At 39.1% G+C, this 144,179-nt stretch overlaps 6 protein-coding genes and 1 long non-coding RNA gene across 11 annotated transcripts in view; 2 read left to right on the forward strand and 5 right to left on the reverse strand.

Moving 5' to 3' along the window:
* Nucleotides 1-6,755: 6,755 nt before the first annotated feature.
* Nucleotides 6,756-13,917, reverse strand: LOC101158493 (otolith matrix protein 1). Its single transcript, XM_004082212.4, has 9 exons — nt 13,427-13,917; nt 13,126-13,262; nt 11,788-11,890; nt 11,381-11,566; nt 10,282-10,456; nt 9,498-9,565; nt 8,589-8,773; nt 8,211-8,382; nt 6,756-8,065 (listed from the first exon to the last, which is right to left on the reverse strand). The coding sequence occupies exons 1-9, from the start codon at nt 13,515-13,517 to the stop codon at nt 8,055-8,057; spliced, it is 1,128 nt and encodes a 375-aa protein (XP_004082260.1). The 5' UTR covers nt 13,518-13,917; the 3' UTR covers nt 6,756-8,054.
* A 1,636-nt stretch (nt 13,918-15,553) lies between these two features.
* On the forward strand, nt 15,554-26,137 carry LOC101166428 (activin receptor type-1). The gene is made up of 10 exons (XM_023951485.1): nt 15,554-15,718; nt 16,310-16,392; nt 17,298-17,552; nt 17,646-17,857; nt 19,677-19,776; nt 20,287-20,433; nt 20,615-20,890; nt 21,848-22,045; nt 22,372-22,502; nt 25,103-26,137. The coding sequence occupies exons 2-10, from the start codon at nt 16,320-16,322 to the stop codon at nt 25,232-25,234; spliced, it is 1,524 nt and encodes a 507-aa protein (XP_023807253.1). The 5' UTR covers nt 15,554-15,718; nt 16,310-16,319; the 3' UTR covers nt 25,235-26,137.
* On the reverse strand, nt 25,730-31,399 carry d2hgdh (D-2-hydroxyglutarate dehydrogenase). 2 transcript variants are annotated; one of them, XR_002872611.1, is made up of 10 exons: nt 31,246-31,399; nt 30,476-30,839; nt 30,322-30,379; nt 29,623-29,762; nt 29,357-29,550; nt 28,995-29,163; nt 28,762-28,905; nt 28,545-28,687; nt 26,852-27,025; nt 25,730-26,768 (listed from the first exon to the last, which is right to left on the reverse strand). XR_002872611.1 is itself a non-coding variant. In XM_023951483.1 (10 exons), exons 1-10 carry the CDS (start codon nt 31,252-31,254, stop codon nt 26,506-26,508), a joined length of 1,650 nt encoding a protein of 549 aa, XP_023807251.1. In that variant the 5' UTR covers nt 31,255-31,399; the 3' UTR covers nt 25,730-26,505. The 2 variants fall into 2 exon arrangements, 1 of the variants encoding a protein (XP_023807251.1); XM_023951483.1 differs by having other exon boundaries at nt 26,852-27,017.
* Nucleotides 31,400-32,649: 1,250 nt separating this feature from the next.
* Nucleotides 32,650-44,477, reverse strand: LOC101166672 (RNA polymerase II elongation factor ELL). 2 transcript variants are annotated; one of them, XM_020713707.2, is made up of 12 exons: nt 44,161-44,477; nt 41,302-41,346; nt 41,077-41,198; nt 40,605-40,765; nt 39,671-39,960; nt 39,273-39,397; nt 37,175-37,643; nt 37,011-37,089; nt 36,873-36,930; nt 35,829-36,000; nt 33,650-33,694; nt 32,650-33,563 (listed from the first exon to the last, which is right to left on the reverse strand). In XM_020713707.2, the coding sequence occupies exons 1-12, from the start codon at nt 44,293-44,295 to the stop codon at nt 33,435-33,437; spliced, it is 1,830 nt and encodes a 609-aa protein (XP_020569366.1). In that variant the 5' UTR covers nt 44,296-44,477; the 3' UTR covers nt 32,650-33,434. The 2 variants fall into 2 exon arrangements, with proteins under 2 accessions (XP_020569366.1, XP_004082541.1); XM_004082493.4 differs by having other exon boundaries at nt 37,011-37,092; nt 44,161-44,476.
* Nucleotides 44,478-49,259: 4,782 nt separating this feature from the next.
* Nucleotides 49,260-55,456, forward strand: LOC110017519. The gene is made up of 2 exons (XR_002292939.2): nt 49,260-49,397; nt 55,319-55,456. It is a non-coding gene; the product is annotated as an uncharacterized LOC110017519 (long non-coding RNA).
* On the reverse strand, nt 51,653-97,898 carry LOC101158985 (single-stranded DNA-binding protein 3). Of its 3 annotated transcripts, none has more exons than XM_004082214.3 (18): nt 97,657-97,898; nt 85,692-85,764; nt 85,037-85,098; nt 79,626-79,710; nt 65,056-65,145; nt 60,605-60,688; nt 59,526-59,585; nt 59,364-59,430; nt 58,108-58,172; nt 57,625-57,686; nt 57,376-57,421; nt 57,153-57,188; nt 57,020-57,074; nt 56,758-56,828; nt 56,552-56,630; nt 56,450-56,478; nt 56,256-56,357; nt 51,653-54,257 (listed from the first exon to the last, which is right to left on the reverse strand). In XM_004082214.3, exons 1-18 carry the CDS (start codon nt 97,710-97,712, stop codon nt 54,228-54,230), a joined length of 1,152 nt encoding a protein of 383 aa, XP_004082262.1. In that variant the 5' UTR covers nt 97,713-97,898; the 3' UTR covers nt 51,653-54,227. The 3 variants fall into 3 exon arrangements, with proteins under 3 accessions (XP_004082262.1, XP_011488568.1, XP_020569367.1); XM_011490266.2 differs by having other exon boundaries at nt 57,023-57,074; nt 97,657-97,767; XM_020713708.2 differs by lacking the exon at nt 60,605-60,688 and having other exon boundaries at nt 97,657-97,887.
* Nucleotides 97,899-137,629: 39,731 nt separating this feature from the next.
* Nucleotides 137,630-144,179, reverse strand: part of LOC101159396 (kelch-like ECH-associated protein 1) — an 18,643-nt gene continuing 12,093 nt past the window's right edge. The window contains exons 10-12 of the mRNA XM_004082216.4: nt 142,038-142,243; nt 138,710-138,886; nt 137,630-138,265 (exon numbers count right to left, since the gene is read on the reverse strand). Of these exons, the coding sequence (XP_004082264.2) occupies nt 138,084-138,265; nt 138,710-138,886; nt 142,038-142,243 (565 nt within the window). The 3' untranslated portion in view covers nt 137,630-138,083. The remainder of the gene's footprint in view (nt 138,266-138,709; nt 138,887-142,037; nt 142,244-144,179) is intronic.

Genomic DNA, 144,179 nt, shown 5'->3' on the forward strand with positions numbered 1-144,179 from the left:
TTTTTTTTCAAGTAAATCTAATGCAGCAGGGGAATCTTAATTTTTACACAGGGTGTATTTTATTTTGAAAGGAACTTATATATGCTGCTGCCAAAAGTAAAACAAGTTAGAAATGTCGAAATATAACACTGTTATAATTCAATACTCATAAATGTTAAAAAGTAACATGTTTTAAATAAGATCAAAGTTTGACCTGGCTTGACTTTCAACATTCAATGGCAGCACATTTTGTTTGTACAGCCCAAAAACGGTCATAGACACCTGCGTGTTTATGCATATACAAGAGTTTTAAACGCAGAAGTCTAAAATGCCAGTTTACATCAACGTTTCATCTAAAGTATCGGCTTGAACGTGCGTTGCCGAGGATGGTCACCTTTAGAGTTAAAGGTTGCAGACCCCTGCTGTAGAATCATTTCCCACATCCACAATTGGACTTTTATTTTCCATACCACCAAAAGTGGACCATGTCAAGTCACTGTCTCGTTTTCAAATGAGTCCACAGATCTGCATGGATCTGCAGATCCATCTCACATCAAACTTCTCTTGTCATTCCCACCTGACTGAACCTCATCAAAGCAGCCCAAGACCTGAAAAACAAACCGTCTTTTCGATTCTAAGTGAATTAGTTTTCCATCTGTTACCACCTTTCCTCTCCATCAGCTTCTTGTGTTCACCCTCACAAGAGTCCTCTGCCATGCTCTCCTCCCCCCATTGCTCTCACCCTGCTAGACTTTCTGACCGAGTACCTTTCTGCTTTTTCCTTCCCTGCCATTTCCCTCACTCAAGCCCCATCTCTCTGTAACTAATGGTCCTTAAACACAGCTCCAGCTGTCGCAGCATTGGGACTAAATCACAACAATCATGAGTTATTATCAACGGTGTGCTGACTGATTGTGCTAATGTCGCCGGTGATTGTATTAATATCTGGCATGATTGGAGCACATCTATCATCATTTTACTGCCAATGAAGAGGTATTAACTGGTATTATCCTGATAGTAAAAAAAAGAGGCTGTTATGCTGAAGATTAAAAGTGTGCAGAGATAACAGAGACGGGAGGACAAACCGATCAGCTTTTTTGTCTGCTTCCTCTGACAAGAGTTTTACCTTTCATTTTCTCTTACTATCTAATACAATTTTTTCCTTCTTTTTTCAACCCTTTTTTATTACTACTCAATTTCTTTCCTATATTATCTTTTTTCTGCACATTATCCCAATTGAGTCTCTCTTCCTGTGTCCTTGCTATTGTCCTGGGCTGTTTGTCCTTTCCCCCCATCTCCTCATTCTTCATCTTATTTGTACAAATGCTCCCTCCTACTTCCTCATCTTGCCTGCTCATTCTCTAATGATCCACCTGTTATTTTATTTTATTTTTTTCATTTTTGTAATCCCTTTTCCTCATTTGCTCTTGTTTGACAGCCCACCTGCTTCCCCGCCTCGTCTGACCCAGCTTTGAACACGTGTGTGTGTCCACAGAAGTGAAAAGCCCTGTCCACAAATGAGATGGAAGCATGAGGACGTGTAGAAGTGAGTTTCAAGAGTTTTAATGAGCCCCAGCTTAAGAAGAGTGGGTTTACCTGTTTCAGAGGGAGACAGAAGAGGTGCTTGCATATTGCAGTTTTTGGTGTCCTGTGAGACTTTTCTGCTACACAAGCAGAGACATTTTTAACTTGTGCAATCAATACGAGTGGGTGAATGAATACAGAAAGAGGATTTGGTGTGTGCTATACTGATGAATAGCTTGCCTCTTTGTGTTCTCAACCACTCTGTGGACTAACTAGGCCATTTAATCACTCTTTCTCATCCTCAGCCTCCTCTTCGTTTTTGCTTCCCTACCGAAGAGTTCTGCAGAGGTTAGACAACACTTTTTGAGTTCTGTGTGTGCATGTGTGCCCGTCGGTCAGTGTCCGGACAGCCGGCTCGTGCACAGAGCTCATTATGGAGCAGACAGAGGTGGGGTAAACCTCACACACACACACACTGCAGCCCAGCACACACATGCTTGTTAAACTTGGGTGGACCCGCACTCACTAACTTCTGCTGTCACCACTAATTGCCTGACTGTGGCCATTACCTTTGCTTTTATGTTTAACAGTGGCACTTAAAATAACCTTTTTCCTAATGAGGTTTGGGAAGGGCTGAATTATTCCTTTACCTTTGCAAAGGAAGATATCTGCTGTGTGGCACACAACGACAAATACACACCTTCAGGACCAGACCTGCAATCTACCTGTAATTGGAGGTGGGTGACGGAACGTGAGATGCTCACTTTGTGGTGGGTGCTTATGTGTGAAAAGGTTGTGTGGGCAGCCGCGTGTGTGCCTGTAGCAATAATGAGCGCTGGGCCACGGGATGCCCAAAGGCAAGGTTTCATAATAGGGTCAGACTCAAGGACGGTTGGCGCTGATCCACCCGCCTACCTGCGGCATGCTCGCATAAAACATATTGGAACAGGAGGCCACAAGCTGGTCCGGCACCATCTTACAATGTGATGAAACAACATGCTTTCTGAGCTTCACACCCACTCATCCTGCTTCCTTTCCTTCTGTCCATCTCCTCTCCTCAGTCAAACACCCTCTATTCGTCCCCAAACGAGAGATTCACGCTCCACTAGCAGAGACTCTCAGAGTGTAGCTTATTAATGAGAGCATGTTCTAACAACATTACAGAGCTGCTGAAGGAGAGCAGGGAGAGATGAAAAGCAGAGACTGGAGGGATTAAAGACAAGGATAAAAATCGGATGTGGAGAAAACCACAAGACAGGAAAGGGGAGTTTTGGGAGATTTTGGGGAAATCAATATTTTTCTGGATCATTGCTCCAGCATAAATAGACAATTCTAAGTGGCTGCACTTTAAATTGATTTCAGGTGTGAACACAATTCTAACTAAAATACCTGAAATCTGAACAAATATCTTTATTCAAAATTACAAGGTCATTTAAACAAGACAAAAACCTTTTAGTGTGTTGCAGCAACCTGCCGATTGTGCCTTCTAGGTAGGTTTTTTCAAATGTCATTTTTTCATCTGCTCCTGATTCACAAGGATTTGAATCAAAAAATACTCAGCAATTTAAATTGTAATTTTCTTTATATATGTCCAAAAGGAAAAGATTTGTGAAGAAAAGAAGGAGACAAGACATGAAATTAGGAAAGCAGAGAGCACAGTTCTCTGACCTTTATCACTTCAGCTTTAAAATAGAAAGTCTTCATCGCTTTGTGGAGTTTGCACGTTTCACATATTCTTGTGTGGGTTTTCATGTGTTCTGCGTTTCCTCTCTCTTTAAAGTCAATGAGTGGACTGCAGGGGGTGGGACAACTTATAGAAAAAAATAGGACAAACATTAAAAAGGACGTTAAGGGGGAAAACGGAGGCAGGCGGAGAAAGCTAAGAAGAAAGGGGAAGTGAGGATAGAGAACAGAAATAAAAAGAAGATTAAAGGAAGACCTAAACAAGGAGATAGGAGGATGCAGGGAGAGAAAGAGGATCCATGGTAAAATGGGTTTCCTGAGGCATTTAATAGTTATAAGATACTGGAAATGTCAGGAAAGACGAACCATGTGGAGGACAGTGTCATCTAGCGTTAAATGTTCTCACTGCATCTCATTGCAAAAACCCAGAGTCTGCAGCATGAACACCCATCCTCATTGCTAGGCACAAACTTCCCCCTTGCTGTTGTTTATCCGTCAAACAAGTTTCTGCTTGCTGTCTCCTTTAATGCCTCATTATGGATGCAGCATTCACACAAGCATGAACAAAAAAAAGAACAGGTTTAGACGTGATATCTGGTCTCGTGAGTCTCGTAAGGAGTGTTTGTGAGAGCGTTTTGCTTGCTCTGCTTGTTTTTTTTTTATTGTGCGAGTGATCTGGAGAGCGCTGTGGGAGCAGAGCAATAAGCCCGGTGTCACTGGCGTCTAATCATACTCCATGTTCCTTATCAGCTCCACACACTGGAGATGGAATGAACTGTGGAGAGAAGGGATATATATAGTGGAAACGGATGGAGCGAGATGGGGTTAGGTGGCAGCAGGGAGAGATGAGGGGGAGAGAGTGATGAGAGATCTGAGGAGGGAAGAAAGGATTTGAGGGATGAAAAAGTGGAGACTTAAGGGTCTGCTGCACTAAAAGGGTATAAAGAACCAGAAGCAGGTCTGCTGTCCTGCCTCACCTCCCCACCCACACAGCACAATACCACCTTGTGTAATAGGATCCGCCTACCCACCTCAACTCCTCACTGCCTGTGAAATGTGTGACGGCACACCGTGTGTGCTGGCGTGCATGTGTTGGGGTTATCAAGAGTGCTAAGGATGGGTGATAATTGAATAATGACAGTAAGGGCTCTGATGGATTACCTGTCACTCCCCTCCCTTCTCTCCCTCCATCACTGTCATCCCTCTATTCTCTGCTGCTCTCCCCTCCCAACCTCCAGTCAAATTGTATCTCGTCCGTGCCAACAGAGATAAAGACACCCTCAAATTTGCGCAGGTTTGTCATCTTGCTTGTTTGGGTTGGCGCTGATTTGAGTAAACATGTCAGCTGACACTCTTTATGTTGAAAAAGAGTCAGAGAAGCACTTGTATTTGAAAGTCATGTGAATCCAAAATGGCAGAAACGATTTCATCTGAGAAGCTGTTCAAACCAAATTGTTCACTGCAAAAAAGGTAATCTAAAAATAGAAAAGAACATTCAATCTTAGAAAAAAAAAAACTCCAGAAAGTGATCCGTCCATGGAGCACGTCATCTCTACTTAACCAGAAATCTAATAACAGGATCTCAAAATCTAGAAACAAGAGTTCCACACAAGTATCCAAAAAGCGATAAATAAGCTTAAAAAAAGAGAGGTTAGATGGAATTACTTAAAATTGAATGTTCTACAGACCATTAGTACACAGACAGTTTGTAAAAACAACAGTTTCCTTCATCTATGTTTCTGAATATGCAAATATAATTTCAAAAACGTTTCACAGAAGGTTTTCACTGCAAAAACACAAAAGGTTTCAAGTTTAAATATTTTATTGTACTTGATATCGGTCAAAACTAACTTCCTGGTAATTATTTTTTTTTACTTTATTCAATATTGTGAAGCAGAAGTTTTATTTGTGAGCAGTGGGGGATTTTGTTTAAAAAAACAGACTTGCTTGATTTAGAGAAACTGGAATGTTTTATTTGACTCAGAAGAGTACAAATGTATTTTGAATGACAGCAGTTTGAAAGTTAGCAGTGTTTAAGTATAACTTTAAGATAGTTTTATCTTAAAATAGGATACATTTAGAGGAAAACATGTACTTTGGGAAATAAAACTCTTTTTTAAGCAATATATGTATGGTAGTATATATATAAATACTACCATATTTCCAATTTTAAGAAAGATATACTTAAATATGAAAGTTTCTGGTTAGTTTCAAGATTTCATTTTGTCTTAAAAGGACGGGACACTACAACTTATTTTAAGAAATCTAACCATGATAGATTCTGCTGTAGCTCCACTGGCAGATTTTTTTCACTCACTGCATGAAGCATTTTGGATTCTGTATTTTGTAACTTATTTTGAGAATCATTTTTTTTCCAGTGTTGTGTTTTTAAATTAATAAATTAAATTAAACTAAATATGACCCAACAGAAGTAGTAATGAATGAACACACCAGAGTTCAATCCTTAATTTAAAGAATGTAATGCGCACTTTAACGCAAATTCAAGCTTTTTAAAATTTCTCTGGGTCTAAAAAAGAGTGGGGGCCAAATACTCAACTCTGTGGAACTCCATATAGGAAATAAAATGCTCAAAGGTCAAGATAAATTATTTTTTTTACATTAAATTAAATGCATAAATCTATATCAGTTTCAACTTGCATCTCTTATTTACATTTGTCGAAGCTTACACTCACTATTACCACACCTATTGACACATTTTTAGAAAAATGTCTATATTGAATTAACTAAACCTGGAATTTTTCATAAGGTAAATTTAATTTAGATGTTTCCTTTTAAACCTATTTTACTGTTACACTGCAAAAAAAACAAACCTTAAAGTAAAAAAGAACTTTGAAAAAACATCTTAATTTCTGACTTGCAAGAAAAATAATCTTATCAAGAAAGTTTTTTATTACAAAAATAATATTAGTTTGAGAGAATGTGTCTCAGGGACATGAATTTTTCCTCAAATCAAGAATTCTTGGTCATTTTTTGTTTCTTTTTCCAATTTTAAAATAATTTGACTTATTTCAAGGGGTTATTTTTGCAGTATATTTATTAAATGTTCCCTTTATACCCTCTCTTAAAGTCTATATAATCTCGGTATGTATGAGGCAGTTTCGTGTTTGATTTTTAATTGGAGAATACAACAAAAACAAGTAGCTGAAAGACAAATGTTAGCTGTTGTGTTGCTTAATTGTCTTCAATCCATTTCCTTTTGAATGTCTTTTTCCTAAAGGCTTTATGTTGGAAATGAATTGTGCAATAAGAGACATGGGGTCAATCCTGAGTGAAGGTCTTTTTTCCATATGGGGACCACCTACGTTGATTGAACTTCTCTGACTTACCTGTCCACCTGGGAGGTGATTTCCTGAGTGAGCTCCAGGGTGTCTGAATGAAGGTCTTTGTGTGCTTGACCTCTATTTTTTCCCTTTTCCTGTTTCTCTTTATACATATTTTTTGGCACCAAAGTGACTGCTCTGTGCACATGTGCACTCCAAGCAGCAGCAGAGTGAGATGACACAGATGCCATTTAACTGTATCAAGCTGATTAGAGGTCAACTCAAGCGGAGGAGAATATCATCATTTTATTGTCATTCTTTTCATAGATTGAAAAAGAGAAGGTTTGCAGCTCTACACATTAAGGCAGTAACATCTATTTACACCAAGCTGTACCAGTGTTGCAAACTGACAGAAGTATTTAGGTTTTGCTCTCAAGTCCTGCAAATGCTCACAACTCTGTCTGCTGTGACAGCTGTTGATTTTCTTTTACAACATAAAAAAAAAATCACAACTCAGTGAGGAGAACTTCATCCAGCTTTTCAGCTTGTCTGAGCTCAGAAAAGTGTTGACCGTGAGGTGAAAAACACAGTTACTGCACCGCAACCACAGAAAACGTCAACAACAATGTTTTTCTTCTGTTAAGACGAAATGAAAGTTTGTTCTAAAGACTCGCTCTGGGACCACTGCAGGCAGCGCTGAGTCACAGTGGCCTTTTTCTCCTGAACATATAGTGTTACACTGAAGTGGCAACGTTCGGTCCAACACAACAGACGAGGGGAAAGCAGTGATCCAAAACAGAGAGCCGAACAAGCCATGGGAAAGTGGCAATCCGCACATACTGACACATAACTGAACACACACACACAGTTTTCCTCTGCTGCACGTTAACAGCATAACATGCCGACTGCCAATTATGGCAATGAAGGCTGTGGGAAAGCATGTGCACTTATTTACACACACACACATAAATGCACGTACAGTAACTGAGACTCCTATGCTTAAACTTAATAGCACCAGGTTGTTCAGTGCCAGAGACGGACCCTGTTGGAAGGAGGGGTGAGGGTTGGTGTGGAAGCTTAAGCAGGATGCCATTTCCTTACAAACATACAGGGCAGGAACAATTAACAGGACTTATTTTGTGCGGGTTATTTCATTTTTGAGGATGAATGAAGGAGGTTCAAAAGCCAGCTCTTTTAGAAAGAGATTTAATCTGCCAGAAGCGCTAGAACCATAAAAAGAAATTAACTTGCATTTCTACTCTACTGTCATGCATTACTTTTAAGTTTCTACCCCTCTTTCCCAGTGTCTTTTCATGAAAATATAGAGTTCAATTTCATGGACATTTTAATCGCTGATTAGCCCCTCATTGCATTGTCCTGCCCTGCCAGTCAGCAAGTTAGAGGACAATCTAAGTTAGCGGGAGGCTGCAATGATAGAGGCCTGGGTGGCAGAATGCAGGGTGGAAAGAGAACGCAAATAAAGGAGGACAGTGAGGCGCAGATGGCAGGGAGGGAAGGCAGGAGTGGAGGAAAGAGACGGCAGGATGAGGTGGAGGTTGATGGGCTGCATGTCTTCCGCCTCCTCCATCAGCAGAAGCCTGTTGGTGGGGAAAAAAGCGCAGTAATGAGAGCAGCTGCAGTGGATGCGCTCGCACACACCAAGCAGAAACAATCCTCCAGCCACTTAGCCGCCCACTCTTCATCATCAAATCCACACATTTTCACAAACATCATCACTCTTACCCTCACACTCGAAGGCTTGCAGCATGGTGGTATAAGTGGGGCCCAGCCAGGAGGTGTAGCTTCCTAGAACTCTCAGCAGGTGGTGGGTGGCATCGCTGAAGAGCAGATCCGCTTGGCCGTAGTCTGCTGAGCTGAACAAGCTGAAGCCCTCCGCGGCATTGCCAAACACATTCTGCAGGAGAAGGATGCACCATGACAGCACTTAGTGCATGCATGGACGTCTGCATGGGAGTGCTTGCATCTGCCCTCTGAGCAGAAGCACTGAACTCCTCCTCGCATCCCACACACTTTCAAAATAGGATGACAGTTTTCAGCTGACACAGCCGTGGATGGATCGATACCTCCTGAACACACACAGCAATTGAAGTCCAAACCCACCTGCAAACGCTCCAGGTATTTCCAGACGCGGCACTTATCCTCCACGCGCACCACAACGGCGTTGGCTGGGACCGCTGCCAGGTGGCATTGCTCATACTCATTCAGAGCCGCCTCGGTTCCATCTGGACACAGCAGCTTGAGGTCCTCCACCTCCAGATCGAGAGCCCAGGACTCCTGGTTCTTACCTGAACATAAGTGTCACACTGACTTTGAAGAAAGAGGTGCAGGGTTGAGTTTTTTCTTATAGTTATTTCTCCTGAGTGTTGTGATAGTGTGCACTCATCCATCTTTTGACAATGACACAGGTCAATAACTGTATATTTAGACCATAATCAAGCAACCATTTAATTTCTAACGCTGCCGTAAAAACAAATAAAGTAATGGAAGGACAAAAAAATGTTTTTTTGGGGATCGTATGGATTTCTGCCTCTTGTTTTCTTCACCTTGCTTAATTGATCTGAACATTTTGAAACCTTAAGACAGAGCACACTTCGTCAAGCAGCTGCTCTGTCTGTTGATCTGGCATCAAACTTGTCTTTCTCAGCTGCTGCAGCAGAATCTGTGTAGCATGGCAGCGATAATGATCACCATTAATAATGGATATTGCCCAAAGCAGACAAGGCAACACAGATTTAAAAGACTAAATGGACAAAAATGTCATCCTGCATAGCTTTCTTTCTTTCCAGTCTTAATCTGTTTTTGTCATATTGTTTTTTTATTGTACTCTTTTGAACCTAAAAGTATTATTCCAGCACTATCTGTCCTTTTTATTTTAGTTTAGCTTTTGGTGATGTTAAAGTAAAAGAAACAACCACCAGATAACCCTGACATCTTGTGTCCAAAAACAGAATTGCACCTTAGGATTTCACCACTTCAGTCTCTAAAATGTGGGTGAATTTGAACACTGACCATCTAAGTTGTCGAAGACAGTATTGTGTTTAACAAAAGCAACATCCCCGAGGTTTTCAGCAACACATCTGGAAGAAAAGACACACACAACATTAATAAGTTAATGCATCAACATATAAAAACATCTTGAAAAATTTTCTTTTCATGAATTCTTTAAGGTACAAAAATATTTTCCTATTGCTTGTATGCAGCAAACACATTTTTTTCAAAATTTGCATATGTGCAATCTGTATCTGCTTCCCAGCAACACTATAACACTGTTTATTAAAAAATGAAGAAAAGGGAAGAGCTGTGCTGAAAAAAAAAACTAAACTAACAAAAAAGATGAAAACAGATTTAAAATAATACCAAAAAGACTACTTTGTGACACTTTTCTGAAATTAAATGACAAAAGACATTTTTTTAAGTTTATTAAATTTTTAACTGAAACAAAATCACTATTTGAATATTTAGAAGAAAAAAACCCAAGTTGACATGAAATGACACTAAAAAACCTCATTTCAAATTCCTCCAAATGTCTGTACAGTTTGAATTGGTTTTTCTAGCCAAAAAAAAAAGACAATTTACATTTTAAATGACAAAAACTTTTCGAGGATTTTTTTTAATTGTCAAAGTATTAATAAATTTTTAGAAAAATCTCAACTGCCTAAAGTAAACACATTTTTATTAAAGTTCTGAGATGTTGAGTCTAAATGGTTATGGTGAAGTTCATCCTGTGTGAAGGCGGAGCCAGTGGACGTATCAAATACCCGCTCTCTGGGTGTCATTGGTGTCAGTGCTGTACCTCAGCGCCCCCGCCTCTCCATAATGCCTCTCTCTGTGATTGTTGGCACAGATGTGTCTGTCGTTCTCGTCTCCTATGCAGGCCTCACAAAGGTTCTTTGGGTTGATTCCACTGGGATCGTGCTGAGGATCCCTAACACCGGGCACGCAGCTGTAACCAAAGAAGTTCCCCACCGCTGGTAACAGATATAGAAAGCAAGCAGCCTGTCAGAGTTGAAGGAGAGACTAAAGGGGAATGCTTTTAGGCCCATTCTAGCAGGTTTTAATCTCTTGTGGGTTCGAATACATTTATTTGTTTCACTGTGACATTCAAAAAAAGGAGGAATTTCATTAGTTTGGTAATAATATGAAGAAAAATTCCAAAATCACAATTTTAAAAACTAACTTTCTAGGGGTGGAACTAATTACCGACTTAATCGATTATGTTCCTACAATCCAAACAAATCAATCTGTCTGAGATAAGTTGTAGATCGAATTGACCTATACCATTATAAAATTGTTTCAAAATGAATAAATTGATTATTATCTGTATTTGGAAAATACCATTTGAATTTGAGGCACGGTTGGTTTATTATAGCGTGAAAATGATCATGTGCATCACAGCAGACAACAGGCGTGTGATGGCTGCAAAACATGATGAAGCCATCATTATTACTGAAACACTTAGAAGTTTGCAAAGACGTGTGACCATACGGTGTGATAGAATGTTCTAATTATGTTCAGTTTATATTATTTTAATGTGGAAGAACAACAGTGGGCTGATCTTTGAACTAAAATGTGAATGGATTTGCCATGAATTCTTGTTTACTTGTTTGTTGTATTTCACAAGAAATACAAGGAATCTGGAAATCTTCACCTGCACTGTTGAGCACCCGGGGACTTATATCTTGAGTCACACTGATGGAATGACTAAGAATCGTATTTTCAACAACAACCTATGATATGTATCGAGTTATTGTTAAAATGAATTGTTACACCCCTATATCTTTGAGTTGTTTCATCCTCTTGCCTGCCTTTGAACTTCCACCTCACTGCTTTTCCCACCGGACCGCTCAGATGTCTTCCAAACGCCAACACTCACCTGCCACGCTTGGCCTTACCTTTGGGGAAGTTGCACTGCTCCCCCACACTGATTTGGGATGTGTTGACCAAGTAGCCGATTGGAACGGTCCAGCCCACAGTGGTGCGCATGCCGGGGTGACAGGAGCTGCGCTCGTGCATTTCCAGCAAGGACAGGTCTGAGGAGGAGCGGCGGGCCATCGCCACCACATAGTAGTTAATGCCATCTGGGGGGGGAGTGGAATAAATTTGGTACGAGCCACACCTGGATTGGATTTTTTTGGGCTTCTTATCCCTTGTGCTATCTTGTGGGGTCCAGATGACCCCACTTCCAACATTAACTTGGAGGCAGGTTAACGTTGGAAGTGGGGTCATCTGGACCCCACAAGATAGCACAAGTGTTAAATGAAGTAAGTGCTTAATGGCTCCTGCATGAAGCCAAACGTGCCCACTCGATTGTAGGACTCTCCTGCTGCCAGGTCCAGACCATGGCAGAAACCCGCCGCATAGATGTCATCGGCAAACATGGAGGCTGCATCTGCTGTTCCATTCTGAGAAGAACAAATTCACAGTTGATGAAGGATGAAACTGCTGCAGACATCAGACAGAATTTAATTTTCATTTCATTTCATTTATTTATTTGTTCCTTTCATGAAAATCAAGCAAGAAAAACACATTTATAGCTACATAAACCTTTTGGACAATGTTGCATTTAAATAAAAAAAAAAAGTTTTTTTTATGTTTAATAAAAGGTTGTACTCATTGTATTAAATGTTAATTTCTTAAATATTTAATTAAAATGTTATTTTGCATGTCTAGAATAATTTGTTTTTCCTGCAGAACGTTTAGAGACTCCAGGTATGATTTTTGTGCTTCAAGGTCAATGTGTCATTGCACAATGTCCCTGTATAAAAATGTACTTACTTTCAATTTTTAACAAGATTTAAACATTTATTTTTAGTTTAATGTTATTTTAATCATGAAACTGTTTTCTCCACAAACATAATCATGTCAACCAACATCCATGGTCTTTGTTTATCTGGTTTAATTCCTGTGTTATTCCTCCTAAACTGATAAAAGATGCCTATGGCACTTTCTTTCGGCTGACATCCCAGAAGTGGCAGCCTCTGCTTACTCAAAAAATCTATTCATTTAAACTTTAACTGCTTTTTTGTATTAGCTTGCACTTCTGCATTTCTGTCAAAAGCACTGGTTAATCATAAAAGGAAAAAGTTTTGGTTTAAAATAGAAAAGCATTTTGTAAGGTAAGAGATAATGTTAAGATTGGAAACAGGTTTTTAAAAGACCTTAGTATTTACATTTTCATTTCATTTTAAGAATTTATTTATTTAAAACAAGAGACTAGAGCACAAAAGAACATTGATTACATGAAACATGAAAAGATTGTATTTTTCCCTTTTAGCTCCATTAAGATTTGCCATCATCATGGGTTATAAAAGCTCAAGTCATGCAAAAGCAAAGTAAAAGGAACTGTATTTGTCAACCTTTTAGTCTCTTTTTGTTTTGTCTACAAGAAATTGTTTATGTGGCCAGAACTTCTATTAAAAATAAATAAAAAAATCTTCTTCTCTAAGATGTGATAGGGGCAGTAATAAAATAATGATAAAAAAATGTTATTTTTCTGACTTCTCCTTTCAAGTCATGAACACGTGTGTGCTTATGTTGTATATTGAATATGTTAATGTCATGTGGTATTCTCAGTGAAAGAGTGTTTCATGTTGCTGCAGGCTGGTTCGTCATCTACTCTTCCATGTCCAGGGCCTACCTTGATCTTGTTCATGCAGTCTCTAGCGTTCAGCCCACGGACACACTCCAGTGTTCCTTTCACATTTTTGGCCGTAGCATTGCCGGCCAAATCCAGACACTTCTGCTCTTCAGCATCTGACACCACACACCAGGAGACTGCACAGCAGACAAAACAACAACAAATGAAAACATTTATGCTATTTGGCTACAATGATTTAGAAAAAAAAAGTTTTAAAACAAATAAAAATATATTTTTAGACAGAAATGCAGCTAAAGTGTTTACACAGATCTAAATCTTCAGAGGTTTTAAATTGGAATACCTGTAGATTTTTTAGTGGTGGCACAGCTGGTGCTCAGCAGAGGCAGAAAAAGCAGAAAAATCACCTTGAGTCCTCTCTCTGCAAGTGCCATGTCGACTCTGATTGGAAACCTGCTTGCAACTGATTCTGACTGATTCTGTAATTTAGCAGAGATCAGGAACAAGAGGAATTCATCCCCACCTCCCTCTTTCACAACCTCATAACTGAGGAGAGACTGTAGAGAGAAGAGAGAAAAAATCCCATTATTCACATTACTCTTAAGTCAAAGCCCTCATTAGATAATCCTTCCTCCATCCCATGATCGCTGTATAATGTTTCCCCATTCAATTATCCACTGAGACTTAAACCCCGTGGAGCGGATTGGGGTAGATACATGTGAGCTTGAAGCGGCTCGGATCACCTGGCGCAGAGTGTGGACTAGGGGTTTTTAATTAAAAAAGCTGTGGACAATGCACCTCTGTGCCGGAGTGGTGTTCCTGGACAACAGATACTGGCTGGGTCCTGCTCCGACTCACTGGAGGCTAAAGCCCCACATAAGCAAGAACAAACAGCAATGGTTATTGTTTGTGTCTCAGAGACCCAGCAGAAGGCGTACAAAACAGTTACTGGATACAATTGTACGTTTTTTCAAAGCTCCAGACATAAAAACTCCCAGACACTTTTCCCCAGAAGTCACTGATTCTGAAAAAAAAATCACACAATCATTTTGTCAACTGAGAAAAGCACAATTTTATGTGTTACATCTTGCAGTAAAACACAACTAAATTTACAGAGATGCTCAATATGTATGGAGCCCCAAATTGTACAAAATTTAAAAAATAGATTTGACCTTGTGCAATCACACAATCAACCAATAAATCTCTCAATAATATATAAAAAGATCATGAAATTGTGAAAAACCTGCACATAGATTTTAAATTAGCCATTATATTCTCAAATGTAGTTGATTTCATGGGGATTTTAAAAAAAAGGCTTATAAGATTTAATCTTTTAAATAAAGTACATGAGAACATATTCAGATCCAGTAAATTTAGATTACTGAGATTCTTGTAATTATAATAATTGAAAAGTTTTTCATAGAAACATTGTTGCAGACACAGAACATTGGAAAACTAAGAAGATACGAGAGAAAAAAAATGTTGGATTCTGCTCCAAAAGAATAATGTAGTATGTTTTGTAATTCTCCCTTCTCTTCTAGAATATAATTAATTTTTTTCAGTATATGTGCTTATTTCTTGTAATTCTTTAAAAATATTGTTTGTCTAAATTTAAATTTGGACTGAATTGAAAAACGGGACTTGGACTTGATAAGTAGTTCATCCAAAGCCGTTTTTCGAACTTTGCATAGTGTCCTTTTTCATGTTTTTATTTTATTTCATTTTATCAGTTCGAGAGAAAAAAAAACTAATATTAAAGTGAATGTACCCATAAACGACAAAGAAAAAGACAAAGTCAAAAACTGGCCCCATAAAGCCTTTTCAGTGTGCAACAACAAAGCACCTAGCAAAAAGTAGCACTTTTAAAGTTTATTCCATTAAACATACTAGTAGAACTACAAGTGTAGCAAGTATACTATAAGCCATGTACTGTATGTGTGGTGAAGTATGTGAACTAAACACTTCTTCAGGCTAAATTGAAAAATTTTAAGTTTACATTGTAAATTCTTTTTAAGTATAAAAAAGTAAACTTTAATACACTTTTAATTAAAATCTAACTTTAATTATACTGCCTCACTTATAGTACAGACTGAGGAGCCTATAGTTGTAGTGCACTTATGCTGCATTTTGCCAAAGGGAGGCTACACACACTAGTGGAGTAAGACCTTTAATTAAAAATATATATTATGCATTGGATTTGTTGATTTTTTTTATATACTTTACATTTAAAAAGAAGATGGCCATTACACCAAATATCTAAACAAAAAACCTTCAAAGAAAATATATTTCTATTTTATTTAAAGAAATGAATTTAAAGTATGCTTAAAGCGTTTTACACTTTTCCAGATTTTTTGTTTTTTGCTATTTTGTTCAAGTATTTTTGGTCAGGTTCATATCGTTGTTTTTCACCTTATACTTTACCTACTGGAGGACTCTGCCGCCCCACAATGCACCTCAATGATAATATTTTGATGACGTCACAGTTAGCATGTATAGTAAAACATCCAGGGGCTTGGCGGCTCCCTAGTGTTTTCGGCTCTTGCTCCACAAATATCTACATTTGCTTATTTCTACGCCTGACGCGCGTGCACAGAACCATCGCGGAATGAGTTAGAGTGTGTTTTTAGTGTGCCAGGTAGGTTGTGGGTGTTTTTGTCAACTGCTCCTGGGCTGCGCTTTGTTTAGGACTATTAGCTTAGCTGCCAGGGCTAACGGGCAGCTGCCTGTCCGACTGGCGCCGCTAAGGCGGGTCCAAACGGACAGTAAAAGAGCCTGTGTACGGCCTGGCGCCTCGACAAATAACCAGACTCCAGGTTATTGTAGATTACAACGCATACGTTAGTTAAAGATTTAGCATTTTACCTTAAAGAGCTTGCTACCGGATTTTGTGTTTTTAGCCATAGATCATCGGGTGTGTGTGTTAGCCTGCTGTGGAAATGCTGCATTACCCCAATCTTCTCGGTTAAAGTTATATATTTATGTGTCTTAAAATGAAGCAAAACCTGGTGGGAATTCTGTAATAATTAACACTTGAAGCCGGATCAACAATTTGTGAGCTCCATACATACGGGATCACTGAAATGAATGAGAGGCAAGAAGCAAACGATGGCCAAGTGTTCCAGCATTTCTTCTTAATCATAGACACGGCCGTCATGAAACAGATTAGGTAAATATGATTATCAATTTTCAGCAGTGCACTGGTCTGACCTCCCTGTTTCCTCTTCAGAGCACTGAACATGGGACTGTGCTGCGTTCACGTCCTCCTACTGCTCTTTCTGCAGGCTCTGCGAGCATTTGCTGAAGGCTCAGGTATTGTTCAGTTAATTTACTGCATTTCCATCACACTAACCTAAATAATGTGTGCAACTTCCCACCTCTTGCTGCCAGCTTTATGTTTTGTGTGTCTTAATAATCTTTTATTTTGGTTTAAATGCATACCAGGTGTTACATTTATATAAATAAGTTATCAATGAAAACTGGTTATATTTTTCTAAAATAATCTTTAATGGGTAGTTTTATCGAAATATATTCTAAGTACTTTCATGTAAATAAATCTAATCACTGTCAGATGTTGTTTTCGTTGCAAATAACAGCTTAACTGATCATTATATTTTTTATAATGCCAGATTTTTCCTCTGCTTGTCATGTTTACACCAGTTTAATTATTGCGAATCCGAAGCAGATGAAAAAAAAATGCTGTTTGAAAAACTTTAGGACTGACATTGGCAACTCTCAAACTTCCTGCTCTGCTCCATTCTGAAAAGATGATCAGAGTGGGACTCTAAGTATATTCTTGCACAATCATTTAAAGAAACCTAGTCAGTGTCAGATGGAGTTACAAATAACATTTTTCTTGATCATCATGATATTTATATACTGTTTTCACCAGTTTAGTTACATACGTTTTAGAGCCTCTGGGAAAACAATTAAGCGTTAATGTTTGAGTAAATTGAGTGAAATACCTCAAAAATCAATGTTGGCATACAGTCGTTAGAGAGTTTTTCTTTTTTAAGTCTAGTTAAACAACTGATCTCAAACTTTTTCTGCAGACTTTATAGTAGCATCAGGCTTTCCCAAAGGGACTTTTTTTCTTTCTTCAAGATTTAGGTTTTGCAACATTTAGAAATGCATTCTTAACACTTTTGGTCTTAGATGCATTCAGGGATTACTTGAGTCTCATTTTGTGTTGTGGATTTTCATTCTTCCCCTTGCAGATGTACATCTGGTGTGTCTTTGTGAAGGCCCAAAATGCCTCCAGGCCACAGAGTGCCACGGCTCTCAGTGCTTCTCCTCTGTTATCGTCCTGAGTGATGGAGATGTGTTTGAGCGCGGCTGTTTAAATGGGCCGAATAAAATCCGCCTCCACTGCTCCACACCTCCATCTGTCAAGCAAGCCATCCTCTGCTGTGCCCAGGACAAATGTAACGGCAACACCACCGTGAGCTCACTGAAGTCTCTCCTGCCATCAGGTCATACAGAAGTTCAAAGTTCGCCTCAAATCTCTGAATAAGCAAGAAGATTTCCTGGATAACCTGTTTCATGGCTCCTCTTTTCTCCTGCAGCCCCAGAAGGTCAGCCAGTACGATACCGCGTGGAGATGTTTGCGCTCTTTGTACTGGGCCCTGTGGTGGTTCTGGTTCTGCTGTCTGTGGTGTCGGTGCTGGCCTGCAGGAGGCTCCACCACGGCCGACTGCAGAGGCTGCAGGAGTTTGATCCCGAGCAGGGAGCCATAGACGGCCTCATCTCCTCCAACGTGGGGAACAGCACTTTAGCGGTAAGGGTGAAAGAGATGGCGGTGGGTGCAGCACCATGTAGTAAATGCTTTTTGTTGAACTTTCCTTTCAAGCTTTTTTGTGAATTTTTCACATTTTTTTAGGTAAACCAACCTTTAAAAAAAAAAAAAAAGATAATTTTTCTTTTTCTTGGACACAATATGTTTGTTGCATTGGTGATGCCTCAAGATAAATGCCCAAACCAAACGGCAACAATTTCTTAATAACCACCCGAAATTCACAACCCGAAGAACTTTGCTGGAGAAACTCAGAAAGAGATTCTAAAAGGAGCAGAACAAGTGGTGCTGTTATAAAAGGCTGCTTTATCGAGCATAGTGTTTTTGGAATATTTCATCATTTGTTATTCATCACTGGGTCTCTGGTTAGTTTATTACTGTGTTCCAGCTCATCAGCTCCTCTGAGCTTGTCTGAGCTTGTCAGAAATAGATGAGGCTTTTATTTTTAGAGCCTTTCTGGAGATCTGTGCTGCATCCAGTGGAATCTTAAGCATCAACTTGAAGCTTTCAGCTTCAGCTGCTGTGCAGCTCCAAGTGAATCTTGACTCCAAGGGTATATCGCACCTTTGTTGCTTTTTGAAAAACACATTGGGGCTGAAACGATTCCTCGAGTTACTCGATTACAAAAATTCCTCGAAGCAAAAACTCTGCCTCGAAGCCTCGTTAAATCCCTGCGCCGCGCACTATACGCGCGGCGCAGGGATTTGATTGTGTCACACGGACCGTTTATTCACACGGAATAGATCTATAAATAACGGCAGAAATTGTCTAAAGTGTGGGATCATTACACACTTAATAAAGAAAAAAACAAGGTGCAGTATCTCTACTGCAAAATAGAGCTGGCATACCACAACAGCACATCTTCCATGATTCAGCATCTGAACAGAAGACATCTGCGCGACCGCTGGAACCCCGACGCCTTAGGCGCGGGCGGGACTCGCGCGTGCCGCCAGCAGCGAGCGAGTGGCGGTGTCAGCCGCTCCGCGCCCCCTCCGTGTCGACCAGCGCGGGCCGCCTCGGCGGGCGGCGAGAGCCCGTAGCTGCGGTATTCAGGCGACCGGGCCTGCTTTGAACACTCTAATTTTTTCAAAGTAAACGCTTCGGACCCCGCGGGACACTCAGCTAAGAGCATCGAGGGGGCGCCGAGAGGCAGGGGCTGGGACAGGCGGTAGCTCGCCTTTCGGCGGACCGCGAGGCTTCTTTAAGCATTGCAAAAATAACAAAAGCATTATTTTTACACGAAATATAAACAATGATAATGATCAAATATGTTTTTTCTGATTCTTTTATTTTTAATGGCCTTTCATTTTGGTGTTGTGCCACCCTTTCAAAGTCTTCTGCCCCCCCCATACAAAATATTCTAGCTCTGCCACTTCTCAAGACCAGCTTAAAAACACCAAAAGTAACATTTGCATCAGAGCGGATCTTTAAAATCAAATGGTTGTTCATTTTACAACCACATCATTTTTGTTATGCATTATTTGTTTTGGTTGTTCAAAAACACACACAAATCGTTTTATCCGATTACTCGATTAATCGATCGATTGAGTGCTAGATTAATCGATTACAAAAACAATCGATAGCTGCAGCCCTAAAACACATGCCTTGATTTGGAAGTAAAAGTAATTGTTCATTTAGAAGCGTTTTAGGTTAGGTCAAGCTTACTTACAGGGTAAAGAAGAAATATATCTAATGCAGGTATATTTTTTATGATACAAATGCACAATAGCAAGTTTTCTTTCTATATTTTTCTAATCTATCTTCCAGATTATTGCTGCTAAGATCAGGTCTTCTTGTGTTTTAGGACCTCTTGGATCAGTCGTGCACATCAGGGAGCGGGTCAGGCCTTCCCTTCCTGGTCCAGAGGACTGTAGCCAGACAGACAAGTCTGCTGGAGTGTGTGGGTAAGTGCATCACAGAGGTCATTCTAAAGAACTATGGACTGTATAAGAGGACTGGACCGAGTGAGTGTGATGTCACCAATAGAAAAATAGCTTTCTTCTGGTTCCAACAAAATTCAGTCAATTCTGTCGCAATACGGAAACCGCCATGTTGGGGCCAGACGTCGTCAGTAAGCGGCGATTGGTCCGTGTTGGTCTGAGTCATCATTTCTATGGCAACTCGCGGCAATAAGGAGTGAGCTGTTCAGAAGTCCACACCCCTGCCACTTGATACAGATCCCATTTGCAGGACATTTGGTTTGACCTGACTGTGGATTTAAACCCACAGTCCCAGAGTGAACACTCTTCTCAAAAGCTGCCAAAGCAGCTATCTTAAAATATTTCACTTTGTCAAACAAAGAGCATTCACGTACATTTTAAACTTCTTTTTAGAAATTCAACTGGAACGTTTTAAAATATAGATTCAAGTCCTCCTACAATCCATGCAGTCATGAATTTGTTTTTCCCCTCCAGGTAAGGGCCGGTATGGAGAGGTGTGGCGAGGCCAGTGGCAGGGCGAGAACGTGGCGGTGAAAATCTTCTCCTCCAGAGATGAAAAGTCTTGGTTCAGAGAAACTGAAATCTACAGCACCGTGCTGCTGAGGCATGAAAACATACTTGGTGAGTCTGGAAGATCGGGAAGGAATGTAATCAAACCAAATTGTTGTGAGGGAGGGAATATCAAACATTTTTATTACTTTTTATCTTTCTTGGTTCCCAGTGAAGTTCCTTAAAGGGAGCAGAGGGAATCTATGACGCGATGCAGAAAAGTTTTAAGTGCTTGCTTTTCACCTCCTCCCAGAGTTCATGGCGTCGGACATGACTTCTCGTAACTCCAGCACCCAGCTGTGGCTGATCACCCACTACCATGAAAACGGCTCGCTGTACGACTACCTGCAGCGAGTCGCGGTTGAGACGTCGGAGGGCCTGGCCATGGCGGCGTCTGTGGCCTGCGGGCTGGTGCACCTGCACACAGAGATCATCGGCACGGAGGGAAAAGCCGCCATCGCACACAGAGACCTGAAGAGCAAAAACATCCTGGTGACGAAGGAGCTGCGCTGCTGCATCGCAGACTTAGGTCAGCGTTTACTCTTCAATGTTTACTCTTCATCAGTGTGTTGTTTGGTTTGTGCACTCCGGCAAATGCATTAATACAGCCTGATCAAAACCCCGATACAGAGAATCGAGTGGCCTAAAATCAGGTGTAAGATTGCCTAAAGTTGTGGTTAAAGGTTCTCTTTTTAGATCAAAAATAGTTCAAACTGCAGCTGCATTTGTTCTACAAACATCTGTTTAAATAAATGACCTATAAAATGTCTTTAAATAGATAAAAAAAAGCATTTCTATCTTAGTAAACAAGGCCCAGGGTGGCTTTTTTAGATTTAGCAAAATAGGTTTTGTGTATTTATCTTTGTTTTTCATTGTATAGTGTCATCTTAATGTACTACTGCAGTACAAGTATGAAAAAAAAAGTTTAATTTTGACTTGAGAAATCAATTTAACCCCCATTGATGGCATATATATGTGTGTGTGTGTGTGTGTGTGTATATATAAATGTTTTTTTACTAATGTTTTTGCTTTCAATTAGATCCAATTATTGTGTTTTTAGAGCCAAAATGGTTTGATGGATATTTTCATCAGTAGGTATCAAGGGATTAAAGCCATCATTGGTGTTTTACTACTATTTTGTAAGGGTTAAAAAAATGAATAAAATCTAAACCCTGTTGGCCACTGAGAAAATCTTCTGTTAATTCATTCAATAGATTTATTGATTTTCTATTTTTTTGTATTTATTTCCAAAAAACAAACACCAGTTTTATTTGTTTTTAATCCAATAATTTATCATTTTACTAATAAAACTTTTACTTTTGAGTTAATTATCTTAAAGCAATTTTATTTACCAAACAAATTTGGTTTTTGAGCAAAAAAAATAGGCTGTTTAATCAAATCACGGTGAATCAGAATTGTAATGTATTCGTAGCGTTGGAAAGCCTCAGCGCCCTAAAACAGCTTTTTACGTAACGGCGTGATGCAGGGCTGGCTGTGACCCACACTCAAGCAGACAACCTGCTGGATGTGGGCAGCAACCCCAAGGTTGGCACCAAGCGCTACATGGCACCCGAGGTGCTGGATGACAGCATTCAGACCGACTGCTTCGATGCCTACAAGAGAGTCGACATATGGGCCTTCGGACTGGTGCTGTGGGAGATAGCCCGCCGCACGTACAGTAACGGTGAGTGTCCTGAGCTGTGCACTGAACGGGAAAGAGGACTTTTATTTTAGTCTGGGTAAACGGGTAAAATCACCTTAAAGTGTAAATCAAGGGATTATTATGGAGGTAGAAAGTGAATACCATAACCTTTACAGCCTTTTTAAGAGATTTTGGCTAAATGGTTGTCTCTTTGCCATATTTATGACTTTATTTTGTGATTTTTTAATTCTTTCTTCAAGCTAAGACATTAACATAGTACATGGACCAAGTTTGTCAGGCGCATATGCAGACAGATTTCTTCTGTCTAGTGTTTGCTTTCATATTTCACCTCCTACTTCCGTTTTCAGGTATTGTAGAAGAGTACAAACCTCCGTTTTACGATCAGGTGCCAAACGATCCGAGCTTCGAGGACATGAAGAAGGTGGTGTGTGTGGAGCAGCAGAGACCCTTTATTCCCAACCGCTGGTTCTCAGATCCTGTAAGTGCAAACGTGCCGCTGCGCTCCACAAGAACAAGGTCAAATCTAATTCTACAACACTGCCAAAATATTTGTAGTATAAGAAAAAAAACTTTAAATACATGATTTGGAAAATAACTTAAATGGCACCAAACTAATTTTTCTGTCCTGAAGAGTTTACACATACCGTCCTCTAAAGTGGGTTCAGGGGTATCCCGTCCAAATCCACAGATCCGTTTTTCTTCACCGCGAAGGAGGGATTAAGGGCAGGGATGCCATTTTAGTTTAAAGTTTAGTATTATCCTATTGAATTCTTTGCATTTATGATCCTTTTTGATTGGATGTTTACCGTACAGTTACCGGTACGAAGCCCAGGGCTCGACATAGCCATTTGTCCGCTGGCCCGGTCCTGTTTTTCAAGCAGTACGGACCACAAGACTTTATTTTTTACTTGTCCGCTCGGGCCACTAAAATATCTAACAGTTAATACATTTTTCACCTTTTTCAATAAAGTATATTTTGCGAAAACGTGTAGATTTACCTCGTCTTTATAATTCACTTTTTCTGCTAGTGCTGTGTTCAGACTTCAAGGGTTTCTATGGGAAACCTTTTATCACTCTTCTCCTCCTCTCCCGCCTGCGCGCGCGGCTGTCGCTGCCGAGCACCACGCGGCACGCGCTCACTCTACTTTTCTTTTCAAACTTTATTGAATGTAACAATTCAATACTAAACAATGTTAAACAGCAACAACGAAGGAACAAGCCAGTGGGTTATTATGACATTTTATGCAGATATATTTAAACTGACACATATCAGCGCCCCCTGGTGGTTTTTCACCACGATGATCATAAATCCGACACCGTCACTGAAGAGACACTGAAGCATGTCAGAGATGTGGAAGACATGGCAGGAATAGATAGGAATATGTTAGATGGAGTAATGGGTGGAATTAGTACTATGGACAGCAAGATATATAATGAATGCATTGAAGATGAAACTGTATGCACTAAGCTTTAAGCTGAATGTTAAAGAATCAAAGGCAACTCCAAATACCTGAATCTCAGAGTCAAATGGAGTATAATGTCAAACTACTTAATTTTCTTTTTCTTTACAACACTGTAAGCAGTAAGTATTTCTAGTTAGCTGAATGATCTCAGTAATTTAATTTTACAATTATTTAATTTAATTAAGTAACTAAAGTAGTGCTGGGCGATATGGCCTAAAAATAAAATCTCCGATACAACGCCGCTTGTATCGTTGTATCGTGACAGCGATGCTTTTGTCAGTTTACCTTGTTGCATTTTCAAAAGTGCAGAATAAAATGTGACACTGAATTTCAAACGGCACATTGTAATTTTTGCATCTATTATTAAAGTATTTATTAATAGTAATACAGTGGAAATTAGTAGATTTGGTTAGCATGTTGATTTACGGTATGCGCCCCTAAATTTTCTGGTTGTGCCCCTAAAATTTTCAGTTGGGGGCCACTGTGCTCCTAGTGAAAAAAGTTAGTCTGGAGCCCTGGGCACCATGAAAACTTCTGAACTAGTGTTACCTACTTCACTGCAGTGCTCTCTTCAAAACATCTGAAACAGACTAGAGCAGATTTAAGTTTGATATGCTCTATTTTCAGTCATTGAAAAGTGTATAAATAAGTGCTAGATGTCACCAGAATGCACCAAATTTCCCCATATTAAAATTTTCCGGGGGGGCATGCCCCCGGACCCCCCTAAAGTTGCAAGCACCTGCGGAGCTGTGTGCAGTGTCGGGCCAGTAACTTTCAGGCAGGGCCAGTAACTTTCAAAACCTACTGGCCCTGTGGGCCAGTGCAAATTTCTGGGCTATGTCAACCCCTGAAGCCCATTGAGACAACTGTTGTTGTGAATTTGAGCTATACAAATAAAATTGAATTGAAATTGAATTAATTCCCCGGAACCAGGCGGGTTTCATCAGTGTACAGCTGCAAGGACGGCTTTAATAAACCTCCATTTAGAGAGCAACAAATAGTCTGGAAGTGGTTTGTACTGAACCGATTTGAAGCCTGATTCTCATGTGGTCATCACCATCTGGGTTTGATATGAAATGACTGAATCTGAATTCCCTAATCTCCAAAAAACGGGATTATCTAGTGGTTTTATTCCAATTCAAACACGTTTGTTTTTAACAGAATTCATTTGCTGAAGTAAAAACCTAATAAATATTGTTCTTTTTAGATTTATGAATTCCCAAATGTAATTTGAATCTTTTTTATATATATACACCCCATCATGTGGAAAATACTACAAGAACATGTTAAAAACAGTCGGACTTTCATCTCCCGTAGCTCAACAACAGTGTCTCCAGTCTGAGGTTGGCTCAGATCTGCAGCACCGACTCAGGAGGTCCTTCCTGCACACAGCTGTCACTTCCTCCAGTGACACCCCCCCCCCCCCTCCAAAATAAAATCAAATCTTTACTACAATTTCTGATTTAGGCTCCAAATTAGAAATTCAAATGCATTGAATTTAATAAAACTTTGTCCATTTGTTGAATCCCAGTCATTCTGGTGCTGAAGCAGATCATCTAAAACGTTAGCGGATGTTCACTCAGACTTGTTCAGCTCGGCGTCTTGTCGTCCTCAGACTCTCTCGGCTCTGGTGAAGCTGATGAAGGAGTGCTGGTACCAGAACCCCTCTGCTAGACTTACAGCACTCCGCATCAAGAAGACCCTGGACAAGATTCAAAGCTCTCTTGAGAAGGGCAAGGAGTCGTAAGGGAGGAGCCTCAGGTGCGGCGTCCAGCGAGAAGAAAGGCTGACCGGGAAGGCGGAGCTCTGAAGCGGCTCCACTCTGTTTTTATCCTCTTGTGGATGCCTTCCACCCACCTCCCTCTGTTTGACTTGAAGATGTTCAGACGTCCATCAGTTCCCCTTCATCTGAAGCGTTTACTGTTCGGAAACGGACGCCGTTTTGTTTTTCACCTAACGACACTTGAACGCCCACGTCAGACTCTTTTCAATCTTTGGCCTTTCTTCAACCCAAACATAACATCCAGATCTCCAGCAGAGCGCTGCTGACAGACAATCATTTAGCTTCACGTGCCAGGAAATCGCTGTTACAAAAGGAAAAGAGCCAATCAAATCAACTGTGGGGTTTTAAATATAGTTTTTTGTTGTTTTTTTTTATCAAAACACCAGAATATTTATGTGTTGAATCTTCACTGTTGCCACACTACTGAGGATCTGGAGGACTGGACTGTAAACGTAAAGATGAACTCAAGTAGGAATTTATTTACTGGAAAGAAACTTGGAGGGAAAAAAAACACTACAGGCACATTTTTAAAGCTGGTTTGTGTAGAAATAGCACACTTTAAGTATGAACTTGTCTGCAGCTGAACTTGAAAGTATGAACATATCCGGTGCGTCGACACGTTCGACGCATGTTCGACACGTGCAGAAAGGAATCGGGACAGACGTGTTTGTGCTAAAAACAAACATGTAGCATGCTGGATCTTTCCAGTTCTGCCACATTCTTTAAGTTGCCTAAAGAGAAAATCAAAACAACTTGATGTTGAAACTTTTATTGAAGACTGGTTTCAGCACTAAAAGTGCTTTTGCTTTGTTTTGGTGGGGAAAAAAATGTTTTTTTATATGTAATAAAACATTAACTGCAGTGTAATGATTAGCCTACAGACAGATTTTACTCTACATTTCAACTTTTACTGCTGTCGACCACTTCCTGTTATCATTTTTCAGAACATCACAGATCTGGAAAACTAAATCATGAAGACTCGCTCCTGGTTTACAAACATGTCAATCAAAAATAATTTCAGGAAACTACAATATTGCAACATTTCACAGCATTATTTGCTGTAAAAGGATTTAAATGTTGCACAATTGTAATTTTTCTTATTTTAAAGCCTGAAAATGCAACATTTAAGTCATTTTTACCTCCTGAAAATTCAAAAATGACCACAAACAATGTTTTTTGAGCCTTTTGTCTAGCGGATTCTGTTTCTAACTATTTCCTGTAACATTGCTGCACGGTCACCTCAGATTATCTGGTAAAGTCTTGTATGGGTTGAGGATGCCGTTCGGGTCCAAAATGGCCTTTATGGTCCCCATCAGTGCCACAGCTTGGCTCGACTTACTGTAATAGATATAGTTCCTTTTCTTCAGACCCAGTCCATGTTCTGCACTAATGCTGCCCTGGAACTTGGCTGTCCATTCGTAGACGAAAGGCTCAATGGCCGCCAGCAGAGCGGGGTTCTTGGCAGGAGAGGTGATGTTCAGGTGAAGGTTGCCATCACCTGCAGAAGTGAGTGGCTTGGAAGGTGAGAGAGAGATGCAACTTTCGGGGAAATGTCACCTACTTGTCAATGGAGCTTCTTACCTACGTGGCCATATCCCACCACGCTTTTGGCGCGCTCCCCCAGGTGCTGCCGCATGTCCGTCACCAGCTGGTAGATCCGCTCCACCGGAAGAGAAATGTCGTACTTGTAGGTGAAGCCGTCGTGTGTGAGAGCCTCTGTGATGCGTTCGCGCATCGACCACAAAGCCTGAAAAGCTCAAACCAAAAGAAAACGTTCAAAAATTCACCAAGAAAAAGGGAAAACCCCACGGTGATCATCTTTTGATCTATTTTCAAAGCGTTTCTAGTGGTCTCTATTTATGATAATGCAGTTTTTAGCTACAATTTTTAAAAAACTGTCGTTTTCTAGGACATTGTTGCTGCAGAGCAGTAGAGGCTTGTGAATTTCACCTCCCCTCTAACAATAGCAATGCAACAAAAATGATGATGTTGGAACTATCCGGGCGTTCGGTTTGGAGCCAGATGCCAGCTCAGACAAAAACAAAGACGTCCGCGGATCTGGTCTTCTCCAAGAGGATGCTTCAGAACGGAGCAGCGCAGGGAGCCTTGAACCCACCCAGCCTAATTCTACCCAACAAAAGTGATATTATTGGCCCCTGATTCACAACTATTTGAATAAAGAGATACTTTTTATCTATGCCCTCCATCATGAGAAAAATGTTACAAGAACATATTAAAAACACCAAAAATACTATTTTTAATTGGAGTGGGTCTTTAAGCCTTCCTGTAACCCTTGTGCTATCCTAGGCACTTTAACATTGGGAGTTGGGTCATCTAGACCCACTAGACAGTGCTCTGAACCTTTTTCTTCAATGATTTGTGATCTTCACTGGTGTCCATGGATTACATAAAATCTTTCCACCTTTATCCACCTTTGTCATGGTAGGGAGAACACGTCAAGGCAAGGGTGGGGTTATCTAAGATAGCACAAGTGTTGAGCACCTCCAGCTGACTAAAAAAATTGCACAAATTGGATTTGCGATGATAAATTGTCCTAATGGAAACGCAACAAAAAAAGAGTTTTTGCGCTTGGAGATGGTTTTCGAGGCGAATCGAAATTGAAATATTTCGCAAAACTTCAATTGAAACACGTTTTTCCCAATGAAATAAGTGAGATAAATTATGATGGCAATGCACTTCTTGTGAGGACGTGGCTGCGTTGGGCACTGCAGAGCGGGCGCCACAAGAGGTCCCACAGCATCACACAGCCCATCAAAGTAAGCGTCTTATGCAGAATTGTTGGATCCAGAAATTCAAATGCATTGAATTTCATAAAACCGTGTCCATTCATTGTATACCAGAGTCATTTTGGTGCTGAAGCAGATCATCTAAAACATTAACGGATGTTCACTCAGGCTTGTTCAGCTTCATCCATAACTGCTCCCATGTTTTAAGGAGCTTGCCGCTCTGCTTTGAATAAGACGTCGACGTCTCCTTTGATGGATGATGATGATGAAGGCTAGAGCAGCAGCAGAAATTTGAATGGATCTGCTGTAAATCATTGTTCACGTCCGTCTCCATGTTTTTAAATGACTTATGATGTTGGTTTGTGTTTATTTGCATTTAAGATTTATTGGAAACAATTTAATTGCAAAATTGTGTTTTTTTTCAAAATTTCTAGAATCTCTATAACGATTTGCGCCTGTGTGTAATGGAAACACAGCTTCTGTTTTCTACCCAAACACTAATAGAGATGCAAATGAACATTAGGTACCTTTATTTTTGCCTCCTCTGTGGCCACGGTCCCATCCACAACTAACGAAGACTTCATGGCTTCTTCCAGGAAGTTGTGGAGTTTCTCCTCATCGTGGTTCGAGTCGGATCCCTGAGTTTCTATGACGATGTAAAACGGACAATCTACAAAACACAAATGAGTTGGTGCTTGAATTATCTGCTATAATAATCCTAAATGTGAATGTGTGAGTGTGCACCAGAGATGGGATTCTGTAGCTTCAGGTGTGTTCTGAGCAGATTCAAACATTCGCTGTCCAAGAACTCAAAGGCAGACAGAATTTCTCCCAGCATGCTTCTGCTCAGCTGAAATGTCTTCAGCAGCTGCTCAAAGGTCTCACAGCCTGGAGGAGGGTGACAAAAAAAAAAAAATCTCCCAAACTGAACCACACAAAGTTTTTCCCCTGACATCAGACACAAGGAGAAAAGTTACCCAAGAAGACCACATTAACAGATTTGGGTTTTTGTGGGCAAAGGATGGACACTGCAGTGATCACCCCCAAAGTGCCCTCTGACCCAATGAACAGCTGTTTGAGGTCATATCCCGTGTTATCTTTCCGCAGCGTGGACAAGCAGTCCAGCACCTGTCCATTGGCCAGCACCTGCACACACGAAAGACCAACTTTACTTCACTAGGCGCCATCACTCGTCCAAGCAGTTTTCAGAGAATCACATCTGCCTGTGTCCAAATATGTGTTGATCACACACTTTTACCGGGTAATTGTGAACATTTTATGCGTGAATCATATCAACTTTAAAAACCGTTTGTGAATATGAAAAATGTGCGTCCCTTACCACTTCCAGACCGAGTACAGTCCCGTGTAAGGAGCCGTAACGGAGCAGCCGCAGCCCACCTGCGTTAGTCGCCACATTGCCTCCGATCTGGCAGCTCCCTTTTGCACCAAGATCCAGAGGCATGATGTGGCCCCTCTCCTCCAGGTAGAGAGACAAATTCTCCAAGATGCAACCTGACTGACACGTTAAAATACCTAAAAAAATAAAACACAAACAGGGTCAATCCATTCTAAACCTTTAAGAAACAGTAAAACGTCGAATCTTACCAGAGACGTCATCAAAGCGGAGTATGTTGTTCATTAGGGCGGTGGAGAGGACGATCTCATCGTGAACTGGAACACTCCCGCCAACCAAGCCAGTATTACCCCCTTGAGGGTTCACCGCCAGGTTGCGACTGTTACAATATCTACATGTAAAAAAATAAAAATAATGTCCCTTTTATTTATGTCCTGCAGCACACCTGGACTGCTTTTGCAATTCTTCTTTCCTACTGTGCCTTTCAGCAAAACTTTTGTCCCTGCCACATATCCAAAAGCGCGGCGAGCTTCCTAAAGTGCCGTTCCCCTGTTGATCACACATTTTTTACCAGGTAATTGCGAAAATTGTATACGTGAATCATTTGCGCAGGCTGAACGAAACTATATAAAATACGACATGACTATTTTGACTATATAGAAATGTGGCGTTGTTTACAAAAACCACAGTTGCCAAGGAAATCAAAAACTGTAATTAAAACGGTTGCTGTGGAGATTAAACCAACAGAAAAGCCACCATTTCAGAAAATGGGTTGGTTTTTTCCCCCATAAATTTATCACGAGCAGCTCTGAGCAGGCTGGCAGGGGAAGACGAGGAGAATGACGTTCATGTAGCAGCTGCTCAGCCAATGAGGGGGCGGCGAGGGCGAGTAGCACCTGCAGGCTCCACAACGCCGCTTGCTGCTTTAAGGTTTATGGTTTTTAAATTACCTCAGAATTTGAGACACTTCCTCTGTTGTCTGAGGTCTCAGCAAAACTTCACTGGAACCTGCAAAGGATATAGAAAGACAAAGCAGCTGAATACCATAACACTTAGCGGGTGACATGTGTGTGAAATATGAAAACTGCTTTCGTTTCCATCCACCTTTCACAGACTTGAGCCAGTCGACATTACTGGATTCCAACAGGTCTGGGTCAGTGATGGCTCTGCCAGGAAGAAGCGTTCTAAAAAAGGTCAAATCCTCCTGTGTAACCCTGCAGAAGGGTCGTCTCGGTGGTGGAGTGTCTGACAGCGACTTGGGCCCATCATTGCTAGTATGCAGTGTGCGACGGAAGGAGAAAAATACAGAGGGGCTGCAGATGGGAAATAATCGACCCCGGAGGACTAAGGATGACAATATGTCTGTGGGTGAGGTAGAGTTGTGGAAGGACAATTGTGTCAGGGGTGTCCTCAGCCTTAAGGACCTCTGGAAAATTCCCACCATCGCAAATGAGGTGTGAGAAAGTTGCTAGGGGAAGAAAAAAATGTAATATTATTTTACGTTTTGATTGAAAAGTCAAACGAGTAAAAGCATTTATTTCCTAATTAATTGACTAGTTACTCGGGTATTCTTCAAATAACCCACTAAACAGCGTTGACAGCTTAAAAACATGTTATTTCTGGAACGTTTGTTTTCAACCTCCCGGCCACCGTAGTTTCACAAGAATGCCTTGCTAGTTGCTTCATGAAAACAGTTTGTTTTTTGTAGTGAGCAATCAACTCATAACTTAAAATACTTAATGACAACTGAAAACGAAACTTCGTTGTGTTTATATTAACCCAAATATTCGATAGTCTAAACCGCTTGCCTGAGCGTAGCTGGTTCGGTCCATTGCTTCCCGATGCATTTACAAACTTTTGTTTATTTTACTCACCACAAACATTCACTTGACTGTGCACATTTCTTTCTTGAATTTCCTCTGCTGTCTGTGTCAAGTAATGTTACGACGTTTGTAGCAAAGTTCAAGGACAGCCTTATAATTTAAAGGCGGAACCTTATTCGTTCGAATCAATAGCCGGAACTATTAAAACGAAGGACATTTAGGAAAGAACTGGACCAATGAATAAGCTTCTTGAATTTTGACCAATAGAAACGAAGCATTCGGGCAAGTGGGATGTGACCCCCACACCTTCATTTTACGATTAAAAAAAATCACAATTATTAACGAGATTGCATGACGGAGTTGTCGTAGTATAATTGATTAAGAATGTAGCATGGTTTTATTTTATCAGATCTGACAAAAGTATTGTTTAAAACTAATTCAATTGGCTTACTACTATTATTTACCATAATTATATATCTATTAAAAATAGTAAAAAATTACTTTGGTCTGAATTCTTAGTACATCTTTGTATCAAAAGTTAAACTTTTTTTGTCAGTTCCATTTTCTTCCGTAAATTGCCACGTTCCCTTTGAACAACACATGCTATGCCATACCTACCTGTGGGTTCTATTAATGTAGGACCCACAGGTACAGTCCACATGCCAAGCCTGTCTGCATTTTTTCCTCAAATTTTGTGTATAACATAAGGTCTACATTTATCCAATGAAAACCAAGTGTTATGTATTACTGTTGATTGACTAAATTTTCAGAATGAATACTTCTTCAGACTGCAGTGGAACATTTTAAGTTTACAATATATAGATAGTATTTAATGAGTAAACTTCAAGTATACGGCCTCACTTTTAGTGCACACCAAGTTCCTCACTAACTGAAAGTTTTCACTTTCACTTTTCCCCCCATTTATTATGCAGACTGAAGAAATAATAAAGAGAGTTTCGTTTTTCAAAAATCTTTTTTTTGGCCCTTTTCAATCTGTAATACAGGTTTCACTTTCTCATGTTGATTAATTTAGAACTGAATATGCTACAGTCTAATGAAAGGCCAAAACTTTGCCAAGTTACAGAGAACATCTTTCATTTCAATTTCAGTGTTCAATTTAAATATTAACATAAAAATGTCAAATTATTCAATTTTCATGAATGTGTTGATAGTGATTGCATCATACAGTCTAGCAAAAAGAAAATATTTGATTGAAAGAAAACAAGGGGTTTGCTTTACAAGATTATTTTATCTCCTTATTTTAGATAAATGAAATAATAGTACACAAAACTACATTTAATATCTAATTTTTTTAGAAAAGCCTTTACAGAAATCAAAATCTTCAAATGAGAGTAATTTACTACAGAAGGAGAATGATGGATTTTGTCATCTCAGATGAGATTAAATAAATATGTTTTAATCTGAATTAAAATGAATAATGACCACAAGAAATGGTTGCATTAAATAATACTCATATTTATTCAAAAGGACAAAACTTACTGGTAAATTCTTCATGCATTCTGCAGAGTACACAGCATGCATTTATCACACAAAGCCGTCTTCTTTTAGCCATCTTGGCTAAGAATAAACACATGAAAATCTGCTCATGATGAGTTCAACCAGCCTTAAAAGACAGACAGACAGACAGCCGTGGAATGATCTCTTGGACTGACTTAAAGGTAACGTTTTGTAACAGTCTGCTGTGGAAAACAGCATGAATGGTTAACCTGTGACCCACGGCTCTTTGAGCAGACTCAGGACACGCCGGGCCTGATGGGTAACAACACTTACGATCACATAAAGACCAAAGAACACTGAGGGACACGCGTGACCTTTGAGCTTGTTTTCTGGAGTATGGACATCGTGCACATTTCACTCATGCTTCCAGTTAGAAACACTGACATGGCTGAGAGAAAACCAACTGGGTTTTTTTTTTCAAACAAACACTGAAGAAGTCAGACAGGAATTTACAAATGTTTTTAAGCTTTAGCACCTTATCTCCCCGTTTCTCTGATGTTGCAGGACTGACGTTTCTCCTTTTGCATATGGCAAAGTAATGCTGGAACATTAGCAGCAGAGAAGCTTCCATTGATAGAGGAAAGATTTCATGGTTTTGAATCTCCCCGACTAATCTCTGCGAGCCTGACATTTGCAGCGGGCCTCTTCAGGTCAACACCGGGTCATGAAACCCGCCTCGCCTCACGAGGTTCCTTACAGAAAAGTCACTCAAGCCCGACTCCTCATTCTGGACACGAGCGGTCTGCCGTCAGCTGCTGCTGGTCGAAGTCGGAGATGAGCTTCTTGATGTGAGCCAGTTTGTTGTGCAGATACTCACAGCGAACCTTGTCCTGGTTGTAGCTGGGATTGGACTACAAACACAAATCCACCAGATTATGATGAGTCACAGCAAAGGAAAATGTTTATCCAAGGAATGAAGAAGATAAGAGAACACTACCTTCTTAATTTTGCGATATTTCTGAAGGATTTTATTGTGAACTGTCTATAAGAAGAAAAAAAGCAGATTGGTGAGTAAACACTTGGTAATGTCAGTATCACACACATATTAGACAGTAAATTGTGTAAAAAGTCACAAGAATTAGGTTATTTATAAGGAGTTTAGGGACTGTGACATCAATACAGAAAGAAAAAATACTAGGCCTGCACAATTAATCACAAATTTATTGTTTTCGCGATTTCAAGATGTGAAATATGCATATCGCAAAAGTCAGCGAAAATCGCAATAAATGGTAAACCTTAAATGTGCTAAAACAATCTTATGGCAACTTGAACTATTTAAAGAATTGTATAAATCCCTCTATGTTGTTGACCAATCAGACGGAGCTCTTGCGTTAGTTGTTGCCCTCCTAATTAGACGAGGGTCATTTGGAGAATAATTTAAGGTATTTTGACTCTTATTTAAAATCAACTTTTGCAGTGAAATGGAAATGTTTTTGTTGTCTTTGCTAGTTCATTTATCGCATGTTATATCATCATCGCAATATTGATCACTAATATCACGTATCGCGAGTTTTCCTCACATCATGCAGCCCTAAAAAATACTATACTTTACACATAATCATGTCACATTTTTATACGACTGATAACCACATGTATGTTTTGTTTTAATAATCTTTATTCCTTGACTCATGGAAAAGTCAACATTTGACTAAATACTTCATCCACAGATTTATCAAACAGGCCCAGTTCTCCTCATTTAACAGTTTCCACACCACCTCAGCAGTCTTAGAGAGGATTCTAAATACTTATTTCCTTTGCCATCAAACGTTCAGAACCTGTGAAGCTGTCTTAACCCAAATCTTTCTACAAGATCTTGCAGGAAACTTTAGTTCTGGTGTGTGTTTACAGAAAGGCCAACAACTACAGTACTGTGCATATTACTGTTAAGGTACAAGTAGTGGTATTTGGTGATGAGCTGCAGAAACCTATAACTGCGGAAAAAAAGAATAAAAGGATCTTTGACAAAATCTGGTTCCTACAAAATCAGAAGATTTATGAAATTAAGACTAAAGCTTATTATAATAATTAATGAAACCAAATAAATTGTCCTCTGCCTAATATGCAGCGACCAACTTGAATTTTTCACACACGCAGATAATAAAGTTATTATGTACAGAAAACACCAGTTTTACGACGGTTGTGTTGTTTCATTTTGCTGTGTTTATCCATCACACCTTAAAAGTCGGTCGCAGTTCGCATCTGGTTGTTAGTATCCACACTGAAGTCTTCATCTTCATCACAAAGTTTAAACCAGCCGCAAACATTTGACAGAGAATGAAGATTCAGTCAAATAAAGTTGCTGATTTGTGTAAACTTGTAAAAAGGACATTTAAGAATTTTTCTATAGCAGTTTCTGTTAAGAAACTTGTGCACAGAAAATGTTCCTCTGTGTTAAAAATACACAATGAATCCGGATTTATGTAAAAACAAATGATGATCAATTGTTTTACCCTGAAAGATGATCAGAGACTGAGTTGAGGTCCCACCGTTATAATGAAAAAAAAAAAAAAAAAAACTGGAAAGTTGCTCTTATTGAATTCTTTACAAATCAGAAACAACCTCTACAAATCAACAACTCTGTTTCATTGGATCTTTGTCATCGGTACACTTTTTTTTTTTTAAAGTCAGATCTTTCTAAACTAAATTTCTTGTAGTAGCATTTTAATTAGAAAAATAGTTTTCTCAGAAACCGAAAGCTTAACAATATAAAACGCAAACTTCGAGCCCGTTTTGACCGGGTAGTAAAATTTTGTCTGCCATCAAACCAGTTCGAGGCCTGAAAGAGGTCGGGGAGCACTGCGCTAAATGACAGAGGAATGAGGGATGAAGGCATACAAGCAGTTTACTTGAAAACTACTCAAAATGTCCTAAATGGGAAGAAGAAAAATCTGTGTAAGCTCTTAATTTCCCCCAAATCCCCGAAGGAAATTCTTGCTCTGCATAAACCCTGTAGACTCAGGTAAAGTCAGAAACCAGGTAAACAGCAAACTCATGGAAACAGATTATTGTCCATCTCTCAGAACTAAAATGCTTTTAGACTTGGAAGTGGTCTGCTCCAAACCAGCAAACACTAAACTTGTGCTTCTGGGCTGGCCGAGCTCCATCCATCCTCTTACCTTGTATTTCAACGAGCCGCGGTGAAGCTGTTTGAGCTGAGACTCCAGCTCCAGGAACTGCCGCGTGGTGTGGTCGATGCGAGCATGCAGGTCTCTGTACTCGCTGTACTCCTTGTTGAAGTCCTGTTTGTAGCTCTGTCTCTGGCTGTGGCTGCAAATACTTGTGTATTTTCTGCACAAAATGTACAAAACTGCTGGTTAGAGAAGCTAACTATTCCTTTGCAGAACCACCACACAAACCTATATACCGTATTTTCCGGACTATAAGTCACGCTTTTTTCCATAGTTTGGGAAGGGGTGCGACTTATACTCCGCAGCGACTTATATTAGAAATAAATTGAAATAAATACATTGTTAGCCCTCCTGTTATGTTCATTTGTGAGGAACAGAGATGATGTTCCTGGGTCAATTTGATGTATGAGGTATGTTAAGTGTTAAGAGTATGTTAAGTGACTCAGAGAATCAGCAAACCTTTTTTTACAGTACGATCTTTAAGGCTAACAACATAATATTCTATTTTCCAATGATTTCATAGAATCAGAAATGCAATAAAAATGAAAACTGTTTCTACAAATACAGGATGAAAACAGAGTATTAGTTGGCCAATGATGCTTCAAGAAAGGAATAAATAAATAAGTATGAGAAAGAATTACTGTGAAATTATGAGATAAACATTCTGCTATGATTGTGTCATATGAGGTTGTGAAAGTTATTAGTTCTTGGTCTCAGATTTTGTCAAATAAATTGACTAGTCTATTTGAAATAATAACTATATCTTTATAAATCCACATCATAATAACTTTGCTAGTAAAACTTTGCATCATAAAATTGCTTTGTTCAAAATGTTTAGAGTAAGAGTTTAGGGGTCCGTTTAAAGACCCACTCCAATCATCTGATTTGACCCCATTTAACAGTCAAGGTCCCACATATTTTTCCACAAAGCTATGGAAGTAAATGCAGCCCCCCCCCCCCCCCCCTATTCTCTGTTGAGAATCAAAGCAGACCAGAGAAAACCATCAGCTCAATAGAAAAAGCGTTTCTTACGATAAATAGTCCGACATGTCAGCGTAAGCCTCTGCATCGTCTGATCCTCTGTTCAGTTCTGAAAGGAGAACAAGGACATCAGAGAATCCAAAGCTGCAGGAAAACACGTTAAAACGTGTGACGGCGGCAGATTCTCACCTGTGCAGGCCTGGGTGGCGTCTGTGCTTTCGTCATCTGAACTCAGATCTTTTCTTCGTTCTTTCTTTGTTTTCCACCCCTCCTTATTAAAGATAGCACACAGCGTAAACACACGGACTGACAAACAATTGAAAACAAACCGTAATGACAGGTGATGTTCTTACAAGTATGTGTTTGAGCTTCTCCCTTTCCTTCCCTTTCTGATCGGTACACTGCAGGTCGGGTGTGGACACAAGGGAGGGGGATCGATTGGGCTGGGGGGTGGCGTGACCTTCAGAGGCCTGCTGAGCCGACTCTGTTGGCTCCAGCCTTTTAGCCGTTTCCTCATTGGAAGTTGCCAACAGGGAATCTAAAAGTTTTTCAGCATCGAGCGAATCCCAGCGCTCGTCCTTTGCTTTCCCTTCAGTGTCTCTTTGATTCCCTTGTTCATTCAGCGTCAGCAATGACCTTTTACAGGAGGATTTGTTGGACAGGTGGGATATTCGGGGCTTCTTGCTGGTAGAAACGTCAGTGAAATCCTCCACCAGAGAGTGCTTGAAACGGTGGGCTGGTGAGGAGTTAGGGGTGTCCCGCAGGGGGCTGACCTGGGCCTTGGGGACTGTGAGGAGGTTCTGCTGTGGTTGAAAGAGCCTCCTGTCAAAAACAGAAGAGCAAACTTTTATACTTTAAAGGTGTTTTTTGTTTTTTTTTGCAATAAACTGCACAGACATCCACAGTACAAGAGCACAAACAGACATAAGAATGCCTCTTTCTATAATAAGTAAGGGTTAATGGCCTTCGAAGTGTGCGTTATTACTTTTTAACGCACGGCGTGGAAGCCTGAACCGCTTTTCTCACAAAAAGCGCACCATTTGTTACGTCACGCCGCATCACGTAAACAAATAGTCCGTGTCGCGCCGCACCACACCACCGCTGGAGTCAAGATTTGGCGATATATATATGCTGATCTTTCCGATGGGTTGAATAAAGCATCAGTTCAGAGAGAAAGTTCACCTCTTACCGCTTGTTTTTGTCCAAATGATGAAGCAAAAGGTTGTTTTAAAGAAGCCGGCACAGTGATACAAAACATTTAATCTACGTGACCGGAACTTCTTTTTCACCGTGCGGTTATCAGGTTTTAAGGCACACCCAGCAGCCAATCAGAATCGAGTGTTCACCCGGACCATGGTATAACTACTTGTAAAAATCATAATCTTTTGATAAAATAAGTTGATTTGTGTTGTTACCAGTTCAGACGTGTGTCATTATCAAAGAAAAATGACATGATTAGAACAATAAACACCTTGTAAGACCTTTTCATTACTCATCAACTCTGAGTTTCTCTGCTTCAGGTCAATGTTTTATCAAACAACCTGATCTTAACTGAGATCTATTTGACAAAGTTTTTCCGGAGGTTTTTATGCTAAGGACGTGGTCACAACCCTTACGGGTGGACACACGCCGTCTGCGGGGGAAAAATGGGTAAACCTGTGTGGCACAAGTGCACATAACTTACATTATTCTTACAAATACTTTGCACTACATTAATGACAGGCATGACAATCACACGTTCCCTTGAGGTGGCCGCAAGAGCCTCAAGAAAACTCAAAGAAACACCTGCACTCCTCCTAACATGCGACTGTTCCCCTCTACAACCCTCCATGGGTCTGGACAACCCAAAAACCTGCAGCACCTGTACGGGTCAACCCCCATACTGACTAAGGGTGACCTGAAACACTGAATGCTAAATCCTCACCACTCCAACAAATATGAACCGTTTGTGCATATATTAACTTTATTATGTCTAATTCAATCAACCTTTTAGCCCTAACGTTACAAATGAATCCTGTAACATTTTACTTGTTTGAAATGTGTAACTAGTGAGTTGGACTTTTGTTTCCCCACTGTGTGTACAGAGAGTTGATGGGACAGAGACTGGACAAAACTTCTTTGCTTGGAGAGAACTTGTTAGCATGGTTTCTAAATTGAGAAAAGACTTTATGGATGAAATTTCTCTGAAGAAGCTGCATATTTTCAGTTGTTTTGTAGGAATCTCGACATGTTTTGTAACACTTGCCTTCCAGTTGAAGCTTGCAGAGGGAGAAGCCGTGTTTTTTAAGAGTTTTTCCTGCGTCGCACATTTCAAGAAAGCAAAATTTAAAACTGGAAGCATTTCTGCTGTTCTTTATATAAGTTGGTTGTTACTTTTTTAACTGGACCAATTCTATGTCTTAAACTTTCTAGTTTTCTCCTAATTAAAAACAAAAATTTCTTGTCTGTTACCTGACGAGGACGCGCTTCAGAAGCTGCTGGTCTCCTGGCGTGTAGCCCGGCCAGTCTTTCCGCAGGTCTTTGTAGAAACTCTCCTTCAGAACAAAGGTATTGTCTCTGCCGCTGAGCTGGGCGACCTGCAAACACACAGGCAGAAAAGGTTTTTACTCAAAACGTGAGTGTTAGGACCGTCTACTAGTTTAAAGGTGACTTAAGGTGTTTTACGCTCGGTTTCATTTAACACAAAGGTAGTTGTGGGATCCTGTGTCAAAGTTTGGCCACAGGACTTTAGGTGCAGTTTGATCATAAAACACAGATGTGAAGAAAGTATCTTAATCTGGAGTTCAAATTTATTGATCACAGCAGCATCTCTTCCCCTGAGCAGAACATGGTACAGTCATATTGATTACCTCTGATAGCGCAGACTCCAGTCCATCTTTTTCTTCCCCCGTCAGTCCGTCTCTCTGCAGCCTCAGGATCAGCTCAGGTCTCTTATACGGCCTCAAAGCCAGCACATGCATGATCCTCTCTCTGAGAGGCCTCTGTACCACGTCGCCACTCTTCCCGTTTGATGGGCAGGGGCTCTTCTTTGACACGCTGATCCGCCGCCTTATGTTGCTCAGGAGGGAGTGAGAAGAGTGTTTGGGTTTGGTCAGCTTGGCCAGGGCAGGAGCTGGCGCTCGCACAGTCACCTTCTTCCCTGTGAATGTTAAGAAACAGAACTTTTGAAAAAAGAAAATGTGATGTATTCATGTCATGACCTGGCGTTTTAGGCACAACAATCTAATACTAAACATAGGAGGAAGAGGATTTCCTGTCTTCACTTCCTAAACCAGATGTGGTTTCAGAAGAGAAGACCTTATTTCACCCTGACAAGAAAATCAGGTCACTACGGTAAGTCAGGCAAGGATGTCATCTAAAGTGAGGAGAAAACTGCACAAATATCTGTTGTGTGTGTTTTTATAGCTTCCTCTAAACGTTCAGACTCATCAGAACAAAAATATATGCTTATGTGGCATTTACAGACAGTGTAGTGACTAACAAATCTTGTAAAAAGGAAGTGGTGTAATGTGCAAAAAAAACAAAGCTTGTCTGCAGGAGTCCGTGTGTGCTGCGCATTACGAATATTTAAGTCAACACAAAAGCTGGAAAGGAACAAAACAAAACAAAGCAGACCATTTCAGAGTCACTGCTTTCTACACACGTTGCCACGGCAACAGATGCAACATGGCCGAATGTGCTTTTTGGAGATCAGCACGAGTGTCTCCAGGCCATAGCTACAGTTTGTTGTGTAACCGTGCATGCACACACTGTGACCACGTGAGCGCTCCCCACGGTGCCTACCCTGGTAGCGTCCTCCGTTCTTGATGACGATGGTGCCTCGGCTGCGCGTCTCCTCTTCTGCCTGGGCCATGCTCTGGCGAGCTTTGTCGTACGAGTCATCGGTGGCATTGATAGTCATCTTCTTCTGAATCACTCCGAGGCATGACAGCTCCTCGGCAGCACTGAGATGAAGAGGAAACCTTCAGGCAATTCTTTCCATGTCATCATCCATGAAAATGATTTGAAACTTGTAACTTCATGAACCTTCATCAGGAGCCTATTGTTTCAATAAACTGCAATCTGAGAACAACTTGAAACTGTTCCCACTTACTGACATTTTTATATCCCAGTTTTAAATTCTGATGAAAAAGTTTTATTTTTTTTTTATATTTCTCCCCACTATAGTTTTTAGATGACCTTTCAGGACGAGGCCTGTACATCCTGAATACAAAAATATAACTAGACTTAATAATATAATTTTGCTGTGCTTTACCTGTTGCTGAACTGCCTAATGCAGTCAAAGCTCCCGTGAGGACTGCTCCGCGCAACATTGGCCACACTGAAGGTAAAGATCCTGACTTCGTCTTTATTGTCCGAACAAGGTATTGTGATTCTCTGTAAAATGAGAAAAGTTACGATTCGTTAAAAGCATTTTAGATTTAAAAAGTTAAGAAAACATAAGAAAAATCCGTCGTTAAGTGTGAGAAGTTCTCCTCACCCCTTGGCTTCCGTTAAAACAGATGCTCGGATGAAGAGCGCAGCCCTGAAATGCAAAGAGAAACTGGGTGAGGTTTTTCACTGACACCCCCACCACCCATTTCACCCCATTTCACAATCTGGGCGTCACGGCGTGTCCAGAGTTAAAAAATATGAACTCTGGCGAAGACAATGCTTTGCGTCAACCAATCAGGGACTCAGCTTTGGGCAAGTGACATGTTCAGTGACGCAATCACCAAGTGGCCACAGAGAAGCTGATCGTTCTCCTGAACTTTTATTTCTCTCCTTGTCTAATTTTATTCTTAGTTTTATTTTTCCCTCAATAGCAAATCGCCAAACTGGGTCACAGAGAGACAGAAGCACAGCAGAAAGCAGCAGACATTCAGATGCAGCTCCTGCAGTAGACGGTGAAGCTCACTGTACTGAATGATTTCACCAACCCAGACGTGATAACCAACGCTTTTTTTTTTGTAGAGCTCTTCAAAATAGATAAACCTGATCTCCTTACATCATTGGGGTCTTTTCAGTTTGTACAAACTTTATTTGTACAAACTGTCATTACAGTGCAATAAAGTGACCGAATTTAAATCATGATTATAAACAACAAATAAACAAAACAAAAAACAAAAAGTAAAAAAAAAACAATTCTACAAGTGTTTTTTATTTTTGACTAAATTACCCCCCCCCCCCCCCCCCTGTGATTCATGGGTAATGTGGGGCTTGAAATAATGTCCGACCATCTTTGTAAAGTTAAAGTCCCCTCGGCTGTCACGCTGCTAGGTGTGTGACATTTGTGTCAAGCAGCTTGTACAAAAAAAATGTTCTTGTGCAGCCCGGCAGGAGTTCATTAGAAATATGACCCCCCCCCCCACTTCCCATCATCCATCTGTTTACATGCTCTTCCACCAGCTTAAAGTCCCTCACAACGTCAACCTATCATTCCTGGTGCAACAAAAAATGGCAAACAATATTGGAGCTATATAGCTGTACAGTTTCAAACCCGATGCCAGCTCGGATCAGGAAAGTGATCGTCGTCTACAAGTATTTTCATCAGAATGGAGCAAAGCTTGTGGCTTGCCGTAGAAGCTTCTACATCACACCCACAAGCTTTTTTCAACTGCACTTTTTTTGTCTACTCCTGATTTACAAAGATTTGAGTAAAGAAATAATAATAATAGTCTAGATTTATCTGCGCTTTTCCAGACGCTCAAAGCGCTTACATTGTGGCCATTATTCATTCACTCCTCATTCATACTTGGTGATGGTAAGCTATGGTTGTAGCCACAGCTGCCCTGGGGCAGACTGACAGAGGTGTGGCTGCCAGTTCACGCCTACTGCCCCTCTGACCATCACCGGGATCATTCATGCACATTCACACACCAGTGGAGCAACACTGGAGGCAAGGAGGGTGAAGTGTCCTGCCCAAGGACACAACGACGGTTGGCTGGGGGGAGCGGGGATCGAACCGCCGACCCTTCGATCATTGGACAACCTGCTCAACCACCTGAGCCACTGCCGCCCCTAGTCAGAAATGCAATTCTAATACTAATATTTAATATTATATTGGATCGGCACTCTGCCCAGTCAAATTTCGTTGTGTCCTTGGGCAAAGCACTCCACCCTCCCTGCCTCCAGTGTTGCTCCACTGGTGCGTGAATGCATGTGAATGTCTCAGTGATAGTCAGAGGGGCCAGTAGCTTACCATCACCAAGTATGAATGAGGAGTGAAAGAATAATGGACACATTGGAAGCGCTTTGACCATCTGGAAAAGCACAGATAAAGCTAATCCATTTTATTATTATTAATATGTATATGACATGATCAGAAAAATGCCACTAGAACGTGACAAAAACACACTGGAGTGGGGTCTGTTAAGGGACGTAGATTCTGGTTGTTTAGCTGAGCAAAGGTTCAAGCACTACCTATAGGGGTCTCCTGACCTCATGATCAATACAAACACAATACAATGCAAAGCATCAGATTCTTACACATGATTGCTCCCTTCAAGATAACAAAAAACAAGCATCTCTGCTCCATCATTGCCCCCTTTTCTTTTGTCTCATCCTTGTGTGGCTCATCACTTCAACGTTCTCTAGGAGAATGAGTTCATCTCATGGGCCTTTGAGCCAGCATGGAGGTTCAGAGACGCCACGGCGAGAGGGAGGAAAGCCTGCGATGAGTAAATCCCCCTGACCTTTCCGTGGAGAGGACTTGAACGTCCACCTGTTGAGCCAGCAGAGTGGAGTGGCTGCCAGCACAAAGCATCCGTGCTCGGTGGTCACACTTTAGGTTCAACAGATGGAGGCTTCCTCTCAGGTCTGGCAGTCCTGCTTCAAGGAATTACACAACAACTGGGGAGGGAGGTGTACACCATTGCTGTGTTGAGACTTCCTGCAGTGACTGATTCATTTGTGATTCAAACTGGGTCATTTGTGAGTGTGGGTCTTTCCCCTCCTTTTTATTGTATTTTATTCATCGACTTAATTGACGCTGAAAACCTCTAACCGACAGAAAAAAGGAGGATATTTCTCAGAAGTAATAGAAACTAACGCTAACACTTCTTTCATCATCATGCTTTCCCCTCTCTTTGCTGACTCAACTGGTGCTTTGCCAAAAAACCTTGTAAGAGTTACAGTCAAACAATGGAGGATTTATGGGATGTATATTACGCAACAAGTATTCACAAATTGTCGCTTGTTGAAGAAAAAAAAAAAGAACATACAAAAATTCCAGCCGAAAAAAAATTAAAACCCGCCTTTCCGTTTGTAAGCACGAGCCCGAGAAAAATGGGGGCCCACCATTTTAGCCCAAATGTCCAAATAAGGAACTTTCCAGAAAAATCACAACACAATAGCCCACCTTGCCGTCCTGGAGAGAGCTGATAGCTCTCGCCGCGCTGTCAGTGAGTTTTACGTGAAAAACCGACTGGTTGCTGGCGAGGCTGACTTTACCGCTGCGCAGACCGTAACACCGGTCCTCTTCGAGCACCGACATCGTGCCGGAAGTCCACTTCTTTCCGGCCTCTTCCGAACCGACCGAAACCGACGAAAACGAGCCAACATTAGCCGGAATGAGCAGAGAAAGACGCCCGTGTTGTTGCTGCTCCGCCGCGCTCTATTCTGGAGTGCATTACGTCATCACGCTGCACTAGACCTGATTGGCCAGAGACACCAAATGGATTGTCACGTATGTCTTACGTAACTACGGTAACCGCTTCCACCGTTTTGATCGTTTCCGCTTCCCCCGAACAAACGTCAGTTTTTTTCCCCTTTAGATTTCTGATTGGTTTTAGGAGGGGACCATAGACTGAAAAAACAATGGAGGGGACTAGATTCAGAGGCATCTCTATAGCGGGCTGGGGGGCGTGCCCTTTCCCGAAAGACTCCTCCCCCGGTGGCTTTACTATGAAAATCCAGATTCACTTTTACTCAGAGCTCAGATTATAAAATTAAACAAGTTATTATTATTATTATTATTATTATTATTATTATTATTATTAGTAGTAGTAGTAGTAGTAGTAGTATTAGTATTATCACGTGGAGTTATAAAAAAGGATAATTAATTTATCTCTTTTTTGGTGTGCAGCACTTTCTGTTATAATGATTGAAAAGTGCTGTACAAAGAAATATTAATTTAATTTAAGTTAACAAAAAGAAATGTTTAACATTGAGAAAATCAACACATCTAAACTAGAATCTACTGAAATACTGTATAATACATTTTTAACACAGATTTATCAGAAAAAATGCTTACAGTAAACTAAATATATTTTATATTCATAAGAACAATGCATATAAATAATAATACATGTACAAATTCTTGTACAAATTGTTGAATAACATTACAAGACCTAAAAACAAAATTGTCAGTTGTGTCTATATTACCTCAAGCATTATTTTCTCTTCTTCTCCTGAAGGATTTTATAATCCCTTTTTTTTAACAAATTTTATTTGAATAAAACCTAAAACCAAATAAAATATTCCATTGAAAATAAATAAACAAATAAATAAATAAATAAATGTTTTCCACAAGGAAAGAGGACTGTGTCAAATTTCCAAAATTAGTCAACCACACCAGTGAATTTAGAAGCTGAAAAATATTATTTATTTATTTGGAAGGGGGAGTTCCTTATTACGGTAGGGGAAAACTATCATCTTGTAAATATTTTCTAAATATTTTTAAATGAAAATGGTTTTGATAAAATTACTGATAATAATAATAATGATAATAATGAGTTTAAGTAGTCCGTAAACTATTGAGTAAGGCTATACTCAAAAAAGGACAGTGATTTACTGCAGGACCAAATCTCTGAATGTGGTGATCTAAATTTTAGACTTGACAAAGGAACAAAAAACTGAAAATTATTTGTTTAAACCATTTATTATTTGTTGAGAGAGGGCGACACCTGCTGGTCGTCTTCTGTCATTGCATCAGATAAAAAATCCTTTGCTGCTCATCTGTGACCACAAAATCTGTGGCATATAGCAGGGAGCAAAATGTTTTTCTCATTTTCTGCTCATTCTATATAGTTTTTTCTTTTTTCATACCGTAGTCTATTGTTTCTTATCTACTCTTGTAAGCGTTCGATACCGAAGACACCCTTGAAAACGAGATGTTGCGTCTCAAGAAGTATCCTCATGTTTGAATCTTTATATAAATACATTCATGAATATGTTTGTTGTTGTTGCATTGCCGATTCTTTGCCAAAAAGAGCTGGGGCCTCATTTACAGAGGTTTGCTCTTTACGCACACATCCGTTACTGAAAGCAAGAAGAAAACAAGTCAGCCAATTTTAAAGCAATTTTTAAAATTTCGTTTTGGAAAATGTTTAATTTAGTCAATATTGTGTCCTTGGCTTAGAACTGTAACTGAAGAAGCTCAAGGCTTGTCCCACAAATAGAATAGACATATGATGGTGTAAAATGGGAAACTTGACAGGGCATGACTCACATCCTCAGATATGACAACACACCAATGATGAACACAGCAAATCAGGCCTGTTTGTCACCGATTTCTGACTCAATAAAGTCAAGAACAACATCAATGCCGTAATGAATCTTTTTTTAATCATGTTCTGCCAGCATCGGTGTCAACATCAGTTTGTGGACCAATTCCAGGCCAAAGAGTTTCTCCATTAACCTCTTTAACCCTTGTGCTATCCTAGGCACTTTACTATTGGGAGTTGGGTCATCTAGACCCACTGGACAGTGCGCTGAACCTTTTTTCTTCAATGATTTGTGATCTTCACTGGTGTCCATGGATTACATGAAATCTTTCCACCTTTGTCATGGTAGGGAGAACACGTCAATGTAAAGGTGGGGTCATCTAAGATAGCACAAGGGTTAAGACCTGGGGCCTGTTTCAGAAAGGAGGTTAAGTGTAAACTCTGAGTGCCTTAACCCTGGAATCAGGGAAACCCTGGGTTTTCCGTTTCAGAATGGGAGGTTTGTTAAACCAGAGAAAGCAGAGTAAGTCAAACCCGTTCCTGAAAGAGAGGTAACTTATACTCGGAGTCAGTGTCCATGGTTACTTATGCTGTGAACCTAACCTGGTGGGGAGCAGGTTTTATTCTCCAAACTCAAGGTTTCTGCCAGTCCCCTCCCCTTTTTAAAGACGAAGCGGTATTTTTCGCTTTAACCTTCATTGCCCAAATTTCCGTCACACAGACAGAGACGGTCTAAGTGACAAGAATGGCTTGTTCTTTTTTGGAGGACCCAATAGATGAGGAGGCTGCATTAATTCGTAGAGAATTATATTTACCTCGTACGAGGATTTTGAGACCTAGACTCGATTTTTTGTCATTTCCCCATACGTTTTTGTTTGAGCGTTACCGTTTTTCGTTGCAGTCAATTACATATACAAAATGAAAACAACATTAGGTCTTGCTATGTAGATGTTTCATATGTCAAATATTGTCAACAAAGCCTACATCCATGACATGCTCATATTTGACCTGATTGAATTATGTTTTTATACTTCATTTTTAGCTGCTGTCATGTTCTTTTAATTCCTGCATGATTGCATCTACATGAAAATGAAATCAGGGACATTGAATTAGATTAATGTAATTAATTTTTGGAAACACAATTTGCTAGTACTGCTTACTTTCTTAATCCCATATAAACCTATTCCACTCAATCAATACAAGGGTAGTGTTGCAGCGTGTGTGTGCTGAGCGGGGTGCGAGTGCAGGTGCAGATGGGGGGGGTGTGAGCACGGAGCAGAGGTGTGTGCGTGGAATATATTGTGTTCGGAGGACGGAGCACTTAGTTAAATAAAGAGAAGGTGTCATTCCCAGAATAACTGTTTTGGAGTCATTCTTAATCTGCTCTGGAGGTTGAGGGTTTCGAACGGGAAGTGAACCCCGAAGGAGAATTCCCTTCGGCCCTGAAGGAAATCTCCCCTGCGCTTCTGACCACGGTCGGTCGGAAAGACGAGAGAAAAGAAAGGAGAAGTCTTCGCGCAGCGAAAGGTTCAACAGTAGACAAAAGTTCACTTTTAAAAACACAATTGCATGTATTAATATTAAACTGACCAACGTTTGCAAGAGGGGGAGGTTAACAAAAAAGTCCTCTAAACCAGTGTTTTTCAACCAGTGTGCCGCGGCACACTAGTGTGCCGTGGGAGATGGTCAAGTGTGCCGTGGAAAATTGCCCTCATTAACTGATCTAAAAGCATTTCCCATCTCCAGGAAATCAGCTCTTTGTTCATCCAAACAGGTCCTGATAAAACACTGAGTAGTTAGGAATATAAACGATCATAAAATACTTTTTTCTTTGTGTTTATTTGATTCTATTAAAGACATTTTGATAAGAATGGCGGTAACGCGAAATAGCTGCAGCTATAACTGTGTAAGGAAAAGTCCCGCAGCTTTTACTGTCTCCACGACTCCACCAATCATTCTTGAAGGCTTAATCACATGTCATCAGTCTGACCAATCAGAAGTGGTTAAAGTCTCCACTTCCTTGTTCTAATTTAGCTCATAACTCAGTCAGTTCCGACAAAAACACCAGCTAAAGCTCGTCTTTAGCGGTGGAGCTTTCCACAGAATCCGGTATCAGACCGTGGAACAAGTGAACAAAACCATGAAGCTCAGAGACGCGAGTCTTTCTGCCGTTTTGTCGCAGTTTTCACACTACATCTCCCATGATGCATTGGCTTAATGAGTCGTCCTTCTTACACGTCTTGAAAACACAACGAACATACAGTTTGTATGTAACTTAACTTTTATTACATCTTTTAGAAAAACATCTGCAACTTCCTGCTTTTTCTGCCACAATTATCACAAAAATGCACGTCAGATTGCCGGGGGGGGGGGGGGGGGGGGGGGGCTGTAGATCAAAACAGACCATGAGTTTCTGCTTTTTTTTTTTTTTGGGATGCTGGTGTGCCGCGGGATTTTTGTCAAGGTTAAAGTGTGCCGTGGCTCAAAAAAGGTTGAAAAACACTGCTCTAAACATTATCAACATTAAATGCATTTCCCCCCAGATTGGTTCTGTACACTATGAAGCATTTACACCAGGAATAACACTTCAAAAGTACACCTAAATATCTCCATTTTTATTTCACTCCTTACGCTATTTAAAAAGTTATTACAGTCAATATTTTATAACAACGATTTAAATGCAAACTTGCGCATTAACTTGAGCAGCTATGTTTTCCACGCTAACTGTCTCTGTTTTGCAGATGCAGCGGTGTTGCTTTTCTTCCAGAATATGTGCTCATATTCACTGTAACTCTGCAGCAGCACGTCAAGTTCAGCTGGCGAAAAATACGCAGACCTCTTTTTTTCACGGTTGCCATGGTGACTCGTGATATCTGCGCTCCATTGATAATGGCTTCTAATAGTCGCGGTGCGCACGCTCACCTCCGAATCAGTCCACTCAGAGTTGATTGACCCAACTCCGATCAGCTTCTCTGAAACAGAAAACTCAGAGTTGTTAATCTCCCGATTGACCAACTCAGAGTTCAAGTTCAACCTCAGAGTTGGTTGAACCTCCTTTCTGAAACAGGCCACTGCCGTCCAGATGTGATGACATCACGTTCAGGGTTATATCACCAGAATAGGTTCTGCCTAACTGGACGCCTGTGAATACGTGAGTAGAGCGTCAGCTCGGTCCTCCTCGCCACTTTCAGCATCAGAGACCTAATGAATTGTTTTTTCATGTCATGCCTTTAACATAATGGCACTTTTTTTAGGTCTTATAATGCTTTCAAACCTTGTCATGATTTGAATTATGTTTACATTTCTGTCTTTTTGTTGTGAAGAAAAGTGAAACTGAAAACGGAACTCCATGCTTATAGTCCTGTTAGAGCAGATACTGGGGAAACACTTTAGGATATGAATGCATTCATTCAGCACATTTTTGACATAAATAAGTGGAAATATGAGTGAAATGAAATTCAATTTTCCTTGCTGAATTGTAATTTGTTGAAATGACCAATATCATTACATCACTATAATTAAATTCAGCGTTTAATATCAGTACATTTTCCTCATAAGGCAGCTTGCAGACATTCAAGCTCACTGTGAAAAACATAACAATACGTAAAACACAAAGTTTTAGTTAAAATAAATTCATGTTTATATAAAAAATATGCAGGAGCACAAATAAATTCCAAATAGATGGATTCAGAGTGTTACTTATATTTTTTATTTTTTTCTTTCTAATTAGACTATTTTGAAAGAAATTTGAATTGACATAAACTCTTAAAATATTAATTTTGATATCTTCTTCTACATTTAATAGATGAAGGGAGATTTTTTTTAGTAAGTAGAGAATTTTGATTTGATTTATTGTTTTATTTTGATTATTAATTGTAGACAATGCCACAAGAAATCACACATATTTCAAACTCAGAAATAAATAAATCAGTTTAATAAAAAAAACAAAGAAAAATGTAAAATGTTAAAAGAAGCTGCTTTTCTCTTAAAAATGTAATTAGCGGTACTCATAATCGTACAGATTTTTGCAGTGATGCATACAATACACGCAGCAAAGTCAATTCTCTAGTCAAAAAAAATTTGATGCAGTTTTTGCGCTTTAAGATGAGGAAATTCTTATTTATGTTTAGCTTGATGTCTTTGGCACATGTCATAACCCTCCTTCTAGCCTTTGGCTCCTCAGCTACTTCTACTGCCTCCTTTCACGTCGAAGGACAGGAAGTTACTGTCATCACTCGGTTCAGCTTGAACAAACCCGAGGAGGACAGAAGTGTAGATTTTTAAATACTGAATTACCAAGTTTTCTTGGTTCTTGGACCTCCATAAAGTTTGGTTGTCTTAACCCTTGTGCTATCCTAGGCACTTTACCATTGGGAGTTGGGTCATCTAGACCCACTAGACAGTGCTCTGAACCTTTTTTCTTCAATGATTTGTGATCTTCACTGGTGTCCATGGATTACATGAAATCTTTCCACCTTTATCCACCTTTGTCATGGTAGGGAGAACACGTCAATGTAAAGGTGGGGTCATCTAAGATAGCACAAGGGTAAAAACAAAAACAAAAACAAAAAAAACCAAAAAACTAATGCCCTTTATGCATGAATGCAGCACTAATCAGTGAAATCTAAACAATATGTAAAGACAGAAAAAAAACTCATGCAGTCAGATTTTCATTAAACAAAAAAATTAGGCGTTAAACTAAAAACCTTTATATAACTGAGAGTTTTAATGATTTTATTTATATCATTTCTTTCTATTCTAATTTTAAAGAGCTAAAAAAAAATCACCTTATTTAAACGCTTATTAGGCTTCCAATCTTTTTAAAAATTCAAATGTTTTCAAAATTTCATTAATCTTTTCAATGATAGTTTATTGTTTCAGCAAGAAAAATGACTATGAGTAAAAACAAATCTTTTCAGTTTGGCTTTTTTGTTAAGGAAGGTAAATTATTTGAATTGCACCAGTTTTGGACGTAGCATCACAGGCTCTGAAGTACATTCATTAATTCATCTCTACATAATTCTATTTTATATTTAAATGACTGTAACCCTTAACAATGTAATTGTAATGACTCAATGTTTGCACAATCTAAAAAAAGAAAATCTACTGGTTTTTGATGTGTCAGAATTAATTACATTTTCTCTAAACCCAAAAATATTGCAATAAGTTGAAAAAAAAAAGGACTGTTCACAGCAGTAGTAGCAATTTTTTTGCAATGCAAAGTGATATATGAAAAATTTTTAGAGGAAGGGCAGCACACTGAAAGGGAAATAGTCCAGTTTTCCCACTTTCACATTTATTTTTTGTAATCTTTAGTTGGTAAAAAAAGAAATCCCAGGAAAGTGGCATTATGAAAATCTTTAGAGAAGTTAAAAAAAACAAAAACAGGAAAAAATAGGAACCATGTTCATGGCAAAAGGAGTGAAGTCATTTTATTTGTTTTTAATATGTATCTACAACAAGGGGGACACAGGCAAAAACAACCGACAAGCTGATGAAAATTAAACAAAAAAATAAAATAAAATACATTAATTATCAATGCAGATTTCCCACCTGTTTTTTTCCCAATAAGCAACATTTTTTTTTTGTTGTCTAAAGAAACTTTACAATATAAAGAAACATACGAAGGAACCTCTTATTTTACTACACAAGACATTTAGGATCAGCGCTACCCTAACATGAGATACAAAGCAACTCCCCAAGGACAGACTGCCTCATATTCAATACTGCTTTGTCATCAAGAGGAAAAAACCAGGAACTCAACAGAAAAATCTTTACTCCCAACCCCCCCTCCAAAGTCCTCTTGACCCCCCCTCCCTCTGAATGATACAGTATTATACATCAGCACGATAGAAATACAGAAATGATCAACGCTGTGACGGTTTTACTTACAGGACAGAAAGAAGTCGGACTGCGTTTTATACAACAGGGGTTTTAAAGTACATGAGTTCTCCCGCCTCTATTTTTGCAACAAAACCGTCCGTCCGTTTGTTTTTCCCGTCAAACGCGTCGACAGAATCCTTCATGGTGAAGCGAGAGTCCTACTCGCACCTTCTTTCTGTTTCGGTGATGTCAAAGAACGGCGTTTATTTCCAAATGAAAACCATCCTCTCCTTCAAAAACAAATTAAAGATTTTGATTTACTTTTTTTCTTCTTCTAAGAACAGAGAGGATTTTATTTTATTTTTTCGTTTGTTTTAAAGAGAAATGTGTGAGCGAGTCACTCCTCCTGAACACCAACAAACTATGTCCTCCCTTGACACAGCAGCTGTGGTGGAGCGGGAAGCCCCACGTCTGTCTGTGATGGGGCTGAAATAGCAGAAAAGTCTGTAGCAGCTCCAGTTTCTCCTTGTTCTTATTGTTTCAGAGGAAATGCACCCTACTTTACGATCAACCGCCGTGATCTGAATTATCAAAACATGTCAATGATATCAAAATGCATTTTACATTATTTACAAAAACAAAGAAAACATGGATATTGAGCATTAAAACAAGTGGAAGGGAAGAGTCATATGTGGCTGGAAAGAGGGGGGGGAGGAGGACGGAAGCCACTCGATCCGGTCTACAGAGCAACGCCTCGCTGTTCTCAGACACAAAAACAAACATCCAATCAGCAGTTAGAAGTCTCTTCACCACCAGCGACTGTAAAGAAAGGAGGGGGTCGGAAATAAATCTGCAGGAAAAAACGGACAGGCGTGTGAAAGCAAACCCCCACGAAGCACAAACATCACAGTGTGTTGAAACAAACAAACAAACAACCAAAAAAAAAAACCCCTATGTACACGTCTGAAGGGGTCGGGAGACCCCAGCAGGGAGCGTCAGTGGTAGCAGCAGGAGTGGCTTAGAAAAACAGAAACGACTTCAGAGAAGCTCTGAGAATGTCAGACGGAGGTGATGAGTGGCTGCCGGGTGGGTCTGCATATTTACACCGTTGCTACCAGTTCTGCAGTTTAAAAAAACCCAACAAACAAACGAAAACAAAAAAACAAATAACACTTTCAAAAATGATTCAAAGATAAAATTACATAAATAAATAGAGCTGTGCATATGACTGCATGGAAGCTACTAAAGCAGGAGACACTCTTTGCTGGTGAGCTGGACGTTTAAAATAGTTAAAAATCCATTAAAAAAATGCTAACCAATCAGTACCGTGTTGGGGGGGGATCTCACCTGCAGGGGGCAGTGTTCAAATGATTTCTGACTGCGTGTCTTCATAATAATAATAATGTGCCCGTAAAAACAACAGAAACTAGAACCTAAGCTTTAAATGATCATATCATTAATAACAATAATACAATAATAAAAATAACAATGAAACATTACATACACAAAAAAAATGTGGAAAAACATGTTCACTGATCAACACATCACCTCTGTTACAAATGTACACACACGGAAAAACGATGCGGGAGGGGGGCAAAGGGGCCGCTTCTTCCGACCCTCCACTGAATCCGCTGATTTAAAAAAATAAAATAAAAGGAAAATCCAGAGCTGTGGCTGAAAACCTTCCAGGTATCTGCGTCTTTGAGGGAGGGGCTGCATTGTCCAGCCTCCCTCTCTCCGCAAAGCCTCCTCTTCCTCACTCACTGTCTGGACACGGACAGAAAGCCGGGGAGGCTGGGGCCGGATTCAGAGAGGATGCTCTTCCTGTTGCTCTGTGACTGCTTCCTGCTCACGCCGCTAGCCACTTTGCACGCCCCGGGGGGGCCCGTTTTCATCAGAGTCCCAGAATGCTCCAGGGCCGTCCCGGAGGGCTGCGTGGCCGCACAGTTCCCGAATGAAGGGAGGAGCGGGTGGATCCCGTCGGGGTGGCGAGCAGCAGAGGATTTTGTGTGTGTTTGTGTGAGAAAAGGGGGAGGTGAGGGGAGTGGTGAAGAAAGGTGAAGAAAAGATTGAAAAAAAAAAGAGCAGGATCACAAGAAAAAGAAATTCAGGGGAAGAAAAAAAATACCAAAACAAAAGAAGGGAGAAAAAAATAAAATCACACACTCATCGTCATGTTGGGTGAATACTGAAAAGAGAGAAAGGGAAGGGGGAGGAGGGCACAGATGAGCGGATGTGACAACATTTGAACACCAGAGGGCGCTCAAGCCCAGCCCGTCAGAGCTGGAGGACACAGACTCCCATCAGAGCGTCAACAAACCAGCTTCACCACAAGGAGGCGCTGCATTCTTATCTGACTCTGAGGACGGATTTCAAACGTGTTTCTGTAATCAGATCAAGTTGCTGCTGATTAGTTGAAGCTGGTTTTCAGAGCTCTGCTGTGGGCTGTGACTCTCGAGGCTGAGGGCAGCACACCATCACACACCACCACAATGCAAGGAACAGACCACCCTCCCCCCCATCACCTGTGACACTCAAAAATCCCAAACATTAGATTCCACACATTCAGGATAGACTTACATGTGTCAGCTTTGACTACTTCATTCATAACAGAGGGTACAGAATGACTGAATTGATTAGTAAGCGGCTTTAATGCAAGCAGAACCAGAAACCAGTTATAGCTTAATTTATGACTGATTTTTTTTAATTTACTGTGCTTTGTCCCAAGCTAAAAGTCCTGTGTCATTTCATGAGATTTGAAAGAGTTGGTTGAGTGTGTAAACGTGTCATGTCATGGTCCAGAAGGCTGCAGAAATCAGCAGGATGTAAAAGAAGGTTGCAGAGAAAATGGGGTTAATGCCTATTGATGCAAATACGCATCAACCACATTGGCTCCAAACTTTAATTTAGCATCTAAATAAAAGCAAAACCATAATTGACACTTTATTTTCAGAGCTGGAAATACAATCAGCCGTCAAGGAGGTAAAACCAGCATCCACAAAAGATGCGGTTTAGTTTAGTTTTTTCTCCATTTAAAAAACAAAAAACTTTTAAGTAAATGAAGACGATATCAAAAGCTGTGATGGCTTTAAAAAAATGATTGATTGACCTCACTTAAAACATGTTATATTGATTTATCTAATCTAAAATAATTTGACATTTCTTTCAAGCAAGAACATTGTTTTCTAGGACTTTCATTTTTCCACCGAGACAATAATAAAATAACATTCTTATTTTGTCTCTCCTCAGACTAACGTGGGACAGCAAGTCATCAAAGCGGGCCACAAAGAGACAGAAGTACTGCTGAACACGTCTGCAGGAGATGGAGAACCTCATCGTGCTGGGAGAGTCTCTGAATCTGAACAATAAACCTGATCTCTGAACATCCTCTGTGTCTTCCACGCATTGTAAATGAGAGATATAAAAACGAAGCTTCTTTTTCTTTTTATTATGCATTTTATGTCTGCTGCAACTTATACTCTGGAGCAACTTCTGGTGCAGAAAATAGGGCAGTTTTGCAGCAACTCAGCCCTAATTAAAAGTGACCCCTCCATGAGTTTTTTCACACCATAAGAGATTTAGTTTAACAACTCTGAACCAAACGAGCTAAAGGAAATCAATAAGGAAATAGAAAGTTGGTTTCAACCAAGAACTAATAAAGATGGGCTGGTTTATCTGGAAGCTCTCTTTCCAAAGCCACCATGGAGTCTGTAGCTCACGTGGTGGTGGGATCTTTAGATTTAGTTCAGTTTCCACTTTTTATCAATCTCTCAATGAAGATTAATGCAGTCCACAGAGAACACAGGAAAATGACGTGATCAAAGCAAAAACTCACTAATTTAAATCAAAATGACCAAATCGTCAATCTGTATTTTGATATTTTCGGTAAGATTCAAGCTGACAGATCCTCATGTTTGTATTGAAACTGAATGAGTTTGTGCTGCAGAAACGTCCCAGCCTTAAAGTTCTAACCGCCATTTTTCAAAAAGTAGAAATTCAAACCAAATCAGAAACAGGGAGAAACAAAAACTAAATGAAGGGACAGAACACACTTTTTTTTTTCCAGAACAGGAATCAAATCCTTCAGCTAGACAAACCCTCTGCTTGCATTCTTCCACTGGTTTATGTCAGGACTGAAAGGAGAACCGTTAAGGGCTGTGAGATGTCCACGACACACTTTACTCACACTTTCACTTTGGAATGGGTTCAAGAAATTTCCGCCCATTTCGCCGTCATCTCGCGGCGTTCCAGGGGGGTTGTTCATCCCCCCCATGTTGTTAGGAGAATTCTGGGGGAAAAAGAATCCTAGTTAATGACACCAAAAAAGGCAGAATCCAAAGTGTTCCATTTCAGAACTCGGCGTGAACAAGGTGCACCCACCTTTGGCAACCCATCCATGTCTCCAGACCCTGACGAAGAGAAAAGGTTAATTAAAGCCGACTTTAATCTACAACAAGACACTCGCTCTCTGCCTAAACTCACCAAGTGATCCGTTCATGTGATGTGGCTCCATGGCCCCCATGGCCCCCATAGGGCCATCAGGCCCTGGTCCCATTGGGAACTGGAGAGGATATTTGAAACTGTTGATTTACTGTTTCTCTAACCCTGATATCTGACAGAAAATTTACAACAAAGACCTGAACTTTCTGGGTTTATTTGTGACCATTCTTTAGGAAATGATGACTCACGTTGGGTCTGTTGCCTCCAGCTCCAATAGGATTCATCATTGTGTAGATGTTTTCACTGGAGTTAGTCGAGTCTGCAAATAAACACAAAAGAAATCAGTTGAACGTTACCAAGGTTTGGCCGTTTTTTAGCTTTAATCATGCAGTCACTTGTGATGAAATGTATAAAAGAAAAAGGGAAACACACAGAGGGAAGGGTTGATTATTAATAATAAGTAAGGAAAGGGTGTTAATATTTGAGAAATAATACATGATGGGGACGCACCACCTGGGCTGGGCATGATGGGAGTTCCAGGAGGACCTCCTCCGCCTGGGGGACCCTAAAAAAGAAGAAAAAAGTTTAGAATTTGTACATTGTTTTGTGGAAAAGAAAGAAGATTTGTCAGATCGACACTCACCACATAGTTTCCTGGAGACGAGGAAGAGTAGGCTATCTGCAGTGGGGAAGAGAAAACACAATAGTGAAATCTTTCGGACATGGTTTAGGTCAAAACCAAATGTTTGGATAGGAACTGAACAAGATATGACAATTGGATTTCATCGGCTCTTGTGAAACTATAAACATTTGTCCAGAACCTGCTGAGTTTGAGTTAAGCGTGAAGGCAAAAGCTTCTGACTTACAGAGTTAGCATTAGGGCCCGGCCAAGGCCCCCTTCCTCCAGGACCCCTGAGGAACAGACAGAGACGGGACGTCAGAAAAAAGGAGGGAAAAGAGTACAGGAAGGAATGTTAAGGTAAGGAGGTCACACATCCATTTCACAAAACGGAAAAACCTTTAAAGAATCTTTTACATTTTTAGGATTTGTATTCTTCCATCAAAAGCAACATAGAAAAGAAGAAATGGAAAATGCATCCAAGAAAACAACCTACATGTTCATTCCTGGCATGGGACCACCCATGGAATTGGGAGGAGGCCTCATGCCACCATAATTCTGAGGGAAAGACAAGGACATGTTAGAGAATGGACCAAAAAAGACAAACCTCCTTTATGACCCATCATTTGTTAGCCTGACACAGAGAAAAGCCCCAAACTTTGTAAAACAGGAAGCAGGAGAAGCTTTGGGTTTTATCCGACTTGTGGCATAAACAAGAGAACGTGTCCAACTAATTATTCCCAGGATGTTCTGGTTCTGTGTAGATGCAATCCAAGCCCAAATCATGACTCATCTACTTCAGTCATTACCCCTGTAGGAAGTATTGGTTCATTTTAATTATCCTAATATAAACAGTCCACAGATTTGGACTTCCAGAGTGCAATAAACCAAACTTTACTGAGGGGTTTTCTACTGGTCCGTACACACATGTGTGGGTTTTTGTTGGGTTCAACACAAACATCTGACGTGGTCCTCCTACCTGTGGGCCCATGGTCATCCCTCTGGGCGGGTTCATTCTCATTGGTCCAGCCATGTTGGGGTGAGCTGCAAGAACAGACAGGCCTGGAGTCACGCATCACAAGCTGGGAATCCTTTTGTCATGTCAGGAATTATGAGAAGCCAAAAACACGGCTTCAACTTCATTCCTTTAGTTTCCAGCCTTTGCAGCTCCAACAAACACATTCCCCTTGCTGAGCCAAACACCACCACAAATATTTCAGCCCGACGAGTTCAGTCTTGATGACAGAGAAAAATTAAAGTGCATTTGGGTTAAAGAAACCGCTAAAAATATTTTTAGAGATCAAGTCATTAAAAAAAAAAGCACTAAAATTGACTCCATCTTTAATCTTTGTCAAAATTTTAAAAAATCTAAGAGGAGAGTCACTTGTCCCCACATGAACTTTCACATGAAATGCATAATGTAATTCATGCAAAGTAGCTGAACTGCATGTCGACTGACTGAACCCTCAACGGTTCCACTTCTGCGCTGCCAACTTTCCAACCATTTACGTCCCGAAGGCGACCGCCCGTGAGGCTCGCCGCAGTCAGCTGACGGGCAAAGCCTCATGCCGCATCATCGTTTGCTAACCGCCACACAAATATGGAAATGACTGTCTAGCGTTTAATTAAGTAACCCTAAAGTGGAATCAGCTGATGATAGAACAAGAACATAGAAAATCCCAACGGTTTTCCTGACGGACGACGGTGTGGAACACAGTGACAAACAAAGTCATTGAGGACTTTCATCTCAGCGGTTTTGTATCTTTGAGGGAACTTGGGCAGCTGAGCTGTTAACCATTCACAAGTGGAAATCTGCATCAGAAGGAAACTTATTCCCGCTTTTACAAATATTTAAATGTCATGATAAACTCTGTATGCATGCAGCCTGTGTCCCACTGCAGGTTTTTCTTTACTTATTAACTGTTCTAATATGTTTGAACCTGTTCACAAGTACTGCATGAAAGTCGTATAAAAAGGTGTCAGACCTGTTTTTTTATGTAACTAACAAGGCTGCGAGTTAGTGTCGTCACAGCAACGTTTGTTTGAACCGAATACGTTTTTTTTCACGTTGTAAACAAGGTTGGATGTTGCAAATACGCTAACGGGGTGTCGCATTGTGTTTTAAGCGCGTTGCTAACAGTCAGTTATAATTTAATAGAATAACAGGTTAATTTTGCATTAATTCTACATATTCTGGTTCAAATTGTTAACAAATTTCTCTGTGGTTTTTCTCACCTGGCGGTCTTGTTGGGTCCAAACTGTTTGGCAGAAGGGGCTGAGAGCCTGGGATTCCCCCAGGAGGCTGTGGAGAGCAGACACAAGGAACCATCAAGACCCTGGCCTTCTGACAGACAAGGTGATTTGCTAAATTAAGAAGTGATCTGAAAGTTGACATACTTGATTTGGCATTCGGAGTGAGGGGCGTGGGCCGCCTGGATACCTTGGCGACATAAAAGGCTACAGAAGGGGCGGGATCAGAGACAGGACCATTTAGGTTATTGATAAATCCAAACGCTATGAAACAAGACAACACTAAGAATGGATGGATGGACACAGCGTGGATGAGGATGGAGGATGACAAAACTTTCCAAAGGAAAAACATTTCATTTTTGGGAGTTTTACGAGAAAAAAAAATTGAAGCAACACAATGAGAGGCTGAGGAAACACTGAGGGCGTGCGAGGGAGCGTTTCTTCACACAGCCTGGCTGCACAGCCCACCCGCTCTGGCTGTGGTGTAAGCTGACTCTGCCTGTGGCCTGCCTGGCATAGACCGAGACACCTAAAGCCAACGACACCGTTCAAAACCCTAACGGAAGCATGTCCACGCTCTCTTGCACACAAGAGGGAAACCAGAAACCACAAGAATGAAGGGCTGAGCTGCTGCAGTTAATGTGCGAAGGCTGGCTTTCCCTCCACACTGGCATCTATAGACACTGTTCTGAACTGATAGAGGGGAAAAACAGCTCCTTCAACGGTCACATACGAGCTGCACGTTTTGTAATTGTGAGCCTCTTCTCCCTTCTCTGCTTGCGGATAATGTGAGCACACTGCCGTTCCCGTGTGTTTTGTACATATATGTGACGTGTCTGTATCCTCTGTTTTATTCATGAGGCGCTGACACACGTAAGCAAAAGGAAAGAGCAGAGGTGTGTGCGTGTGTGTGAGTGTAGAGAGATGAGTATGCAACCCCCCCCCACAAGCTGCTCCAGGGGAGGGGCAAGGAGTGAATTATTCATCCCGCACAGGGACAGCCGATTTTCGGCTGTGAAGAGGAGCGGGCCCGGCTGCCTCTGGATGTGAATAAAAGGAGCTGGTGGCAGGAGGGGCGGAGCTCTGTAGGGAGTCAGCCAGAATGAGTTTAGAGCTCGCGGGGCTCAAGAGCATCAGCGAGTGTGCAGGTAGTGAGTGGGAAGAGTTAGTCGGTGAAGAAATGAGGGGAAAAGAGGGGTGTATGAGAGAAAGTGGTTGAGTCTTACCTGGCCATGGGGTCCCATCATGGGGTTGCTGGGGTTGTGTGAGGGGGGCTGTGCATGGGGGGACTGCTGAGAGCCAGGTGGTCCCTTTAAGAAAGAAGAGCGACATCAGAGAGGGGAGGGGGCAAAAATGTGGCTTTAAACCTGGAGGAGTCTCCCCCCCCCTCATAAAAATCATAACAAGGAGGAATCAGACGTGGAGGGGAGGGGTGTGCGTGTTTTTTTTTGTGTGCGTATAAACAAGAAAAGCTGGAAGGATGACCACTCCGGCAAATCCTCTAAATTATGAAGTGCAGGAAGGCACTAAAAGCATTTTCTCTGAACTACCACATGAGGGCAGTATTACCAAAGGCTCGCCACAGGAAATGGCACCAGTGGTAACCTCAAAATAAGATAGCCATGATGACCAAAAGAAAGAAAAAAAAATATTACTGTTAGTTTGAGGCTCTTCTCTTTCATAACTCGAACTCCCGCGGGCAAATTCGCTGATCCTACAAGCAGCCGACGTGCTGTTGCTGACATCTTACACCAGGACAAGAGGTTAACAACCCCTGATAAATAAGTTATTACGCAACAGACTCTTCTTGTGCTCCATCAATGTCAGTCTTCTCAGCGTTTTTCGGGTTTTCTCCCTTTCCCACTTGTCTGAAGTAAACAAAAGGCAGGAGCTTTGCAAAAGGCAAGTGGAATTTTCCACGTATTTTTCCAAGTCGTGCAGACCACCACAAAGGCAACACACTGATGACCAAAGAGAGGCTGGGAGTTTATGCTCTTCCATTTACAAAGAGAGGTTTGGGATTTGTTCGAATAAACAACACTGAACTTTTTTTGTCTGGAAATAATGCCTGAGTCCTGCGGGGAGGAATGCAGGACGGAGACATCAAGTCACTCCTCCACTGTTCAATACATGAACACTTGTCCGGTGAGTAAAGCATCGAATATCAGCACTTCCCCGGTAACACGTCCGTACAAAAGGTGAACTCAAGTTAGTCAATTAACCAATTAGCTGACCAACAGAAATTAAAGCAGCCACTTCCGATAATCGATTAATCATTAGGATCACTTCTTTAAGCAAAAGGACAATTTCCCTTGATGCAAAAGACGGGGTTAGGGTTTTGTTTTGTAGCAGTTTTTTTGCAGTCAAAACTCTTCATTTGTACCAACAGACCAAAGGTTTTGATCGCAAACGCTTAATGAACGCCGATCCACACTTGATGCTTCCCTACAGTTTATTCTTTGACATAGAAAAATCCAAAGCATAAGTTCAGACATGAATGTTTGTTTTGGATGAATTTACAAGGATTTCATAGATCTCAGTACAGGACATTTTTGGACCGACAGACAGTGTTCCCTCATTTATTAAGGGGGTTGCGCTCTAAATAATAATGGGTGAAATCTGCAAAGTGGAATTTAAGGTGTTTTAAGGCTGTAAAACTCTTCACTACACACTTTGTACACTTTTACCATCCAGACTGGAACATTTTCACACTTTTTGCTCTTGTTTAAACTCTCAAAATTCAAACCTTTTTAAAATATAAGTCCAGTATTATAGAATGAAAACAAAGACCCGAATGTGATCAGAGATTTATGTAACTGTGACAAGCTGAACGCATTCTGTACAGGAGACACGGCACGGAACAGTTTGACTGACAAGGACATTAGCCAATCAGGAGGCAGAACACAGTGCGCTGTTAAAAGAAATGCTTGCAAAATTGCACCAAAAAAAACAGCCAGACTGCGAAAGATGAACCACAATATAGCGAGAAACACTGTACTACACTATCTCTACAGTGCAACTACAATTTAAATGAATTAGCTAGCTGCGGTGGTTTGGCCAATGATTGTAAAAATGCTAGACCTTAGGTGTGGTCATGTGACCCACTGGGGTTAGTTAGTGCCGTGTTTATCGGCAGGTGTGCAACTTATATGTGATCTAGGTGTGTGTATCAGTATTTGCTACTTAAAATGAAGTAACGGTGAAGAAGTACTTCTCAGACAGAAGTCAACAGATTGAAGTTATTTGAAGTTATATAAAAAGTTAAGCTGACTTATTAGAATGTTCTTTATGCTATGGTTATCTTGATAATTCCTCACTAAAAGTCTACTAACTGTTCACTTGATAATTGTACTAATATACTAGATACTTCTTCAATTCCTCCTGTATTTTATAAAGCTAAAAGAGCATCCGTGTGTTATGGTAGAGAAGCATGCATATATTCAGTCTATTATTGTTATTTATTCCATTGTTATGATTTGCCTTTTAAAATGACAAGTACAACTCCAGAGCGACTTATAGTGAGAAAAATACAGGTAAGGTTTGAGCGTCACCTGTCAATATAATTAACAATTTTTTAAACTTTTTTTTTTAGGTCAATTATACCTCCATTGAGACTGTCTTATTTTTATCTAACGCAAAGCAGTGGATATTTAGTGAACTGCTAGCTCCAGATCCTTTTGTGCTTCACTACGGAAGTCAGACATCTGGCCAGTTGATTTAATCCTAAATTTAACAGAAAATTCCATGTGTGTATTTAAAAAAAAAAAGGCAATGACACACGTATTGACCAGTAATAAAAGTGAGTGAGTAAATTTAACTTTTCTCAAAATAATGCTGTATTTTTTGGTGTTTGTTTAGGACAAAGAGGATTCCAGAAAGCTCACTTCTAATGAGGAAAATGAACCATAACTGAAGCGACAAAAGCTTCCTTTTACAAAAAGGTGCCTTGAACATAACAGCTACACAAACACGCACTTGTCCAATCTCACTCCCCCAACAATGTTAAAAATAGCACTTCTCTGCGTCTCCCGCCACCCTTCTTCCCTTTGCTTATTCACAGTCGTCCTCTCACTTGTGCCCCCAGCCACCACCAAACCAGCAAACAATGGGCTGCTTTGGTAGCCACAGAAACCCACACTGGTCCATGAATGGTTATAATAAGCTCTCCCTCTCTCCGTTCCTGGCTTCCTTGGTGTAGCTCGGTTCTTCGCTGCCGCTCTTGGCTGCCACCTTATCAAACCACCTGCCAAATGCCACTGCTGTCCATCACACCACTGCCTCATCGAGGATGTGCGATTATGCAGAACAGTTTGTGGATATGTGCGCACATGCCTGTTTGTGTTTATGCATTTCTCCATGTGTGTTTGCTCCTCAGACAGCCGTCTCCCACACTGAAACCTTTCCTTCACAGAGCCGGGACAGGTCACAGACAGACGGAGATGGAGGGGTGGAGGAGAGGATGAAGACAGGATGGCTGAATCACAAACGGGTTGAGGTGCAGCCCGGTATGAGCCAAGCCGCAGATGAATGACAGCGAGCCTCGGTGGCTCCGGTGGGTGACAATACATAGTGTTTGGAAAAAGAGAGAAATCCAAATGGGCCCTGTTGTGTTGCCTCACCCCATCTTTTATACATATTTGTTGGATTTTTCATCTTATATATATATATTTTTATATATATATATTTATATATATATATATATATATATATATATATATATATATATATATATATATATATATATATATATATATATATATATATATATATATATATATATATATATATATATATATCGCCAAAACTAATTACCATTTCTCTGTCACGTAATTGTCATTTACTATTAAATATTGATAACAGTATGAAGTCTGATCTAGAAAATATTATTTTTATACTACATAGCTAAAATGCACTATTTGATATGTTCAGTACTTTCAATTAGACATGAAAAAGGTGTAAAAAGAAAATGTAAAAAATACCAATGAGACAGGAAGCTAAAGAACCAGCATCTAAACATACCAAATTTTAGAATAATGAAAGGCAATAAAGATGTTGTATTAATAAATCTTACAGGAAAACATGATACTTAATAAAACCATTTTTTACCAATACTTTCATATCAATACAAAAAACTTTCCTGTAACAACTTTCTTTTTATAAATTGGATAAATGATGTATCAAAAAAAATTGCTGGTTTATACTGTAAAGAATAATAATAATTGTTATTATTTTGTATTGAAAAAGTCAGGAAAGATAAATTAGGTAGATAAATAAGCTATTGCTGACCATCTCACTAGAATATGATCCTTCAAAAGTCGATTTAAGAACAAAACTGGGAATCATTCACAAAACATTTATGAAATTCAAATTTTTGTGTCCCATATTAAATCTAAGACACCCTGGAAATACCCGAGGAGAGCCAATCAAATGCAGGATCAAGAAATAAAAAAGCCAAAGCGTGAAAGGAGCAGGGAGATACATGACAGAACAGGCAAAGCTTTTTAGCTCCAACAGGAAATGTCATTTGGCTAATTGTTTTTCATTCCTGGAATTATTCAGATCAGAAAGTGAGATAATATAATTTTAAGGACATTAAGTGCTTTTTATTTTATAAAGTAAGAAATTGAGAGGGAGGGTGAGAAGGTGACAGACAAATGACAAAAGAGAGATGAAATACCTGGAAGAAGCCTGGGGGCATGGGACCACCGGGCATGGCATCGTTGGGCGGCATGTTGCCCATCACCGGGCTGGGAGCTGCCGCTGCACTCTGAAACACAAAAACACAACCGTCAAAACCCACAAACGACTCACAGCTCTGCAGCTGAGTTGCACTCTTTGCACTGGCTGCCAAATTACTACAGGGGGCAGTGTGTGCATCTGCAATCATGACAAACCCCAGCACCCCTTTATTTAAAGTTTGAAAAGTATCTTCTAACTGTTAACTCCTCTCAGTAGAATACAGAGACTGCAAGAGAAGGACATTAGCCTCATCATTCTGCAGACAAGGGCAGGAGAGGAGAGCTTCCAGGAAAAATACCATCAAAATGTTATTCACATGCCCAGGGGGAGAGTCATTCATAAAGTTTCAGTAATGCGAAAGCTGTAAAGAGGACCGACTGCAACAGCGCTGTGATCAGAGCCAGTTAACGTGCTACTATGTGCTGCTGAGACATTTTTCTGAGCTACAGCGGGACAAAAACACCACTTCTCTGAGATATATTCACATTTTTTGATTCAGTTCCACTAGGATAGAGTTGTGGGGCTGCCGAAGGATGTACCTGGATTTTAACATTTGGATGAGTGTGTATTGAAATGTACTTTGACTTGCTTTCTAGTTTCTTTTAGGTCTTCTACCGTAATGAACAACTGATGGAAATCCTACCAAGAACTTGTAGAGATTTAATCTGCAGAAATCTTTAAACATTTGGTAATTTCTAACACAGAATTAGGACTTTGTTTAATCAAAATTGGAAACTTTCATAAAACAATAGGGTTTGGCTGTTTTTTGTTGTTTCTTTTGGTCAGCTAAGAACATGAAGTGATTTGACTCAGCATACCTTTCCAGTAACTCTTTCATGGTATTTCAAGGTTTTATACATAGTGATTTTATCTAAGCTCTGACCACGCCTCTTGCCTCAATCTACATTAAAATCTGGAATGCGGTTGCAAGCGTTTTACATCACTGCCTTCTTGGAAGACCAAACACTAAATCTACAGTGACAGTAGATTTTTCTCTAAAAATAATTTCCATCTAAAAAAGAAACAAATATATGTTTTTTGCCAACGTAAGCTGATTGTTCATGAAACTGCCCCTTAGCGTTATACTCCCACCACCATGTTTCCCTTTGCAGACCTGGTTTCTGTGGTTGATGGGTTTCCTCGGTTCATCACTAAACCAAAGCAGCTTCAGTTTGGAATCTCCTGCACCACATAAATGTTTTGACTCCAGTAGTCTTTCGTTTTTATTTAACTATTGTCTTTTTTTTTAATAAACTACTGACGCAACAGCTAAAATCCAAATGCAGGAGCCTGTCACGGGTGAAGCTTTCTTATTCCTCCCAATATTATCCTGTTTTTCTTTTTTACGCCAGCAAAAAGATGTTATGGAACGTCAGGTCAACTATTGGTGAATATTTTTTAGGAATTTCTTAATGAGATTTAAGTAAAACCACTTATTGCAAAAACTACTCCAGGTCTAAGGGTTAGGAGAAAAATGGTGCTAAATAGAAATTAAATTTACTAAGAAAATGCATTATTGATTGATAACATGTCAGAATCAATTTTCATTTAAAGCAATTTCTTGTCTTTCAGTTGTTTTTCACTGAAAAACACTGAATACTGTTATTCATAACCAAAATATGTGTAGGGAATAGTAATATAAAATAGGAAGGCATTTTATTATTTCTTTTAAGTTAAGTAATGTATATCAATTAGATAATCAAAGGGGTGAGAAAACCAGCCATAACAGGTCTACTATGTGACAATAGCTCTATGTTGGATGATAACAGAATAATATGAAAAAAAATTGTATCATAGATGGATTTCTTTTAACATTTAACAAGACTTATATGTTTTGGAAATTCCATTTTTTGTAAAATAAATGAGAGACGTATTAAAAAGCAGCTACTTTCTCAGTCCTAACACCACCAACATTTCAACATAAAAGAACGGAGAGCAATTAAACAACAAACTACAGCAGAAAGGCGGGAAACAGATCAGCCCGGGAGTTAGATATGATATAACAGTATTCTTAACAGGCATAGAAGGAATCCTTACATAAGCAAGCCAGAACAAACACACACCAACATCCAACTACGTGAACACAAATGCACACAGACACACAAGGGGTTGCATCACAGACTCATAAAGTGCAGCCTCTCAGTACTGAGAGACAGACAGAGGTCCGCAGGCTACAGGCCCGCACGGGGGGGGGGGGGGGGGGGGGGGGGTAGACCCAGGGGGGAGGGAGTTGACCTGTGAACATCCAGCAACACTTAACCGACACGCTGCGCCCATGTGACACCTACTGAATCCTCGGATGGTGCTGCACAGAACCAAATCACATGCATGTAAACTAATACACTCATGCGCCCTTCTTCTTTCTGTAAGAATGCCCCCCCCCCTTATGCTAATTCTGCTTGTGAACACGAGCAGGCCACTGAGTCCCCAGGGAAGAAGCGGGGTCGGCTGCCTCTTTCTCTCCATCCTGATCTTTATCCCCCCCCCCCCCCCTCCTTTTTACAGTTTTCCCTCCACCCACCACCTCCACCACACATACACACACCTTCCCTGTGCCCCAAACCTTCAGCACCCACCCCTCTTCCCTTCCCTCCTCCCTCAGTAGGGTGTCAGCAGCTTGCAGAAGCTGTTGCTATGGCGACAGGTCCTATCTGCACTCTGTCCCCCTGGCATCCCCCGCTCCAGGAGAGCAGAGAGAGAAAAAGAGAATAAGAAGAAGCTGGAGAGAGTGAGATGGAGAGTGAGTTAGAAGATACAGGAGTGAGGCAGAGGAGGAAAATAAAACGAGGAAGAAACAAAGAAAACTGTAAGAAAAGGAAAAAAAAAAAAAAAAAGAGAAAAAAATCTGTGTTTGCAAATTAATCCCCAGGTTGTGTTCTCGTTATGGACTATTACAGAAAATGTTCCTGCACATATATTGTCAAATGTGCCGATCTTGAGCGAGTGTGAACTGGAAAGTGCACAGACCGAGTCTGAATTGCCACCGGCAGAAAAGGAAGGTGGATTTACTATGCAGTTGTACTTTATTAAAATAAACTAGCCTTGGGAAATACAAAAGGAAGATCCAACGCTGCTGTATTTTTACATTATTGTAGGAAAGCGCAAACAGCACTGAGACATCGACCTTTTAATTTCAGCTCCTCACAATCAGCACCAGTTAAAGCTTTAGTCACATGCAGCCACATGGCGGTTGACCTGTACGGGTTTTTGGGTTGTCCGGGCTATGGAAGGTCGTGCAGTTCCCTTGTGGTGCATGCGGCCACCTTAAGGGATGTCAAAAAGATGAAATGTGCAATTGTCCTACATGTGGCAAGAGTATCAATAAGTATTTGTAAACATAATACAAGTATAACACACTTATGATGTCATAAGGGGTCCTAATGCCTCATTCAAGCCATTAGTGAGGTGCGAGCACTGGCTCCTTACCAACCACACACAAATGCTTTACGTACTGGATGTGCTGATGATATGTATATAGATGTCAGTGAGATGGGATGGATTGTTTAATTTTTCTAATTTCTAACAGCCAGGCTGCATGGAATGGGTTCAAAGAGCCCACATCTTCCCCTTGAACAGCCCAGTGGGCTCCCTGCACAGTGCGCCGGATTCAGGGGCTAGAAAAAGGGAAAAAATTGCCGGATTCAGGGGTAGAAAAAAGGAAAAATCGGTACGACACACCTGCATATCACCTACCCTTACGTGTTGTTTAAGCGTTCACTACAAACCTGATGCCCGTTGCATGCCCGCAATAAAAAAGAGCAAGGACAATTTTGCAACAGGCTGACAGATTGTCTACAATCTTAAAACTTCCTGTCGTCCACCTACAGGCCCCACAAAGATTTGCCCTTTTTTTTACCCGCAGACAGGCCGTATCCATCAATAAAGGCAGTTGTGACTAAGGTCTTCTACAAGAAATGACTGGATGTGAAGGAGTTTTGCTGAGCATTTCTGCTGGTAAATGGTCACTCCAAACACAGATAAACGGTGCTTAAAAACAGACTGTTTAATATATGGATAGACATATATTTATACCATGTAGAAGAGAAAGCAGCAAACAGAAAAAAATGTGTGGCATAATACACAGAAAAAGAGCTTTAATGCCTGTTATGTGAAAGTAAAAAAAAAAGAAAAGAAAGTTTTTCTTTCATTTAAGGCAGCTAAAAGTTCAACAAAACCCCAGGGACGTATTTTCAAACACCTTGGAATATTTACACACCGTTTTAGTCATAAACCATATTTTAATGGCCTTCCCTGCAGTTCTGCATAAACACCGTAGCACAACATTCAGGAGGCACACTCACACTGCAAAGGTTTTTAATACGACTTGGCTATCAATAACACACTATTTAGACTATGGGCTCAAACAGTATCGGTATGCAATTATGACAAAGAAAACATTGAGCCCAGATAACGAAGAGTAAACAGATGCCTTTTAGTCAAACCAGTGCAATAATACTTTTGTATATATATATTTTTCTTTCACAATTTGTCCCCACTTTTTTACTGTATTTCACAGGTATGCATGTGTGGAAGCTGCTGTGATGACAGATTGGACCATCTTGGATTCCAAGAGCTTATTTAGAGGTACAAATAGAGACTATGGTTCAGTTTGTGGACTGTGACCAACGAGAACTCTGACTAAAAAAATAAGTCCAGTCCGTGGGAGAATGCTTCTTCAAGATATGTATCAGTTTGTTAAGAAATAAATGTGATGATGCAGCATCACCTTCGAGGAGGTGGGTGGACATGAATTATGGCCAGAAACAGATAGGACAAGCATAAAGGTGTGATCATCATCATCAGACCCACCGGTTTGTCCTAGATCAATATAACAGCTGAACCTTGGTCTTTCTTGACATGGTCTGATAGGTGGGACAAATGAGGGTGACAGATAGTTTAACATACACTCTGAGAATTTGACAGTCACCTGTTCATCATAAGGCCACACCCCCATTGTGATTTGAAGGTCAAATATAAGACAAAATGATACGGTACCTAGAAATGTACCCTCAATGCAGCAGACTTGATAAATGTATCAAGCCACTAAGATGAATAAAAAAGGTTTTTATTGTCATTTCTGTAACAAAGTTAATCAATTTAAAATATTTGGACAGGATTGAGTGTCTAACAAGCAAGTTAGAGGTTATTTGGTGAGCTGCAGTCTAGTTAGGTTAGATTTTAAAGACCCATTCCAATGAAAATTGTGTTTTGGGGATTTTTAACGAGTTCTTGTAGCATTTTTCTGATGAGGGAGTACATATCTCAGGAAAATTAAGGTCAGAATTTAATTTTTTTGTAGGTATTTTTTATCCAAAAGGTTGTGAATGAGGAGCAGACGAAAAAAAGCTGCTTTAAAAAAAATTGTTATGTAGAAAATTCAATGGGTGGGCCACAAGCGCCCTGCTCTGCTCCATTCCGATGCAACCACTTACAGACAAATAGATGTCTATGTACGTCTTTGTTTTCCTCATCTGGGCTGGAATCTAGATCAAAACTGTATAGCTGAATAGCTCCAAAATTGCTACAGAGATAGTGTGTAAACAGATCGTTCTCAGCAACAGCAAGGGAAGAAGGGGTGACTTTACGCCAACCATCAAGCCCATCAGTCAGAAGTGAATTACTAATGAACTCATGCCACACTGCAGAAACTATGTCCTAGAAAGCAACACAGGATTTTTGCTAAAAACTTTATAATCATGATTTAAAGACCACTGGGAAAATAGATCAAAAAATGATCAGAGTGATTTAATCTAAAATATTTGGGGTCTCACCATGATTTATCCCAGTGCACAGCAATAAAGAAGCCTTTTTTTAGATTGCATAAATATTTATTTTGTTCACTAGTGAAAGGTAACAAAATACTATGGAATGTATTTGAGTATAATAGAAAAAAGATCCCTCTTCAATGGAAATTTGGAATTCCACCATATTTTTAGAGACACAAAAGCAGAGAAACTGTCAGATTTGGACAGAAGATTTAAATTTTGTTTTAGGCAAAGAAATTTAAGTAAATAAAATGAAACAACCAACTGTGTAAAAACTTCACTTTCTTTAACTTTTTGTCTCCTAGGGAAAAACAAAAAATAAATACCGGTAAACAGGATGCATTTGCTCTCCATCCTCACTATGAATAATCTATCAGGCAAGAAAAGGCTGAGGTTCTCATTGGGTGGTATAGCACTGTATGTAGATGGGCCATACAGAGCGGCATTGATCCATACCTCTCCATTTCCCTCTTCCCCCTCTCACCCGTAGGAGCTACCGGACAGATCAATAGTGCTCAACACATATTGACCTCCGCCTGATACCTTTCACAGGCATAAAGACAGAGACATAAACACTGGATGGAGAGAAGGGAGAGGCGTACTAATCTACATTCTGGTTCACACTGATATGTACCTCATCACTGTCTCCTTGACCTGCTGTCCTTAGCCCATAGAGAGGGAGGGAGACGAGAGAATGAAGGGGGGAGGGTAAAAAAAAAAAGAGTTGGATGGAGAGAGAAAAAAAACGCTGACTGTGGTGATCTGGCTAATTTATCAGCCCAGTCAAAACAGTATGTTTAGCTCGAGAGCAACAGGATATGGCTGATACTCTCACCATCGTGTCTGAGGAACAAGCGTTCTCTGCAAACCCAGCTGGCCCTCCAAACTCGCACAACAAAAAAGCCTGCGTACACTCCCACGGAAGCTGCTGCCAAGGTAGAAGGACTCAAGCAAACAGACGGACTTGTGCGCGCGCATGCAATGCCTGGCAGCACTAATATGAGCTGCAGACACAACATCCACTTAGCCAACACTTTGGAGACAACGCAAAGGGGCCAGAAACACAAAAACACAAAGTGAATGAGAACATCTGTGAGCCAGAGTATTGCTTTTACTCGAGGCAAAATTTAACTAAGCAACTGTGAAAGTTGAAGCTTAAAAAAGGTAGAAAAGCTACGTGGTAATCTGTTATCCTTAGAAAAGTTGCCTAAAGTATAGAAGAACAGTGTGCTTGATTTTCAGTTAATCCTGGAAGTGGAAAATAAACTCTGCACTACGCAGACTTTGACTGGAGAACAATGTCTAAAACTTTTATTTGTGCACATCCTGCCCTTTCGAGAACGCTAAACTTCACTAGACATCATTGAGTCGCAGCAGAAACGTTCGACCGTATTTTCCTTACTTAAACAGTGTTTTTCAACCAGTGTGCCGCGGCACACTAGTGTGCCGTGGGAGATGGTCAGGTGTGCTGTGGGAAATTGCCCTCATTAACTGATCTAAAAACATTTCCCATCTCCAGGATTTCAGCTCTTTGTTCATCCAAACAGGCCTTGATAAAACACTGAGTAGTTAGGAATATAAAAGATTGTAAAATACGTTTTTCTTTGCGTTTATTTTATTTTATTAAAGACACTTTGATAAGAATGACGGGACCGCGATTTAGCCGCAGCTTCAGCTGTAGTTTGGAAAAGTCCCGCCCCCATAACCGTCTCCACCAATCATTCTTGGGGGGCTTAATCACATGTCATCAGTCTGACCAATCAGAAGTGGTTAAAGTCGTCCCGATTTACCTCGTAAAGTCTCTCAGTTATAACAAAAATACAAGATAAAGCTCGTCTTTAGTGTTGTAGCTTTCCACAGAATCCGGTGTCAGACCGTGGAACAAGTGAACAAAACAATGAAGCTCTGAAAAGCGATATCCGGCCGTTTTATGCACTACATCTCCCATGATGCATTGGATTAAAGTGACGCAGCGCACAATGAGATCTGTTGTTAAACGTTTTATTACATCTTTTAGAAAAAAACAGCTGCAGCTTTCAGCTTTTTCTGCCACAATTATCTCAAAAATGCATGTGAGACTGTGGAGGGACTGTAGATCAATACAGACTATGAGTTTCTCCTTTTTTTTTTTTTTTTTGGATGCTGGTGTGCCGCGGGATTTTTTTCAAGTTTAAAGTGTGCCGTGGCTCAAAAAAGGTTGAAAAACACTGACTTAAGGCACACTTGAAAGCCTTTATTTTTTACAAACAAACAACAGTGGGACTTATCAGAGCTTTAATTATGGATTAATTCTGGTTGTTTTTACTGATGTTGAAGCGATTTTGAAATAAACAAAGCACTCTGTCAAAATGTCAGTCTGTTTTTTGTAAGTGTTGCTAACAAGTTGGGTGTTATTGTAAATACGCTAGCGCGGGTAACGTGTAGCGGTGTCGGACTGTGTTTTATTTTTTACAAGTTGTTGGGAGTTAGTGTAATTAAAGTAACATTTGTTTTAGGGGTATCAGTCTGTTTTTTTTAATTGTTAAAAACAAGGTTTGAGCCGAATCAGAATTCTTCACCTACCCCTCCAACTGAAGGGGCATTTGAAGGGGTAGGGGTGTCCAAAAGGGTAAGTTAAAGGGAAAATTATATTTAAATGTAAGAAAGGACTTTTTGTTTTTGAATGGTTTTTTAAAGTTATAAACCAATGTTGTGTATTTTCCAAGCCCAGGCAGGTACGCTCTAACGTAGCTCATTGGTGACTGTTGATGACGTTGTTGAGGGTTAGTGCCGTCCCCATCTCTCCGTTTGGAGGGCTAAATGTAGAAATAGGGAGAAGCCATTGGGGGTAGGGGAAGGATTCGGCCTTGGCGCTACAGGTATTGTGTAAACGCCAACCTGTAGAGCGTTACAAACAAGTTTTAGAAGTACCGTGAATGCAGTTAATAAAGTATGACTGACGACCATATCTCTGACTCTTGTAGTTTTGTATGCCTTCTATAAGACATAAGTCTGAAAATAGACCATTCGTTGACGATGAACCTTGTAATACGGTACGCCCTACAGTGGGAAAAAATAAGTTACTAGAAAGGAAAGAAAAAGCACAGTAAAGAAAACTGGCTTTTAAATAATGCGTCTTCATGTCCTCACTACACTACATTAACAAACAAGACACTTTATTTGCCCCTTTGTTATCTTTTCTCAACTCAAAATTACTACCTTTCATTCACGCACTCTGGTCCCACAGTCATTTATTGTTTTAAAAGTACATTTTACCATCATAAGCATCTCTTTTCAGAAAGGTAACTTTTGCTGCAAAATATACTAAGGTGCTAACTGCCACCAACACTTTCATTATGTTTAAAAACTGAACAAAAAAACGTTTTCAGCAGTTTGAATTTAATCATCTGAAGGTAGTGAAGAGCACAGCAAAAAAAAAAAAAAAAGATGTTGACAGAACTGTGTAAAATGCATTTACTGCATATGATTCAATCTGATAAAACTGTTTGCATGAGATTGCGTTACAGCGCATTTCAGTTCACCAAACATTCGATCATCTTTTTCTAAAATAAATTAAGACCTGTTTTTAACGGTTTCTGGAGAGCAAATTGGGCTGAAATAGGAAAGATATTGGTTTGACATTTGATCACCTAACTGCCCTTTCACAAAGTTTCCGTGTCTCTAGGGTTTTCTTCATGTTGTCGACACTGCTCTTTTCTCCCCTGTGCTACTAGGCACTGTGGGTAATGGCTAGATTAACCAATCAATCTTCTCTCAGGAACAAGGCTGGTAGTTGTGGTGTTGGTGGCGAGAAGGCTGGAAAGAGAAGAATGAGTCAGGAAGGAGATACCTCAAGATAGAAACGAAAAGACAAGGAAAGTTAGAGGAATTGAGCGAGCGATATTACTTCAAGTGAGATGAAGTAGTGGGTCTGAGTGTTGAGTAAAAGGAAAAACACAAGATATCGTAAATGAAATAAATAAATAAAGACTGGGCCAAAAAAATGGTGTGGAAAGAGGGGGAGGCAAGAGAGATGCAGATGTGGATGTGTCGCAGATGAACCACAAGCTGCAGGAAAACCTGACGTAAGGAGGTTGAAGCTGCACAAACTGGAAGAGAGGAGCAGGGGCAGAAAGAGAAAGAAATGTGGACCGTTTTATAAAGGGGAAGAGAGAGAAGACACTCAATACTTTGAAACAACATGCAGTACTTTGGCACCTCCCATTAGTTGTACTGCATTCTGCTTACAGAGATGTTTTTTAGTAAAACTTTAAACTAGTTAGGATTAGTGGATGTCTAGGCTTTCTGTGAGCCACAGTTTGCTTCTGATACTAATTTCAGTTCAATCCTTATTGTCCTTTGCTCGTTCAGACACTCAAATGTGATCATGGTTGCTTACAGCACAAAATGACATTTAACTCGAGTAATGAAGCAGATCAATTTTTGTAAATTATTTGAAGATCATAAGTACAAGAACTGGGCTGAAAGGAGTAAAACAAAGTAGAAAACGTCCAAAGAAAATCTGGACAGGAGTTACGAAAGATCTCTAAATAGATGACAGGAGCAGCTTGTTGGAAGTGAAATATAAAAAAGGAGTGAAGTCTGAATGTTTTGTAAATGTTATTCCTTTGTAAGTTCTTATGAGGGATCAAGTTCATTTGTTGACTTTTTCATTTTTCTAATATTTCTTTCAGCTGAAGTTATTGAAACTGAATTGATCAAAGAGCCCACCGCTTTTTACTCATACTTTTTTATGTTGTTGCTTTTTGTCAATTTTATTTTTACTACTAAAATTAAAAGACATTGCTTTTTGGTCAGAAAACATAACACATCTTCCTCTCACGTCCTTCACCCTTACTTACCCTTATATATATTTAAGTGTTCACTATGACCTTTTGCTCACAGCATACCAGCAGAAGAAAATGTGCATGAACATTCTCACTCCCTGCGCTCACCAAGCGGTCTACGACCTCGATATTCCGTGCAGGCCAACCAATATACCCAGTATATACACAGTATATACAGGTATGCCCATTTTTCACCCACAGACAGCCTAAATGTAGCTGTAAGGGCAGTTGTGACTAAGCCATAACTGTCAGAAAGGAAATTATTCACTTCTTTCCGATATTTTTATTTCAATTGTTTTAATCATCTTTGCTGGGATTACACAATTAAGCCGTTATGACTTTTGCAAATTCCACTGGAAACACACAAAGAAAAGTTTAATATAATGTTTGAACCCTCTCAGAGCCAAAGTCATTTTGGCAGTGGTACTAAAATGTTTAGATATTGCAAATTTGCAGCAATTGCCTGATAGGGCTAAATTCCTTTTTACAATGTTTTAGCTATTTTCTATAATAAAGCATGTTGTTCTACTGACTCTTCATTTCAATCTGGAAAACTTGTTTAGTTCCAAAATCTAGATAATACAGGATTCTGCTCAAAGTTTGTGTGGACATGAGTTGGGTCAGATCACTTTTTTAAACCACATTACTTAATGTGGTAAACAAGGCCAGCCTTGTGGAAGAGTGTCCGCCCTGTGACTGGTAGGTCGTTAGTTCAAATCCAGGCCGAGTCATACCAAAGACTCTAGAAATGGGACCCTTAACATTTAGCATTAAAGGGTTGGATTGGGGGGTTAGACCACCAAATGGTTCCCGAGCGCGGCTGTGTCTGCAGCTCACGCGCTCCCCCAGGAGATGAGTCAAATGCGGAGAACAAATTTCGCACACCTAGGTGTGTGACAGATAGAGGGACTTAATAGAGGTTTCTTCCATTAAAGCACAGATTCCATGAAATGTAAACTTTTAAAGCGGATTCAAAGCACTGCTGCCTAAAAATGTCATTTTATAATCACAACAGAGGTCTTTCATGTTTTGACAGAGAACATACCAGAAGTGAATGTTTGACTACACTTGGTAAACCTGATGTTTTAAAAACGTTCACAAACTTTTGGTTTTTTGTCATTTGATCACCTGAGCTAAAAAACAGAAATGAAGCTTAGCTTTTTCCCTGAAATCACATTTCTGAGGATGCACGTGAATGGCAGGTGTGAACAAGTCCTATGAACTCTCAACAATTTCATCAAACAGACCGTGAGCTGACATCTAACAGAAAAATGTCTAGAGTTAGGTTAAAAATGGATACAGGGTTATACAAGGATAATAAACACATTATAATTACAACCAAATTCAAAATCGAAAGTATTCTTTTGAAATTTCAAAAATATTTTTTTGATTGACCTAAACTAATTTAGGCTACATAATTTCCTAAGAAAACTTGAAGTGACCATTTTTTTACTGTGCTGTAATAGAAGAAAAAAACTAATGATCAGCATGATAAATGTGTTACGCTGACATATGAACAAAGGAATTTTTATTTAATATAATGGTCTCAATAATAAACAAAATATCAGTGAATATTCTATAAACCTTTTTTTAAGTTAGTGTATAAAGGGACAGTTGACCACAAAGGATACCTGTAAGGACTGTACAGAGAAAATAAGACAAAGAATTCCAATCAAATTACATTTTTTTAATTTAAATCCAGTGAAAACAATAAACTGAATAAATACTAACATGAATTTGCATGTTCTAATCCTAATTTATTCCAAATCTTCCAGTTTGTTTAACAGCTAAAGTCACAACCTTTGCTTTTCAGATTTTACAAGGGTGAAAACAAGGATCTTGGACAGTAAAACCTTTACTTTGTGTCAATAACGTCATGATGTTGCTTTAATGTTGCTGTGTAATCTAACAATCCTCACACGACTAACTCTCTAGCGGTGAAATTTCCGTTTTCTTCTGATGTCGGCTCATTCTTTTGAAACTGGCAGATGAGACCTGTGCTCTGAAACGAGCCTCGGGGGGCTGGAGCCAAAATTAAACCCGTCCCGTCTCCTTTGCTTTATCACCACTAAGAGCAGGCAGCATGCAACCATGTCGCACGCCCATCTACATTTGTACACAGGGTTAACTGGAAGGAGGGTGGAGGAGCCCATCCACCGTCCTGTGGGTCGCTTGCCAAAGATGCCCCCTATCCAAACACACACATACATGCGCGCACACACATGCACAAATCCCTGGCTTAGCCTCGGCCCAGTGCTGGATTACCGGATTAGAACTCTATTCCATTATCTCCCCACACTATACAGGACACACACACATGCACACACAATGACACACTGTTTTGGCCAGAGACGACAGGCTGAAGACAGACGCAAAAGTCAATCAAAACAGACGACATTTACACGAAAGAGAATACAGTAGCACTTGGAAGAAGAAAAACATCCGAACAATATTGCTGTTAAGATCTCTTAAGTAAAAATGCAAACGTGTGACAGCAAACAACCAGCTTTCATGTAGAACACTGGAAATGCAACTGACACCAACCTTCAAACACAAGAAAACACGTGTTTTCTCTTCGGTAGTTAATAATCACTCACAGTTACACACACACAACCAACTACTGTGACAATTTTGCGTGATCACAGAGCTGCAACGAAGCTTGAATTAAGGTTCTACCGTTTTATTGCTAACACGTAAGCAAAGAGCTGCTTTTGTAGCATCAAGTTCATCAAAGTCCTCCTTCTAAGTGCAAATCTAAGATCACCTGTTTTGCACCAGGTCATAGCAAATTGCACTAAGATCATTTAATAACAAAGGAACTATACTAGCACGTTTTGAAAGTTTAAAATAGGGCTGCACAATATGAGGAAAACTTGTGATGTGCGATATTAGTGATCAAAATTGCAATGACAATATGACTTCCGATAAATAAACAAGAACCAAAAAAAAAACTAATACATTATTCCTATTTTACTGCAACAGTTTTTAAAGAAAAATAAAAGCCAACATAAATTAAAAAAGAATTAAGTTATTTCGATAGGAGACGGGTAAGAACTTGTGTGTCAGGGAAGCACACCAAATAACAATTATCTACTTTTCTGGTAGCACTGACCAAAACTAATATGGACAACAATTAAGAACAATGCAAGTTTAATGCATTTGTTGTCAAAGTTGTCTATGCATGTGTGTAAACATTTGAGGTAACCATTTCTCTCGGTTTACAGTCTTTTGCGATATGCATATCGCACGAGTTGATATCACAATGTTGATATATTTCCGATTTATTGTATTCTAAATCATTCTCATTATATTTAGAGCTTTCTTAACTGCTTCATTAAAATAACTTATGTAATGATTTTTTTTTATTTTTGATGCAATCATTGTACGCAGAATCCAGTTCTGAATGTGTGGAGAAAAAAATTAAAAAATGAATACATTATGTATTTACCATGTGTGCTACAAGGTGCCTAACGGCGTTCTAACCTTTTATTTTACCTTTGTCTAAACTTGTAAACTTTAAAAATAGTAGCCAAAAAAGAAAGACCAAAAGATTTTTGCGAATCCATTACTTGATGGATGTTTATTGAAAAAACAAACTAACTACACTCCATCCCAAGTATCATCAATAAAGCAGCCAAAATATGAACCACAGATCAACATAATTGTTCACTTTATCCACTGTAACCTCAGTGATTGAGAAATGCCAGAATGAATACATGCCATTCATAAAAGAGAACATTGCAAAAGTGTAATGTGATTTTAATCTGAATTGTATTGTACATGTGTACCTATTAAAATATTCAGTTGTGTAAGTCTAACCTCCTGGTTTCCACCTCCAGACTAAATTAGGCACAAGATTTGTGTGTAAAAAGGTGAGATCAAAATAATCCATGTAAGCAGAAAATGTCGTCACTTACATAGTCATGGAAGGCCTTTGCCTCACTGGAGTGTTCACATGTCTCCCTCCGGTCTGGAGCTGCACAGTACAAATCCCAGAATACACTAAAATGAAGAGAGGAAGAAGAGGTCAGAGGTTGCCAAACAGAGCAATACAAGCACATGTGTAACAGCTATTCATAACCCATTCACACACTCTCGCCATCTCCCTGGCACTTCAAAACCACCTCTTATACACTTGAGCATCTTGGTAAGAGAGGCACAATGCCAGTGTCACCCCCTCAATCAACCTCTCACTCACTCAAACATACACAACACACACCCAGATCTCCCCATATCACATCCAGTTTTAGGACTCACACTATCACTGTCACACTCACAAGCAAAGGAATCAAAAGTCTCTCTCAACTTAAGGACACTCTACAAACAATGCTAAACAGAATCTCTAACTCTTCCAATATTTGGAATAAGCAATACCAGTGTATACAGACACCCAGAAGTTTATTGATTTCAATGCAACCCGATTAAATATGCAAAATCCTTTAAGTGAGTTTGTTCAACAGAAGCCATTGGAGCAGCAACTCGGCATTGAGGGAGCTAATCAGGAAGCCACTTCATGTCGCCGTAATCTGCAGCACACGCAGACACGTAGAAAGTCGAAGATCTGGATGTTTTCACTCATCTCTCCACTTCATAATGCACAGTTCAACCTGAACACTTCATCACTTCGTCATGTATTTGAGGAGAATCCGGCAAATACATTTGACAACTTGGTCAGATGCGGGTCTTTGGGTTGTCCAGGTCAATTGGAGGCGTGTGGACAGGAGCAGACTTATTCAAAGGGTAGCGAAGGTGAGTCTTGTAGTTCTCCTTGACCTTCGAGAGGCCATGGGGGTCATAAAATTGGAACATACCATTGTTGTGCATGCGGTTAGTGCATTGCAAAGTATTGGTAAGGATAATGTAAGTTGAATGAAGTTATGACGTAAGGGCTATGCGGTCATACACCGCCCTACCGCCACTCTAGTAGTCGTTGGTAAAGTGTGCGCACTGACTCCTTACCTACTAAAGACGCCTGTTGGACGTCCACAAAAGTTACGCTCTGACTGTCTAACAGTTCTAACAGTTATGCTGTGTGCAAGGAGCGCACACTTATTACTTGATCAGCACTAGGACCAAAAATGTTATGACATGCCTGCGCCTTCACCCTTATGCATTACCTAATGCTATGACTTGTGGCTCGCAGCATGCCAGCAGAAAAAAAATGTGCATTTTCGCTCTATGGGCTAACTGAATAGTCTACGGCCTTGAAGTTCTGGGCAGGCCACCTGCATCCCCATTTTTTGCCAGGAGACAGGCTCTAAGGGTAGCTGTCGTGACCAAGGCAGAACTCAAGAAATCACCTAAGCCTATATAATAATATTATCTGACTTATGTAATAAATAAAAAAAGAAGTAATAGATAAAAAGATTTACATTTTTTGCCCAAATCCCCTCCAGCTAAAATGTTTGTTTATAAACACATTATTTTTAAACAAATCTGTTTATTTCAACCCTATAGAAAAGCCCTGAATTAATTAGAGTAAAAGGCCAACCTTGTTATTTAGTTACTATGGCCTCTATGGTTTCAAATTAATACTCTAGCCCTTAATTTTCTTCTTAATAAAACACAACGTTGCTTTAATATGTCTGATGGTTCTCTTGAAGCCTGACATTCACTCCTCTCACCCGGCAGATGGATGCCCTCAGGGTAAAATTAAGCTCCACATACTGAAACTATTACTTGTGTAGAATATGTCAACACAATGCATTTACATTCTGCTTTGAAGCTGCCTTTTAGGGACATTAAACATTAACAGTGACATCAATAAATCATCAACATTCAAATATTTTACTTAATAAAAGTGTTTTAGAAGAAATGAGTACATATTAGTGATCTCACATCCTTATAGGTACACTTAAAACGGTAAAACAATTTTACCTAGTTTTGTTTAAAAAAAAACATGTTTTGTGTTGCCAGCTAATAAAAATGCTAACACGTGTTAATTTGAAAAAATTAATTCTTTCAAATTTGAACTATTTTTCTGTCTTTTCTCCTCTCTATAGTTTACATACAATTTAATCAAAGTCAAACCATTTTAGTTGCACAGAAACATCATTCGATCCAACATCTATACAGATTTTGATGAAACAAAACAATATCTAACATGCAATTCAAAATAAAATATAAATAAGTCATTTAAAAAATCCTGTTTCTTGAGAATATTTTGACATAATTGTCTATAACACTATTTCAGCCTTACATGTCTCACATTTCAAGAAATGTTATTAATTTCTGTTGGAGCGTTTCCAGTCCCTCTGGTTTTACATTACTAAGCGTTGATCGTGTTTAACAGAGATGTTCTCACACTTATTAGATATGGCTAGCACACAGAAAAGTTCATGGTTGACCTTTAGACTCCATCAGCAGCCCAAACCATGACCCCTCCACCACCATGTCGGACACCAGCTTCAACTGGATCTTCTTGCCAATTGTTTTTACACCAAAATGATACTGCCCTTTATGCTAAAACCTTTGCACAATTGAGCAACACAAATATTAGACTGTGTTTAAACAAAAGCTGAGATGATGGTGTCAAAACCAGAAGGGGCTTTCTCTAAAAACTGGTTATCTTTTTTTCCTAATTATAGAATGACGAACATCAACATTTTCCATCTCTGCAGAGGACTTTAGAGTTTGGAACGGAGCTCAAAGACTTTTTTTACTTTTTCTGCAAGCGTTGCATGCTCTGACCTTGAGGTGAACTTGCTGGGATGTCCACTTCTGGGAATATTGCCAAACATCTTGAATGTTTCCCTCTCTTGAATAATCTCTCTCAATGTAGAATGATGGACACTTTATGTTTAGAAATAGCCTTATAAACCTTCTCAGATTGATGGGTAGCAACAGTTGCCTCTCTGATATCACTCCTGATGTCTTGCCTACTCAGTATTGTGTTAAGCATCTGCTTGCAAGAGACAAGAAAAACCACTAAAACATTTGGTTTTACAGAGGTTCTCACACCTGATGATCAAGTAGATCTGTTAAGGAGCACCTGGCTGCAACTTCATTTCAATACATGCAAATCATATGCACAAGTATTTTATATCATTACGCATTTTTCATTTAATATACAGTGGTCCCTTGATTATGTTGAGAATTGTGTTATTTAAAAAAAAAAACAAAATAGGAGAAATCTGTGATTTTTTTTAACATTATAGATGCATTCAAGCTGTGATGAGATATGACAGAACCTACAAAGGCGAACCACGAGCTCGCTGCTTCTCTCCTGATGCATCCACTTGTAGACGACAACCATAAGCCCATGTACATTTCCATTTTTCTGCTCAGCATCTGCCTCAAAACTGTACAGCTGGATAGCTCCAATATTGCTCACAAACGCTAATGTTAGGTTGGGGTTGTGAGGGGCTGTAAGCTAACAGGAGAGAGTGTTAAACAGATGGATCACGGGAAGTGGGGGGAGGCTTGCTCTGTGCCAAAGTCCTGCCCACAACTCGGAGGTGAATTTCTAATGACCTCCTGCTGCTCTGCAGAAACTACGTCTAAGAAAACAACGCAGGTTGTTTGGTTTTGGCTAAAAAGGGCAAAATCCTAATTGTAAGACCACTGGAAAGGCTTTTAAAATAGATTAAAAGATGATCAGAGTGGGACTTTTAGTTTTTACCACATGAATATATTTGTTTTAAAAAAATGTTTAAAAAAAGAAATACACTGCATGCAAACAAAACAAGAAAGGTTAAATTTGTATTAACTATAATGAGAGATACCTTTAAAAATAATTTGATTTAAATACAAATGTTAGGATTTATAGCTGTTGCATCAAAACTGAAGCTTATCTGTCACTATGAGAGGTTCTGATGTTTGAGCAACATTTTATAAACACAAGTATCCAGCTGTTCTGAGGGATTAGCAAACATCTGTTAAAAATAAAAGTACAAATACATGACCCGATTTTAAAGATGTACGTCTTTACCAGACGGAGAAACAACAGAGAGAAAAAAACATTCAGAGATAAAAGGAAAGTAGACGATGATGACACAAGAAAATTGGATGATTCTCTCATGCTACACTATTTTTCAACAACTAGACAAACTAAATATTTATAAAACATAACTTAACATTTATAAAATCCCGAAGATTTTTAGCTTGATATTATGCTTTTGCCATATGAGCATAGATTTTCGTTTTTGTTAAAATGTACTTAATAAAGTGGATTGGATTAGAAGATGTTTAAAGGGTGGCAACAAAAAGGTCCAAAAATTGGATGTTTTATTAAACACTACCAAGACGCAGCCTCCTGTGCATGGATGGGCATCTTTCGCTTAAGATTGCAGTTTTTTTTAATAGCTTTTAATAAAGAATATTCGAATTATGTCGGTGTTTATAAAGTTGAGGAAACGCCTAACAAAATCTTTGTCTAAATATGTTTATTGACCCATAGTTTCCGGCAGAGATGACGATTTATTAGCCTTTTTTGCTTTGTTAAACAGGAGCCGAACGCTTTGGAACATTTTTGTGTTACGTTATGAGCAGTCACGTGTTCTCTTTAAGTATCTTTAGCTGGTATGCGTTTAATAATTCACCTTTGGGGGCGACTCAGAACCGATTGCACTCTCTGTACTGCATTTCAAAAATGTTAGGTCACATTTTCGAATCATTTCCCCTCAAGGATAAATAAAGTTGTTTGAATTTGAATATGGAAAAAAAAAACACTACCAAAACCGATTTGAAATTGTTTACTGTTTTTATAAAGAAAAAGGGAAGACAACAGTCACACAAAAAAAAAGATCAAACTAATGATTGGAACTCAAGGTGTTAACCCCGAAGGTCAAATCTTTGCCACGGGTCGAAATGACAAAATGACAGGGCTGGGGAGGTTTGTGTGGCGACTCGAGAAGGTGGGGGGTTTAGGAGCAAAAGAAGGAAAGGTGATACAAAGGAAGCTGGAATGCAATGGGTTAAGCTGCTAAGAAGAACTCTCCTGGGTGAACAAAAGGGGAAAAGTGGGAGGTGGAGGGGACACAAAGGGGTGACGAGGGGGGAAGGGGAGGGGAAAGCTGGGGCTCCATTCCCTAACCATCTGGATCTATTGTTTCAGAAACAGGGGTGAGGGTTGGGGAGCTGAATGAGGGGAGAAGATGGAGGGGCGGGGGGGGTCACGCCCTTGGAATAGAGACTGGTGCACCCCAAAGCTGAAACGCCACAAGGTTTCCCGTTTGTGATCAAGGCTTGTCCGTGGAAATTTACATTATTTACAGTGTTCTGTTAGTGCCAAATAGATGGTTCATAGGCTTACTATGAACTATGTGCTTGTGAAGATACAGTACAGACGGATGTTGGTATCAATCGAATAAGCGACGGTAACACTTACCACCACCATGAATGAAGGAATCCAGGAGGCTCCCCTAATGTGATATTCTTCTCCCATCGAATCTGAACAGAAGAGAAGGGGCCACAAGAGAGGGGGATTATGTCTCCAAGTCCAGGGGTTAGGAAAATATAAGTAGTGAAACCAAGCCGTCAATGGTCCCTGACTTGATGAGAAGCATAATTTCAGCTCTGCCAATCTTAAAAATTCCAATCCTGCTTTACATACAAAGAACATTCATGAATAGAGATTATACCTCATCCATTCACCGCCACTGTGCTTTCATAAAAAAGTTGCTTGAAGGCTTAAGAGTTTTCTACAAACATCACTGTACCATAAAATTCCCACCATGTCTTCAAGCACCTATCGCTTGGCTGGGTTTACCTCATAAGTGCCATGTAACTTTGTAAGAGTGTCCTATAAAAAATGTATGCAACACCTTACACCCTGTAATCATGTATACTGTGTTTGCACCAACAACATATGTTGCTGTCAACATCCATTATGGCTGGATCACAATATGAAGTTTTGAATTGAAGAAGAACACAATATATAAGAAATAATACAACTTCATATATAAAGACATGAAGAGGAAAGAGGCTTTGAAGGGTGTTCATTTTACTTTCAAAAAGACGTTAAACGATAGATGACATCTCACCTCGGACAGGAAGGTCTGTGCTGACTTTTGTGCTCCCACATGTAGAAGGTACTCGTACACATATAACGCTAACCTGAAATTAAGAATAACAAAAATTAGAACAGAATTCCTCTTTTGATAATCTCTGACTCAAAAAACAGACAAAGTGACACAAAATGAAACAGTTTAGAGTGACTGAACCTAAAAGGAAGGGTCCAACATTGAAGTTGTGCGATGGAAATTGCGGTAAAGTGAAAAATACTGGGAGCAATGAAAGATTTCCACGCTAACAGCCTTTGTGTTTAGGCGAAGTGCTGACCAGGACAGCCCAGAGGACTCAGATCAATTTAGCAAAAGATATCATCTTCATTTAGGTTGGTTTGCTTTCATGCTGCACCACTAAAAGTAGACTAAACTGGTCATTTAACATTACGTAACTGATGTTCCTATTGGGTGCCATCACCTTCAATAGACACCAACGAGGAGGAAAAACGGCTCTAAGTAAGAGAAAATCCAAAAATAAGGCATATTGCATCAAGCTGTTAGTCTCCAAACAAACAATTAAGAAAAAAAACTCCTAAACACTCAACATAAGACAAAAAATATTCTTTTTAGATTTGTGCTTTGAAATGTTTACCTCAACTCAAAAGATTTTTTTTTGCTTAACAGCTTTATTTACTCTCCTTGGTTTATTGAAAAGTTCGTCTGTATAAAGTACACCAAACCGAGATTTCTTTTTAGGATTATGGAAGTGCTTTTAAACATGTACAAATGAAGCTGACCATAAAACAAAAAAGAAATATGGATCAGTCCTGGTACAAACGTTCTCTTACGATACTTTCACAGTCTGTTCATCCAAGACATTTGTTTCAAAAGAGCAAAATTACCTCCTCACAACAAAAGGTTTACCAACAAAACACTTTTCCATCCTTTCAGTATTTGCACGGAGTATTTTTTTAATGTACAGTGTTTATGCCAATAACTTTCTCAATAATTCATCTGGTTTTTGGAACAGTCCATGTCCATTCACTCTGTCAAACAGCCAATTTACAAGCAAACTGAGACATCGTTTTAAGGCAAACCGGTTTGGTCTTAACCTCAGCTCAGAGAAAGTGTCACACCAGCCCCAACAGGTGGACCATCCAAGGAAACAAACTGTTGTAGAACAAACGTTTTGAATGAGAAAATTGGCTCAGAAATCCAACAACCAAACCTGGCATCTACCCTCTTTGCATTTTATCAATGCAGATCAGAAACACTTGCTGGTTGAAGTAGACCTAATGATGCTTCTCAGGCATATTCAAACACAACTGAAACATGTATGAGGTACAACAAGAAATACATCACAACCTCATTACACCAAATCTACTGCATCATATGTAGATTGGTGGGATTCAAGATACCAGTACAGGTTTGAATACAACTAAATAAAGCTTGGAGGTGAAACCAAACAATTTATAATACACGAATAACACAAATATCAGCACTGTTTGAATCCTACACACACAATAGCTGAGTAAGTCCAACAACAACATTGTTAGCTTCCAGTTTTTACTTTCACTATGTTCACTATGTTCTGTAGAGTGACTGAGAAGGACTACAGTGTTTTAATGAAACACTGATGCTCAAAACCCCTAAAGATTTTGACTTTTACTTCAGTTGGTAGAGGGTATTAAAACATTTTATGGCTCCTCTGATCAGAGTCTCAGCGAGAAGCAAAATTTAGATTTACTCCTTTTTAGCTCTAAACTTTAGATTGAGGAAAACATAGTTGGAACCGGGTTGAAATAATCTCTAAACCTTCTGAAAACGACATTATCATTTGTTTGAAGCAAACCAATGTACTATTGTGTTAAAATAAAATTTAAATAAAGCATTTTGAAAACAGATTTCCCATAAAGAAGACAACAGAGGCTTGAAAAGCAGGTCAAAGATTCAAACCATAACCAAGAAGGAAGAGTAATCAAGTAATTATTCGTTTCGTCTGCTGGGTTTTTATCAACAGAAGTGCGTTATTACGTTTAGCAGATTTTACCAAATGAGGACCATCTCTAATGCTGCATTCACACCGGTCTCTGCAACGCAGGTTCAAGTGACCACGTCCAATTAAATTACATATTGTTATAATATTATATTATGTTCTATAAAAATGCGCATCCGCGTTTAAATCTCTTGTGTTCATGCATAGCTACACATGTTTTTAAGTCTGTTTTTGGGCTCTACATACAAAACCTGCAGCCATTAAACACACGTTGGACAATGAACCAGTTGGCCTCTGACCAATCAGGCGTTTAGGTTTTGGTAGTGACATTTGGATGGCGCCCCTTTTAATTCACAAAAGTGCAAACCGTTTGAAAATTGATCATGGAGGAGAAATGAATAATTGCGGTTTGTGCCCAGTCGGAATTATACAACACCAGGTCTATCATTTATCGGAATAGAGCCATGAAAGACAATCCCTGTAGAAAGATTTGCACCGCTTTGACATTTTGCACCAAACCTTTTCAAAATGTGAGTATATGAACTTGTATCGGGTAGGGACAGTCCAGTGTGAACACCACATGCTAGAAAAGCGTGTTCAAGAACCCACGTTCTTAAACGTGCATTACATGCCTGGTGTGTTACGTAGCATAAGCCTTAATTTTTGACACATAATTGAAATGTCCTCACGTACGCAGATGTTACAATATATTTACAAAGGCCCATAAAAGAGGTTAGTAACTTGAGACAACAACCCGGGAAAACGTATATTTAGAGTAAAGCTCTCCAACATTAGCTTATATGAACAGCCCATTTCAAATGCAGTGAGTAACAGGCCCTGAGGTGGCATGACGTCTGTCCATTTCAAAGAACTGAAGACACAGGAAGCAAACAGGAAGAGAAAAGTGTCTGAGGTTATGCAAACAAGATTATATGAAGCTTAATTTAAAAAATTTTATCCAATGTTGTTAAGGCAATTTCAAACATAGCTGTTTTCCATATTTCTGCAAAAAACATGGAAAACAGCTATGTATTGTTTTAAAATGCATAATAAATGAAGAACTGGTACAGGCTGATGACTATCTGCATATGTTCTGTGTTGGACGTGACACATGTGTTTGTAGGTCAAACCTTTTAAGATTGTAATCACAAAAATTACAAACAGCAGGATCCTTTAGATTTGACCCAGATTTTTGCAGTTCAGTGGAAATAGGTGCTCGGACACCTAGTGTTTATCTCAGTTAATTCAAACGTTTTTGAGCTTAATATTCAACCTTGGCACACAAAAAAAGCACAACACCAGAAAATCTTGAAACTTCTAGGAAAAAAACAATTCTGGTGGAAACTTGACTAATCTTTATTGCATTGTTTCTCAGTGGATACTTGTCATTTTGACCACCACTTCTGATCAAAGTCCTTCATCGACTTCCAGTCAAATCTTGAAAAGACATTTTGTAAATATGCACCTGGTAGAAAGAACTAGATAATGACACAAATTCCTTTAGATGATAGACATTCCCACAATTCTCAAAATACACCAAGAGTTCTCACACCTGACTTTTTGTTTAAATAACTCCAATAAAAAGACCAGCAACACTTGAAAAGGGCTATACACTATAATCTATTAAGGGAAAAAAATCTATGGCGTGTAGTGGGAAACCCCAGTTGGCTCAACATTGTTCTCCTAACTCCTTCTGTTAGTCATGTTTAATAGGCTGTTAATGGACCATCAATCGACCTGCAGCGTGGATATGACAGTGCTCTGTGTGCACAGAGCAGTCAGTCCTCTGACAGGCCAATAAGGGCCTAATGAGGAGGACAGTAGCTCAGAGTGAAACTCCCTGTCATTAGTCAATGAAGTGATCAATGAAACATGGTTTTGAGATAATCGAGATGTTGTACACTGAATTTTTTTAAAAGCCGTCCTTCTTTTTTACTGTGTTTAAGTCATTTACGATAAAATAAAGAGACAACAGCAACAAACAAACAAAAAAGCGTCTAATGGAGATATAATGGTAAACCTGCTTAAGTTCAGACATTTTCCATGTGGCCGCTCCAGACCAATGGCGTGTAGAGCAGCACCACATTCCCAACCTTTAACCAATTTCTCCTCACTACTATGTGTGTATGCATTTTTTTGTCCTCAGCATTTTTAGGATGAAAACTTTTTTTTTAAGCATAGGATTCAAAAAGATATTTCTCATTTTAAAACCAGGTTCTAGAACACTACATCTGGGTTTGCATCAGAAATTCAGGGAAGAAAGGAGGCGACGCGAGTCTTTGGTCTTTATGCAGCACTACTGCCAAAAGCTGCAGTGAGAGCAGAAAATGTTCACAACTCTGTGTCAAAATGACATTTATAAACTTTAGTCTGAACAGCAAATGACATGAATAGCACATACACAATTTTGCAGCTGAGAATTTACAATTTTAATCACAATTACTTCATAAATAATGAGGGGTCGTCCAGAATTTAGATGCAGGAAAGCATCATTTTGAAGGTGTAAACAAACAATTACTTAAAAAACAAATGACTTGGATAAAGGGGGAGACTTGGAAAGGAGAAATTGAGATACTTGATTTATTTAAAAGCACTTTACTCTTCCATATTTTTATTTTAAGACACTTTGTTTTGGAAGTCAGTAAGGTGAGAGAAGAAAGCACCAGGCTTTAACGCTTCTACAAAATAACACTTGCAGTGTTTTATGAATAGAAAAGATTTCACGTGTGTGCTTGCTGTCATTGGTCATTCTTAGAAAATCAGAAGGGAAAAAATGGGTTAAAATACAAATTACCTTTATTTGCTGTTGCATGCTCTAATGTTACGTTCCCATCGGCGCATTCAAGCGGCCACTTCCAAATAAAAGTAGACGAAAATGCACGTATATGTGCATTTTGGGCTTCCATGTTCAAAACTCTTGCATTCGTGACTTGCTGCGCAGGTTTTTAAGTCAATTTTCGGGCTCTAAATGCGGCCATTGAGCACGTTTTAAAAGTTAAACCTGTTGAGTTTTGGCCAAACTCATGTCACATTCAGGTAATGGGATGCGTTTTTGAAAAACGTTAATCTTTTTAGAGTTCAGCGCAAAATTAGTTGTTACATTTTTTTTTACCTCCACCAGCAGAGACGATGTCTTTAAAACACAACCACGGCAGAGTGCGCTCACAGCACAATAACCAGGTGTTGCTTGGTGCACCATCCGCTCGCTGCCTTTGTATCCGACTCCTGGCTTTTTCATCCCGCCAACAGAAAGTCATTAAGAGAAAACGATTTCTGGGATTTGCGAGTCAATTCAGAATCTCAAAGCTGATAAAGACTTCACTGTCAATCAATACTTTTCACACTCTGCTAATCACAAGTACAGACATTAAATCCAACCTACTAAAGCATAATCTATGCTGATGTGTGTTATCCCCTGACAATAATCATAAAAAACCAAATGAGCTGAGGGAAACATATCTTTGTTGATCAGTGTACACTTTACAGACAGGCTTCAAGTTCAATTCTGTTCATGTTTACTTACTATTTCTGTTATGAAGGAGAAATGACAAGTGGTGTTGCGATACTGCAAATATGCCCCATGCCTGACCTGTTCTTACTACCAGTGCTATGCAAATGCCTTGTTAATATGCAAATGCAGTCTGAAAAAGACATGAATAGACAAACAGTGTCTGTGGTGAGGATCCCATGATTCCTAAATGATTACACGTTGTCCTTCAGATAGGAATAACACAGATGTTTTGGGCTACTGGGCCAAATTTAATGCCCACTTCTAAATAATTTAGGATGAATGAGGTTCTCATCAAAGTGTCTTTGTCAGATGTGCAGAAATATCATTATGGAGAAGTTTGCCAAAGGGCTGAAATCTACACTAAACATCCTGAGGCTGCTGTTGCTCTCCTGGCCCTCTAATTAGAAATGTACAGTTGTAAAAATAAGGAGCTTCTATAGCGAGAGTATAATTGGAATTGCTCTTTTTATATGATGTTTCAATTAAAGAAATCTTAAAAGAATAAGAAAATTCAGACCGTTAAAAGGAATAAGCTCTTTCATTTAAAAAGATGGCAGGTGCTATAACCGGTGAACTTTTATCAACATTCCAGTACGCAGCTAGACCCCTCACGTTATTCTGCGTGAGATAACCGGCACTATTTTGAGAGAATTTACGATTATTCGTGACAAGGATACGTCCTTAAACCGAGGTGAGAGATTTTCAAGGACAGCTCTCTATTCACCAGTGAAACGTAACCAAAGAAATAAATAAAAAAAACACTACAAAGATTTCAAAAGACAGACATATTTCAAAACCCGGTTTGGGCTGCATAAAGATGAACCTACATGCTATTGTAACGTCCTTCTGAAAAATCTCAGAAGCCGTTAAAAGGCAGGGTCAGTGTAAAAACAAACAAACTGTTGAAATAATTTATCTCTTTCTCCCCTCTATACATCTAGATATACAAATATGGGGGTGAAAAACAGCTTTTTTTTGTATAGAAATTCTAAATATAGCGGAGTGACAGCAACTGTTGGGAGCTTGTTTCATCTGACTGACCTGCAATCATCCTCCAGAATCCCAGAACCTGTCTGGGATGAAATCACTCCCTTTTTCCCGCACAGCAAGTCTGAGGCCAAGTCCACTTATACGCCGGCATTTTGCCAAATGCTGACTTTGTATAGTCTACTTGCCCTTTTTTAGTTTTGCAATCGAAAAAGGAAATATTCTCGGGAGCAGAGTTTCCAGAACTGCTCCAGTGGATTGGGTGCGTTATTGTTTGTCACATCAGACTTCCTTCCTCTCCTTCGTTTGACATAAGAAAACACGCCGATCTTCCTTTTCATTTACAGGGCTTTCCCGCCGAAAATGTAAGAATGATGTTCTTTTAGCTCATTAGAGACATTAGTGCCTATGCACAGGAGGTAAATAAATCCGTTACCATTAACCCAACTGTTTGTGTTACTGCAGTTATTAATTTCCTCACAGGAACAACATTCCCGGTTCAAAGAGTTGGGTTTGCTTCTTATTCAAAAAATAATTCACAAAAGAGTAATCAGGAGAGTGTAAATGTGAATTAACAAAATTTAGCTTAGAAAGTCCAAAACATATATATTGATTTGTATTTATAAAAAATATTTTTCTTTACAATGATTTAAAGATTAAGGAATTAGAATTCCATAAAACTGCTGAGCCACTGCCACATCTGCCAATCTTAAACATGTCAAACTTCTTCAAAAGTATTCACTCATCCATCCAAGTTGTTGACTTGTGGTATTTCAGTCAATTTTGGGGGGAAAAGGTCCCTGCTTCAAACGTTTGTGAAGGCACGAGCTGCTCTCAGAGTTCAGTGAATTCCAGCGTGCTGGTGTGATAGGATGCTCCTGAGCAACAAGTCCGGTCATGAAATTTCCACACTAAGTGGAAGTGTGTGGGAACTCCCGACTCTACAAAGTGGTCGGCCACATGAGCTGACGGAGCGGGGGGGGTTGGGGGGGGGGTCAGCAAATGCTATGTGAGCGTGATCGGGTGAGGTTTCTAAATTTCTCCAGTCAATCCCTCCAGGCCTTCAAGATCAATGTGGATTTCAGATTCGCTAAAGAACAATGACTTCCATGGAAAATCCACGGCTGAGAAGCTCAATCAAAGCAGTTCATCAGTAAGTGCAAAGTGGTGGATGCAGTGGTTTAAAGCAAACCACCACTGGACTCGAGAGCAGTGGAGATGCGCTCTCTGGAGTGACAAATCACACTCCAACATCTGGCAACTTTGTGGATGAGTCTGGATTTGGCTGTACTAGTGTGACTCTATTAAGGCAACCCTGAAGTTTGGTGGTGCTGGTGGTGGTATGGGGTTACTTTTCACGTGTCCCTTCATTTGAGAGCAATTTTGGAACAGTTGGGGAATCGCCTCGTTCTGTTTACCCTTGACAGAGAATCAATGAACAAATTGAGATCCATAAAAGATGGATGAGCTAGTTTGGTGTGAAGAACCCGACAGGTCTACCTTATGACCTTTGGGATGAATTATCGGAAGTCCAGGCTTTTTGTCCAACATCAGAGTTTGATTTAGAAAATCTGGAAGAATGGTCAAACATTCTCCTAAACTTCCCCTAAACCCAAGAAAGCCATAAACAAGAGCTGATACTTTGCAAATGGAAGGCAGAAATCATAATGGATTACATATAGGATGGTCATTTAATTTTAATTCATTTAAAAGTAGACAATTTTAAACTCTTGGTGAAAGATAAAAGAACAAATATGGATCATATTTAGCCTTTTCTAAAAATCCATCTGTCAGCTATAAATGTTAGACAGAGCAGACGGTCTAAGACAGACCTGATCAAACAGGCTAAACCCTACACTGCTAATAATTTAGTAACTTTTACAGTTGTATTTTGCAACTTTTACAACCTCACAGCAATTATGATTAGTTGAATCCTAGGAATTATGATAGGTTACAACAATTATCATAGGTTACAACCATATTTATTGAGTGACCAGAATGCTTAATGTCATATTAACACCAAGCCATGTTACTTTAGTTACTTTGCTTCTGGGGAAATTATTGCTCCACAAAGGTTTATTTGCGGAACAATAAGCTGTTGAGAAGCAGCTTAACCAATAGAGATATGTAAACGTCTTCAAACACAATGCTGGTTGACACTGTACATTTAAACTGGTGGAGTGATTTCTCCACCACACATAAACACTTTCAGTGACTTGATCAACAGAGTCTAGAAACAAAATCTAGCGACCTTTCTGGTGTCATCGAAGACGTCAGGTATTCAGTTCTTTTCTTTTCTTGAGGGGCAATGGGGGCTTGACATGTTGCCCTCCCACATCAGTAGCAGAATGAATCCACAGATCTCAACAAATCTCTGCAGCAGTTGGTACAGCTGCAGTTGGAGCAGATGTTCACCACTGTGTCCAGATAACACTTTGGTATAAACCCAGATAAAAATGACGTCTAAACTAAAAATGGCATAAAAGGCAGATACTAGAGTTCGTCTCCGGCTGATCTTGATTCAAGCTGGATAACAATATGCATATTTTTAGTTTGTTGATAAATATAAAACAATTTTACTAATTGATCCCCACAAAAAAATCCAAAATTGGTTGACCAGACCAATGAACTGATTTTATTTTCTAAAGATATATATATTTTTCCAAAATAAAAGGTGATTTTCTGTTACTTTTGGAAGTAATATCTAATAATATTATTTTGTACTAATTCAGAACCAGTTATTTGCTCGAGGTACCCAACCCCACCTTAACTTTTTTTTTTAAATCTGATTTTACATCTAATTGGACCAAACTGGCTGGAAACAACCTGAATTTTATTAGTGATATTATCTTAAATATATACTATCCAAGAAGTAAGAAGCACAAACAAGAAAACAGACTAATCTAACCAATCCTCCCAACTGATATATTTTGATCATCACTTTCTCAATAGACTACATTTTATGGGGCTTTTTCATAACTTCTTTGGATTCGTGCACTGGACTTTTGTTTCCCTACACATACTCTCTTCTGCTCCTTTGTTGACTTTCTTTTTCCGTCCCCGTCACAGTTTAGGTGTCAATCTCATGCTAAGGTATTTACCCCACAAAGGAGGTAAAATGACAGAAGAAACAATATTCGTAGCTATAAACTTTTTTTTTTTTTACCCCATTTCTTTTCTCCCACAATGGTGTTTCTTTACCCATTACACTTAAGACCCCATTTAGTTTTAAAGCCATTTCAGAAAATGTAATGTTTTCATTTTATTACAAAAACATACACTTTGTGTTACAGAGAAAACATTTGTTTGTTCAAGCATGATTACATTATAGTTCTTAAAAAGAAAACCAGCTTCACATCAGAATTCGCAAAAATCAGAAACGAGCAAATGAAAGTAGGGCTGGTGCATTTTTAATTTGCTTGTAATTGCGACAGCTTTACAAACACGCAAAAGAACAAAACTAAACATTTGAAGTTGCTTTTTGTTCCTGACTATTAGCTCTGACTAATAAATGCAGGGAAACTTCAATAAACGCCACCATAACAAACATAAAGGAGTCAAATTAGTTGGTTGGAGACTAAAGGCTTCACTCCTGCTAACACACACACACAAACGCACACTTGACCACTTTAGCCAGGGGAATCTGACCACTTTCTAAGGCTACCAGCAATTTGTAGGTCACAAAGCTCCCTGTGACCGCTGGTGTAGAGTGTAAGTCACTGCCACTTTCGGGTCAGTCCTGTCTCAGGCCACACAAACGCACCGAAGCCTACATATCCCAAACTTACACCACATGCGATGCATCGCTTACACCTGCAGATTCCCAGTTTCCATGGTAGGACGTTCCCATTCCTGGACGAGGTTTGAGAGCCCTCCGCCCCGTGAGACTTTCGCTGAAAGTTTTATACGTGTTGTGTGTGCGTGTGTTTTTGTTAGCGTTGCTAAAGGGGCTGCTTGTGCGTGCGTGTGCACCTGGCCTGCTGCATTATTGAAAGCCCCAGAAGCTCATTGAAAAGGAAGAGAAGTTTGAGGGGGGTGGAGCCAGGGATTCAAGAGGTGGCGTGCAAAAGTTTTGGTGGGGAGGAAGAAACAGCAGGGTATCAGAGGAGGGGGATAAAGAAAGAAGCAGAGAGGGGGGGGGGGCAAGCTGTAGTGGCTTTTGCGGTTAAGAAAAAAAGTTTCTGCAGCAAAGCATTTAAAAAATGACTCTGCTGAGGATTTCTGCACTCTGACCATTTTTGCTTATGCTTAAACAAAGATTGCCTCCTTCTTCACACCATGTGTGCCCCCCCCCCCCCCCCCCCCCACCTCCCAGCTTGCCTTTTGCTTCTGCGCTCAGGGATGGGACATCACTGCTTTTACTTCCAGCAAAACCTCCCTGAACACCTGACATCCTGGATCCGGACACCCCCCCCCCCCCTTCTTTAAACTTGAATGAGCCTGCCCACCCTATCCCCTTCTTCTCCCTGTCTTCCTCATCTGTCCCTGAGAACAGTCTTCCTCAATAATTCAGCACTGAAACGAGGGGATGGGAACTGGGAAGTGAGGGTTAAAGAGCGATGCTCACCAAGTGATCAAGAGATCTGAGGTGACAGGATCCCCGCTGATCTTTGTGTAAACAGTCAAGACAATTGTGTCCCACCTCAAGGTTTGCACCAACTCATTCTGGAGGGGGGGGGGGGGGGGGCGAGCTCCATCCAGCAAAGTTCAAGCCTCGTGCAGGCTTTTTATTTTGTGAGCACTCGAGTGTTTTACGCTGCGTGAACGGCAGGCTTTGCAGACAAAGAGGTCGGACGGGGAGCAGACTCGCACGCGATCGCCGCTCCTGGACCGAAAACCCCGGCGGAGCGGACCCGTCCGTCCGTCCGTGGGGGGGGGGTCCCAACGCGCCGGGCGGCTGCGATTCCAGCGCCCACCCCCACCCCCCAAAATGGGCACAAAAAGTTTAGGAGGAGGAGGGATGAAACCATCCCGAAACACCCTCGCGCGAAGCGGTTCCACAAAAACAACCGTAGCGCTACTTTTTCTACCAAAAAAGAAAAATCAAACTAACTCCCCTTCGGCTGCACGCTATTTTAACACCGGAGACACAAAAGCCAGCGTCCCTCCGATAGCATTGTTCCTTCCTCACGCCGGGGCGAACACAGACCCCCCACTCCTCCATCTTTGCTCAGCCAGGGCAGGGGCGCACATTTTAAATAAAAAATTTAAAAGAAATTACTGAGAGAAAAACAGAAACTCCCGCAACAAGAAATTACACAAAATAAACAACTAAGTTGGGAGTGAAACTGGCACCTCAGCTAGCAACTTGGGCTAACTTAGCAGCCATGCCTGCAAGTTAGGAGCAGCAGAACAGAAGACTGAAACACAACTAAGTTACTTTAGGCACAAAACTCGTGCATGACAAGCTCAACCAAGTGGCTGAACATCAGTTAGCAAGTTTAGCAAGCCGCTTTGCACACTTCTGTTTGGTTCTTGTTGTGACACTGCGATCATAATTTACTTACTTTTCTCTCGCTTGGCTATCGGAGGGGACAACAGCTCCTTTTCCTTTGCCATACATCTTGGAAGCTGTTGTGATACTTTGTTTTATCCCACTCGACACCTGTCAAAGAAAGCTACCAGGAAAACCTACTATCTCCATAGCTACCCTGTTAGTGTTGTCTCCCTGTCTCTCCCCTGCGCTCTCTTTGCTCCGGTTTCCTTTTTTTTTTTTTTTTTTTTTTTTTTTACATCCCCAACATTGCCCACAAATCAGGCAGGGTTTCAGCCGGGGGGAACTTGAAACAGTCCAGTGGTGGAGCCTTTTTTTTTTCTTTTTTTTTTCTCTCTTTTTTTTTTTTTTCAATCGCTGTTCCTGGATTCAGCCCACACCCCCCTGTTGTGAGACGGTGGGGGCTTCTTAAAGCCACAGTGTCTCCATTTCTGCAGACTTTGCTCAAGTTCAAGTTCTTTTCTGAGGGCCTTCAACTTTGGGCCTTACATTCCAATTCGGTTTAGTTATTTTAAAACGAAACAGTCTTAACACATCCAAACAAATTAATGCAAATATAATTAACTTACATATTTAGTACATGTTAACCACATTTGCATACCTCAAAGTACCAGTTCTGCAGAAGTACTCCAAATGGACAATTACACTCATAAAAAAAAACAATAGTATTGGTCAACTTATCTCTAAATGAATCAATGCACACTACTGTCTGGCCTTGTTGTGATGAGCTGCTCATGGTACTTGACTAATAATAGGCTTTAAGTGATTTTTTTTTAATGCAATGTATGACAGCTGATTCTAACCAGAACCCAGGCATTGTGATTTAATTTTGTTTAATTAATTATTTATGTTTGCGTCTTTTGTTTTTATTTAGAAGCATCATTTATTATTTATGTATGTAAATTAAAAATGGGATTAAACCAAGGTTCAGTTTTAGGATTTCTTTTACACACAAACTGAGCAGCACCTTTACCGACTTGTTAATAATTTAAAGTTTTTGTTGAAGCTGACATATACCGCTTCTCTAGTTTTCCTTTTGCAAAGTAGCAGCTGACTTCCTCCTTGTTTGTGAGACCAATATGTGGACTGAATTGCACACACAAAAAAATCTCAATTTTTGTGCTTTACTGTACAACAAGGAGGAATGTCAAATATTTCTACGCTGCTTGTTTTATATTAAGCATTAATAAAAGGCGATAAACAGAAAACATTGGGGTTTTTTGCATGAAACATTAGGAAGCATCATCCCGAACATTCCCTACCAGACAGCGATAATGCCTACTTCTGGTTTAGACATTTAAACTCAAACATGTCTACTTTACATCTTGTGTTTTTGCTTGACGGAGAGGCTTAGTTTTGTGTCTTGTCCCTTTAAGAGTGTGCAGAGGACTATTGCAGAGTTTGTGTGTGCAAATGTGTGTGTGTGAGTGCATATATGTGTGTAAGGCAGGGAGAGGCAGTGTGTTCTGTTTTCGTGCTTCTATCTGTGGGAAGGGCACAGCTGACTGTCTGCATTTGTGTCTGTCTGTGTGCACAGCGGCGTTTGTGTGTCTGTGCGAGGGGATCAGCGTGCGTAGATTTTTGTTTGCGTGAGACGGGGAGAGGATACATTTCTATAAGAGAGCCGAGGCCTGTTTTTCACATGAGGACACAAACACTTGCTCTGTTGCACATACATATTCAAAAAGAAATGAACAAGATCCACAGAAGACAAAGAAAATCAGCTCAGTTTTTGTAAGAAAGAGTATATGAAAACACAACAATACAAGAATAAAGTCTAGAATTTCATGACTGTTTTTAACATGCTATGCATAGATTAATAAATATTTTAATAAAAAATTACATTTTATAAAAAATATTTTAAAATTGGCAATTTACATTAACAAATGAATGTCATATTTCCTCAATACTTTATTTTCTGTGAGAAACAAAAGAACAGAAAACCTGCCTTTCTTTTTGTCTTATTCCTTGTTAATGATGTTTAAGATTGGAAGTCAAACAATCTTTTTTATTACAAAGATTTTACTTAGTGTTTCAATACCCTTGTTGTGCCAAGGTACGTTTACCATGCCAGAATTAGATTCCCCCTATTTTGCCTCAAAAAGCGTAAAAAGAAGGGTTTTTTTTCTTTGTTTTTAACCCTTTTATACTGTTGACATTTTTCAATTACCTCATATGTCAAAGATTAATTAGGTGTAATCGGCGACAGCTCGGGTGTTAAAGGGTTAATTTACGCTACATATTTTGGCCTTTCTGCTTTGCACTGGATGGACTGTCTTGCTTTGCAGGTATGAAAGTTCATATTTGAGGACCAAACAGGTGAACTACGATCTGACAAACAAAAAGGATGTGGCCTCACTTGCAAGTGAACCCTGGTGTGGTTTAGCAAGAGTTTGAATGCAAATGCACAATCCGATTAACTAAAATCAGAAGTGAACCAAAGTACCGTATTTCCTTCACTATAAACCGCACAATATTGTAAGGTGCTTGGTCAATGAATGGTCCATTTTAAAACTTTTTTCATGAGATGTACAAAACTATAGGGCGCGTTAAGTGAGACAAAAGAGTCAAACCTAAATCCATCAGTCAGACTTTATTAATTTCCTTCAGTTACTCTAGGAATTGTTTGTAAAATGCTATACATAAGCCACGTTAGAAGTGTAATCCACGTTAGTGTATTCACAATATCTGTAACCTTGTTTGCAACACGTAAAATAACAGAATGGTACCCCTAAAATAAATGTTACTGTGACTAACTATAATCTTATTAGTAAAACATAAAAAAAACAGTCCAACAACGCTACACGTAAGCCTTGTTAGTGTATTCATACTATCACCAACCAAATATTTTGACCCATATACCTCTCAAAATTGCTTCAAAGTCAGTAAACACCATCTGAACTAACACATATACTGTATTTTGTTCTCCGGATTTTAAAGTACACCGTGTTTTTCTTTTAATTTCTTTTTTATTATGGCTTTTGAGTTCTAAAAACTTTCTGATATAGCAAATTAGAATCACAAAAAGTTTGGAAACTCTCATTTGAAACATAGTATTGAGAAGGTATTTCTCAACCATTGAAATAAAAACACTGAATACAGAATAAAAGGCTTTAGCCATTTAGCCATCATTCAAATTTCTCTGTATTTCCTCCAAAGCAAAGCTTGTTTTGGGCAATACTGCATCGTACATGTCCGACCATAAACTTAGAGCATTGGTAAAACTGTGACTCATATTACATTTTACAGAAATAGTAAAAAAAGTACATAAAAAACATAAAAAAAGTAAAATAAACTCACATTAAAACTGTGTTACAGCCTGGATAACATCTCACTTTTTCCCACCAGATTTCTTTTGATGTTTGCCAAACCTTAATTTTAATGTTTATATTTGTCTTGGTGTCCTTTGTCTATTCATATTGTATCTTTATTTTTTATTACTTAAATATTTCTATTTGACTCATTTTTTTACGTAATGTTTTTTTCAGACACTGTCAAATGTAACAAAACAAGAATTAAAAACTTTTAAAAACAGGCTGACACACTGTTACAAATGTTGCTAAGCAGATGGATAAATAAAGATTTATTTTATAATAAAACAAATGTGTCACGGATACGTTGGAGCAAATTAATTTTCTCTCAGGATAATTACTTCTTAATTAACTCTTGTTATTTGACAGCAAACTAGTTAGAAACATTAGATTTTGTTCATACAGAAAACATTTTTTTATTGTGGTTAGAGACTGGTATAATGTACAGAGATACAAAAAGGTATTTCAGTCAGACAACTCATGCAGTAAAGAAGATTTATTTCCATATTTCTTTTAGTTTGGCATAAGGCTCCGTTCAGATACATAAAACAAAGATCTCCATACAAAACTTTGGTTATTAAACTACCCTAAACAGAGCTCACAGATGGAAGCCGGGGAGGAGGGTGGGGGGACGAACGCAGGGCTCGGGGAAATGGATGAAGAGGGATTGGACCGCACACCTGAACAGGTGAGTTGATTAGACTGAACCACCCGCAGGGGGGAGTAACCAGGTAAACGCACTGCTCGAGTTGCCTGCCTGAAATACTCCCATTTTATATTTTTTGTATTTCTGCAACTTGATCTCAATTCAACTATGTCGAAAATCAAATTCATAACATTAGGCAGAAGTTACTTTATGCTAAATTAATTTTTAAATGATCTAAATCTGTCCAAAGCTGTAAAAAACGATTGCTTCCTCAACCTTCTCTATTTATAAATGTACTTTACCTAATTGTTTTTTATGGAAAGTTGACCCCAATTTCACTAATTATTGACAAACATGTTAAGTGCACAAAAAAAACCTTCTAATCAAAGCATGTTAGTGGAAAAAATGTTTTAAAGAAATCAGGATCACATATGCATGAATTAAAAAACAAATCAGAAACAAATTGACATAAATGAAAATAATCAGCCTACTTAAAATATACTCAAAAAGCATTACAAGTTATTCAGGGGAAAAGGAATATAGAGCAAAATGTAAAAAAACAAATATGGGTCTGTTAAGGTCTGTGTTCATGATTCAGCAATAAAATAGAAAATGGGAATCAATAGACTTTTGGAAAAATCAAAGACTCTGCTGACCAAAAGGGACAAAAAGGACCCTTTTGGTCTTCCGTATTTCCGAATCTTTCTGATAAATATTTTGTGATCCAAACAAAAAACACAATAACAACTTGCATTTTTAAAGTCCCACTGCAATCATCTTTTGTTTTATTTTAAGTGTTCCAAGTGATCTTGCTGTTCTTAGCCAAAATGACAAAAACCTGTGGAGTAAGCCCACACTCACTCCCCATCATCCATCTGTTTACATGCTCTCCTGCTAACTTATAGCCCCTCACAACACAAACCCAGCACTAGAGCTGCAACAAAAATGGTGAACAATATTGGAGTTATCCAGCCATATAGTTTTGAGACAGATACCAGCTCAGAAGAGGAAAACAAAGACGTATGTGGATCTTATTTGTGGATGCATCAGAATGGAGCGGAGCAGGGAGCTTGCAGCCCACAGCTAAAGTTTTTTTCGAACAGCATTTTTTCCTCTGCTCCTGATTTACAATGAAATACTCAGAAATGCTATGTTTTTAGCTTAATTTTATATATATATATGTCTTCCGTCATCAGAAAAATGCAACAAGAAAATGTTAAAAACACCCAACACACAATTTTCATTTGTGTGGGTCATAAGCCGGACAGCATTTCATTAAAAGAAAATCACTCAAGCACAGTGGGTATGATGGTCTGGGGCTATCTAGCCAAATAATCATCTTTAAAACTTACAAAGTATAGCAGATCCATTCATTTAGAAAAACCCAGATAAATATATATAAATATATGAAAACATCTGTTAAAAAATCAATGACAAAAATAAAAATTGGGTTTACAAAGTTTGAGTTAATCTGACCGAGATACTTTAGTGTGACCTCAACAAAGTACAGTGTGTCTGAATCACTTCACATATAATGCCCCCCCCCCCCCCCATCCAAAACTATGCACGCGCAAACGTGGACCACACCTAGAGGATAGATTTATTCCTGTTTTGGGTTGGAGGTGTTGATGTTCTCTATATTGTGTCTTAGAATGTCGTTATTTGTTTGTTTGTCATCTCCCAAAATGCTGCACAATGAATCCTCTTTCTTTTCTCCTTCCAGTTCTGTCTACTCCTCTTCCTCCACAGCTATCCCTCTTTCTTATCCCTCTTCCTCCCTCTCTTCAACACTGTCATCCTCTCATCTGACCCACTTTAATGCCTTTTTGCCACTTTCTCCCTCTGTTACTCCTTATGCAACATCTTCTGTCTGTCTGTCTGTCTGTCTGTCTGTCTGTCTGTCTGTCTGCCTGCCTGCCTGTCTCTCTGTCTTGCCTATTCCTCGTATTTTTGTTTTTCCACTTCCCAGCTCCCTTCTCTCCATCTTCCCCCAGACATTTTTCTGCATTTTTGACTCTTCCTCGACTTTTCTCCATCTCCAAAGTCGCATGCGACCTCATTGAATATTCTGCTTTCCCCACTTTGTCTCTCATCCTCCCCCTTCTCTTCATCCCTCCACCTTGTGTCCTCCCGCTCCTCCTCCTCCTCCTTCCTCCTCCTCTCCCCCCCTTCATCCTTCCACCATGAGTCATTTCGTGCTCTCTCTGCTTCTCTCACTATTGCACAGAGCCATTCAGGACAGACATTCATCAGTGGCCCGAGATGATAGATGCTTCTCACCGCAGCTCCAGCAGCCAGTTAGCTCGGCATGATGCCTCATGCATACAGATATCACCTGGCTGGCTGTAGTCTCTTGCCTCAAACAGTACTAAACACACACGGACATTCTTGAGTTCAAACACACACACATTTTCTGCTTCCTGGTATCTGGGTGGAATAAAAAAATCTTTGATGCATTTATGAATTTACTAAGATCTTCTAGTCCCTTTAACATTTTATCGTCACTTTATGGTCACATGGTCACCAACAGGAAACGACCATAGGAAACCTGAACAGAGTTTTAGAATAGATGCATTACATCTCTTTCAATAACTTATGTGGGAGAATAGAAAATAGCTGCAGGAAAACAATCAATCACTTACCGACTGATCAGTTTACATACAACTGCTATTGATTTCTTATCCTACTAGCTAAGTAAGAGCAGACTTTTGTTCTGGTAAATTCAGAATGAATTTAACCCTTTAAAGCCCAGCTCTGATCTTCGTTTGATCTATTGTAAGTGTTCCAAGTGGTCTTAATTATGATCATTATAATCACAATCATATAATTATAATAGCCAAAACCAAACAACCTGTGACGTTTCTTGGACATAGTTTCTGCAGAGCGGCGGGAGTTCATTAGAAACTCTCCACTGATTTATGGGCGGAACTGTTGGCGGGTATTAAGCCTGCTCTCATATCCCATCCGCCCCCCACTAGCTTACAGCCCCTTACAATCTCAACATAATTTTACCGGTGCAACATAAATGGTGAGCAATATAAGAGCGTTCCACCTGTACAGTTCTGAGCCAGATACCAGCTCAGACGAGGAAAATAAAAATGTACATGGATGTAGTCGTCTGTGGATGGATGGAAATTGAGTGGAGCTGGGATCATGTGGTCTCCTGATTGTAGCACCTACATCACTGTGACAAGCTTCCTAATTCACAACTATTTGAATAAAGAAATAATCAGAACTGCAATTTTAAGATTAGCTTTTTTTATATATGTCCTTCATCGCCAGAAAAATGGCACAAGAACATGCAAAAACACCCAAAACACAATTTTTATTGAAATGGGTCTTTGACATCAGAGCTTAAGCTCTAGTTTTGACAATCTTTCGATTACCTCAACTCTTTAACTGTATATGCAATTAATGTAAATCTGACTGATTCTAAAGGGCAGAAAAGCATCCTTAAGCTGATTTGCAACACTTTATTGTAGTGAAAGTTTAATCAGATGATTCTATCATGGAATGTACCATTGTGCAACACTTTACGGTACTAATGTGTTGCATATCGGTGCAAAACTGAGATCAAAAGTTGATTTTCTCAATTCACATTAATTGTAAATGTTGAAGATACGCGGTATGTCAAAAAGCGTGTCACTTAGGTGTGGCTGGCGATATCTAGGGTGTTGAAGAGTTAAACAGAAGTGTTTTATTACATCAACATCAGTAACAAAGTAACAAATACAAATGAAATGGGGGCTGCACTCTTCAAGTAATGAGTGTCATTCCCTTTAAAATAAAAGCTATCACAAAAACGATCAAGGGAAGAACAATATGGAAGTCATCCCTTTATGAACTTTGCAAATCAAGCCCCACTCACCCAGCAAGCTGCCCTACACCTGGCATCAAACTATTTTAGCTAGATGTCGCAAATGCTTCGCAGCCACGTATCCGGCACTGCTTCACGTGTTCTACAATAACTGTTCTGGCTGTGAGCCACACACTCTGCCGGTCCCTGGTTACCTCCACTTCATTGTTGTCATGGGAGCCAAGATCCAATGGTCTTGATCCCCCCTCCTTGGTGTGGTTTGAATGCTGAATAAGATGCAAGCACATCAGGAAAAAAACCAAAGCAAAAAAAAAAAAAGTTCAGTAGTGGACTTGTTCCTCCTCCCTAAAGAGGAATATTTACGGATAAAAATATACATACATGCACTGATAGCAATGTATCAATGGACTTTCTCTGTGTGTGCATATCCATCTGTGTGTGGGTTCTAGGGATTGTTAGCTATGTAAATTCCAGGGGAGTTAGGTTAATTGGGTCTGAAAAAGAAGTGGGTGTGCCTCGCTCTTCTTTGACAAACTTATTTACATAGCAAAGCTGTAATTACCCTAACGAAGCCTCCATCCTATCAGAGAGAGTGTACACACACATACACACCCACACACGTGCAATTCCTAAACAGGTTTGAAGCTCAATCATGCCAAACCTGTATTTTTCATCACTCTAGATTGCTCTCTGAAGCATGCCATTCACACGTTCATTTCTAAATGAATGGCATCTTTTACAGTTGTAATCAGTTGGTTTGTTGGAGCTTCTCTATCAAAGCTCACCGGCTTCTCGGAGTGATGTGGGGCTCATTCCACCAACCCTTTGGAATCATTTCCTTCCTTTCCTTTTCTGCGTAACAGCAAGCCTTTGCTTTGTGAGTTGTGGTAACATGAGGAAGAAAAGGATTGTTGGAGCATTTTGAGAAACAACAATGCAAAAAAAAAAAAAAAGTAATCGCAATTCATCATTTAACCCAACCCCAACATCCATGATTTGAGATTGTGTAATAAAACACAAAATGTAATTTGCAGCATCATAGATGGGCATATTTCCTGTAGAGCTGCTAAAATATTTTAATGAAATTGTATTGTTTTTTTCTGATGATGGAGGACATAATGTAAAAAATTAAGCTCCAAATTGAATTTCTGTATTTGCTTATTCAGTCATTGTGAATTAAGAACAGAAGAAAAATTACCATTGAAAAAGATTGTTTTTGTGACGTAGATTATACGTCGAGGGGGCCACAGCAATGGGGAGTTGAAGGGGGTCGAAGTTGGATGCGCCAATGATCTCAGCCAAAACTCAAAGGTGAATTACTGCCACTCCGCAGAAACTAGAAAAGTACCGTTTTTTTCCTTTAACTTTGGCAACAAACAGCATAATCATAATTAAAACACCACTAGGAATACTTTTAAAATAGCTCAAGGATTATCGAAACCTGACCTTAACCGTTTAACACCAGAGCTATCGCTGGCAACACCCTCATAACGATCTACAGTAATTCTTTAACTGTTCACACAATCAACGTAAATCAGCTAATTCTGATAAGGAAAATAGTGGCTTTCAGCTATTATGCAATATCTACTCACGTAAAGTGCATCTGAATTAGCTGATTCACATTGATTGCGTAAACACTTCACTACTGTAAAGTGTAAAGTGTAAAGTGTTGCATATCAGTGCAAAGCTGCTTTTCTCCACTTCCTAATTAGCTGGAATTACATTAATTGAAAACTTATGGTAGTCCAAAGAATGTCAACACGCTGTTATAGGGTTAAACATAAAGAACATAAATAAATGAACAATTTGGCCTTTGGTTTGTGTACTTGTACTTTAAAGATCTAGAAGATAACTCACGGCTTTTCTTTTGAACAGTAACTTTGCCCATAAAATTTCTCAGCAACTCCCAGTGATAAAATTCAATGAATACTCAAAGAATGATAACATTTTCAAAGAATTTCCCCATCAAATCTGGACTACATGACCAGTCAGTAGAATATGAGGGAATACTTTTTTTTAGAAGAATGATAACATATGGTACCTTTAGTTGACTTTTCCCTAAATTTTTTTCTTTTAAGTTGATTGAAGAAGTAGGTACAGAACTTGACTTGATTTGTCTTTTATTATTAAAGCGTTTCACCTATACTCTACTAAAAGATATCCAGCCGGCTGCTTTTTTACCAACAACTACTATGAAATCAGCTGGGCTGAATGAGAATCTCCACAGGCATGTTTTGGTGTTGATGCTAAAATTAGCCATCAACAAATTGGTTGAGACCGTTAAAGCTCAGACTGAAAGAGACAGGATATTAAATTATCAAAAAGGTTTGACGACATTCTAAAATTTGTGAAAATAAAAACCTATGATATACCTCAACGTCCTATTTCTTTAAAACTGTACTTGTAGTATCAATCTTAAGCGGCAATAACCTTTTAAGAATCAATCGGTCAAATAAATTGAAAAAATATTTTTGTAGAGAGGATATGATAAGTTTGGTCAACTCTCAGATAAGTTTATTGAGGTTGTCCAGCCTGAACTAGCTTTTTCAGTGAACTGCTTCACAGCTATTCAGCTAGGTCAAGGTTTGCTCTTTGACTTAACCACTAACCTTATCTTTTTCAGATCTGCAGTTACTTTCAGCCAAGGTTTGATGCCTAATATGTGTCGAACGGTGCTTTTCACTGGTTTGTTTGGTCGACACCAGAGTTCTTCCCTTCTGCTTTGTTTGGAACCTTATGTGGACCCAACATACAAACTCTGGTCCACCTTAAAAAACCTTTGCTGTGGTTCTGTAGTAGTGTGAATGTAAATAGACTGTCCTCCTCTTCACATTTGTCGATCCTGAGATTTGTGGCCTCCATCCTTCCTAGCTTTCATAAATAATTTGTTTATGGTTAAACTGTTTAAACATGTTTCTAATTCGCTTTTCAGATCTAATTTTTGACATGACAGGGAAACTGCTGCTGTCACACACGAGTAAGGAAAGAGCATGACAGGCAAGCAAAAGAACTGGAAAGCATAATAAATGAAAGAAGCCGACAGCCCCATAACGTGTGTGGTTTTGCGTTTTACTGATTTGCATACCCCCAGGTTGCAAGCGAAAATCATGTGAGAGATTTATTTATTGTGAGAATGTCTGTGAATAAGACCTCCTAATGCTATCAGTTAGATAATTACTTAAAGAGTTCATCCAATTACTATAAGAAGATCACATAAGTAGATGCTCTCACTCTTGTCTGCTGGTGTCTCATCGTATAGTGATCCAGCTTTAGCTGCAAAGTGATTCTCCATGCAGTGAATTAACAAACTGTTACAAACAGACTCAAATAGGAGCCAAATCACTCTCAAATGTGAAGGGGTTAAAGTGTTTTAAATTGAGCTTAAATGGTCTCTACATTGAAGTGTTGCACCGATGCTTGCATTTGTGATACATAGAACAGTTATGTTAATACAAAGTCAAGAAAAAAGTTCAAAAGATTAAAAAGCCAAACCCTACAAATTGCAAGCCATAGAAGAATTGATACTTTGTTGGTACGGTCTTAACTGATTAGGCATTTGCATGGAAAACATAGTTTTGACTTGAATCTTAATATTCGCAAAAACTTTCACATGATAGAAGCAAATACAGGTCTTCAGATGATCACATTAAAAAAGGGGGGAAGAAAGCATCCCCCTCTCCCCCAGTTTCAATGAATAAAAAATAGCCAATAAAAATAACCAATAGTAAAAATGAATAGTTTTTGAAACCAGGAATGCTTAAATTTACTTTTTCAGAAGCTGCATTCACACTGAATGTGACTCTTGAAGCTGGGGCATCTAGTTTCAATGTTAAGTCACTGTTGGGATGTGATTAGAGGTCCTGCAGTGGCAGTGTGTTTTCAGAGTTGGGCGTGGCACAATTCTCTAGTGACAGCGTGATTTGGGGAAAATTGTGATGCGAAACTCAAATATCTAAAGAACTTGTACCGCTTTACTCTATCAGAAACTCAGATTTGGCAGGTAATGCGAATGCAGCATTAGATTTTTTTTAACAAGGAAGGAAATGGAAAAGGAATTCCTTTTGAAACCATCCTTGATTGTTGGTTTCAGGAACTGCAATATTTACTCAAATTGGGAATGGAATGTGGACTGCTTAGGGGAAATACAAACTATTTACCTAACAGCAAAAGAAAATGATCTTAAAGACCCTTCCAATCATCTTTATGTCTATTTTAAAAATGTGTCCTCAGTGTTTTTTTTAAATTATGATTAGTAGCCAAATAAAAAAAAATCTATGTGTGGCATTAGAAATTTGCCTCTGAGTTGTGGGCGGGACTGTTGATGTGGAGCATCCCCACCGCCCTTTTCTGTCACCCATAACTGAGAGCTCTCTGTTTACACTCTCTACACTAGCTTACAGCCCCTCAAAACTCACAACTCCACCCTAACATTAGCGGTGAAACAAAATGGTGAGCAATATTGGAGCTATCCAGCCATACAAATGTGAGCCATACCAGCTCAATTGAGGAAAACAAAAACGTACATAGATTGTGTTCACCTAACGTAATTTCTGTGTAACAAATAAAATCTTTTTTATCTGCTTCTGAATCACAAAGATTTGAATAAAGAAATACTCAGACATGCAATTTTAAGCATAATTTTCTTAATATTTGTCCTCCATCATCAGGAAAAATGTCACAAGAACATGTTAAAAACACCAAAAACACAATTTACATCGGAGTGGGTCTTTAAAAGTTCATTTTCTTTTTTGTAATTTCCAGAAAGAAGTGTATTATATAAAAAAAGACTAGAATTCTGACCGTCTTTGTTTCAAAAATGTACCTTATGATCTCACATTTTGATGTGTTAACATTTTTCTTGATGGGTGAAAATAAATGGTTCCAAGTGATTGTGACAAAATATGCACACAAAAAAACAAATGCCTTCAAGCTGATCACCTCCCTCGGTATTTGACCATCCCTTTCTCTGCGCTTCCTCCTCCAACAGGAATTTAATCTTTCAAGCCATCATTGTTTTTCCTTTCCCCTATTTTACCGTGGCTACTGCTGCTGCTTGGAAGCCCACAGACTGCCTCCATTTGCCCCCTTCGTGCCCCCTCCAGCTCTAAGACTGTCTCACGTTTGGTTTCTGTATCTCTTTTTGTCCAACTCTCTCCTCCCTTTGTTTTTGTCTGCTTTCGTTCCTCTCCTCTCTCCTACTCTTCCTCTTCTTCTTCCCTCTTTCTCATTCCCCCGGTCTCTATCCCCCCCCCCCCTCACCGCCTGCCTTTTGTCTGTCTATCTGCTTTTTTGTAGCTCTGCTGTACGTGCCACAGATTCAGATGGCAGTCAAATGCTAGACGAGAGACAAACAGAGAGACACATGCATGCAATTACATGCTCACACTCACATGCATGCTGGCAACGCATGAGGAGAGTCTTGCAGGCACACATCTGCTCATAGATGTGTGCAATTTTACTGCAACATGTCCCAGTGTCGCATAGATTCAACAATTTGAGTCAACGTTAAATATTAGACATGGACGTAGCTTTATTAAAGCACAACACAAGAAATGTTAATAGGAATTGTAACTCTCAGGCTCCTATAGTGTTTAGGTGATTGGGAGTAGCAGGAGAAAGGGGCAATGAGGGGGAGGGAGAGGGATAGATGGCAGAGAGGGAGAAGCAGAGACGAAGGAGGTCAGACTAAGCTTATAAAACGTTTTCTAACCTAACCTGGCCTATTTTTGCTGGGGCAAAACCGTGGACAGAGAAGCAGACGCACAAGTTCCCATAGTTACAGGATGCCTTTTGAAGAAGATGCCTAAATACACAGACACAACAAACCAAACAATGAACACAGATTAAATCCAACATACAAGACTCTCTTAATGTCTAACAAAAGTGGATATGTTTGAGATTTCTGCTTGTAGTTATTTTTCCTAGGTAACTTTTTACAATCGATAGATCATCTCTAGGGCCTATTGATTTAGGATCCTGTAGGCCAGAGTCGTCTAGCAAAAAAATGGTTCAATTTTTTCAATAATGCCAACAGTTTTTAAACTAACTCTGGAGATTTTGCTGGCGACACCTTGACAACACCCGCTCTTTGACATACCGTAACTCTTCGACCGTTTATGCAATCAACATGATTCAGTGGATTCTGACGCGGCTTCACATAACAATGCAAAGCCGCTTTTTCTCTGCGACAGAATCATCTGATTTATGTTGATTGTGTAAACACTTCACAACTGTAAAGTGTTGCATATCAGTGCAAGGTTGCTTTTCTCAGCTTTAGAATCAGCTGTAATTACTTTAATTGCTTAAACGGTTAAAGAGTTGTAGTTGTTTAAAGAATGTTAACTGGAGCTAAAGCTCTGGTGTTTAAGGGTTAAACCGTGATTTGGTTTAATCTGCTCTCACATCTTGCTCTGGAGACAATGTTACACACAAGCCTCCATCTTCTGTTCCCAAATTTTTAGGATGTACAAAATCTTGCTATTCCTTTAAAGACCATTGGTGTCAGGTTGCAAATGGCACAATTACCTATAACAGTCTGGTTTTATTGTTTTTTTTTTCAATCTGGACCCATTGGCAAATTCAAAAAATCCTTTAACACCCACTTTACTTCCTGCCCAATTGTTATTTCTTGGGATGTTGTTGAGTTGAATAGATTAAACTCTTTGGAACATGCCTGTTCCATATCCGGTTCCATTTTTGCTGAGCAAAATTCAATAGGTGTTGTCAGAGATTATCCATCCAGTATGTTTATGTCTATGGGAAAACAGTAACAAAAGCTTCTCACTCGGAAGAAGTATTGTCTAATATTATGTTAAACACAAATTTTGATAAACTTCCATTCATCATACAAAACCATTAAGTCTAAAAAATCAAATGTGAAAGCAAACCAAATGAAGGTGTACTCGTTTTGAAGCTCTAGCCAAGTCAGCTAAGCTGCCCGCAGTTGCTATTTTTCAATGGCACAAGTTTCTAAATGTTTTTTTTTAACGCTTTGTGAAGAGTTTGATACAAAGATAAAACCTTAAAGAAGATAAGAAAACAAACTTATTGAGAACTATAGGATTTAAACTCCTTTTACTTTAGACTCTTATGAGTGTTTGTTTGTTAGTGAGGTGATTAATTTAAAATAACATTTATGTCTTTTGCTTACAGATTAGAGCAAAACTCTGTATGTCATACTTTTGGTATAGTTCAACTATGAACCAATTTTCTTTTTTTTTCTCCTTTTGCATTTATGTGAAGAATTTGCAACATAAAGGGCTCACAGTCTTTTCTTTACATTTGACCTGAAACTTTGTGACAGAAACATATGTTACCCCGGACGTCAAATTGGATCCAGATTGTGTGTCTTCTCAGAAACGTTTGAACAGTTACGAGACCTTTTCGTTCTTTTTTTTTTTTCTTCTCCCTTTTTTTTATCAAAGACACAAACTTGAGTGTGTGGTGGTATAATTGGCTGCACAGACAGGCTACAGATGTTCTTTTCTTTCAACTAGTAGAGTAATTTCAGATGCTGTTTTCTTGTCACCTTTAAAGATTGAAGGGTATTTTATCAATTTCTTAAATGAAAATTTCCTTCAGAAGCTTTTAATAATACTTATAAAAAGTGTCTTTCGAAGTGTTAATTAAAAAAACACGTTTTCTTACCTAAAATTAATTTTTTTAGCTGAAAAAAATCATTGAGTGAGATCCAATACAGAAGTGATTAAGCCAGTTTAGAAAACAAAGACGCAATAGAGAAGTGATTCAGCCAGTTTACAAAACAGTGGTAACATCACAAGTGTCATTGATTCTTAAGTTGCTCGTCATGTATGTATAAATGTATATAATGTAAAATGTTCATACTTTTACACTGATGTACTTCTTTAAAAGTCCACAGATAGGTCTATCTGACCACAGAAAAGCTATTGACGATATAAGGCTGCTGTTAATCTAAGTGCTCAGCATATTCAGTTTCAGACTTTCTAAAGATGTATGTTGGCATTTATACATGGCCAGATGTGTGCAATGTCATTTTGTCATTTATTATGGCGGTACATAATTAAACACAAAGTGTGCCAGACAATTGCCATGAATGAAATTTAAAATCTCCCATGCTGATCCTAGTGGACCACTGTGTCTACAGTGCCCTAACTTCCTTTTTCTGATCCAAATAATCCTTTTCTTTTTACTTCTTCCAGCTTGCTCTTTTGCCTGTTCACAACCCGATTTGACTGATCCGCTCAGAAATTGTTTTTTTACAGTGCAACAATACATAAACCTGTACATTCTACTAAAAGTTGTGCAGAAGTACTTTACTGGTCTGGTAGAGAGTTAAGGTCTATTGAAGAACCAGGGCTTTCGAGCCATAAGATGGCCTTAAGGCTAATTGAAACCAAAGACCTGGTGGTGGGCTAAGCTCCATTCTGAATGAGCACTTAAGCTGTCGGATAGGTCTAAATGCGATCCAAAGAACATACAGAAGGTGAGGTGCCTAGCATAATTCTGCCCAGCGTTATTCTGTGTTCATATAATTTGCAAATACAACATCTGAGTTTTCCATTAAGCCTTTAACGTATGTGCTTTATCTGTAGGACAGTCTCAAAATGAGAGGAACACATAGTACTTTAAGTAAATGTCTCTAATTGGTCACTCTGAATTGACCCGAGGTGTTTATATGAATGTGTGTTGTTGTGGGGCCGTGTGATGAACTGGCGACTTGTCCAGGGAAGACCCTGCCTTTGCCCAATAGTAGCTGGGACAGGGTCCAGCAACCCTGTGATCCCAAAAAGGATATGGAAATGGGATGGATGGGTGGATGACTAACAAGTAATGGACACAACATATTTAATCTGGACAAAGCCGCATATAAAATTTACTTTTCTGTTGAGCAAATCTGCACACCAAGATTGAAGACTTGCTAAATAAACGATTTGAATTGTTAAGTATGAACGTCTTCAAAAAGGTTGGGGGGTGAGTGAAGATAACAATCTATTCTAACAACAATAGCAATATTTTTTGCAAGCCAAATTCCAAATACCATATTCTGGATAATACTAAAAAAATGTAGGCTACATAAATAACATTTACATTTTGAGCATATTTCTGAAAAATAGACACTTGAATAGACCAAGCTACCTGGAAATATCACACAATTCCAACAGCTTCTTCTGTGAGGCAGTATTTCCCAAATCAAGAGCTAACCAAGAAACAGAGAAAAACATGGAGAATTAAACCAGATAGTCTTTTCTTTCACCTACCTTCTTCCTGCCTTTCTTTGGTGTTTTAAGCAGTCCACATGCATTCACACTGTCTCTAAACCACAGCATGGTCCACTTGCAAACATACATAAACCCTTGTCATCAAGCAGAGCAGGATTCACTTTTGCAGGTTCAGGTGAGCTTTGAGACTTGTCAATCAAAGCTCAGTCTCTGATAAGACAAAGTCTGCACCAAACCCAAAACACCTGTGTGAAAGCACATTTATTTCATTCATGTAAGTACAATTGTATTGCAAACTACTTCACATGAGTTGGAAAGGCTGTCACATGTAAATGGATGAGAATTGTAAGGTAATTTGCTTGATACACAGTCCAGTCTAATGAAAACGACAGTTTGCACCATCAGTATGACTCTTTCTGTCCCGGTTAAGTGAATATCTGGATGAATTTGTTGCAAACTATAAGGAAAATGTGAAATATGTCGGAAAGATGATGCAGTTTCAGTAGAAGTACTGCAGTAATCCCAGTCAACTATCCGGGCTTGTTTAACTTAAAATCAGTTTTTTGAACTGCTGGTCTTATGTAAGGGGCTACTCCTGCCCTAGGAGGTGTGCAAGTCATTGAACAAGTCATTGATCAAATCATGACTGCAGCACAGATGCTTCTAGGGCTCAACAGGAGACATTGACATTGTTACAAATTGACATAAATCTTTCCAGCGGTCTCTGATAAAGAAGTTTTGTCTGAAGGTTTGGATACATCTGTTGTTCAATGTCTTGCCCTCGGCCAAATCTACAGGGCCTCCTTTCCCCCTAAACAGGGCCCCTTAACCACCCTTCCTTTCTCTCATTCTCTGCTACTCACTCTATCCTCCCTGTCGATCTTCTGCTTGCTGTTGCTCTACCTTGCTTTCCGTCTCTTTCTCTGCTGGCATACACACTCTGCTGTCTCCCTACAGTTGTGTGGTTTTCTGGGTACGGAATGCAGTCTTTTCCATCGTAATGCCAGCTTTACCCTCTTTTGTTTTAAAGCTAAAACTAACCCTCACAACTGGAGTGGTACGGACAAATGTCCTCGCAGTGTGATGTGCTTGGCACAAACTATACAAAGGCGTGCAAACACACACAAACTCATGCACACATACATAGAAACCCATTCCATCCTTTTGCCTTTGCTCACTCCCCATATCTTTCTCCTTTTCTCTCCTCACTCCCCTCCTGCTTTTTGTTCCCTCCCCTCCCCCTTACTTGCCCCCCTTCCCCTCCACCATCCCCCATCCTTCTGAAAAAGTGTGCATTCTGCTACACACACACACACACACATACACACACAGACGCACACACAAAGACTGGTGCTCTACCTCCCCTAGGAGTTGTTCTTAACTCGCTGACTGAGGCACACTGTGCATGTGTCTGTGTGTGTGCTCACAAGCACTTGCGTGCTAATGCGGACCGTACATGGGGGGTGGTGGTTAGCATGTTTTTGTGTGTCCGCACTGCTGACTCCACAGATGATCCCCATTAGAGGCTGGCGGGAGTAGACACAAACACACGTATATGCACTTTTATCTTCACCCACACACGTACCCCCCCCCCCCACACACACACACGCGCGCACACGCGCGCACATGGACACACACACTCATGTACAGGTACATGAGCATCCTTCTGTGGGACCTTATCCCATTTCATCCCTCAGGCTTTTAGTAAGCAGTCAATAATAAAAGTCTGCTTCTCTAAATTCTTTATATTTTTTTATGGGGAAAAATTAAGAAACAAACGAAAAATAAATGTTATAGGTGGGTTCATTAAACCCATGGTAAAATTCCTCCAACTAGCTATCTTAGAGCTTTGGCTATACTGAAGAAGCAGGGGGCAAAGGTGATGTCATCACCAGGTAAAACATCTTTCCTAGGCAACCAAAAGTGTCCAAGGAAACTAAATGTGTCACGAGCATGAGCAGAATTCAGAGTCTTGGTTGACGAATGGTGAGCAAGAGAGCTCACCAGTGAGCTGTAAAGGCCAATTTGTTGTAACACAATCAAGAGTGAGAGGTGAATAAAGACAAGCAAGAATAGATTTAAGAACAATTATAGAAAAAAACAACTGCAGATATACATGCACATGCAACTCTCGCTAAAAATTCAAGTAATAAAAACAGAAATGCATGCACACATTGAGTTATGTCAGTGGTGAAACTTATTTTTGTAGGAAAAGATGAAAGTGGGGAAAAAACTAGTCTATGTTCAGCGTTTCTTTTGCAGGTGTAAAATATTTAACAAAGAAACTAAGTTTAAAGCTTACTCTGGCAAGATGTATTAATCAACATTAAAAACAACTGATATGTTTTTTACAGTTAGGTTTAGCTAACAGTTAAAAAAAAGGCATACTCGTAAAAAAAAAAAAAAAGAAAAGATAAATGGATTGTGTTTGTAATCCTTGTGCTATCCTAGGCACTTTAAAGTTGGGAGTTGGGTCATCTAGACCCACTAGACAGTGCGCTGAACCTTTTTTCTTCAATGATTTGTGAACCTCAATGGTGTCCATGGATTACATGAAATCTTTCCACCTTTATCCACCTTTTATCATAATAACGGCTTTGTTACCCATCTTACATTAGCCATATTGGGGTGTGCTCGGTCTGTGTTGAGGCAAGGTTTCATCTGTTTGGCTAGCTCATCTAATAAGACCAAAAAACAAACTATTCACTGTGTTTGCTGTGTTTGTTTTGCTTACTGTTCACATGTTGGTCCTATCATTTTACTAATGCACAGAAAAACAAATAGGAGGTGGTGAAGATTTGTGAACAGTAAAAAAAAGAGCTATGAATTGTTCTGCAGCATCAGGGGGAATTATTCCAGCTTTGTGAACCCACAAAGCAAAACAGAACAGATGAAAGCAGTATTTGCTATAGAGCTTCACATAAAAGTATCATGGCACACTCAAAACAGATTCTTGGAGAAATTAAACACTGTGAATTATGAAACAGCAAAAGCAAAATTATTTGACAAAGCCATATGAAGGTCCAGAATGTATTAAGCAACATTACCATGTTTACAGGCGCATTTATGTTCAAGAAATAAACTGCATCCAATGCTGTCTTGTACAAATGTCCTTGTAGAATGAGAAACGGCAACACTTTCTTTTGTAGCTGAAACACATTTCTTGAGTACCATGTCATGGTATTGCTTCGTCCAAGGAACAAAAAAAAGAAAGGTACCGGTACTTTAAAATTCTTGTTGTGAATTCTAAATCTGCCTACCCTGCCAGATTTATGTTGCTAAAAATAAAATATTGTAAAAAAGCAAAGACCATGAAAGGCCAGTTCTGACACAAGCATTGTGTCAAGAATGCTTCAACCCTTAAACACCAGGGGGGTTATCCAGAAAGCAGGTTATGTGAGTTACCACAGTAGGTTTGAGGCTAAGGAAGCGGATAACTTCAGCTTTCAGTTCCAAAAACAGAGGTATGTTTCAGACTTAGTTCCCATAGCAACTCATGCTCTGAACATAACCTGGTCTGGTGCAGGTTTAGTTGAAGGTTAGTTTGTTTTCAGAGAGGTGAAGCAGCATGCCGTGTCCATTTGAAGACGATATAGTGGATGAAGAAGCTCAGATAATACTTTTTCCACCATGAGAGGGTGATAAGACCACATATCCTTGATGTTGTAGAGATAAACTTTTTTACATTATTCTAACTTAATTATTTGCTTCAGTTAAGATAAATAATTTCAGTCAACTAAAAAACAACACATAGTTGCCATACCTTTATTTTACTTTCATTCAAATGAATTCAATTAAGTAGGTGTAACTTTGGTGCTACTGTTAGATTGGCAGCGCAGGAATTGATGGAGCCCATTCCCTGTGCCTGTCTGGACGGATTTGGGTTTTTTGACCAAAGGTGTTTAGTTGTTTAGCTGTTTTACTGTGTATTGTCTAGTTATTTGTACTGTTATGTTTAATTCTTTCTGCACCATGAGTGAGAGGGACAGAGAGGATGATGAGTTTATTCAGCACCCCTAGTGCATCTGTTTGACATAAGAACTGAAGTTACACTCAGAGTCGAGGTAACGAAATACAGTGTATATATTAATCCAGATTGTATCATTTATTTTAATTTTATAAAAATAAGAAAATCTGTAGCCTCAAACTTGGACATATGAGAGTTCAAGAAGTACAATGAATTAAGATGGAAAAACATTTATTTGAATTGGAGTAATATGACATTTAGTTAGATAAATATGTAAATTTGAGTTGCATAAACAACTATTGAATTTCAGTCAGTCACATCCATCTGTTTTTAAAGACGTCACACGCTACCATCTGATGACGACTATTTCTTGTTACTTGTTACCATTTTAATCAATTCGTTTAAGTTTTATAAGTTATATATATATATATATATATATATATATATATATATATATATATATATATATATATATATATATATATTTATATGTATATATATATATATATATATATATATATATATATATATATATATATGTGTATATATAAATATATATATATATGTATATGTATATATATATATATATATATATATATGTATATATATATATATGTATATGTATATATATATATATGTATATATATATATATGTATATATATATATATATATATATGTATATATATATATATATATATGTATATATATATATATATATATGTATATATATATATGTATATATATATATATATATATATGTATATATATATATGTATATATATATATATATATATATATATATATATGTATATATATGTATATATATATATATATATATATATATATATATATATATATATATATGTATATATATGTATATATATATATATATATATATATATATATATATATATATATATATATATATATATATATATATATATATATATATATATATATATATATATATATATATATATATTTATATATAAGGCCCCATAACCCAGGGTTACCAAGTGCGTAATTACGCTAACTCAGATCCGGTCTTTTGGAACCAACATACCCAGAGTAAGCAAGTTCAGGCGGATTTCAGCCAGAGTTCAGGGTTAAAGTCAGGGTAGTTTAATCTTGCTTTCTCGAATACCCCCTGAGCTTTATCTCCATTGTTGACGTTCTTTGAATTAACCTTTTGACTGGTTAACATGATCAATGTATTTTCAATGCATTCTTAACCTGAGAAAAGCAAATTTAAGCCGCTATGTAAAAAATTAGAATAGTAGAGTGTGTAGGCATATTAAACCAACTGATTCAGATGCAGAGAAAGCAGCTTTGTGCCATTGCATATTAACACAAAGTTGCTTTTCTCCACTTCAGAATCCATTGAAATTACTGTATTTGGCGCATTATGTAAGACAAAACAGCCAGCATCGATGCACACTGGGTTTTTGTAGAGACTTCTGGATAAATTTCCAGGACACTCGATTTTAGAATGGTAGATTTGAATATCACTAAAAACATATATATATTTGAATAGCACTACAAAATGGCCAATGCACTATATAATGCACTGTGTAACAAATTTTGAAGAAATTCTGACACAACCTAAATGTTTTTAAAATCCCTTCTGGAAGCCACTTTTGGGTGCTTTTGACTTTTGAACTTACAAGCAGGTCTGGATGGAAAACTGTTAGGCCAGTGTGGTCAATATAACCAAAGAGATTGGGAATACCTCAGAAAACTGTTGTCACTCCGTGAAGGCTGCTGGCGCATGTAACCTGAAACGGGATTACTCAAGGATGAAGCCATTTATCAACTCTGTGTAGAAACACCACAGAGTTCGCATGGTACAAGCTCATCTCAGATGGACACGGAGATAGTGGACACGGGTCTTGTGGTCAGATGAGACTGCTTCAGCTTGCTTTGGAGAAAGAGACGTCATTATTGCCCGAGGTACGATTTGTGTGAGGATCTCATTAGTGCAGGGGTGCAAAATGGACGGATTATTTTCAAGTAATCGGTAGTTACTTTTGTAGAAAAATCCCACACTTTTTTTCCTGTGCAATTAGAACAGCATGGTCCTCCTGCACTTCTAGCCATCTTCTATTAAAAATGTATGGTGCATCATAAGGAGGAGAGCGAGACTACAACCACCAGAGACTGTTGGACTGCTGAATGTCATATTCTGTATGAACAAGCACTGGCTCCTAGCTGTAAATGTCATCAGAAAAGTGTTGTTAAAAGAAAAGGTGGTGAAATCTATATTTCTCAAATAGATGAGCAGAACATGTGTTTGTAACAATTTTTTATTCTAAATGTTTTAAACTAATTTTGTCAGCTGTTTACAGAACTGATCTGAAAGCCTGTTTTGGAGATCTAGTCGTTTCTTTTCTTAACAGGACGTGGCACAACTGAAAAAATATTCTGTAAAGGAGTAAAAAGGAGGAATAATCAAGCCAACAAGTCATTGGAATTGGTTGTTAAGACAACTGACTGTATGAGAGAACTAGACTGAGTGAGTGTTATATCACCCATAGAAAATTACTTACTTCTGGTTCCAACGAAATGAAATCAATTCAGTCGCCATTTTTCCTTCATTCGGAAGTCACCACGTTGGAACCAGAAATTGTTAGTGAGCCCCGATTGATCCGAGTTGGTCTGAGTCAATGTTTCCGTGGCAACTACTCTAGCCAATCAGGAGTGTTAGATAACCACACTCCTACCACTGAAAGTTCTTGTAAACATGCTTTATTATGAACATGTTCAGGACTATAGATGGCACAAAACTCATGGAGTTTTTGGTTTCTTTTTTTATTTATTTATTTAATTATTTTTGCTTTTTCAATCTATCACGTAAAACATTTCATCCTTTTTGTAAAATCTTGGAAATTCAACTGGAATCAGTCAGTAGTAAGCTTGCAAGCTCGGTTATTATAAGGAAACTAATTTGTTGTCATTTTGAACAAAAAAATTAGTAAGGTTTTTGAAGAGATTAGTATGTAGTATGTAGTACCGGTACATGGAAAAAAACTGGTTGGAATTGACAAATATGGAAAAGATGATAAATTGTAATAAAGATATATCAGTAGCACAAAATGTTAATTATTTTGCTATGCATTATGAAAATGCATTAGTGAAGCAATCATGTTTAAGTCCTAAAAATACATTTCACAAAATGAAAAACTTAGAAAAAACAGATTTATACTAAACTTTCATTTTATATTAATAATTTAGAACAAAGCCATGACATTTTTCATTTTTTATATAGTTTTTGTTGTGCAAACAATTTAATGAAAAATATATGTTCTAAAGGTAATGTAGTTTAGTGCTTGTACAATTACAAAACATCACACCACAATGCCTGTCTGCAGCCTTCAACAAAAATTAGCTTACTTTGGCTAATATTTCCTTTTTAATGTTTAAAATGATCTAATTAACTTTAATCAGTGTGGTCAAAAGAGAAGAACTTCACCATGAAATCTAACAGTTCAAGGCAATTATGTCCTAATCTATTAGATCCTGTTGAGTGAAAACGAAAAAAAGCATGTATAGCATTAGTTCTTGTATTTAACTTGATTGTAAAATGTAAACCGTGTTTAAGACAACATTTTGGTTCCTATTAAAGAACAACACATACATCATGTATTAGCTTTGCCATTCAGCTCTATGACCGAAAAACAAGAAGTGTGCAGCTTAGTTAGGCCTTGGATGTTTTCAGAGGTGTGAATGTGACTTTATTTGCTTTTAAAAACAACCCCTTTGAATTAATAGGAATTACAAATTCATCTCATTTGGCTTCTTTTTCCTTTTCACAGTTTTCTTCTAAGAAGTGTGACACTTAAAGTGGCAGAGTTTGGAGAAATTCCAAGCTGCTGTTTTTTTCTTTTTTCTTTTGCATTCAGTTGCACATTAAATTTCCACTGTGACATACTTTGAGCCTGGTTATGCAGTTTAAAGACAGTATATCACTTAGTATAATTGTAAAAGTAGAACATGTCATGATAAAATGACATAAATGCAAATAAAACTCCAGAGTGGATCATAGACATGAACTTTGAACCACATGACAATAAAGGTCTGTATGCTTGTAAGGGAGCCCTGTTGGGATTCAGTATAAATGTGCATGCTAACAAAATGTTTAACCCTTGTGCTATCTTAGATGACCCCACCCTTACATTGACGTGTTCTCCCTACCATGACAAAGGTGGATAAAGGTGGAAAGATTACATGTAATCCATGGACACCAGTGAAGATCACAAATCATTGAAGAAAAAAAGTTCAGCGCACTGTCTTGTGGGTCTAGATGACCCAACTCCCAATGTTAAAGTGCCTAGGATAGCATAAGGGTTAACTAAGCAAATAAATTAGGTGACTTAAGGTCCATGCATTTAGCGTTGGATGAAAAAACTGTGTGCAGCACAAATGACAAAAAAGTTCAATCTCATCAGTAACATTGTGTAGTGCAGAAGTAGATTTGCTTTTCAGTATCTGACAATTAAAGGATGAGTATAGTAACTAGTGTTCTTTTCCAGGCAATATTATCGTCAAATGGGCCGTGCTGAGAGCATTAATTTAATTAATAATTCATAGTTGCTAACAGCTTAATCCAAAAAGTAATTAAGTTAGTAACTCAGATATGTTTTAAAATAAGTAACTCGTTACCAGGAAAGATAACTATTTGTGCTGCTGTGAAAAAAAGTTGCTGCAACTCAGCATTTTGATTTTTCTGATCAGTTCTCTCACATCAATTGAAATGAGTAAAATAGATATGTATTTGTGTAAAACCTTCAGTAATTATTGCATATCAACTGACAGCACAGGACTTATCCTGTACTTCAAGTATTAACTTTATGACAAAAGTAAAGATTACAATGTATGTTTGGCTATTGCAAAACAAATCAACGTCTAACAACCTGAGACAACTGGAAAAGTAAACATGTACTTCCAAGTATTTGGTTCACAACAAAAGCAAACATTTAAAGACCATAAAGTGTATTTAACTCTGTTGTCCAAATTAAATAAATCTAATTTACAATCTTAGGCATCTGGTCAGGTTTACATCCGTTTTTCATTTCTTTATTAAGTAAGCAGTTCTTGCAGTAACTATAGCTAAATAAATGCATCTAACTCTTTACAAACTGACACAATGATTTGAATGTACTCTCACCGGCCCCTCATTAGGCACACCTGTGCAAATATTAGTTAGCGCAAATTTCTAATCAGCTTATAACATGGCAGCAACTCAATGCATTTAGGCATGTAGACGTGGTCAAGAAGACCATCTGCTGTAGTTTCAAACCGAGCATCAGAATGGAGAAGAAAGGGGATTTAAGTGACGTGGAACGTGGCATGGTTGTTGGTGCCAGGAAGACCAGTGCGAGTATTTCTGAAATTGCTGGGATTTTCAACCAAAACCATCTCTGGGGTTTACAGAGAATGGTCTGAAGGCAAGGCAAGGCAAGGCAAGTTTATTTGTATAGCACAATTCGTACACAAAGTAATTCAAGGTGCTTCACAAAACAGAAAAATGCATTAAAATCACAATACATCATAGAAATAATCAACGTAAAATTTACTTTAAAAGAAAAGAAAAAAATTGAAAATTGATTTAAAAAGAAAGGAAAGAAAAGAAAAGTGCAGATAGGACCTTTCAGTCTCACAAAAAGAGAATATCCAGGTCAGAAATGCCTTGTCGATGTCAGAGGTCAGATGACAATGGCCAGACTGGTTCCAGCTGATAGAAAGGACACAGTAACTCAAATAACCACTGGTTACAACCGAGGTCTGCAGAAGAGCATCTCTGAACGTACAACACGTCCAACCTCGAAGCAGACGGACCACAGCAGCAGGAGACCACACCGGGTGCCACTCCTGTCACCTAAAAACAGGAAAATGAGGCTCCAGTTCACACAGACTGACCAAAATTGGACAATTGAAGATTGGAAAAACATTGTCTGATCTCCATTTCTGGTGCCACATTGGGATGGAAGGGTCAGAATCTGGTGTCAACAACATGAAATCATTGATCCATCCTGACTTGTATCAACAGTTCAGGCTGCTGCTGGTGGTGTAATGATGTAGGGGATATTTTCTTGGCATACTTGGGCCCCTCAGCACCAATTGAGCATGGTTTCAACATCACAGCCTAACTGAATATTGCTGCTGACCTTGTCCGTCCCTTTATGACCAAAGTGTACTCATCTTCTCGTGGCTACTTCCAGCAGGATAAGGAGTTGTGTCAAAACTGGAATAATCTGGTTTCTTGAACATGACAATGAGTTCACAGGACTCAAATGGCCTCCAGAGTTACCAGATGTCAACCTAATAGAGCATCTTTGGGATATGGTGGAACAGGAGATTGGCATCATGGATGTGCAGCCGACAAATCTCCAGCAACTGCATGATGTTTTCATGTCAATATGGACCAAACTCTCTGAACCTTGTTGAATCTATGCTACCAAGGATTAAGGCAGTTCTGAAGAAAAAATGGGGTTCTCTCATTCAATTTCTAGAAAATGCCAACTTTTCATCGTGTTGGTCCTGACTCGCCATTCCTGCATCTTCTTTGATCTGTTTGGTGTTGGTGTCTTGGGTTGGACGAGTGCTCTGGCTTGATTGTAAAACAACGTTGGCTCTGACAGGCTATCATAAAACACGACACTGGTCTAGCCAATTACAATCTCTTGTCCTGTTCACCCATTTTCCCCTTCTGACAGAAAGTTAATTTATTAAATAAATTCAAAGTAACTCACTGTGTTTAACCATAAGTAACAGGAACAATAATATAAAAATGAAAAAATAATGGCGTTACCTATTATTTTTAATTGTATTATCATAAACACAAATGAGCTCTGTAACATTTTGTGGTGGTTATGTCCATGCAGTCTGAATTCAAATCAAACAAAATGAAGCTATAAAGCCAATTATCAATATGTGCAACTCAGTAATGCCAATCTTTTTTCTTTCTTTAAGCCTTTTCTTTTCCTTTTTTGTTCTTGTTTTGTGCAAAACCATGCCCATACAAGCAACTGTTGTAGCTGCATGTTTCCAGATGGTTTGGTTCACTGTGTAAAACCAAACCAACCAAAATCTGAAAGAAATTGGCCTTTCCTGCCCAGTCAGACAGAATCTTCTCAAATCTACCGATGTGACAGTATTCCAGGCGGATCTCTATACAATGTATGGAATTTAAATAATACAAAAGACAACCATCCTTTACTGAAAAATATTTGCCTAAAAATCTGTTAAATAGTTTGTCTTACAAAATTTGGAATTTTTTTTTTTTTTTAAACATTTTCTTTTTATCCATTAAAAAAAAAACATTTCTATGTTCTTGTCTTCCCCCATAAGATCTTAGATGTGTTTAAAAAAAGAAATTATTACTCATAAGCAAAGCAATAATAAATATGCTGTTCAAAGTTAAAATCACTGTGTTGGTCAAGGCTCCAGCAGAACTGCTACTCTCCAGGGCAGGATATTCTTTCAGCATGGGGTTTGTAAATATTGCTCCATTTTCTAAAAGATACACTTCTATCCTGTTAATAATATTCTGTGATTGATTTCCTTTAGGTTTGCATCCAAATGTAGTCCTTGGAGATCATCAACTGCACGCTTTTGTTTGGAAAACAGCCCAGACATTGAAGGTCCCACCTGTATAATTTGTGCTGTGTGGATTGGATTCTTCCCATCTTTCTTTAAACACACATCTACCGTATACTCAGATTTACTATGGCAGGTTTGGACTCATCGAACACCATGATATATCTTTGAGCCTCCATCCTTTTTTTACATGCTTCTTCTGTTTCTTCCGTCTTTGTGAATGAGCCTGTGAAAGACCTAGGTTGTAGGTAAAACTTTAGTCACATAGGATCAGCTACCCAAATGACATCTGTACAACATGCCTGCGTCTCACCTACTTCCACCGATCTTTACCATCACGTGTTGTGTAAGTTTGCTATGACCGGGCTTCTTGGTTCTTCTGTTATCAAACACGATTTTGTTTTTCAAACACCTGACACGTTTCGACGGACGTCTTCCGTCTTCGTCTGAGCCTCATTATGCCCAAAAAAGAATTTGCACAGACATATTCACTCTACAGCCTCAACGAGGGTTCTACGACCTTGATTTGTACAGGTTTGTCCATTTTCACCCACAGACAGCCCACATCCACCTGTAGGGGCAGGTATAACTAATGCTGCATTCCAGCCGACGCGATTCACATGTCAAATTCATGTCCTCTACCTTGCTTTTGAAGTGTGTCAAATTTTATGTTTCATGATGTTTAATTATTGTCTCAATGCAATTAAAAAAAGTTTTATAAAGTTTAGAAGGAAAACAATCAAATTCTAATCCAAATTGCTTTTGGACTCCACGTAATCAAAACGTCACAGGGCAGAGCTGAGTTCATGACTGGTTGATGTAAAACATCTTCTTTGGCAAAGTCCTGACTTTTGAACTCTGAATACATCACACTGTACCGGCTGAAATGTGCTGTACCGCCCAAACTATGCTGGTGGGAACCCACCGTGCCTGTCACTCTAGAACAGTGCTTCTCAATTATTTTTTGCCAGGCCCCTCCAAGGAAAAAGAAAATATTTTGCGCACCCCCCTAATCCCACCCCCCACACACACACTCGTGCAGTGACAATATATTTGGTTGCTATAAAAAAAACATTGTACACAAAAAAATTGTGCAAGTGTACCTAAAATTGTATCTTTTAACATTAACAAAAGAAAAGAGCAATATAAATCCACTTTCAACAAATATTAACTTTATTTTGCCACACAGAAACCCTGTTCTAGTGTAAAACAGAAAAGAATCTTAAAGTGCCTGAAATTAAAAAAAATCTGTCAGTCCTTATTTAAACATTTTGAACATCTGAACCATTTGATGCCGAGAAAAATAATTGAATTAATAAATAATATTAAATCTAAATTGATCTGAAACATTAACAGCACCAATTTATTTAACGTTTTTAGTCTGAAGAAATAGGTAAAAAAAATTGTGCTGATTTTTTTTCTAAATGATGGATAGTTTATTTATGATCTCATAAAGTGCAGCTGTTTTCTTGCAATACCTGCTGTCTTTCTGTCTGTCTGACACCAACTAAACGACAGGCAGACAAAGAATACATTTTTGGAAAATAAAATCAAGTCATCAAAATGTCTACAATAGTTCATAAAGAATGACATTATTAGCATGAGCTGAGTGATCTAAAGGCACGTGGTGCCTTTAGATCTTTCCACCTGTGCCACTACCGCACGCCCCCCTTGCATCACGAATTTTGCAGACATAAATGACATAAATGTAGCCTTAAAAAAATTCCAAACAGCTGGTTTAATCCCACACTTGTCATCCTGAAAGTACTTTGAAATTAATGTCTGATTATCCCCAAAATGTTTGAGAACAATGTTTTTGGATGTAAACTGTGTTCATTTGAGGAACTGCATGTTTGGTGGGTTCTAAGGTCAAGAACAAAATATAGCCCCAAACCTCATTGTAAATTTTAGACGTTCACATTGTTTAAAATCACTTCACATAACCCTTGTGCTATCCTAGGCATTTTAACATTGGGAGTTGGGTCATCTAGACCCACTAGACAGTGCGCTGAACCTTTTTTCTTCAATGATTTGTGATCTTCACTGGTGTCCATGGATTACATGAAATCTTTCCACCTTTATCCACCTTTGTCAGGGTAGGGAGAACACGTCAATGTAAGGGTGGGGTCATATAAGATATTTTAAGATCTTTTAGATCTTTTAATTGTTAATAATAATTATTATCAAAGGAAAAAAAACTCCACCATATAGTTAAAGGTGAATTCAAGAACCAAACTCAGCATACCTAAAATGACCAGAGGTGGCTCTAAAAACAAATAATTTCTTATTGACTTCCTTTCCAATTCAAATTCAGTCAACTTTATTCATCCTTGAGGGGCAATTCTTTTAGAGTTGCATACAGCAAATTTGAAAAAGTTTACATCACGTACGCTACGCGCATTAAAAAACAATACTAAACAATATTATAGATATGAAGAGAGACCCATAGTACACACACACACACCCTGGATTTTAAAAGCATTCGGACACCATGCTCACTACTTTGTTTTGTTTTTTGACATCATCATCAATTTCACCAAGTTAAAATCTAATTGATATGAGCATTTTGCGATGATCATTTAGGAATCTGCTGTTTTCTGAATATAAAAACGTTGATGGTTTATTGAAACAATACATTTACAGACATTTTATTTTGGCAAAAATACATTGTGGTCTATATTCGCCAATCTAGTAAACATCAATGCACACTGGTTTTTCACAGAGACTTCTGGGAAATTTCTAGGGCACTCGCTTTTGAAATTGTAGATTAGGAAAGGACTATAACACTGTGAATGCACTATATAGTGCACTATGTAGTGAGTAGGGAAGGAATTCTGACACAACCAAAGTGATGGTGAGTGCCTGCTCAATTGAGTGTAATTGCACTGATTAGCATCTTTTTTTTTTATTTAAACCTTGAAATGTCAACGGCCTGTAAATATATCGTTTTTAATATTATCATTAGACTGATTAAAAATTTGGATACACAGAATAAAATTGAAAGGAAATATGTTAAAAGTCAAACTGTTACACAAATTAACTGAGTCTAAACCAGGTTTGAGTTGTTGAGGTTTCAGAGTTCAATAAAAACAATGACACTCCATGAAATGCAAAATTAGTACATCATAGTTCTAAAAACATTAATTACAAATAACAGACTAAAAAGCAATAGTTTTAATTTGAAAATGATGTCCATAATTTTTATTAATTGGTCATTTCTGAACAGAACTTGTTTTTGAAAGGGACTGACAAAAAGGGATGTATCAAACAACACAGTATTTAAAATTGTATCTATTTTTTAACTGCTCATTTACCCAGTGCTTTATCAGAACTTCAGGAAGTCTGCATCCTGGAAGAAAAACCATTTGCAACTTCTTCTGTTTTACCATAAAAGGACTTAATTTGTAAAACACCATAACAGGAAATGCAGCCTGTTTGCTGCCTAACTTTGCACTGACTCTAAACACAAGTTCATTTTTTTACTCAGTAAAGTCACTTTGTTGTGTTTCCCACAAAAGTACCCGTTTGAGGAATGTTTTGCTATAACATTGAGCATCTTTGTGCTTTTCAGTGACCGGTGGCAACAGGAAAAAGAGAGAAAAAATAAAAGCGTGACTGAAATTCAACCAAAGACAGTTTTTTAAGGAGGGATATGCTGTTCTAGTGAGGAGCCATCCATTTTGAAAGCTTTGGGGAAATAACCAGATTAAAATGTTGCTGTATTCTTGTTAAAATAAAAGACACGACTCTCCTAATCTACAAGTCATTTTAATGAGTTACCCTTCAATAATGTTTTGGTTTGCCTTTGAGGCCAAACCCATTGTACAGGAAGGTGATGCATTTGGTTTGCTGCTGGGAAGCTTAAGATCTATTATGGGATGTTACTGAGCCTTGGCTTTTCTAAAAAATTGGCAAATAGGTGAACAAAACTTGACTGATTATACAAGAAGTCTAGTATGAGTATTGGAACGTCGCAGTTCTTGATTGCTGTCTCTTAAAAAACAGAGATCATGCCCCTATTTTGTAGCTATAACAAGGTCATATTTTTATGAATGGAAGACATTCACAAGTAAAGAAAGCCTGGCAGAAATTTGCTGATCATCGAAAGCAAACAACACAACAACAACAAATATCTGAAATTAATTGAGATTAAATAAAAGAGCAATAAACAGAGGACCCAACAAGCCTAACAGAAAACCATTGACTTAAATACTGTCGCATAATTAACTAACAGGAAGCAGCTGAGAGAGTCAAAACTGAAACCAGGTGTGCTCATTAAAGAGATGGAAAAGCAGGAAATCACCAAGCACAGCCTGAACACAAAATATGACGAAAATATCCAAAAGAAGAAAAAAACGGAACCAAAAAAAAAAACAAATCATCACAGAATGAAACAGTTACCCTTTAACACCAGAAATGTTCGACCATTTGCACAATTAATGCAATTCCAACAGTTTTTGTAGCTGAGAAAAGCTGCCTTTTTCAGCATCAGAATCAGTATTTACGCTAAAAAACAACAATAAATCAAAGAATGTCATCACTGAAACTACAGCTCCACAGTTAAAGGGTTAAACAAAAATTTTGATAACTTGAGAAAAACCTAATCAATGCAAAAACGTTTCTGAAGCCAGGGCGAAATTGCTATTGTTTTTGAAAATCCCTACTTAGAAAACTTCACCTGACCTTCAGTTACTTTTTTTTTTTTTTTTAAGATTTTTGCTTGATTTATTTTTTGGATTTTTTTTCAATTTTACTTCTCATTGTAGTTAATTTAATTTCCTTTAGTTAATGCTGCCAAGTCCAGTGAAAGAAGAAAAACATATCTATCAGTTATAAAAAATATCACTTATTTGAAATATTATAAAAATTATAAAAATATTAATCATAAAAATATCACTTATATCACTTATAAAAATATTAATGTCAGTCACTTGGGTTCCTTTTAAAATGTTGCCAATGCACTTTTAACTAAGATTATGCTGTTTTTAGCCACAAAAAAACAAAAACAAACCTGTGTTGTTGTCTAGGACATAGTTTCTGCAGAGAAGCAGTAGTTCATCAAAAATTTGCCTTTGAGCAGGACCATTGGTGCGGAGCAACCCAGCACCTGTTTCCCTCATTGAAGCTGAGAGCTCTCTGTTCACATGCTCTCCCGCTACTAGGGGGGGTTTTCCAGAAAGCATGCTTAAACTACCCTGACTTTGATCCTGAACTCTGGCTGAAATCCGCCTGAACTTGCTTACTCTGGGTATGTCGGTTCCAAAAGACCGGATATGAGTTGGCGTAATTACGCACGACTTGGTAACCCTGGGTTAATGCACGTGCACAGCAAGTTCATAAAGACATTCTCAATAGATCGCCGATTTCCGGAGTCACCATGGAAACGTGTGGAGAACAACAGCGAGTGCTATACTTCAGTGAGACGGAGTCGGAGATTTTAACGTATGATTTTAGCGTATGAAGATTATACGTCCATCAAGAAAGTAATACGGCTGCATCAGCAAAAAAAAGAGTTTCTGCTTGGAGAAAAAGAACGGAAAAAATAAATGCATGAGTTTTCTGATCTTACTTTCATTGTGATGCATATATATATAACTTATCCAATTTAAATTAATCAATTAATTCAATTGGTAACAAGTAATTGAGTTAAATTTATTCAACCTAATTTCTTACGTCTATCTAACTCAATATTTTTTTTTACAACTTAAATTTACAGATTTATTTAACTAAATGTCATATTGCTTCAATTAAATTAAAGTTTTTCCATCTTAATTTATTGTAATTTTTCTCTTCTTCTCATATGTCTAAATTTGAGCCTGTAGATATTCTCATTCTTATAACACTAAAATGAATGAAACAAAACAGATTTAAATCATTTAGCCATATACCACATATTTGGAACTCTTTACATAACAGATGAGTAGGGGACTTATATAAACTCATTATTCTCTCCCTGCCTCTCACTCATGGTGCAGAAAGAATTAAACATAACACGACAAATAACTCGGCAAAACACAGTAGAACAGCTAAACAACCAAACACATTTGGTCAAAAAGCCACACTTAAACCCAAATCCGTCCAGACAGCCAAAGGGAATGGTATCCCACAATCCTTTGCGGTGCTGCTCTAACAGCAGCACCAAAGTTACACCTACTTAATTGAATTAATTTGAATGAAAGTAAAATAAATGTCTGATAACTACGCGCTATTTTTAAGCTGACTTAACTAAAAAGAATTGATGTATCTTAACTAAAGCAAATAATTCAGTTAGATCAAAGTAAAGAGGTTTATCTTTCCAACATCCAAACGTGGTCTTATCACCCTCTCATGGTGGTAAAAGTATTATCTGAGCTTCTTCATCCACTAAATCATCTTCAAATGGACACGTCATGCTGTTTCACCTCTCTGAAACAAACTAGCCTACAACTAAACCTGCTCCAGACCAGGTTATGTTCAGAGAATGAGTTGCCAGGGGAACTAACCCTTGTGCTATCCTAGGCACTTTAACATTGGGAGTTGGGTCATCTAGACCCAAGAGACAGTGCTCTGAACCTTTTTTCTTCAATGATTTGTGATCTTCACTGGTGTCCATGGATTACATGAAATCTTTCCACCTTTATCCACCTTTGTCATGGTAGAGAGAACACGTCAATGTAAGGGTGGGGTCATCTAAGATAGCACAAGGGCTAAGCATACCTCTGGTTTTGGAACCAAAAGCGGTGGTTGTACACTTCTTTGGCCTCAAACTTACCGTGGGAGCTAGCATAGACCCGCTTTCTGGAATACCCCCTGGAGTTAGTTTTAAGTCAGATGCCAGCGCAGACGAGGAAAACAAAGACATAGATACATCAATAGTTTGTGGCCCACCCTGCATTTTCTATGAATGCGCTCTTTTTCCAAAGGCATTTTTTTTGTCTCCTCCTGATTCATTACAATGAAGAAATACTCCGAATTTTGCAGGAAGAACATGTTAAAAACACCAAAAACACAATTTTCATTGGAGTGGGTCTTTCATTTTTGATATGACACTGACAGCAGATCCTACTAAACATGAGCTCAATAGGAATTTGAGAAGATTGGAAATGTGAATTGCTAATAATCATTGTTCTCTGAGTCATTCCTGAGCAGTGTGGTGAGGTGTTGACATTTTGTTAAAGGCAGGGGGGTTCTTTGAAAATGCTCAGGAGGAGTGTATAGCTAACATCTACATGAATGCCAGCACCCAAGAGATTCCAGCACAACATGGAAACATTACAAGATAATCATTTTGATTCTTTCTGTGAAGTTTCTTTTAAATATTCCCAATTAGAAAATGTTCTGATTATGGCCACTACAAGTGTATATAATATGCAGGTAAGTTTCTATTGCCTATGACAGCAATATTTCGACTGAAAGTACCTCTGTTAGTTTCTTCTCTGCAGAAACCACAGGTATACAGTGGGCTGCAGAAGAGGGGAAGACAGATTTTATTTCAGAAGCCGAATCCACAAGCCAGAGCACTTCTTATCTTCCCTTTTACACTCGTATTGTCATCGTTTATCCAACAGTAGCGATTATTTTTTTCAACTTTCCCCCCCCAAAAAATTAAAATAAGTGGATCCTGTAATATTTTTATTGCTTTCTAGCTTCATAAATCCTAAGAAGATTATAGCAGCATTAATGAGGATCGTGTGAGGTCAGAGAAAAGAAAGCAACCTTACGCTTCATGATAAGGTGAAGGGAAGCTTCTCCAGTTCTATAAGAAAGACACTCTACAGATGTACAGTAGCCTGCTAACATATGGGGTGTTTTTTCTATTTAAATGAAAGAAAAAGTGTGGAAAAGTTATACGTGGGGGGGTATTAATCGTCTCCTCGCACTGGTTAATACTATTCCGTCTGAACTGGCATCAGTGTCAGAATCACTCCTAACAACTGGAGCACATACATATTGATTGAGTTAATTGGTGCTGACATGCTGCAAAAAGTATGGGAGTGACGCACGGGATCCAAGGGAAATGGTAACAGGAGCTTGAATATTGTAACACAGATAAGACGGGCTACATGAAGGCAGACTAAACACAAACAAGCTGCAGGTATACATTCAGCGCTGAGGGATCGCTCCACTGCAGCAGCACTCTGCAAAGTTGGAAACAACCGAAGAGGAGCTGGAATACAAATTCCACCAAACACTTCTATCCCTTTAACCTCTGGCAAGTAGAGCACACTGGATCTCTGGTTATGGTACAGTATTACCCATATTTGCAACAGCAAAGCAGCAAAAACAAAGGCAACATGGGAGATAATCAGTCTTAAGTCCTCATCTAAACTACACCCAGTCTGTCCAATGCCTGCTGGCCCAGGGGATTGTGCTGGAGTTTTAATCCACTTAAAAGCAGAGGACCTCTGCTGCTGTTTCCAAGGGGCTTGACCCGTGCTGAATGTGCACACACGCACAAAAAAAAAAAAAAAAAACATGTCCACAGTTCTGTACACAAATTCCACCTCAACACCATGTCTACTCATACATATATTGTAGAGGTGAAAGCACAAGCGAGGAAATTCAGTCTGCGTATTCATTTAGGCACAAATATAAAGGTCATACAAGGGGGAGGTTGCGATGTTCTGATACTGAAATTGACAATAACTGTATAAGGCAGATGTTCGTGTTTCTAAACATAGGTTAGATTAAAAACTTTAATTTAAAGTGATATACGGAGACATCATCCTCAATATTTATTAAAGAGGGGGTCAACAGTCATTTTAACATGGTTTAACTCCTACAGTATTTGTAAGGAAGTATTATCTTGAATATAAAATAATTCTTTTGTTATGTTTTCCTCCATTGTCACGGTATAAATTATTAAATGCATTATCAATGAGATAAAAATAAACTGTGAAATGTAAGTAATAATAAAAAATATTTTTTTTCCACAAGTTTTATTGCTTTAATCTAAGTTCCGGACATATTGTCATACTTTTTCTCTTCTTTTTCCGTCGTTTTCTCGTTATCTAATTTGAAATGTACTAATTCCTTATTCTTGCGGAGGGAGGACAAACCACTGACTTGAACAGCTGCTTCATGACCCAAAAAACTGTCAGTCTTTCCCTGGAATAAATTGTGGAATATACCATCTGTGGGAACAAGGGGGGAGACTGAGGACGTGTAATTCCTGAAAAGCGCGTGACGCCTTATAATTCAAACCTTGTGTTGTGATTACAACTTACATGAAGATAGTTTTAAGTTGAATTGTTGTATTTTGGTCCGTTTTGGGCATCAAAATGACCAAAAAATGAAGAAGACGAAGAAGTCGTTCTCCCCTGTGCTCAGCGGCCACGTTTCTGGAGGACTCATAGTAGAATCAATTCAGCGAGAGGGGAGCTTGAAACCGTGTCCGCTCATGCTTTCCTCCGAGTCTGAGAGAAACACAGTGGAAGGGAGCGCAGAGCAGGCGGCCGCGCTACACACTCACAACAGGCAGGCTGCGAACCACAACAGAACTCTCTGTGCATTCAATTTCACTTACCTACAAAATAAAAAAGCTCAACAGCCATATCGAACTGATGCGTTTTGAGAGCACGTGGACGTATTCGTCAGTTTATAGTCTTTTTAATTGTAGCTTTGCTGCACATATAGACATTAGTGTAACCTTCATCACCTGTAGCGACTTTTCTGTCAATTGCTAAGTTGTGGTGCGTGCACGGAAGTCCAGACAACTTTACAAAAAGTTACGAGTTCAGCTCTGTCAACTACAGGTGCCTTGCCAAAGGGCATCTGTGAGGGAGGTAATGTTACTGCTAAAGTTTACCCAAGACAAACTTCAGGGTAGTTTGTGAATCTTACTGTTGGGTGATGTGCAGCTTGAGTGCTTTCACAAGGAAAATCGAAATGATTGCACTAATACAAATGTCTTTCCTTGATACAAATTAACATAATTAAGTGTTGAGAGTCAGGTTGGGGCAGCAGAATGATGTCCCACCCTCATCCTGCAGAAACACCTGCTGCAGGGCATCTGGGTCATCAGCTGAAGCAAACCATAAGGTTCCAAACACAACATTCATGCAGTTGCAATATGACTGCAATCAAATGTGCAGCACAAACGTTGGTGCACCCAAAATGTTTGTGTGGCCAAGTGGGTGTGTTTCCCTGCCGTCCAGCACCAATGTCACCTTCATGAGAGGCTCCATTGCAGGAGCATCCTTCAGAAGGAAACAGATTAGCTTTGCAGGCGGGGATGTTGATGAGGTCGCCACTTCCCAAGGTCACGCCTTCACATGTGTAACTGTGGGCCCTGTGGCGGGAAAGGCCCCCAGACCCCTTCAGGTCCTGCAAAGCTTTGATTTGACCTCCTGCTTGAATACAGATATGAAAAGGCCACATCTAATAGCATGAGCTTTATTGTGATGCCTCAAGATGCTTTGGACTCCCCTCAATCACACTTAGTACAAACACATCTTACTTTTTCATATTTTTGCAGGTTTTAGTCTCTACGCATGAGACTGCTGTGCACCACAGCTCTCTGCAGATGTTTTTAGTATTTCGTACCCATGAAGAGCTCGTAGGAACACCCTTCAGTTGCTGGAGCACCAAGTATGCAAAAGACGCACAAGAACTACACCTCTGTGCTGATCTCCCTTCTCCACGGAGCCACATTTTTTCTTTATTCCCCTCCCATCTTCAGACAATGAACACATTGAGGTAAGTCTGCTTCCGCAGCCTGTGAATAAGAGACAGCCAGCTTTGTTTTCAACGCACGCACACAACTGTTTGTGCAAAAGCACACATGTGCACGATTGTGCATGAGGTGCCTGCGTCATGCCTTCGCCATGTGAGTCACTTGCTCTCATGGAGGGCTTGCAAGTAGTGAGTAAGAGCCCTCTGCAGGGCCTGAGCACACAACTGGAGCTCTGCTGCCTGCTCCATCACTGGCCAACAGGTTGCTCCGTCAATAATAGATGCAAATGCGCCGTCAGTCTGAAAATATAATCCTCAAACAGCCAGATGAGAAACAAAACGTGTTTTTCCTCAGAATCAAGAAATTTCATGAGAATATTGAGGCTTTATGCAGGACGGTTTGTGTCAGAGACACAGATTGTGCAGATAATGCAGTGGGAAAGATGCAAACACACAAGGGATGTGTGTGCTTGATGACTAATTCTGCTCTGGGTCCAACTGATTTGATCTTTTTTTAAGGGGCGTGATAAAGAACATTATTATAATAGTTAGAAACCTCTAACTTGTTTAAAACAAAAAAAAGAAAAGATAATCTTACGTTTAAGTCATTTGCTTAAGGTTTTTCTAACATCAGTTTTCTTAGAAAACCCTAAAAGACAGTAGTTTATATAAAAGTACACAGACTCATTCCGCCATCTAGTGGCAGTTCTTAGTTACTGCACAAGTCAGACAGACACTGCAGATGCAGGATACTGCCACTAGAGGTCAGTAAGACGCAATTTAAAGGAGCACAGATTTAAAAAAAAATTCAAATTTCATTTATTTAAGAAACAAAACAAAATTGATTTTACACACGTAAAAACAGTATAATGAAAAGTGCTTGCATATAGATTTCATTTTAAAGAGACAAGAGAAAGGAGGACTCGGTAGCTCTGTTACAGTCTGGTATTTACATTTTTTAGAGTTGTTCTCCTAAAGAATGGAAATCAGCTGAGGTATAACTTAATTTAACCTAAAGGTAACATCGTCTCTCACAAGTAGGGAAGTCTTCATTAAATTCAGTCTCATTGGTTTGTCAGACAAGTGTGGACAAACTCAAAGCAGACACTATCATTCTTTTTCTCAAAAAAGGAATAATTTTTGTTTATTTTACATGAGAGATGTTGAGTTTATACATTTATGAAGTTTTTATTTCCCTCCAAAAAGTCTTTTCACTCAGAAAAACTTAAACTCCACACGTTTCTCCATCCTACATGACCTCGGCGTCCTCTTCCTCCTCCAGCTCCAGAAGTCTCCCTGGGCAGGGCTCCATGGTGACGGTAACACCCATGCCGCTGCGTCCCTCTGGCATGTCCGTTATGTACATCCACGTGTTTGTTTCAGGACAGTAGCACTCCACACTGGACAGGAAGCCGTGCTGGTTGTAACCTCCTGGACAAGTAAAAAAAAGTATTTATACATATAAAAATTGAAATTTAGCTAAAAATGTGTCTTGATACTATTTCATGAATCTCTTTATTTTTTGAATTCGAAAGAAAGTACAAGTCTTACTTGTAGACAAAAACATTGTTACTAGAATAAAAAAAAAGACTATTAAATAGAAAACATTTCCACAAAATAAAAAAAGTATTCGTATGTCTAGCTTGTATTGGTATTAAAAAAAGTTGGCGCAGACCAGTGCTCCTCAAATAGTGGGGCACGCCGATGCGATGCCAGGGGGGGCACGCTGTAGTAGCGGTTTTAGACACTGGTAATACAGGTAATACTTATTACCAGTTCTTCTATATTTTTTTTCAAACTTTACGTTTTTAATCCCAATATGAGCCGTCATCGTTTTGACCCCATACCATCCTGATTTGTGGTTGTGGAACTCACCGAGGACGTAGATGCGGCCCTGGTGGACGGTGACTCCATGTGCGCTGCGGCAGTGATGCATGGAGGCTCTGGGCTCCCAGATGTTCCTGGCCATGCTGTAACATTCCACTGTGCACAGCTGGCTCTGCCCGTCGTAGCCTCCGATGGCGTACAGGGAGGAGTTTAAACATGCCAAACCTGCGGCAATGCAAAGAAGAGCTTGATGTTCCGCTTCTTAACCACTTGAAACCTGGCATCCACATACAAGGACATCACATTGTGAGTTTTATTTTCACTTTAGTTAATTTTGATGACCTGGGACCCTGTGACCATGAAATTAAAAAGAGCATATCAAACGAGTTTGGGTTGCAAGAGGTGAAGGCTAGAAATGTGGTTCTCTCCCAGTTTTTTTCACAACAACAAATCAAACAAGCATAAAAATGTGAGTCTGGGTTCGCTTGCAGGTGAAGATCTGGTCGTTATATTTGGATGCATCTTGAAATAGCAAAGCCCCAATTCTCAGTTTAAAACTGAACCGCATGTTATACCATTGAACAAAATTTTGGGGAAAGGGAATCTTTGGATCCCTGCTGCATACCTGTATGTTTATATTAAAGTGTCTAAATCCTGTTGTGCTAAATTTAAGGAGGATTTACTGTTAACTTTTATATTACATTACACCAAAATTAGTATGAGCCAACTGAAAGGTTTTTCTTCTTTGTTACCTTCTTAGCGGCAAATGAAAAATTGGATTTTTCTAAAATTTTCAGTTTTGTTTTGTTTTTTTGCAATGTACAGATCATATATTAAACCAAAACAAAACCGTGACCAATAAATATATTTCAATGTTTATTCTTTTTGCTATTTTACTTTTATTTAGTTTATTCATTAGTGGGTTCTTCTTCTGTAGTCTGAAACTTTCCATCAGACTCTTGTGAATTGTTTTGAGTGTTGAACAGAGAGCAAGGTATTCCAGGAAGCATGTTTAAACTACCCTGTCTTTAACCCCGAACTCTGGCTGAAATCCGCCTGAATTTACTTATTCTGGGTATGTCTGTTCCAAAAGACCGGACATAAGTTAGCGTAATTACGCCCTGGGTTAATGCACGTGCACGGCAGGTACATAAAGACATTCTGAATAGATCGCCGATTTCCAGAGTGTCACCATGGAAAGGCGTGGTGAGACGGAGTCTGAGATTTTAATGACAGCGTTTCTGCTTTCCATTTCCATTTTCCTTGTGACGCATATATATATATATAACTTATCCAATTTTGCCAACTTAAATGAATTACTTCTATTGGTAACAAGTAATTGAGTTAAATTTCACTTGTACCCAAATCCGTCCAGACAGGCAAAGGGAATGGTATCCCACAATCCCTTGCGGTGCCGCTCTAACAGCAGTACCAAAGTTACACCTACTTAATTGAATTAATTTGAATGAAGGTAAAATAACTGTCTGAAAACTACGAGTTATTTTTAAGCTGACTTAACAAAAAAAATGATCAATCTTAATTGAAGCAAATAATTCAGTTGGATCAAAGTAAAAAGGTTTATTTTTCCAACATCCAAACGTGGTCTTATCACCCTCTCATGGTGGAAAAAGTATTATCTGATCTTCTTCATCCACTAAATCATCTTCAAATGGACACGGCATGCTGCTTCACCTCTCTGTAAACAAACTAACCTTCAACTAAACCTGCTCCAGACCAGGTTATGTTCAGAGCACAAGTTGCCATGGCAACTTGACATACCCTGAAACATACCTCCATTTCTGGAACCAAAAGCTGAGGTTATCAACTTCCTTAGCCTCAAACTTACCGTGGGAGCTAGCATAACCTGCTTTCTGGAATACCCCCCTGGGTCACATCATGAGGAGTCGCTGTCTGTGTTGTTTTTAGTTTTAAAGCATTGAAGTGACTCAAAATAGAGGTTATTAAATCCACTTGATTGATTAATATTCCCTGTTAAGCTCTTTATGCATTATAATTGCTTCAATGTTAACACATGACTTTAGAGAAGACGTCATAATTGCACATCTGTATAACTTAAAAGAAAACATTTGATATATTACGTTGTTAAGTTGATGAAAATGTTTCTGATCTCTTTTTTGAAAATCTGCTGCTATGAACATAAATATTTTTGTGCTTTGTTCATTAGAAATTTGCCTCTGAGTTGTGGGTGGGACTGTTGGCATGGGAGTAAGCCTCTGCTGATATCCCATCATTCATTTGTTTACACTCTCTCCTGCTAGCTTACAGTCCCTGACAACCCCAGCCTAACATTACCGGTGTCACAAAAATGGTGAACTGCAATTATGGTCTTAATGTTTGTTTAATGTCCTCCATCATGAGGACATATATAAGAACACAATAAAAACACCCAAAACACAATTTTCATTGGAGTGGATCTTTAAATGTAAATAAGAAAAAGAAAATTGGAGAACTTGAAAATTGTCATGAATAATGCTTTACTAACTGCATGATGATTCTTCTTCATCGCGTTTAACCCTTTGACATTGAAGATGTTGCTGGTGACACCTAAACAACACAGGCTCTCTGATATACTGTAAATCTTCAATCGTTTATGAGATCAACATGAAGCAGCTGATTCTAGAACTCTAAAAAAAGGAGGTTTTTCATGTTGGCTTTGCATCCATATGCAACACTTTACGGACGTAAACACAACTTAACAACTTCAGTGGCCTTCTCACTGCACCCCATTTACATGAGACATTTCCTATAAACTATTTTGGGATCAGATGCAAACTATTTACAGTTTTAGTCCAAATGTCCACTGGATAGTATGCATCCACACTGTTTCGAACTGCACCAGGATTCACTTGCAAGATCTGTTTTTCAAGTGAATTACTCTGTTGATGTACAGCAGTATCTAATCAGTGAAAGCTGATTCGCTGTGGCGACCCCTAAAGGTGAACAACATAGAAGGAAAAACTCTGAAGTTCAAGAAATTTCCATCATAACTCAAATTATGCAAAAACCTGGAAAACAAATATTGTAAAAAAAGAATTCCTAAAAAAGTAAGATGTCAGCATTAAGTGCAATGTTTACCATGATATAATAAATAATAATGAATGGTTTTATGAACTTTTATCATGTGCTGCATTGTTTTTGGTTAGAACAATTTGGAATAAATAGCTATAATCTGGTGCAAACCACATTTTCTTTTGTGACTAATGCTGCTGGACAAGGTCGTGCTTGAATGAAAATATCAAAGCTCTTTAAGCTTTCAGAGGTCAGATTTAAACGTTGAGACGGTCTCAGCGTTTCCGGACGGAGTCTTGTTTGGAGCAAAGGTCACAGAGCAGACAAGATAATGCGATCAACTCACCCAGCCCGCTGCGGATAGTGTTCATGGGAGCCAGCGGGTGCCAGGTGTTTGTGTCAAGCTGGTATTTCTCAACTGTGTTCCACCGGTTGTGGCCATCATAACCCCCCGCCACGTACAGAGCTCCCCCACACGCAGCCACGCCAGCGCCCAGGCGAGCCACCGACATGGGGCTGATGAACGACCAGCGGTTGGAGTCTGGATCCCACCTGCAAAGCGAACAGCAGAGATAACACCTGTAGCCCCACTTAATAAACCAAAATAAACCAATGAATGAAAGTCAACTCACTAAAACACTCTAAAACAAAAAAACAAGAAAAGTACAAAAGGATCAAATACATAAAAACAGTAAAAAAAGCTGCAGGCTTTACATCCATGCAGAAAAGCACATATTTTCTCTGAGTGGATGAGCATAAACAGGCTGTGCTAAGAAAGCGTTAACCAACCTTGTAGAAAAAAGCTGCTTTCAGTTCCTAAGACATCTGAAAACATGCAGACTTTCATATTGTGTTGGAAAAAATAACCTATGAGCTGCAGGCAGAAGGAAAAAAATAAACCAATTCACTTTAATCTATTGTACTTTATTGTCCAGAAGAGATTCCACGTGTGAAACTGCAAAGTTTATCTTATCTTTTATTGCATAATTTTTAATAAATGATAATAGAATACGACTAGAGGAAGGGATTCAAAATATGGAGTTGCTGGTAAAATTCTAAAAAGATATTTGACATGATGTTTTGGGTAATTTTCTTTGAAAAAAAGTTAACTTAAAGTGGTGTTAAATTATTTAAAGCTGAAACAGAAAAATAAAGGTAAAACAGTAGTAATTTCGATTATTATTATTAATAAGAAGGTTTTAGTTAATTGAATAAGATTGTCTTCTGTCTCTGACCAGCTTTTTCTCCATTTACACGATTTAAATCTCTTGTTGATTTAGCCAGGCTCCAAATTTAGCCCCACATTTAATTAACAAACATGGGATCTACATTGTGTATGACTTGCAGTCTCAAAGCAAACAGCTATAAATCCTGATAAATCCAGAAAATATACAAGAACTGCTTTAATCCTGAAGGGAATCTTTGCATCTGGGATAAAGGTGAGTGGTGATGAAGCAGGAGGGACAGTGTGAGCCCTGGTTAATCATTTTCAGGCCGTGTTCTTGGCTCCGGGTCTTTCCTGGCTGTAAACTGCTGATAGTGCACTAATATCAGCTGCCCTCTAACATTTGCAGGTCACTCTTGACAAATGTACTAAATGAAAGTCTCAGGTGGCTCAGCGGACAACAACCCCGCTCTCTGAACTGTAATTATGGCGATCATTTAAAAACCCTAATCTTTATTTGGCACAGAGACGCAGCGTCCTGCTGAGTCTCCTGCGTGTTGCTTAGATCTGAGGGTGGAAAAAAGCATTTAGCTTCCATTAACATCAGTGCTTAAAACTCTTCTGATGTGCTTTTATTTCTGCATTTTATAGTATTTGATCCATCGGCTTCTCACAGTACGGCTTCCAGCACAATCCTCTTGAGACTCCTTTAGAAATCTCTACCTATAAGAAGTTTTAAAAGGCTCCTTAGAGAGGACGCGACAATGGATTCACAGCGCCACTGACGCTTCTCCTGACTGCATCTACAGTACATGCAAAGCTTTCCAGGAACATGACATTCCTGGGAATGTGTGGCTCAACGTGTTCAGCTGGAACTCAAGTTGCTGACTCTTAACATTGAAAGGCCTCTAAATGCTTTTTTAAAAATTATTGCTACATCATGTCCCACCCTAAGAAAATTCATTTCAATTAAAGAACACAGTCAAAAATGTCCATACAAGTGCCGTGGTTTCTGCACTGTAGAGCGATGTTAAGGACTAGATCAGTGCTTTTCAACCTTTTTTGAGCCACGGCACACTTTAACCTTGACTAAAATCCCGCGGCACACCAGCATCAAAAAAAAAAAGAAAAAGGAGAAACTCAGTCTGTATTGATCTACAGCCCCTCCGCAATCTCACATGCATTTTTGTGATAATTGTGGCAGAAAAAGCTGGAAGTTGCAGATGTTTTTTCTAAAAGATGTAATAAAAGTTAAGTTAGAACATTTAAAAACGGTTTGATGTGTGTTCATTGTGGTTCCAAGACATTTAACAAGGACGACTC

This window comes from Oryzias latipes, chromosome 22, assembly GCF_002234675.1.
Source record: "Oryzias latipes chromosome 22, ASM223467v1".
NCBI lineage: Eukaryota > Metazoa > Chordata > Actinopteri > Beloniformes > Adrianichthyidae > Oryzias > Oryzias latipes.

Bases quoted from the DNA above. Each gene is read 5' to 3' on its own strand.
- LOC101158493 (XM_004082212.4), bottom strand. From the start codon at position 13,517: ATGGCACTTGCAGAGAGAGGACTCAAGGTGATTTTTCTGCTTTTTCTG. The intron at 10,457-11,380 runs GTAAGGCCAAGC...ATCTGTTACCAG, and splicing joins GCAGTGCAACTTCCCCAAAG to CGGTGGGGAACTTCTTTGGT. The intron at 9,566-10,281 runs GTACAGCACTGA...CTTTTCTTCCAG, and splicing joins GGAGAGGCGGGGGCGCTGAG to ATGTGTTGCTGAAAACCTCG.
- LOC101166428 (XM_023951485.1), top strand. From the start codon at position 16,320: ATGGGACTGTGCTGCGTTCACGTCCTCCTACTGCTCTTTCTGCAGGCT. The intron at 19,777-20,286 runs GTAAGTGCATCA...TTTCCCCTCCAG, and splicing joins AAGTCTGCTGGAGTGTGTGG to GTAAGGGCCGGTATGGAGAG. The intron at 20,434-20,614 runs GTGAGTCTGGAA...ACCTCCTCCCAG, and splicing joins GAGGCATGAAAACATACTTG to AGTTCATGGCGTCGGACATG.
- d2hgdh (XM_023951483.1), bottom strand. The intron at 29,164-29,356 runs GTAAGGGACGCA...TCGTGTGTGCAG, and splicing joins CTGTACTCGGTCTGGAAGTG to GTGCTGGCCAATGGACAGGT. The intron at 28,688-28,761 runs GTGCACACTCAC...TGTGTTTTGTAG, and splicing joins GCTACAGAATCCCATCTCTG to ATTGTCCGTTTTACATCGTC.
- LOC101166672 (XM_004082493.4), bottom strand. From the start codon at position 44,295: ATGTCGGTGCTCGAAGAGGACCGGTGTTACGGTCTGCGCAGCGGTAAA. The intron at 41,347-44,160 runs GTGGGCTATTGT...TTTGCATTTCAG, and splicing joins GCTCTCTCCAGGACGGCAAG to GGCTGCGCTCTTCATCCGAG. The intron at 39,961-40,604 runs GTAGGCACCGTG...TAACATTCACAG, and splicing joins GAACGGAGGACGCTACCAGG to GGAAGAAGGTGACTGTGCGA.
- LOC101158985 (XM_004082214.3), bottom strand. From the start codon at position 97,712: ATGTATGGCAAAGGAAAAGGAGCTGTTGTCCCCTCCGATAGCCAAGCG. The intron at 57,422-57,624 runs GTAGGTTGTTTT...TCTGTTCCTCAG, and splicing joins CCCATGCCAGGAATGAACAT to GGGTCCTGGAGGAAGGGGGC. The intron at 57,075-57,152 runs GTGAGTGTCGAT...CTTCTTTTTTAG, and splicing joins CGTCTCCAGGAAACTATGTG to GGTCCCCCAGGCGGAGGAGG.